General features: G+C 40.3%; 3 protein-coding genes across 5 annotated transcripts in view; 2 read left to right on the top strand and 1 right to left on the bottom strand.

Annotated features, from left to right (window-relative positions):
* Positions 1 to 1,352, bottom strand: part of gabra6a (gamma-aminobutyric acid type A receptor subunit alpha6a) — an 11,828-nt gene extending 10,476 nt beyond the window's left edge. Inside the window, exons 1-3 of the mRNA XM_018744373.2 lie at positions 1,318 to 1,352; positions 1,091 to 1,191; positions 477 to 544 (exon numbers count right to left, since the gene is read on the bottom strand). Of these exons, the coding sequence (XP_018599889.2) occupies positions 477 to 544; positions 1,091 to 1,191; positions 1,318 to 1,352 (204 nt within the window). The remainder of the gene's footprint in view (positions 1 to 476; positions 545 to 1,090; positions 1,192 to 1,317) is intronic.
* A 5,358-nt stretch (positions 1,353 to 6,710) lies between these two features.
* gabrb2a (gamma-aminobutyric acid type A receptor subunit beta2a) lies at positions 6,711 to 58,600 on the top strand. 2 transcript variants are annotated; one of them, XM_018744465.2, is made up of 10 exons: positions 6,711 to 6,895; positions 7,016 to 7,107; positions 7,727 to 7,794; positions 33,826 to 34,046; positions 45,466 to 45,548; positions 49,467 to 49,604; positions 52,489 to 52,641; positions 53,919 to 54,163; positions 55,775 to 55,915; positions 57,888 to 58,600. In XM_018744465.2, exons 1-10 carry the CDS (start codon positions 6,819 to 6,821, stop codon positions 58,233 to 58,235), a joined length of 1,566 nt encoding a protein of 521 aa, XP_018599981.1. In that variant the 5' UTR covers positions 6,711 to 6,818; the 3' UTR covers positions 58,236 to 58,600. The 2 variants fall into 2 exon arrangements, with proteins under 2 accessions (XP_018599981.1, XP_018599983.1); XM_018744467.2 differs by lacking the exon at positions 55,775 to 55,915 and having other exon boundaries at positions 57,888 to 58,599.
* An 11,230-nt stretch (positions 58,601 to 69,830) lies between these two features.
* On the top strand, positions 69,831 to 136,881 carry atp10b (ATPase phospholipid transporting 10B). Of its 2 annotated transcripts, XM_018744479.2 has the most exons (23): positions 69,831 to 69,867; positions 102,828 to 103,109; positions 103,499 to 103,693; positions 111,315 to 111,519; positions 113,342 to 113,427; positions 115,274 to 115,380; positions 115,805 to 115,936; positions 116,041 to 116,168; positions 116,292 to 116,544; positions 117,136 to 117,344; positions 119,708 to 119,887; positions 122,420 to 122,942; positions 123,546 to 123,652; positions 123,883 to 124,009; positions 124,475 to 124,659; positions 127,610 to 127,916; positions 128,087 to 128,163; positions 133,352 to 133,477; positions 133,670 to 133,870; positions 134,032 to 134,112; positions 134,207 to 134,311; positions 134,777 to 134,964; positions 135,965 to 136,881. In XM_018744479.2, the coding sequence occupies exons 2-23, from the start codon at positions 102,850 to 102,852 to the stop codon at positions 136,269 to 136,271; spliced, it is 4,089 nt and encodes a 1,362-aa protein (XP_018599995.2). In that variant the 5' UTR covers positions 69,831 to 69,867; positions 102,828 to 102,849; the 3' UTR covers positions 136,272 to 136,881. The 2 variants fall into 2 exon arrangements, with proteins under 2 accessions (XP_018599995.2, XP_018599996.2); XM_018744480.2 differs by lacking the exons at positions 69,831 to 69,867; positions 102,828 to 103,109; positions 103,499 to 103,693 and adding an exon at positions 105,858 to 106,428 and having other exon boundaries at positions 135,965 to 136,447.
* The last annotated feature ends 7,298 nt before the right edge of the window (positions 136,882 to 144,179 follow it).

Raw genomic sequence — 144,179 nt, 5'->3', positions numbered from 1 at the left:
GTAGGTTGTGTGATGCAGCGTAAGCAGAAGTGTTGAGGTTTTTCGGGCTTTTTATCTGTTCTTGGTGTGTGTGGCCATGGCATGGTCTAATATTTTTCTCACAACTTTTAAGAAACTACACTGTAATACACCTGACAGTAAATGCAGTACTTACTGTATATACTAATGAGGATGTATTGCAGTATAGATGTTAAACATTAACATCATTACTGTGTGGCATAAATTGGATGTAAAGCGCTATTGTGGCTCTTCCACTGACCGAGGCAGTCAAACCAGTAAAAAAATTTTTAATCTGCACAAATGCTGAAGCAATGTTTTTGGAGCAAAGTAGGTCTGTTTAACGATTAGAGCAAAGGAGTTCAAATTTGCTTATAGGAATACAAAATCTGAACACAACTAATTCCTGTAATTTTATATATTGTTTTTGTCATTAGAGACTACAGAAATGGACAAATGCAACTAGGTTAGCTACCTACCATTTCAGCGTCTGAAACTGGGCCGAAGCTTGTGACAAAGATATCGGTTTTGATTTCATCAGCACGGCCTGAAAAATGTTTGTCGTAAAAAAAAATTCAAAATTAAAAACTTTAAATAATTTGTTCACCTTTATTTAGCCGTCGGCTTTGCTCAAGGTGACTTACAGTATTAAACTTGCATAATACAAACCCATGAACAATCATTCCCTCAACTATTTATTAGAAGTAAAAGGTCTGAAACTGTCCAGCCTTTACCCTAAATTACTGAAAAGCAGTGCATCTTTCAGTTGTTGTTAGAAGGAGGGTAATTTAACACTGGATTACAATAACCAGCATTGACTTTATCCTAAACTATGATCAGTTCTGTCTGAAGAAAACCTAGAAACTATACAGTACTATTTAATAAGTTATAAAACTGTTATTGTGTAATAAAGTAAGTAAAGTAATAACAGAAAAGGACTTCAGTAATAAATATAATGATTTAATAACATGGCATCTGTCTGAAACCACCCAATATTCAATGGGCCTACTTTTCAACATATTACAACTTGTGCTTTCACTCAGAACATTTGAGGGGAGCAATGAGCAAACTATTATGTTTGTTGTTACAGTACCTCCAAACCCTGGTCTCAGCCGGTTGTCATACCCCTCAAGTAGTCTGTCTAATATTCGAGTAACATTTTCCGACTGTTGGCTTCCCCGCACTTTACTGGCACTGTAAACAGATTTGTTTTGTGTATCAGGTAGTGAAACTTTTCTCACTATGAAAAATGAATAAAAATAAATGCATTTCTTCAAATAAATTTAAACGAATAGCAGTAATTGCAAAAGTTGCACTCACCACAACAGGGAAATCCAGGTGAACAGGAAAACCATGACTCTGTCATACTCCGAGACTCAAAACACCTCTGTCACACTGAGACAGACTGTACATCTCATTTTTATTCTAATCCACCTTTTTCTAGAGGAATCAGCAAGAGGTTCTGGTTCTGTTCACAGTGATTTTTCTATGTACCTGAAGACTCCTGTGGTGGGACAGCTTCACAGGTCCAGCTGTCTGAAGAAGAATGATGTCCTACTGAAAAAGCAGCAGGCAGGAAGATCTTTGACAGTAATCGAATACGGCATCATGGGAGATTAAGACGGCCAAATCCGTCCATTGATTTGCCAGGGAATTAGCATTCATCCCTTAGCAGATTTCTTAATGTCCTGCTGCTAAAAGTGACACAGATGCTTTTGTCATATCCAGACATACCAGTTCCAGAAATAATAACTTTAGTCTATTTATTTATTGTTTTGAATAGAATGCAATTTTTGCAATTGCTATAACCGTTTGTCCCAAGCGGGGTTGCAGCAAGCCAGGGGCCTTTCCCGGCAACACAGGATGTGAGGGGGAGGAGGCACACCCAGGACAAGACACCAGTCCGTCACAAGGCACCTGAAGCAGGGTTTGAATCCCAGACCTGTCACATAGCAGGCACATGCAAAACCCACTGCACCACTGCGCCACTGTGCCCCTGAATAGAATATAATTTGGAAAATTACACATTAACAGCTGTAACTGAAAATGCGCTAATGCATCGCAAAATTTTTTGTTGTTAAAAGCACTGTGGCTGCATATGACAATATTTTCAGAAAACAATCTTCAGTGTTAGTTTAGGGTTACTATACTTCAGGTTATATGTTTAACACCATTACTACACAGTAAATGTGAAATTATCACAAAGTAGGGTTCTGTAGAAATAACCCTAACCCTTACCTCACCCCTCTGGTAACATGCATCATAACTGGAGAAAATGATGTAATAAGTTTAACCATCTGGAGAGTGTCATCAAGGAGGTAAACTGCAGCACACTGGTGCGGCATGATCAGCAGGTGATCTTAGGGTCCCTGGCTTGAATCCCACTCCTTCTGTTGTACAGTTGGACGAGTCCTGAAGCACTCTAGTAAAACACTCCTGTACAAATAAAGTAAAAAGTTTCTTAGCTAGCATTCTAAGTCTCCTGGGACAAGTGTAAGAAAAACTAAACTTTTATCTATATGCAACATTAAGCACAAATTTATGTAATAGAGCACTTATTCATGATATTATTCATGTGGTCTATCCCCCCTTATCCAAAGCTTGTAAGATTATGAAAATATAATGGTCATCATCATCATGATACTGGTGCAAAGGTCTAAACTGCTTCACAGAAATGTTTTCCTGGTTGAACCTCAGATCTGACTCTAACACGCACAGCCCACATTATGTTCCCACTCGCCTATGACACAGCCACATTGTGAATCGGCCCAAGTTTTCACCTTTTCTTTATTTTACTGACACTGTTGCTTCTACAAGGTTGCTGCTAATCAATCTCACACTAAAGGAATATTAGACTAGTACTGAATACACTTTGGCATATTATGTGCTCTTATAATGTATATTTTCTGTATTATCAAACATACATATCTTCGACTGAAAAAATTGGAAGCAGAAATATTGATGGGACACTTTGCTAAGATCAGTAGACAGTGCTTGTTGGAAGGTTGGTTGGTTGGTTAGTTCAATTCAGCACCATTTATATAGTCTTTCCTCTCACTACACATTTCATTCCAAACGCAAAAATCAGGTAGCTACGTTAGAACTAAATTAAATTGAAGTAAGCATGGGACAAGGGGTGGTGGTATATTAGGGTTACATGGTTGATTTCTTGATTTAGAGCTAATCTTGCATCATGAATTCCTCACAGAAGTCAAACAAGGATACAAACATGAAAGCTGTACCCTTGAGTACACATGTATAAAACTGCAGCAGTACAGGACACCATGGCAACACACATGGAGAAAGGACAAAAAAAGAGAAAGAAGCCAAAATGTACATCTAAGCAATAATGGACTCACAACGTGTTGCTATGTTGAGTCACAAAGATAACATTTAGCTTCATAATAGCCTTCTGTTTGTCAACCATTTTTCAAAACAACCAAAACAGAATTACATAATTTTCTGATAAAAGCATGCAATACATCAAAATAACACTTGGGTTTTCAAAATCATGAGGCATGCAGAGATCACACTTTAATTATACTGCCCTGCTATAAACTGGCTGCAGGAAAATCTTGTTAAAATTACATTTTTAAATGTGTGATACATATATATCATAAGGCCTGCAAATGAACTATTCCTCTGAAGCAGCTTTAGGTCAGACGTTCAACATTTAGAAGACTCAGTTCAGCAGTCAGACTTTCCAGCTTTGTATCTGTTACCTTATTTTGTCATATTTTACTGTGTAGAAAAACACAGTAAACGCATATGCAGTGCATTAGTTAAAATATTTTGGATGGTTAGAATAAAACTTAAAAAAACTTGCCCAGGGGTATTAACCTGCAACACATTTTACAAAATGTTGAGTGAATATGAAAATACAAATGTCATTAACCAATTGGAATGCCTATGATTTAATATGCAATTTCTATTTACTATAATTTTCTTTCGCCCTTTTTGTGATATATAATTGAACTGAAATTTCACGTTACACACTTGTCTTTAAGGAAAGCAGTGCTTTGCATTTTGTAGGTTTTTCTGAGAAATTCATCGGGGCTTTGAAAAGTATATCTATGATTTATGTTTTCCCTATTATGAAGCTGTAGCCTCAAAATACAAATCTATATAGAATTCACTGTCATTAAGCTCTTAAGATCCTGTTTTACTTAAAGGTACAAACAATGCTTTTGGTAAAGAATCATTTTCAAAAAAATATTAATGATTATCCTTCTTCTTTCCTTTTCTGTGTAATATACACAATCTTTCCATGAATAACCATTATTAAAGGGGTAAGGGAAAATAGCATTAGATAAATTGTGTTGCATGTATCTGTCAGTTTAACTCCTCCAACCAGACATTAGGCTATTAATATTTTCCATGATATAGGAGGGCCTATCATTCACCTTTTGTTTTTATTTTTGTGAATAATCAATAAGTTGTGAACTTTTGCTCAGTCTGACACTGCAGTGCTTAACACTGGCATTTGCTGAGGAGTAAAGAAAGTAAAGGGAACCCGAAAGCAGTGTTATTAATCTGAAGACTGCATTAATCCATAACTTGTAGGGAACTAATTTTTGTTCCCTGGCACTGCACTACTAGCCCCGCTTTCCTCATGGGAAAGGTGAACATGCTGAGCAAAACAATGTTCCATTTAATGCTTGGAGTTTTGTGTCCGACAAATACACCCCATTTTTCAGAAGGCTGTGAAAGAGAACTGTCTGTGATCAGACGTGCAAATTTTCATTTTCTTTATGCATTTTTCTCTCTCTTGCACTTTGTTTTTCACTTTAGTAAAAAACCATGTATTCACATAGGCAGAGGGAAAAATACTTCCAATAAACTTGCATTCCTAACAGTCATCGTGAGTTTTCATTGCTACCAAACCTTTCCTTAACTTCTTAGTACATACAGGTGTGTTTCAGAGCCTGAACATGTTAGGGCAGGATTGTGTTTTCCACAATGGCCTATAATTTATGGAGCCCAGTATCACCTCCTCCTGAGAACAAGCAAATTATGTTGTAGATGTCATAGCTGATATTCGCAAAGATTTACTTCCATAATGGGTGGTATTGGGGCGTAGTAAGTAGTGCAAGGTTTGTTCCTTGGTCGGTCTGTGGAGAATAGTCATGTTTCCTTGTGCTTGTGTGTCGGATGAACAACTGAGACTAAAGTGCACGTAGTGTGTGAGTGAATGTGTGTGATTGTTCTGTAATGCCATGGCATCCCTAACTTTAGAACATGGGCTGTATTGATCAGATCATGGAATGGATTTAAGCAAACTCCAACTATTCACACTCTAAGATTTGGCTGCCCTTGAACAATCTCATAACCAAAATCTTTAAAAGATATAATTATTGGCTGGTCAGACATTGCGAGAACAAGCCAGATCATTTTTGTTTTTCAAATGAATAATTAATTATCCTCTTTTTCAAAACAGACAATTTCAAAGCATAGCTGTAGAGATTTAAACTAAAATAATATGCCATTAATACATTCATTCACAATGTTACGTTGGCAGAGAAGTGAGATGATATACTGTACATCAGTATATCAGTATATACTTCATGCTGAGGTGAATTAAATCACCTATAGTGCTGAAATTAGTGCAACGCTGCTGTTCCATCATGCTTTGCAGCACAGCATTATGGCTTATTATTTTGTTATATTATTGCTACTGTATAATTGAATGAACTGTGCGTAATGGATGTTGGGGCACAATAGACTTGCATGGTCCTTATTGCGTGAAGGATTTGTTGGCGATGTCCATATTGGGAAATCTTAATAATGGGGTAACAAAATAATGTGGTTGGGGATGTTTTACTCATGTGTGGTGGATTTTGTTTGAACTGATGTGCTTAAAGACTTCCAGAACTTTCAACAAGGGCTATATTAAGGACTTGATGTTTCTTTTATGGCAAATTTAGCTTTTATTTGTGAGGCACATCAACAGGCATATATATATTTTGTTTACATGTTATGCATGAAATTTATTCTGAGAAACTCATGGGAATTCTTTAAGAAGGAAAACGGTGTCTTTCAGAGTAGTTAATGTTTAGTTAGATTTTTATGGTGTTGTGTTTTATAAATGTTTTGTTTGTGTATCTTTTACAAGCTACAGATGGTTTATTTAAGGTCACGGACGGAGTTACTTTGTGCAACAACGAACGATTTTTCTGATTTAGAGGTCTTTCTATTTGTTTTTCTTCTTCAGCTATGGTTTCTTCTTCAGTATTATGTGAGACTGAGTTTTGAGGAAGTCACGTTGTGAAACATTTGAAATTTGTCTCATACATAGCTATGTTGTGGGTGTATATTTTGTAGACTTTTTTAGTTTCTAGCTGTACTGTGTTTTTATTGTTGAGCTTATTACAAACTGATATGATTATCATTATGACAGCGTAACTTGTTCAAGATTATTAAAAAAATCCATTTGAATTAATATGTGAGTAAGTTGTAAACAACATTACAGAATTAGTTGATTTTTCCCCCGAAGCGGATCAAAATGCATATAATTCGGTTACAAAATCATGAAACATCAAGTCGGAAAAATCACACAGGAAATGTCTCCGAAGACTGACTAGTGACTAGGCGAACGCTCGTATAGCTTTACTTGGCTGTTTTGCTCCACTTTCCCCTTTAAATGTTTTATTTTTTGCACGCCAGCGAAGGCGCCCCGGTACCCGCCTCGGCAGCCGCCACTCCGCGCTGTTGTGGCTCCGAGTGCGCATGCGCGCCGCACTGGAATTACTGCACTGAGCACAATAAGTTGGAGCTCGTGCGTCTTCGCAGAAATCCACAAAATCACATCAATAACTGCGGCGATGCCGAGAATCCGGAGCAGAAGCTACTTTGGCATATGGACCTTTCCTTTACTGGTGGCTGTTGTCTGTGCCCAAAGGTAAGCGGCCAGTTTTATTTTTATTTCAATTGTGTTAACTTTGAATTGCTGTAAACTCTTGTGATATACTCCAGCAGAAACATGCATCTGAGAATGTGCCCTTTCTGTCCTTCTCTCCAGTGTCAATGACCCTAGCAATATGTCACTGGTAAAAGAAACTGTGGATAGACTGTTGAAAGGATATGACATTCGCTTGAGGCCAGATTTCGGAGGTAATGATCAAAACGATTCCATTATTATAATGATTGCAGTTATCGTGAGCCCTTCATGATGTGTTCAACTCTGTGTACATGTACATACTAGTAGCGGGGGGGGGGGGGGGAGATCTGAAAGTTACACACCTGCACAGCTGCCCCGCTAGAGGTGGGCAAAGCCATCGGGCCACAATGCTGTCAATCGGTTATTGGGTCGAGACCCACAGCTCTCCACTGGGGCATCCACATGTATGTAGAGACCTTTTCCTGTTAAACCTCATGTAGCCTTCCCTGACTTTGGAATGGTTTTATTCAGATGCAGCAACTACATTCGAAGATCAGTGACAGCTCTTATGAAACAGACGCGTCAACATCTTAATGCTACATTCATAATGGGGGACGGGGGGGGGGGGGGTTAGATCACATAAATGATCCTTTGTCCAATTTAAAACCCTTAAGGAGGCTGCTGGTCAGTCAACAACGAGTTAATCATTGTTGGCACGAGCGCCACAAGGCTGTTTTGCACCTTAACAGCGCATTTCCCGTTGAAATGAAGGTATCACGAGTATTAGTTTAGGATAAGAAAACCAGTAGTTGAGTTCTTTTGCTCATCGCATTTTTTTTTCCTGGGTTGCAGGTGCCCCGGTGGCGGTGGGGATGAACATAGACATAGCGAGCATTGACATGGTATCTGAAGTCAACATGGTAAGTACACATTTGCGTCCGCTTTTCCACTCCTTTTTCTGGATTCATCTGCGTCTCCGAAAAAGAAGCGCGTTTTGTGCGGATGCGTCTCGAATGTCAATGAATCATGCGTTCATCGATCAGTATGCCGCTGGTGCGAGGCGTGTGGTGAGGTCGGATGGGTGTGGAGAGGTCCGCTTTTATCTCCGATCAGGACATCCCGTCTTATTGTTGCTGTAATGAATATATGACAGGTCACACATGCGCTCGCGTGAATCATGTGCAAACACACACACACAGGTCGCGCATCCCGTGTGTACAAAGCAGCGCATCTGGCGTTTCGTGTGTTGCTCTGCTGGAAAAGATCAAGATCGGCGCTGCTTCTGAATTAATGTACGAGTAGAGAAGACGAAGGAGGGAATATGAAGAAAAATGTCAAGCATGTCCTGCGTTGGCCGGCTCAGTCGGGGCTCGTCGTTATTCACATGAGGCGAGCGAGGGGAGCCCTCAGAAGACGCCCCGTCCTAAAATGGCTGACAGCAGGGTGTTTAATGACAACCTGTCTGTATCTTCCATCCGTGCCGCGTGCACTTCCTTTTTTTTATTTTTTTCCCAGACGTAGCGGTCGTAACAGTTGCAAGAACGACCAAGTTCAAAGCAATTTCCTTATTGCATCTAGGTCATACGGCACAAGAGCGGGGAAGCAAAGTTTGCTTCGTGCAAGAGCGCCCCCTACCGCCGAGTGCGGAACGCTGCACTCCTCCGCGCTCCAGATGGAACGACAACCGTGGCTGTGATTTTCCCCAGAACTGCGCAGCCGCTCCAATGCAAATGAACACCTTGACACTCTCTTTGTCTTTGTGTCTTCTCTCCGTTCTTATCTTACTGATACGCTCGATTTTTTTAAGCATTTACTCTTAAGTTCTGAACGTGACCTTGGTAAATTGACATGCAGTCATTTCTGCATACATAATCGTTCCATGTTTATTGTGTTAAAACACTTAAGCCTCAGGTTACAATTATATTTCACTAAGGCGAGAATAAAATGTGTCTGTGATTTTTCTTTATGGGACAAAAGTTGAAGTAGTGGTTAAGCCTGTTGCCCTGCAACATGAATCCCTGCTCCTGGTGCTACACCCTTCGTGAAGGTATTGCCCAATTGCTCCATTAAGAATACACATCTATATGAACGAGTGACCCATTATAAACTATGACTGTCTGTCATAGTAAATCAACCTGGCAAGGTGTCAGCCTTTTTGATAAGAATGATTATTACTCTAAAGATCTCAACTATTGATATTTACTATTCAGGGTGCTGTATTTGACCAGAAAGAACACCCTACTGTACAAAAGTGTAAACCGTTATAAAGTTGATTATCTGTCATAGTAAGTCACCACGGCCAAAGGCATCGGCTAAATAGCTGAAAGCGATGATTATTTTTCGCAAATATCGATACTCACTGCGATTCAGCGATTAACTTATAATCACAGAAAGAACAGGGAAGCGTTAAATACAATCTGTTCGGTGTCTTGGAGACACTGTGAAGCCTCATGGTGGTTTTTGGCGGGATTTCCTAGGTGGCCCCATGTGCTTCACATGCCCTACGCTCTTTGGGGTTAGCCTGCCTTTGAACTCTTAGCCTCGCGTGCACCCATCTGGAATAATCGTTCACTGCACCGTGGGACCAGAGAGTGTTCAGCGCACCATGAACGGATGCTGACGTCACACGGCGCCCCGTAGCAATGTGGGCGCTAATTTTTGACATTTCACAGAATAGCCTCCAAGTACCACTAAAAGTTGGCCTTGGTTAACAAGGCTATAATCTGGCTGTTTGCATGAGTGAGCTGCAAAAGGAAGCACCTGGGTGTCACTTTGAGATGTAGCGTGATGATCTGTTAAATGTGCTTGATAAATACGACCATTCGGTAGTAAAACTCGGCTGTTTCGAGTGCAAGATGGTCTTCTGACTCTGACCTCTTTGTGTTGCATGCGCTTTAGAACAGCTATTCATTTGTTTTTCTGTCGGGCCCAAAATAGGGTGCCTATTGATAAGGCTTAACTGTTGTAAACAGTGATAAATATAAGCAGCATAATCCTCATCTAGTAGAGTGAGGCAGTTCTCTAGCAATACGTCGAAATGTGTTGGAAACGTAATGTGACACAGTAGATGAATTTGAAGGGCGATTTTTTTTTTTTTTTCTTGACTGATTTACTGTATCGAAACTATAAGCTTCCCTGAGAAATTCAAACGTGATCCAGATGTCTTTGTGCTGATATTTTGGCCATCCGTGTGGCCACCACAATGTCTTTTTGAAACCCCCAAGCCCCAGGCGCTCAAGTTAAACTCTTTACAGGGGAGGGTAGCAACAGGGAAACGGGAATCCTGGGAAATGAGCTGGATGCTCTCTTTTGGATGCTCATCTCCTGCCCTTCTCCGCAGTCGTCGCTCTCAAACTCCCACTGCGTTCCTTGTGACTCCCTTTCTGGCTTCTCATCTCATCAGACTCAGTGGGACGCAGTGCTGGAGTGGACAGCTTCTCAGCTTGCTGATTAGGGGCAGAACAATTGCCCCAGGTGGGGACAGTGTGTTTGCTTTCATAACAGCTGATCGCTGTTTCGCTACCAGCAAAGCAGGTATAGTCACTCCCTGCCCCCCCACTCCCCACCTCATGTGCTCTTGCAGAGCCCTTAGTGCTGGACAAAGGTTGGACATGATGCCCGGCAATGTAAATCTGTTAGTCAGGCCTGCGTGCCGTGCACGTTACTCTGTCCTGACATAAGTGGTGGACGGTCCGGAGAGGAAGACACAGTGAAGGCACATGCAAGGTCATGCTCCCAGAGCTCTTCTCAGTCCAAGTGAGTCATGAGCAGTGGTGACATGGGTGCAAGCTGTGGAATACCAATAAATGAGGGTGAGCCTGAGATTATGGTTCTGGATGAGTCTCAGCAGTATTTGCAGGTGGTGAGCGATGGGGGAAGGCAGGTTGAGTGAAATCGGATGCTTGTCCTGTGTTAGGCGCCGGCCCAGTGTGGGAATGCTCCACTGGCTGCTGGGGAAGGTTTGGCATTTAAGTGTGTGTACGTGCCTTTGCAGAAGAGAACTCACTAAGGGGCTCTTTGCGTGTTTCCTGTCTCCTTGCGCCCCATCATGCTCCTTGCCTTGCATTTATGGCTTGGTGGGTGCAATGCCAAAAGCCATCAGACAATAGATGGAGTAGCTGTCAGGGTATTTGCACCCTTCTGTGCAGCTTTACCACACCTGTGACAAGTTTCCACGCAACTGTCTTGAAAGTTCTGCTATACATGAAATAATGTGGATACATTTTATGCTGTTCAACCATTCTTAAGCTTTTTGGAGTCATGGATGCCTTTGAGAATCTGGTTAAAGCTGTGGACATTCCCCTCAGAAAAGTGCACTTAACAACATAAACAGGATTTGACATCAAATCAGTATTCAGCACGAGTATGTTAACTGTACGATGCAAAATGAACACCTGGTTTAGTACCAAGTACATAGGTAATAGTTCTGTGATATACCTGCCTTGACAAATTAAACCATTGACATATTTTGTTTTTAGAAGCTTTCCTTCAGTTCATTATTTCCCAATCCAATTAATTATTCATTGAATTTAACAGCAAATACTTCTGTTATCTTCTGTTTTTGCAATTGAAATGCAAAGTTATAGTTTGAGTAAAAATAGTAACAATACTATTTATACATATTTGTACATATCTGTTGTTCTGTACATGGATATGAGAGATATTTTTATTTCTGTCAGTTATGCTGACATGCAGATGCATTAACAAGAAGGTTATTAGACAGGCTCCAGTGCAAGTGCGGCTGAGATTTTCTTTTGCTGTCATTTTTTTTGTCCAATCTCTGTGCAGTACAGTTGACCTAAAATCTGAGTGTTCAATTAATGTTATATGATGTTAATGTCATGTAATGTTAATGTTGTATCTGGGAAAGTGTGTCTTTGCAATCAGGCTGCAATATGAATAAATAATGTGTGTTTGTGTGTGTGTGTGTGTGTGTGTGTGTGTGTGTGTGTGTGTGTGCGTGTATGCGCACATGCGCAGATTCCAGATTAACTGAGATCTTCAGGTTTATGGAATGCTACTCAAGTTATAGATTTATTTACTATGATTCCTCTTGGAATCTTTTGGTGGGAAGTTCAGATCCTTAACTATTACCTTATATGATGATATTATGAGTTAAAAGGAGACATCTATATATATGTACACATTTTCAGAACCGCTTGTCCCATACGGGGTCGCGGGGAACCAGAGCCTACCCGGTAACACAGGGCGTAAGGCCGGAGGGGGAGGGGACACACCCGGGACGGGATGCCAGTCCATCGCAAGGCACCCCAAGCGGGACTCGAACCCAAGACCCACCAGAGAGCAGGACTGTGGTCCAACCCACTGTGCCACCGCACCCCCTATATATATATATATATACACACACATACATTGTGCTGTACATATGTATATATGGTCCCTGATTTATGAAGGTTCCAGTTACAGTTTCTTTGACTTTACGATGGTGAACTGGCGATAGACATTCAGTAGAAACTGTACTTTGAATTTCGATTTTTTTTCCCGGGCAAGCAATATGCGGAGCAATACTCTCTCGCAATGCTCGGCAGCGGCAGCCATCCGCATCTCCCAGTCTGTCACACAGAGGTGTGTATTAGGTGTATTAAATACATTTTCAACTTACGATATTTTCAACTTTTGATGGGTTTCGCAGAACGTAACCACATCGTAAATCGGGGATCACCTGTTTGTGTGTATATATATATATATATGTGATAACTCTGCTTTTATGAATTTAAATGAAATAAACTGCATGTAAAAATGCAACTACTGACACCTTTTGTCCCCACTTGATGCTGTCTCAAGGTGAATAAGCTGTATAACCAAAACAATGAAAAACATTGTTTCTATTTTCATTTGCAATTTCCATCAGCCACATCTCAAAAGCGGGGTGGTGGCAATCCAGAGCCTGTCCCAGAAGCACAGGGCGTAAGGTGGGGTGCTCTCCAGATGGGACACCAGACTTTAAAAATGTTACAGCCTTTTACTGTTTGAGTTTACATTAAATGAAATCTAAATTGTGCAGTTATTGGTTAGTTATTTTTTAGCAAGAATGTACAACACATTTGTAACCATCTAAAGTGCAACTTGAGGATGTATTTCCTTCAAGGTGTATTGTGTACACACTGCTCTTTTCTGTTGTTACCTTTAATGCCCCCTGCTGGCAATTATGGTTTGATAGCTTTAAAAAATACATTTTCGGTGCAGTGCTTTGTTGCAAAGACACTGCAGACATCGAACGTCTCAAAAGTCAATAAAATGACTTTTTTAAATACATTTCTTCTGTTTTGCTCTGCCATTGTTTTTGTTCTATAAATATTCCACTCAACGTTTTCTTTCGGTTGTCATGGTAACAACAGATATACATTGCGTATAACAAATCAGCCTTTCTATTTATTTTCATGATCATTTTGTTTTCTGGACACCTCAAAATGTGTGCACAATGTACTTGTCTAAAGTACCAGCAATTTCCAATGACCTCTCAGCTGATAATTTCTCTGCTGTTAAAAAACACACACACACACACACACACACTTTCAGAGCCGCTTGTCCCAGACGGGGTCACGGGGAACCGGAGCCTACCCGGTAACACAGGGCGTAAGGCCAGAGGGGGAGGGGACACACCCAGGACGGGACGCCAGTCCGCCACAAGGCACCCCAAGCGGGACTCGAACCCCAGACCTACGGGAGAGCAGGACCCGGTCCAACCCACTGCGCCACCGCGCCCCCCAGTGTTAAAAAGACATTTTCATTTTTTTCCCCTGATTTAGGCATGCAGGAAATTTAAAGTAATAACTGTGATTGCTTTGTGATGGGTCAGAGTCCTGTCCAGGGTAGCTCCCTGCCTCACCCCCTTTGGTTCCAGAATAGGCTCTGGACCACCGCAAACCTGAACTGGACAAGCAGCTGATGAACACTGAAAAAAGGAGTTATTTCTTTATAAGTACCTTTTGCTGTTGTCAAAGACTCCATTTGGACAGCCAGATAGGTTCTCAGTGACACTGAATGATTCAAACATGACAGCTGCTCGATTGTCCTAATGGACACAGAACGGGAGGTGGGGCTGTCCATCAAACTCTACCAGGTAATTAGCTCTTATAGGTGCCCTGCTTGGAAACTTGGCCCTGCTGTGTTTCCACCTCCTTATTACGTGCTGAAGTGACACTTAAAGTGCTCAGGTTCTCACATCACTGGGTGACGGGGACTTGGGTCCCAAGCTGTGGGAAATCGGTTTAATTATAAATGTTTGAAAATGACCTCGAAACTTGTCAGGAACAATGGAGTCACTGTGATAATTGCATGTCGTTGAAAACTTTCAGGGGTGCCGGTCAAGGAGATCACGCAGTTTGGCTCCTGAAGCTTGGCACTGGGCTCAGAGGGAGGGGTAGGAGTTCTTGGGGACAAGGCCCACTTGACTAGGGTGTTCCTGTCTTTTGAGCACTCGATAATTTTCTAGTACAATTAATCCACACCTCTCATTTGATAATTGCTGCCTATGAACCTGAAATTAAAGCAACCAGTGTAAGCTCTGCTACACTCTACTGCTGATATGAGTCATAACTTTTAACTCTAATTTTACAAGGGTCACAACACATCTGATGCTGTAGAATGGTATCGAGGAGCTTGCGAAAGTCAGGGAAGAAATAATAATCATTCACATTTTTTTCAGTTATTCTTGAGTGCTGATGGATTTACTTGACACGACACATTTGTGTTTACGCAAATTGTACATCTGAGTGCCTTTTGGTATAATTTAAATTTTCATAGGAAAATGTATTATGATAGTGTGAGTGAAGGATTGTTTGGACGTGATGGAGTTTGTGTAATTGAACAATTCACTGTCGAACAACATCAGAAGCTAATTGCTTCACTAAAACATCCAGCTGCAGAAACTGGAGTAAGACATCATTCTCTGCAAATGGACCATTTAAATGTGTAAATGTAATTTAAGGTGAGTTTTGAGGGTTGCCTTCCAAAAACCACATGCCTAGTCCTGGCTCTTGACACAAATCAACTCTTTCAAAGGTTTTCATAATGGTGGAGAAAAGAAAAATGTATTCACAAACTATTGGCTTTTGTATAGTCCTGTTTACAATCACAGTACTTGCATTATAGATATTGTATAATCTCTTTTAGAATTTTTACACATATTTTCACATGCAGTCTGTCGTGATGGCTTAGCCACAGTCATACAAATCATACCATTTTCTCTAAAAATTTAACCGGCTGATTGGCCTAAACACTGCGGAATGGGAAAAAAAAAAACCTCTAGGTGCAAAGAGAAGCTCAAGGAAACAGTCTTTTTGCATGTATCGTGTCTCAGATGTTTAAGTCATTTATAATTTAATACTTAAGAAGTCTGCAGAAGCAGAAGAATTCACTTGGGATAATACAAGTTTAAACATGAGTGCATATGTAAAAAAGCATATTTAGCACATTTTTGCAATCTACTTGAGTGCTTTCATTTGTGTGATTTATTCAGAGTACAAAGCACGGTTTTGAGTTGTGAGTTTTTATTTTTTTTAACCATGGACATGTTCTTCTACTAATGTTAATTGTTATTATCCGATATGATCAAATTTTGATGTAATTGCTTGAAACTTTTTGTGTCCTTGCTTCAGTTTGACTTCAGCTTGCCTTCATTAACCTCAGTCTCCCAGAGTTCATCTTCGAGCATGAGAATCTCCATGTGTGCAAAAGGGACCAAGGAGTTCCAATGTCCATAAAGGAAGATGATTAAGACTGGACGCGGTTATGCCGAGCTTCATGGAACCAGTTATTTACCTCTCTGGGGGGGGTGGGAGCTCCTGGGCACTGTACATACCGTACAGTACTATGATTCATCATGCATCTATCTGAGATGGAGCTGGCTTTGTACCAGAGGACATCTCAAGGGGACACCACAGCCTTTTTTATTCTCAGCAGGGAGTCTTCCTCCTGGTCCGCTCTTCCATAATGACAGAAGAAGACCTATTTTGGCGTGTGGCATGTCACTCATGGTGTGAAAATGATCAACTCCTTTGGAGAACAGACCTATAAGTATTTATTTGGCACACAAAGTGTGAAACAGGGTACGCTGACTGCAGCTTAAACCTATGGTATCTGGACAGTTATCATTCTGTCTACACAGATGTGGCACCATGGCGATTTATTCGTAGGTCCCATGCCAACATATGTTAAACTCGATAACGTGCTTAAGTACACCAATTACCGGGCAGAGTTCAACATCTAGGCTAATCACTGAGCTGTATTTTGTTAACAGGGAAATGTTCAGTCCATTTGACATGTCACAGCACATAGCATGTACTTAATGTAATGCATTTTAACCACCATAGCCATTTGCGTCGCTCTAGATAAAAGCATTGGCTAAGAGGATAAAATGTAATGTAAATGTCTGTAGGGCAAGACACTCCATTAGTCAGGAGTTCAATGACTAGAGTGGAATTCACTAACAAAACTTGGTTTTGTTGGTTAGGATAGTTATAATGTACATACTGTACTGTATATGTACAGTGGACTCTTCCTTTTACAATGCGACTTGTCATTTCTAACACTGAATTCTTTTTATGAGCTTTTCATTTTCTTTTGTTATAAAATGATGTGTACATTAATTGGCATAGCTTTCTGTTTTAGGATGAAAATATATTTTACAGTGTGAAAAGCTCAACGACTCATTGCAATTAGCACAAAGATTAATGAATTCTGTGCATTGTAGTGATTAATGCTTTAAGTTCATGACACCTATCTATGTATTTAGATGTAGCATGTTTTATGTACCCTAAATGGACTCCCTTTGAGGTTAATGCCATCCAGGGGTCCTGTTAAATATCCTCTTATGTCAGCCCAGCTCTGGTGATTAGAAATAATTGGAACTTATGTGATTTATCACATTTTGTGTCATATAAAGATTGAGAGCAATTATTTTTCTTAGTTCTCTGAATTAAAATCTAACTTACTGCAACCACTTAGAGTAATAATAGTAATAAAACAATGCTTTCTCTGGTACTAAAAATTACTGAAGTACCTAACCAATGACTAGAAAAAATATGGATAACCTTATTTTCTGATACTTTAAGAAATGCTTTCCATACAGTTTCCATATCAGATCAGTGGAATATGGTGCTTTGAAAATGTCATTTTGTGGAAACGCCTCTTAGAGGTTCCTCCATTGCTATATTTAGTGAGAAAGTGACAGTATAAAGGAAAATATTTGCTCATAAAAATATAGACTATTTTATAAATAACTATAAACATAACTTTTCCTGGAAAGAAGAACCCAGCAGTTTCTTCTTCAAGTTGCCAATGAAATTGCCTGGGAGATACTACGCTATTTTTGTAAGGGTGCTGAAGAATGGTTCATTTCATTTATATGCAGATTGTTTTGTTCTTTTCCTGTATTTTTACAGACAGTATTTGTGAAAAAATGCTTAAATATATTTAAAGTTAAGAAAAATTAATTCAATTTATTTGATTATGCAAAATGTGATGAAATCAAATTAGCTGCCAATCAGTGAATCTGCTCTTCATGCCTACACTATACTCCTTGAATTAGCACAAGTAAATTTTCTGTAATTTTGGCTCTATAATATTTCTGGAGCCGAAAAGGAGCCAAAGGATGAAGATGGAACAGAGAGCTGAAGGGAACATGATGACTGAGTGATCTGATGATACTCAGAACAGAGACTAAATTGCAAGTGCTGGATGCTTTGCTTTCTCCGTCCCCTTTTATCCCCTTTTTGGTTGCACTTTAGAGGCTTTTTGAGGCCCTGTGAATATTTTATTGAATGAAGCTGGAAGCATATCCTGTCGACCCAGCCTACATCAGTCAAAATGTGTTCCATAGTCAAAAGTCTTGATCTGGAGTCATAACTGTGCTATCAATATTGTCTACAGCAGTGTTTCTAAACCTCAGGTGGGTTACAGACATGTAAATGAAGCACTGTGAGTAGGCAGGGGACAAGTGAAATTAAGCAATGCATGTTAAAATGTTAAAAATGTTGCATATTGCTTAATTTTCTCTATAATTCCAATTACACAACATGTAACTGACATTTTTTGTTTTAATGCCAATGCAGCCTACATTTCTATGAATGTAGATAAAATTGCTTGTTTAATTTTACTGGGAATGTAAGAAAGTGTTTTCTTCAGTGATTGCACTACACTGTATTACTCATGAGAAATTAAATGTGCTTTTTATAATTAGCATCTGGATCATTACATATGATTTGAATGAGCATTTTCGTGTGACACTTTATGCTCTGTTTCTGTCTCTAAAATGTAGTTTTTACAACTTTTTTATTTCATGCCTGAGTGTTTCTGTCTTTCTCACTGCATTAGTTTTCAATGTGCACTGCAATTCACTGATATAGTTGTGTAATTTTGCCAAATGAGGCCCCAGAACGTTCCACATGCTATTATCTGGGTCTTAGCCATAAAAAAGTTTACCCCTGATTTACAGCATTTTCAGCATCATTTCCTTTGATTAGTGGAATTATTGCCATTTCACTCAGACACACTTCTGTAGCGTAATATTTTATTGTATGAAATCGATACTTCTTAGAAGTATTTTAGCGGGATCCTGTCAAGTTTTGAGTCCATTTTCTTAACATCTTTGCTATCCGATGCCATAGTGGATACCAGGTGAAGTATAATAGCATACCAAAGATGACAGCTGTGAAACAAGACCATGTGGGAGACTCAGTATGATGGTGCTGAGTCTCATTCTTGTTTTGAATAAAAATGTCAACAGAACAGCAGATTTCTTTGATAAAAGAGTCTCAGTGAGCGCAGGTAGTAGTTCTCATTTATGTAGTTGCCAATGACAGATAAGAAACTTCAAAATTATATACCAACTTATACAGTGGGGCATTTCAAGATAAGTACCTTGGTCAAGTAGGGAGTTGAACCAGGGACCTTCAGAATGGAAAGTACTAATTTAAACCACCGCACCACCTGCTGCTCTCATTATACTGAATGTATTTGAAACTTCTGCCAGACAGAGTGCCTCATCCTTACCTCGACAGTCATTTTTAGACCTGCTAATACTGCACTGTGTGTCTGAAGTTCCCCAGAAAGATTATCAGCACAACATCACAGCGCTTTTATTTTCCCTCCCCTGCCGATTTAATGGGGAGGCCACTGCTGGTAGGAGTGTATTTGTTCGACCTGAACACATTTTTTATTCATTCCTAATGAGGATGCCAAGGCAAAATAAAGAGTGAAATAAACAGCCTGGGTTCACAGTGAGCAGTTTTGAACAGAAAGAGCAAAGCAGACATCCTCACTGAAGGATAGGCCGTGTTGTTCATTTACCACAGCCTGTGATTTCCAATGTGCTACAACATTGTTACGTTTATTTTTTTAACAACTGTGCTGTACTTTTCATATAAGTAAGTCATTTTAAACAGTGACAAAACCATTTGTAACTTTACTGTGCCTCTAAGATACACGGGATCATTACTTGATCAACTTGAACACTAATATTTTTGACTTCTCTGTCTTGAAGAAGGTCCATTGTGTATAAGTAGTTTTTTTTTTTTTTTTAAATTACTTTGAGTCCAGTTCAGTACCCCTAAAAGTATTTCATTACAGGGTTTAGAACTGTCACACTTCCACACATTGTGGCTCTAGTCACACATTTCTTGTGATTTTTTTATACTCAATATTTAAAATTATTGTGTAAGTAAACATCTCTATCGATGTATAATCTTGGTTTATTGAATAAGGCTATTAATGTAGTGTCACTTTTTTGGGCTTGCATGGATTGAAAAATATCACATTTGCATGCTTTTCCATAATTGTCATTGCTGCATATATGTTTCAAAAATAAACTTTTATCATATGGCTGAATTTCAGTACAACATTCACTACATAAGGCATAAAACCTATTTCTACTGTTAGTTCACAAAAATAGGTTTCTGAATCATTTAAAAATATGCTGAACACACACACTGGTTTGTACAAATGTGGCGATAAAGTTTGATTTGAGGAAAATGTTGATTGCACTTTATTTTTCTGGATTTTTTGGCTGCTTTGGTGAAGGACTTTGTGGAATGGTGGTAAAGGAGCCAACTGTAGCTCAACACTGAAAAGACTAAAGAGGTTGTGGTGGACTTTAGGAGGTCCAAGGGTCCACTGTGTTCATTAGTCATTGATGGAGAGGAGGTGGATGTGATGCGGTTTTTAATGAGTCCTTGAGCTGTCAGGGGTGGTACCGACCTCTTATTGTCCGCATGGTGTCTGTCCATCGATGCTATGTTTAGTGTGTCATTTTGCCTTCATGATCAATATACATTTACATTCGTTTAGCTGACTTTTTTCTCCAAAGGAACTTACAAAGATTTACCAATTTATTCACCTGTGTAATTTTTACTGGAACATTTCAGGGTAAGACACAAGTTGGCTCAGTTAAATACTTTGTTTTATAAAAGGCTTTTGATTTATTTTTTTGAGTACATTAACAGAGGATAATATTGCTTTTAGATATTTGTTCAAAAATATAATTTGTGCTTTGAAGAAAAACTGCAACAGACTGTATGATGTGTTTGTGTTTAAGTTTGTATAGAGTTTTTAAGCAGCATGTTGGGGTAGCTGTGGCGCTGGTGTATCACAGCTCTTGGTGTGTGGTCTCAGATCTAGGTTCTAATTGGTTCTTCTCTCTCTGCATGCATGTGGAATTTTTCCAAGAGTTCAAAGAGATGTATGGAAGAAGGCAGTGGTTAACTACTTCCATACCACTTTCCATACATTGAAAATCATAGAAGTGGATATCAAGAGTCAATTTTGACTCAATAAAATTACCCTACATGCCCTACGTGATGCACTACAGCATCAGTATGTAGCCAATTGCAAAAGGGTCTGAGGCCATTGAGCGACATGATCATGTCCATAATTAGCTACTGCCACACCTTAGCTATTACCATTATTAGTCTCAATCCGTAGTTAGTGGCCGCCTTATTTAACTGGGTTATCAGGATTCATCTATCCTGCGTTTTTTGCACCTACTCGAGCAATGAACATAGGTGCATCAAGTGGAAGGTAACAAACTAGGTTTACTTAAGAATTACATGTCTGCAGCCATGTCTCTTTCTCTCAATGTAATGCACAGATTGTATTTTTGCTGAGATGTACGTCGCTTTGGACAAAAGCATCTGCTAAATGAGTAAATGTAAATGTAACTAATGCCATATTTAGCTACTGCCGCATGTAGTTACTGTTGCACTTAGCTATTGCCGTGCTTAGCTACTGTCTTAATTAGCTGCGGTCACACTGAACTGCTGCCACTCAGATACTACAAAATGATGAATTGCAGGCAGAGTTACCAGTTGTTTTGAACTAAATTTTGTTCCACATTTATGCACAACACATTGCAACTTATGAACGTGTATTTTGCAAGCATTGGCATGCAATACCTGGAGCTATATATAGTATTTACTAATAGTGTGGGGAAAAGGGTACATGCACACACACTCACACATGTTCACACACACACACAAAGGGAGTGTTGGACTCAGGCAGATTGAGCTGTTGGCTGCTGGTGGCACTTTGCCAGGGGAGCCGTCTGTGCCACATGTCTCACTAAGATGCCCCAGAGCTCTCAGCAGGAGTGATCTTTGCTTACGCTTCCAGAGTCAGATTAACCCACTGCATCTCATAACAACCTGAAACTAAATCACCGTTTGAACTCTATCTGAACATTTATAAATGACTGAGGGAGAAATAATTTGTAGTCTTGTTTGCATGGTAATTGTATTTATTTTTATATTGTGAAAAATATTTAAATATAACTACTGTTTATTTTAATTCTGTGAAATCATGTCATAAGGCCAATTCCCATTGTAAGAGGATCAAATTAACATTATTTCTTATGGCAAAAAATACTGGGGCCTGAATGAAAGATAATTAATCTAAAACTAAATAAAAAAATAAATAAAAAAAAGGATTTTTATAAATGATAATGACAATACCAGCATGTATGGTATTTGTATCAAAATTATTTCTAGCTTTCCAAGTAATATTTCACTTTATTTCATTCGTTATCAATAACCACCAGTCCAGTGCAGCCTTTATTTACACTAGTGTAAGGGTGTTCATGTTATTAAAACTTTTCATACCAATTGTGATGTATAAGGTTGCTAAACCACAAAGGAAGAAGTGAGGAGAGCAAGTCCTCATCACCATTAGTTTAAACATCCCCCAGTAGTCGAAGGGCGCACGATTCCATGAATCAGATTAGAGAACGAAGGAAGCCACTTTGTAGATAATAAAAATAGCAAGACATATTTCTTTTATGTTTCCGAATTTATTGTATTCTGCAATTTTCTTGTGTTCCCACAGCTGTTTATTCCATGTTTATTTTGTCGTTGTTGTGCTAAATGACTTTTTCGAACCGATAACCAAATGAGGGCTTTGTTGTCGGAAATAACCGATGGTTGAATGTATATGTGTGGTTGTGCTGCCTGTTTTGTCTCTTTCAGGATAATGCAAAGCATATTTTTGAAAGTAGACCACATTATTAGGCACATAAGCCGCCTGTACTTACGTTATAAACCTGTTTTAATGAACTATGGTTATATATTTCCACAAGCCGTTGTAGTGATTTTCCATTGTTCCAGAGCTCATTGTTTGAGGGATGAGTGTACAATCATAATCATATAAAGCAAAGGTAACATTCTGAGAGAACAGTAGTGTCTTTTGGATTATTGGTTGTAAAGTTGTTGCACATGTGAATATAACATTATTCTTACATTCTGAAATAATGAAATGTGAATTACTGCTGTATTCTTACTGCACAAGATGGTTGGATGGGCCAAACTCATATGTGACACTTCTCATTTAGTTTTCTCTGCATTCAGCTGAAAACTGCCAATTTGAGTGACATTTTCTCATTGGTCACTGATAGAATAGTTTGTTTAGTGGAGTATGCCATTTGGCGTAAATTTGCTTATGTGAAGTATGCTATGTCTTATTTTCTTGTCAGGATGTAGACTGTTAGTTGAGGTCTGAGCAGTGGGTTTGGTCTGGTGACCCTGAGCAATGTGCTTAACTTGAATTTTTCCACTGGAATATGTCCCATTAATTGTTTTGAATCATAGCACTGGATAAATAATGGAGTAAGAATTAAAAGAAAGATTTTTGAAAAAATAAATACAATTGGATTTCTTGGTAATATTGTAAGACATGGTGCCGCAATTTTTTGGCAGTTTGTTTCTTAAGGACCGTTCGCCCAGAGAGCGCAGACAGTGTTACTTGCGTGATGGGATTTGAATGGTTGCAGGAAGTGACAGGAGCTCTTAATTGACTATTTTCAAACATACATTTGTAACTGCACCACATCTTGCTGTTCATTCTGTAACTGTGGATAATTGGCAATGTCGCAAGCTCCCATAGCTCACTGGACATTCTCATTCGCTTCTGATAATAGTGATTTATAAACAAGTGACAGATCTCATCATCCAAGGTCTTTGGTCCTTCAGCTTTGATACATCTCTTGTCGACACAGGAAACCACTAGTTTTTTTACTGTTTTCTTCATTTTGTTCTGTACGTGAAAAAGCTATGTATCAGTGAGCCAAAACTATTAATCGTCAGGGTGTTTTTCTGTCTCTGTGTATTACATGTAATGGGGTCCCAGCTGCATTAAAAGTATCATTGTGAAGGGGCTGAGAGAAACTGAGTAGGAGGGAGAGAACAGCAGAGTAAACACTACATTAGGAAAATAAGTGGTTTGGGGCAAGTGGTCACTGCAACTGCTAAAATAGTAATGACTTTTAATGACTGAACGTAACAATAGTTACATGTAGGTGTATTTTAAGGGAAAGAACAGAGAAATTTAGACGTGAAAAGTATTTTAGCTACTTTCTTCCATATTCCATAGAAATGCACTTGTATGATTTTTTTTTATCTAGATATTTTCAACAGTTAGAATGAATACTGTGAAGCATATACTGTAAGAAGAGTAAGTACTGGGACAGTGAAGTAAAATTGGTTATCATTGTTAAAATTGGTTAAAACAAATTGGTTATCAAAAGATAAATATGAGGCAAACACCTTATTCTAAGTACAGAATGTCAACTTTTAGTCCTGGCTATTGGTTTTAATGCAGGTTAAACCATTTTTTAACAATATTATATATTTTTTTTTTTTTATATTCAGTAAAACCAGTTTTAGCGGACAGTAGATAATGGGCCAAATCCATTTAAATCACATTATGGTTTTACACAGTATTTGGACGCATACCTCTAACATGCAACAATTGCCTTGATTTTGCTACCCTTCCACACCACCAGGGTCTCGATTTCTCCCAATGGGTAAAGAACTGGTTTTAAAATTGAGATGCTCTGCCAACCCCTAACAGGCTTATTTAGTTTTTGCATGTTTGGGCAGTTTTCTGACTTTGGTTTCCTCTTCGATAAGTGAAACGCACGTTAAGTTGGACTTAAATCAGTAGACCGACTTGGCCAGTTTAAAACTCGCCATTTTTTCTTTCTGGTGAACTCCGTGGTTAAGTGTGGAGTATGTTTTAGATCATTGTCTTGCTGCATTGTGAACTTCCAACCAATGAGGCTTTTTTGTCATGGGAAGATACTTTTTTGCTGCTACCACCATCATTTAAATCTTCATGAAAAACCAGTGAGCCAGTTAAAGTGGCATCCATGCATAACCAACCTATGACGCCACTATGACCTCCTCCATACTTCACAGCTGAACTGGTGTGCTTACAATCAATTGCAGTCCATTTCATTCTCCACACTCTTCCCTTTCCATCACTTTGATAAGTTTATCTTTACCTCATCTGTACATCAGCTTTGTTCCGGAACTCTTGTGGCACATCTTTGTTCTTCCTTTCAAATTCTTGGTGCTTATGGGAATTTTGCATCTTCCAGTATAAATCCTGTATTTCTCCTCTCAAAATTTTCTGTGAATTAGGATACTTTCACTCCTGCACTCTGCAGTTTTTTTTTTTTTTATTTGTAAACTTTTTTAGTAGCTATGGTTTTCTTTCACAGCTCTAATGATCTTCCTGTTCCCAGTTACTGTGGTCTTCCATGGACAGCCTGGTTTTTACACATTGCTGATTCCCCCAGTAATTTCTTTCTTTTTCAAGATAATCCATACTTTGACTTCGTGATGCCCAATAGCTGGCCATGATTCTTCAGGTATTTGCCTTTGTCTCATCTTTTAAAATTGCTTTCTTTTCCATAACATTTCTCTAGTCTTCATCTTGGTTTGTGCCTTTTACCTCAGAACAAGGCTCAAAAGGCCAATCCTATGGCTACAACCAGTCGCTCACATTCACAGCTCTTTTATACGTGGAGAAAGGACACAAGAGCAAGTAGAAACACTTGTCTCCCATTTTTCCCAAATACTTATGCTCATCTGAAGGGGGGGGACTAAACACAGCAAATACCACTGTTCCAGCAGGGTTTACGGTATGTGGAAAAACATTATCCAGAAATAAAAGCTAACAGTCTGTACTTTAGCCTTATATTCATGTTTTTAATACACATTTCATGAGTATGCAACAAGAATAACAAATTTTACTTCACTGACCAAATACTTAAGCTTCTCAGTTTACATATGTCTTACAACCGATGCCTGTGCAAATACTACAGAAAAAAGATGGTCCCTGTTTGAATGTGCGTTAAGTCAGTTTAGGAAAAAACGCCTTTTTAGTCCCTAAATACACTGAAAAATGTATCCGTAACATTTGAAGTAGCTCCTCGAACGGAAGAGCTCAAATATGTTGTCGTCAGAAACTGATGTAACATGGCACTCGTAAAAACTCCTACATCAGTACGAAATTTTTCCTTGTATAACTGAAATGGACGTCATATTCTTTGTCCACAGCCGGTTATTTTTATGCACGGATAAACCAATGTGCGCCATTCGTAAGTAGGCCTTGCGTTGCTGCATGGCATATCATCCAAAGTGGTGCAGCGCAGAGAGAGAAAGTGTGGGAGTAGGCGTTCTGTTGGCAGCGAAGGCTGTAGGAGTGAGATTTTGGATGGCATCTGCGTTGCAGCCTCTCCCCCTCTCGCGAGCCCCAGGATCGTGTTCGCACCTAGCAGGGCTTTGAGGAGCGTTGACAATGCAGGAGCATCACCAAGGCCATTTTTCTTCTTTGTTTAAATGGTAGCATTTACGGTCAAAGCATTCTGATCTGCAGCCAATGCTTCCTGCCCCGTGTAATTTTATGTACATTGGTGTGTGTGTGTGTGTGGGAGAGAGATCGTACCGTGCATATTCTATGCTCTTTGTGTCGTTGGCTTTATGTGCGTTTCATTTTGGCGAGTTTGTGGGTTATGATGTTTTTGCTCCCCGAATAAAATAGGCATTTAATTGGTATTTTGCACATTTGCATTGGGTTATAACCAAACTGGGAATGATTCCAAGAGACAGAATAGCTGTCTGTCCTTTGGATGGTGCAACTTTGTTGTGAACTCAGCTGCTCCGCTCATTTCTTTGGATTTCTCCACGGAGAGAACCGGGAAAAACAGGCCATTTCCGGGTTCATTGTGCCCGCTTTGTATTTGCTGGGGGCAGACATCTGGCCGGGTTTACGCATCCAGTGCTCAGTTTGCACACTTCTTCCGGTTCCATTCGAGGCAGGACTAGGCGTCGAGCATGAAGAGGACATGCCACCTGACAGCTGAACCCTCGGACGCCCTGGTAGTTAACTCCTGCCGATGTCTCCTCTTCCCTCCTCTCCATTTCTGTTTTTAGGTCATTCCTGCAGAGAGGCAATATTGCTTTTTCAAGGGCGCCCTTGTTCAAGTGTGTTCAAGTGTCAGACACAAGTGCAGATGATATGAGCAGAGAGTGCACTGTGGCACTGAGATGTGATGTATCCCTGCTTTCACAAGAAAAACTCAAATTACGTTTTTATCATTCAAATCTCGACTAAATGTTTGCACCAGGCTACTATTAACCCTAAACCATTAACAGAAAATGTTATAAAACCTTGATATCATGACGAATGTACTGCAGTGGGATAAATGGAAGGTTGTTGGTTTGATTCCCACTCATGCCACTTTTGCAGTGTATTTCAGCAAGGTACTAACAGTACGTAAGTAACAGCTGAGTCATTATAATAGCACCAGTTGGTGTTTTGAAACATTCCGTGAATAATCTGCATATATATTCTAATTCAGATATTTTGGAAAATATGGTGCAATATGTTCTGGAGGCAGGGGCAGAAAACAATTATTATTTTAAAATCCCATATTTTTATTATTTAGATTTTTTTCACCAGAAACCTGGTGTTTTCAAACACCATCTGCAAGGGAGCTGTCACCTTCCTTTAACAACGTATGGTATTAGTGGATTGCTACCTAAGTAATTGTTAACTTCAGTAAAGATGGGTTTAGTGCCTCTCATCAATATTTATATATATTTCCCTATATCCATCTGTAACATAGCTTGTATTCAAGGATTTAATTTTACATGCTTAATTGGATTTATATGTTGTCAGTACAATAGAGAATTTCAAGACATGTATCTATGACTTTAGACGGCCGAAAGTCAACCTCAGGAAAGCTCGAGGAGGGTGCAGTCTGTGTGTTTGCCGTCTTTGAATCTCAAAAAGAAATAATTGAACTTCCTGGCATGTTAATCTTCTTTTCCAGTGCAGGATGAGACAGGAAATCCCATTAGTTTCCTTGAGTGGGAAAAAAGAAAAGCAAAATGATCTGATGAGCATCACTAATCGAGACAGCCTCCATTTGGGAGAACCTGAGAAGCTTTAATAAGGTACCTGGGATTCAAGGCAGGTCAACAGATAGGACAACCGGAAAACACATATCTGGATGCAAATGATCAGCCAGAGGTCTGCAGTTAGCTAGAGAACAGAGGCTGAGAAGCAACTGCAGAAAGCAGGGTGTTGCTGACAGATCCCACTGGACCAGAGGTGCTGCATTAGGCATGGATGAAAATGCATCCACCTGAGATGGAAGAGGTGTCATTTCACTTTGCTAAATAGCAGTAGCACTGTTCCGTGAATCTCATCCATCCCACTTACGTCGTACATTGTCAGCATGTGTGCAGGAATGATGACAGATTTCAATGTAGCATACAGGATTTTGGTGTCTAGATACACTGGGCAAAACCATGTAGTTTTGAGAAATGTCACAGGGAAATCAAAACCATAGGCACCCGTGGAATCTGCATGATTTTTAGTTAAAACTCGTATTACACAGATACACACAAATATATATATATATATTAAATATGTCAAATGATTATTTTGATATTGTTTGGATACTGATGCTGCCCAATCCTGAGCACCAGTTAGGTATATTAAATAAATATTGTTGTATTTCGTGCACCGTATATTTAGACCAGAAAGATTTCAGTGGATAGAAGATTATCATTGGAGGTCTGGTCTTCATTTCAGAGGGGGTCAAAAAATAATGATCAGTAACTGATAAAGCTGTCGTCAGTCTCTGCTTGATCTTCCTCTGATTTGAAAGCTGTCCTCCGTACGGTATGATTCATGTGTTCTTACCCGTGCCCATGTTAGCCATATGTCAGTCTGCAGGTCATAAAAGCAGCAGATGGTATTCCAGTGCAGTGCTCGAGTACATGGTGTACAATCTGTTCTCTGAATGTCTGAATTCCATCACCGTCATCATGTCACTGTCACTTGTATATGTCCCACACTGAAAAGCCATCCAGTAGCAACATGTACATTTAAGGATATACAATTATGTGTACTTTCAGCTGACTAAAATGGGTTTAAGAGCCAATTTTCATGCCAGTTCCTGCATATAAGACATAATGGAATTAAACAGAATGTGTTCTTATAGTTACAGTATGCATATTTGAGACAAAAATCTACATTTACTTAAAAACTGCTGTAACTACAGTGCTAAGAAGTAACAAGAGGCATATTATGTGTATTCTGACAGTACACTTAAGACTGCCAACGGTTTTATGATTTTTTTTGGTTAGAAAAGCAACGCAGTGTATGGTTATTCTCCCTTTGACAATACAGTGTTTGAATACCTGTGGCTGCAAAACTGACTTTATTAGGTCTATCAACAGAAATATCACTTTGTATGAGTGAGCTCCTGCATCTATTCCCATTTCTTTAACAGATAGCGTTAAACTTTGGCTAAAAAGCCAATGCACCTTTGTTACTTACATCAATGATTATTTGTACAAGACCGTGTTGTAACACAGAACTGAGCAGTGATTCACATTATTAAGCATAAAGTATAATGTTGTGTTTCAAACGTTATGAAAAATCTTTTTTTTTTTTAAAAAAAAACAAATGTATTTCTTTTACAGGAATGGAAGATAGTCAGTAAATGGTTCTGCAGTTCTTCCAAGTGTTTTCTTTATTTGCATTTGCATACTTCAGCAAAATGAGCTGACTGTTTCTGCTAAGTGGCACTAACCACTGTTAGCTGTTTGCTGGATCGCTACAGTTTAGAAATCGGTCTTTTCTAAAAGAGCCGTAGCAATTATAGATATTGTTTAAACATGTCTACTACATTTACACTGTGGTATTGCAACCTACATTTTTTTTGGATAGCCCTGATGAGGCTGCATTACGTAAGACTCAGATCAAATGGATACTTTATGGGATTTTTTAGACACGCAGTATCCCTCTGCATAATGTTCTGTAATTATTCCAAACTGAGCGCACATATACATTTTCTCTGTTTGCAATGGAATGGTATGTTTAATATTAGCAATCTCAGAGGCAATATGCACGCACATAGAGCTAATTAGCAAACAGCTCAGTGTCTTGTTGCTGTGTCACTTATCTTGGCATTAGAGCTGCTGATTTGCTTGGCACTCAAATTGTCCTTTTATAGGGCCCATGCCTTAGTAATCTTCCATAACATCTGATTTTATAGACTCCTTTTTGATCTCCATTTCACCACTCCTTCATTCTTTTCCATTCCTTTGGAGAACTGATTAATTGGTGAATGTGTATTTCACAATGTAATATGTATGTAACTGCAGTATGTGATGTGGTAAACTGCGCTGCTTTGGCTTCTCCCTTGGCCGTTGATCATGCATCATTCTTTTTCTGATCAGTGTGAATTCTCATCACGGTTTGGGACGGCTGCTGTGGATTCAGCACTTACTTCAAAGTAGTAGTGGGGGTCTGGAACTGGCTGAATGTGGTACGAGAAATTCCTGATTGATTGAACTTCTGAAAAAAATTAGTGTCACAGATTTCACACACGAGGGGTGTGGTGGTGCAGCGGGTTTGGCCGGGTCCTGCTCTCTGATGGGTCTGGGGTTCGAGTCCTTCTTGGGGTGCCTTGCGGCAGACTGACGTCCCTTCCCCCTCCACCCTTGCACCCTGTGTTGCCGGGTTAGGCTCCGGTTCACCGCGACACCCTGCTTAGGACAAGCGGTTTCAGCCTGTTTGTGTGTGTGTGTGTGTGTGTGTGTGTGTGTGTTTGTGTGTGCGCGTGTGATTTTACACAATGAAATTTACTTAGACAATCAAGTATTAAAAAATGTGAAGAATTAAAGTTACTATGGTAGGAATTTACAAGTAAGACACCATTATTTTACTGATAGTTCATGTCAGGTGGCTTGCAATCCCAAGTCAGTATTTTGACATTATATCATTCTTTAATTTTATATATATTTACATGTGCATTTATTCATTTAGCAGACGCTTTTCTCCAACGCGACTTCCAGTGGATACCATGTAGTGCTAGCAGCCTACGCACCTTATTCACCAAGGTGATTTATATTACATATATTAATGAAAACACATGGTTAAGAGCCGGAAGAGGGTATGGCAGATGCTCTCTGTATGCAGTCATTGTATTTTTCCCTGAGATGTGAGTCACTTTGATGAAAAGTGTCTGCTAACTGAATACATGTAAAGGTAAATGTTAATATCAGAATGTAAGAACAGTGCTTCAAAGGATTTCAGATATTTTTATTATTACTGTTGTTATAACTTATCTTTCTTTAGGTGATGCCTATGCTCAAGGTGGCCTACAGTGTTACGTTATCACAAAGCAAAAGTGCTTACAAGGTTATGGATAACAGTCAGATAATGACAATCCAGGATGAGGTATTATTTTGCAGCTGACACAAGATTAACCTCGGACTGGACTAAATACATTCGTTCAACACTGATAATTATACAGATTAGAAGTAAGTTGTTATTAAAAAACATGGATTTACGATAAAAAGATACTAGGTGGGATATACCCAGGGGATAACAGTGGGGATATGTAGGTCAGAAAACTACAGATGTTTTGCTTAACACATGAATTTTACTCTTTGTATAGCATTCTTTCAGTAAAAATCTGAAAATACATGTGTTGGTGATATAGACTGCACCACTTCTTGAGGTGCATCTAATTCAGTTGCCTTTGGTTATGTTGGAAATCATAACCAAACCAAACCCATGAAGAAATTGGATTAGTTCACTTTTTTATATCTGAACCCCGGACACTATTATCGCACATGAACTGGGAAACCTCCTCATTGTATTCTGCAGAGATGAACAGACAGCAGATGATAAGTACGTTGCTGTTTTTTTTTTTTTTTTTTTTCTTTTTTAAGGCAGTGTGGACATGCTGTTGTAAATTACTCGACTAATGACTGAGGTTTCATTTGTGGACAGTTTTTATTGGATGATCCTTCCCAGAGCCCGGGAAAGACCAGCTAATTTTCTAGTGCCGTTTGCTGTCTGCTCTCACCAACTCACCATCTGCTTTAAAGTTTGGTCCCTTGGTGGCCCGGTGCAGTATCTGTGGGTGAAAATGAGCACTTTCAAAGAAACACCTTCAGCACACTGTGGATGGGATCACATCTTCATATTCCCAATTCAGGCTGTTAACAACATTTGGTCAAAGTGACAAAAGTTTAAAATAAATATTACACTATGCAAGGGTGCTAATTGCATTAATTCTGCTGATCTTGATTTATTTTTAACAAACTCTCTTTCACTCTTCAGTCGATAGCAGCAATATAACAAAAATGTATCTGTTTTTTTAAATAATAATTCAGCAGAATATTTCGAGGAATAAAACGACACACACTACTGTGTATGGGTCTGCATTATGCAACAGGATACCATCTGGTTGATATGGACTAAAACATCCCCTCAAAATGTGTGACAGGTTCAGAAGTGGGTGTCAAAAGTTCTTCTGCTTATACTCCACCTATTAAATAATTTAGTGCAAATCAGACTGAGAATTACATTGGTGAGGTGTTTTTTGTAGACATCTTTAATATAAGTGAGGTAGTGTGGTGGTTAGTGCTGCCTTTGGATTCAAAGGTCACAGGTTCAGTCTCCATCTCTGTCTGTAGTACCCTTGAGCAAGGTAGTTACCCTAAAAATTACTCTAGTAAAATTAAAGAATTGCACTGTTGTAGAAATGGGTAAATAGTTGTAATATTAATGTTGGAAGTTGCTCTGGAGGAATGCATCAGCTGAACAAATAAATGTAAACTGGCACATTGGCTGACTTGCTGATATTAGTAATGGGCTTCAGCAGTGAGGTGGCTGTTAGTGTTGTGGTTTGAGCTCCTGCCTTTCATGTGAAGGTTGCTGGTTCAAATCTACCTACTGCTGGTGTAGCTTTGAGCAAGGAACTTAATTGTTCCAGTAAAGTTATCCAGCTGTATCAACTGGTAAATAGTTGTAGGAGCCTTAACTGCATGTCATGAATGTGAAAGCCAGAGTTGGGGGACACTCAGGTTTGCTGCACTTGGAAAGATGTGTATGAACACAATCTCCAGCACCACCCCCCCTGTACATACCTGTGCAGAGTGACTTCTGTATACAAGAACTTCATACACGTCAAGTCCAGACAACCTTACTGCCGTTGGCTTGGGGTGCTTTGTTCAGTTTTTCATCAACTGCTTCTGATATTCCCATCAGAGAGATTCATGCAAGAAATGAGAATAAGTAGCATGTGCTTATTGCTTTATATTTCTACAGTAGCCCTTTCATCAATAATTCCAGTGAAATGCTTCAGCATAATTACATAGAGCAAAGACGAATGGAAAAGGACGTATTTTTTGTATCTAAGTTCTATGCCTTATTAAATGTACTTTATATTGCCTTCATTTTAGCACAGAATACATATGTTAAATGAATTAACACCGTGATTAGAACTTGCCTTTAATTTCTGAGAAAACTTCTATTATTTTTCCTAAAATTTAGAAAATATCATTTTTTTACTCTAATTTTCTATGTAAATACACATATTTGCAGTTCTTCAGCTCTATGCAGCTTTGCACCACTTTCACTGAACAAAAATAACATTCCAGAATTATTGATTTCTTCCTAGAGGAACCGTTTGATTACTTGGTGTGGTTTGTTATTGTACTCTGACTTATCTGTTTTTTGTGTACAATATTGCAGAAAGTATATTTAGCACGTGCTGATTTCAGTTTACATTTCTGTACGTAAATACCCAAATTATTATGGGAACTCTGCTATCGATATTCACAAGGCCACTGGCACTTCAGTCTTGCGCAGTCACACACTTAGTTATGGAGAGCTATTTATAAACCAAGTTTAAAAGTTTCTACGTTGATCTACTCTGAATTGCTTTGTCCAATGTATTTTAGTACAGTCAGGTATGGTAAGCATTCCAAATCACATAAAAACGTATTTTCAGGCCTGTTAGGTCTGTGTCAGGTTTGGTGAGCAACTTGGGTAACACGTAGAACTAAAGTGACAGGGTTCTCCTGGCAGATATATCTAGCTGCTTCTGCTGATTTACTGAAGTACCTGTTGTGGCTGGGTGAGTGCAGGTCTCCAGCTCACAAAGATTACGTTGGCACTCTCAGCTGGTTCAACAGGAATACTAATACTGAACCTCTCAAGCATTTCCAGCCCCTCCGTTTGCACCTAACACTGCTTAATTATCTCTTAACTGCTCCTGAAAAATATAGCAGGGATCTGCTTAAATATTTAAAGTGACATCAGGTGTCTTTGCTGTTTCTTTCCAGGACTACACACTGACAATGTATTTCCAACAAGCATGGCGAGACAAGCGACTGTCCTACTCGGAGATCCCTCTCAATCTCACTCTGGATAACCGGGTTGCAGACCAGCTGTGGGTCCCAGACACGTACTTCCTGAATGACAAGAAGTCCTTCGTTCATGGCGTCACAGTCAAGAACAGAATGATTCGCCTCCATCCGGATGGGACTGTGCTCTACGGCTTAAGGTAACACAATTGCAAAGACATCACAGACACACACTGGCAAACCAGAGCCTAACCCAGCAACACAGGGCATAAAGCTGGAGGGGAGGCGACACACCCAGGACGGGACGCCGGTCTGTCACAAGGCACTCTAAGCGGGACCCGAACCCCAGGCCCACCAGAGAGCAGGCACAGGCCAAACCCGCTGCGCCACTGCACCCCCTCGTAACACATTTACATTTACATTTGTTCATTTAGCAGACGCTTTTCTTCAAAACGACGTACAGCTCAGAGACATCGCTTTCACATCACACAACTTTCACATTTGATGGTGCAACACTATTTATCGGGTGTGCTCTGAACGTAGCTTAGCTCTTATTACTTTGTTCTTGTTTAAATATGTGGATCATGTGGTGAGTGAAGGGAACAAACAGAACATCAGTTAAAATATCAGGCTGTTATTTTGAGTATAGAGAGAGGTCCTGCCTCCTTGCGCAAAGTGCAATGTATAACTTGAACGTCTCCGGTAACGTCAAATCCAGACCATAGCAAGCACTCACATGGTGTCCAAAGCAAGGCGGGAACAGAAGCGGTCTGCCAGTGTATGTCTGAGGGGTGCAAAAATGGGGAGAATCATGCAAGTGCTGAACACCCTGAACTGAACTTGAACCCCACGCCCACCGCACAGCACAGGAGCTGTGAGGCATCAGCCTTAGCCACATGTATCAGTAAATATATAATGATGCGTAAATTAATGCAGTGTATGCTATTGTAGTTAAACTGGTATTATAATTTTTAAATAAAAAATTCTCTTCAAAGAATATAATGATGCGTTTTATGTTGAAAAATACACTACACTTTTGTTCTCTTAATTGATGGTAATGCCACCAGTTTAACCATGTGCTAACAGTTTAGAAGTCCTATTACAGAGATCTTAATGAGCACCTGAATGAGAGAATTCAGTTATCTTTAGATTTGTTCTGCATTTTAATTGGACTTTGTAATCTTATTAACTGTAATTTATACAAAGGGGACATGCCCTCTTTACAAAGTAGCTTACGACAGCTCAATTTTAAGTGTTTGCTTGCGTTACCGCACGCTGATTCTGCACATTGGTTTAACTTATTGCTTAGAGATTAAGGGGAGATGAGTGAGCTACCAGCCTTAATGATGCCCATCCTCACACATATGAATAAATACATGTAATGCGTTAACAAAAGCAAAGGACAAGGGAGAGGTGGTCTCGGACAGGGGAGGTGGTCCCATGCAGATCCTCAACCCACGTGCCGGACTCTCAGCTATTAAGGGAGATTCCACTGTCACATTTCAGCCACCCATCTCCGCTTTGCACCGAACTCTTGATGCTACATGTGTATTTTTTTTCCTTTCTCTCTCCAGAGTGAAGAGAAATTAGCTGTGTTTTTCAGCGCAGCCATGAAAGGACATGAAAAGGGCCAAATGTGAGAGTGTGCCGTTGCTAGGAGCAAACTCCTTGCAGTTACAAAATCTCTGTGCAGCCTCTGACAGCTTGGCGACTTTGTAATGCATTTGACAGGACGTGCGCTGAGGTTACTGAGCAGAATTAGTGAAGCATAAAGGAATTTTTCTAATTCTTTTTCTGCTTTCAATCACTTTTTTCCTTCTCGTTTTTTCTCCTTCAGTCATTTGTTGAATGCCAGACGACAGTCCTGTGCAGTTGGGTATAAGAAAGGAGAATTATACAAAGCTGATTATACTATTCAGATCATACCACCTATCTGTTTTGGGGTGGAATTTCCGCATCATGTTTGTTTTGTGCTAAAACACAAGTCGTTGGTCTTGTACTTGAGCATGCAGTAAAGTATGAGTGTTAGATTAGTAACAACTGCGTGATTCATAAGTTCAACTCAGCATGATGAAGCGATCTCAGTAAGACAGAATGAAAAATCATGCCCCAGAGGACCTTGGCCATGTATTATTGATGGAGACCAAGTCGTACGTACTGAGATGTTTAATCTGTAATAATTACTTAAGTAGCACCATGTTAATTCCATGCTTTTCCAGCCCTTCGAAATCGTCCTAGAACTGCTGTATTATCTTGTGCCGTGGATGAGATAATTGGTGCCAATTTAAAACGGAGCACAGAATCTCATTCTTCTTCAGCTCACAAGTATTCAGAAATCTTCATCAGATAAAGGCTTTTGGTTTAATAATTGCATAGTTCATTTTAAGACTGGACTTGGTGCTCTTCATGTACTGGCACCGTTAGAAGGCACTGATAGAAAAGCGTAAAACAACAGTGAGAACACGTTGAATGTACCTTGCTTTAAAATAGGAGTCGTATGACTTTCCTCCCAGCTGATGCTTTGACAGACCGTTGGATATTAATCCATGCTAGCCCTGCATGAGCAGGTGCTTAATAATTTAGCAGAGTTGCGGACGGTGTGGTCAAGGCTGGGCACAAAGAAAACCATGACTTTCTGGAGGTGGGTCCAGGGGGCTGAAACAGAGAGCTGGAGAGCAAGGGTAAGCTGGAACCCAGCTGTGGGTTGACTCAAGGCCAGCATGCTGTCTGCCGTGTGACGTCAGGTATACCCTCTCAGCACAATCGGCTTGTCTCGCTTGCAGCAGCCAGGCTTGCCTCGACAAGGACATGCGCAAAGCTACAACAGGGAGCCCATCTGCCGGTCACAGTTCAGTCTGACTTTAGGGGAAGCAGAATGATCTAAATACTCAGGCGCAACACGGCATGGCCAGAAATGCACCAGCTAGGATGTAGAAGATGCAGGAGCTTAATGTGTACTCTGCGCTGGATAGAGCAAGAGTCCTCACAAACCACTGCTGTCGACATTCATTTTCATTTACAGAGATACTTGCATTTATATTTGCAGGTTTCCTGTAAAACCGAAGAAGGCGGACGCCCGTTTTTCATTTTCACAGCCATTTGGATGACAAAGATGAGGAGATAGTTGATAATTGATGGATAAGGAAGTTCCATTTGTGTCTCAGGCCTGCGGGACCTTTCATTTTCTAGGAGCCTTTGATTTACTGTGGCGCACAAAGCCGCTCAGACTTTTCCGTTTTGTCTTTATGGGGCCGCTGTTTGAACTGCCTCGGATGAAACACACACAAAGCAAACCTCGAGATGAACCGCGTTGTGCTTTGGAGACGTCTTTTTGTTTTTTTTTTTTTTTTTTGTGAGCGCAGAGCCCATGTGCGCGTAAGCTAGGTTATTAACATTGAACTGAAGGTACTTGATACATCGTTCACAAACATAAGCCAGATGTGAAGCATTTGTGTTTCATTACTAAATGCAAATGCTTGTACAGCTTATTTCTTTATTTATGAAACAAAATAGCTAGTATGTCTCAAAAATGTTCAGCATGGAATTGAGCATGTTCTTCAAAGAAATAAGTAAATTCTTGGATTCCCGGGATTTTCTCTTAGACTGTGCGCAACCCATGACCGCTATATTCTAGAACCAGATGCTCACGTAATAACCTGCAGTCAGCCTAAACATTGAAATATGATAAAGTGAAAAGTTAAAAAAACTCAATGTTACACACGGTCGTATTTATATAACATATATTTTGGGAATGTACTTTAGTTCGTAAGGTCTGAGTTATAACGTGTAAACATAGATGTGTTGGTGCACCTGAAAAAATATTCTCTGAAACAAACTATTGAAAGTTGGTAAGAACTCCTCTGAGCTCTGTTGTGATACTGGCACTTGGTTTCATCACCCGCAGCTGATGCATCTACGGGAAACGTATGACGACAGCGAGAATGGAGCGGGAGCATGAAAACAAACAGAGCCGCTTCCCACGGAGGCCTCAGAGGCTGCCCGTATTTTCCCTGCTCTCACGCTTGTGCCATCCCATGCGTATGATTTGAAAAGCAAGATGCATTTCCCTTTCCTTCATGTTGATGTTAACTGGCGTGGTGACAAGTTCCAGCTCCTGTGTCAAGTGCAATTTCTGCAGCTCACTAATACGACACCTCGAGGGTGGAAAAGTGTGTATTGTGTTACTGTTGCTGCCATTTTGCTTCCATCCATGAGTTTACATATATATTCACACATGCACACATAATGCTAGAATAAATGCACTAGTGCATTACAGTGTTTATTTCTGGTAGGCTCGGCCCGACTGCCCGTACGAATACGCCGACTCCTTATTTTCTTGAATGTCTAAGATATCAGCTTTATTTTTGGGACAACTTAAGCTGAAAAGCTTCTTTGTTTAGTAACGGCCAATCTAGTTGGTCGCCATCCTTTCTGCGGAGCTGGTGAATACAAATGCAGTGCCTGTAAAAAAGAAAACGACAATAAAGGGAGCCATAAGGACCACGGGACACAGACACAGAGCAGAGAGCGCACAGCGCATGACTTTTCAACCAGACTACATGTGCACTGGTGTCTGATGCCCCATCGTATTGCAGTTTCATCACTAAGGTCTGTACTCCGGCTCTTTAAATGAGTCACATTACTGAGCTGAAAGGATCAGATCATGATCTTTGCTTAAAACACCTATAAATCCCAACGTTCAACGGGACCTTGTGTGCCATAACAGCTAACACCTTGTTCATTAGATTCACATGTGCTTCATTACATACAGCATTAAGACAGCATTTTGTGCAGTGGTGATTACTGCTGGCACTCACAAAATGGACTATGAGACTTTATGACTTCATGCTTTTTTTGCCCTGCGTGCAATGGTGTGCAATGAAGTGTCGAACGCATTGTTCTTAACCTGTACACTGAGCATTACTTTCAGTGTTAGTGCTATTGCTGTTATGCTAATGTCCTTCACTATGCATGTTGATGTCCTCACCAGGGCACTGGTCGAATATACTCACAATCATCCATCATCTTTACAGCAACTGCTTGATAAAACTGAAGTCAGTGGAAAATCGCATGTGCTCAGGGAGGTCATCTCTATTGCATTAAGCAGTGGAGAGTAGTTCTGAATGAAGCAAAGACAGCAGCTTTCCTTAGTGAGTGTGAGTGAGAGTGATCATGGCAGGAGGGGATGGAGCTGATGCTGGTGGTGGGGCAGAGGGGTAATTAGATCTATAAACCCATAGTACAGAGACCCAGCAAGCCAGGGCTCATGTGAGGCATTACGTGGGATATAATACCATCTGCGGGTAAAGTGATGATCCATAGCACCGAAGGTGGTATCACACGACCAACACCGTTCTCACATCACATTATTTTCTATAAACTAAATTATTTCAGTGGTAGAGGCAAGAGGCTGGAGAAGAAGAAATAAAACAATTTCAAGAAAATAGTTCCTTTTCAGGACAGGCTAATTTGATCTGTTTCTTCCTGAAGGATGAGTAGTTTCATAATTGTCTGTGTGAGTGCAATTATTGCAATGCTAAAACAGCAATCAGTGCACTTCAAACCTCATTACTGCAGCAACTCATTCCAGTGCTTCAAAATGTTGCTTTGAATGCAGTCTTCAGTTTTGTTGTAGTTTTTAAAGTATTATAAAATATGAGAAGTGCATTTTATGTTGTAGATATACACTGTAACATCATTGAACTGCATGATCAGAACAGAGACATCTGTATGCATTCTGTCTACATTTCATACATTTCCTTTGCAGGGAATAGTCTCTGTTTAAAGACTTGATGAGTTTTTTGTGCCCATTCTTGTAGAGTATTATACCATGTAAGAGGAAAGACTGTTCCTTTTATTAGAAGTGTACTATTCCTTTCTTGGTTCATAAGGAACCTCAGTATACATACACACACACACACACACACACACACACACACACACACACACACACACACACACACACACACATTTTCTGAACCGCCTGTCCCATACGGGATCGCGGGGAACCGGAGCCTAACCCGGCAGCTCAGGGTGTAAGGCTGGAGGGGGAGGGGACACACCCAGGGTAGGACGCCAGTCTGTTGCAAGGCACCCCAAGTGGGACTCGAACCCCAGACCCACCGGAGAGCAGGACCCGGTCCAACCCACTGCGCCACCGCGCCCCCGCGTCCCCGCGTCCCCCCCCTCAGTATATACAATATATACAATATATACAGTATATATATATATATATATATATATATGTTACAACATTTTAAAGTAAAGAACAAATAAAATAAGTAGAAACATACTGTATGTTGCCGACAAAAAATAACAAAACTACGTATATTGAAAATGAACATATTAATTTAGTGTTAAAGAAAAATAACAAATTGTATCAAGTTTTGGATTTTGCGTCTCATTAGCAATAGGGAGTACGGGAAGACAAAGTCAGTTTTTCTGCTTTATTCAAGTGGAAGCAAATATTTCTGGGAAGTATGTGGTCAGGCTTTATGGCACGGCTGAGCTAACGGAAAATTATGACTACATAAGGGAGCTGCCCCGGGTCACTGCGGTAAAACCTAGGACACACTGGTGTCTTGGAGTGCTCTCAAACAATGAGACATGATGCTTCCGCCTCGCCTGGTAAGAAGAAGTATCTCTTCAAAGACAAGTTAGATTTTGGGCATGAATTCATTATAAAAGAATAATGTCCCTGTGTGAAAACTTAGAAGTAAGATGGGGTGGTGATCATGCATGATTTATTATTTCTTTAGTTTGGAGTCAAGTATTTGATAGGGCTACAAAGGGGATGAATATCTCAAAATGCATCAATGAAGTGTGAGTTGAAATTTTTGCACTTGGTGAGACACTGATGCTCATTATAAGAAGCAGGTTGTGTTTCTTGATCTCAGTGCCATGTTCCATATTCGGTTTTGCAAGGACGGACCCAGGTGCCAGACGAACAGGTCGTTTATTAGGGAAATCCAAATACGTTGTCGCAGACAGGCAAAGGTCACTGAGGGGCATACGTCGTTCAGAGGGGTGATCCAAGAAGCGAAGTCGGTAGGGAGGCACAGAGTCGGTAAACCGGGAAGCCAAGCAGGTAGACGGGAACCGGAATTGGGGAACAAGGAACAGGGAGACCGGGCGAGGAGCGAGGAGCGAGGTAGGTTGTAGCGCTGGTGTCTCATGAGGACGGAGGCGAACAAGGTTCCGCGTTAGACTTGGTTCTGGCATTACCTTTTATGCCGCCGTCCTGACTGGTTCCCAGGTGCGGCTCGTTGTACCGGTCGTGCTGACGTTGCACTCAGTATAACATAGTTGTTGAACTTGGTATTTTTTTGTTTATTAAACAAACTTTCAGCACCTTTCTGTGTCTTCAGTAGTCACATGTAACTGCTCAAGAAATGAAAAAACAGACACCACCTTTACATGTGTCGGGTTTGGTTTGTCAAGGGTTATCCTCATGGAAGTTTCCTAGACAATGGTGTGGGCCAGTGTTGTCTGGTTCATTCACCGAAGGCTGTTTTACCCTTTTGCCAAAACAACTGATCCAAGATCACTAATAAAGGCTGTTAATTAGGCTCATTGACAGTCAGAATCTGTGTTGATTTCCTTTTCTACTTTGGAAGGAAGCAGGAGAATGAAACCTAAAAGGACAAGTCAATTTCCCACATAAGGCTTTACTGGTGATGTACGACACTATAAATACTGAGGGACATATTTTCACCCTGCTTTTTGCCCTGATTTCTCCTGCACTTTGTGTTCTGGTATGACTATTGAAATGTGAAGAAAAGGGAGCTGGAGGTGGATCGCGTTGGCAAGGTGATTTATTGCCATAAAAGAGTAAACTGGGACAAGGATTTGATATTGCATTTTAATCCATAGGCTCTGTGTGCCCACTGACAGTTACGTAAAGCTCTGCACACCCTTAGAATGTTTACTTATCTGACGCCATTCTGACTTGATTCAATTCTTGATCCACTTTCAGGGGTAAAGATGTTGTGCTTCTTGTCATTTAAGTCTATAAGGCAGAAGGAGTTTGTGTCACTGTGCTTGTGTGGAGCGACTGATGCTGTAGTAGAGGTTCGGGCTGTTGCCTTCGGATTTGAAGGTCAACGAGTTTGAGTCTCAACCGACTGGTAATAGCAAGGTGATTACACTGAACTACTACAGTAAAATTACCCCACTGTAAAAGTGGGTGAATAATTGTAGGTAGCCTAACATTCTACTATGGGGAAGGTTGCAGGTTTGAATCCCACCTCCAGCTGTACTATCCCTGGAGCAAAGTACTTACCCTAAATTGCATCCATAAAATTACCCAACTGTATAAATGGGTAAATAATTGTAGGTAACTTAACATTGGACTTTGCTTTGCAGAATCGTGTGCCCTAAATGAATAAATGTTACAGCTGGGGAAGAGTGTCAGTTAAATTATTTTTATTTTTTTTTTTCACAGTTGTCACATCAGCCTGTTTAGATGAGAAGTGAATTTAGTTTTATAACAGAATAAACATATTGGGTAAATGACTAAATAATTATAAAGGGCACCCAGTAATACACAGTTATCGAAGACCGTGTTTGTGTGCTGCTCACTTTGATCAGTGTTAACATCCTTGTCTTTCAAGGGCCAGATAACTGTAAGGATTTTTGAGAACAATTTATTCATCTGCCTAAAAGCAACTCAAAATTTTGTTTATTTGTGGAAGTAAAGGGAGCCCTCTGTGGACTTACATCTGAGCACTGAAAAACACTTTTTTTTACAATATTTTGTGTCTTTAACTGGTTGTAATTTAACAACTGCTGTTATGGCACAAACCAAATCATGCAAAGTCACTGTCATTTCTCAACCCCAGCAAATCAGGTACTCATCACAATGCAGCTGACATGCGTCAATATCACATCACTTTGGCTCTGGCTGTAGGGAATCATGCTTGCTTGCAACTATAGTTGCTTGAAATCGCCCAGTTACTGACTGCTATTTTAAGTTCCTCCCACTGTCAGATTTGTTTTTCCAAAACTACTGGCTGTAAATGATGGACTAGCAATGGGCAAAGGAAAGCTTATGAAACAGAAAATTTTTCTCCCCTGCTCACTGAAGTTTCCAAATTGTAAAAATAAAATATTAAAGTAGTTGTATTATAATGTCCGGTGATCAAATAATCCTTGTTCTGAAGAGCAGCACAACACTGTTTTTATGAAATGACCATTGAAACCTGTACTATTATTGTTATTATTATTAGTATAGTATACACACACACACACACACACACTGTCCAAACCGCTTGTCCTATATGGAGTCGTGGGGAACCGGAGCCTAACCTGGCAACACAGGGCATAAGGCTGGAGGGCGACATACTCAGGACGGGATGCCAGTCCATCACAAGACACCTCAAGCAGGACTTGAACCCCAGACCCACTGGAGAGCAGGACCTGCTCCTACCCACTGCGCCCCCACACTCCCATGCCCCCGCGCCCCCTGTAGTAGTAGTAGTAATAGCAGTAGTATTTATATTAGTATTAGCTTTATTATTATTAATAATAATAAGAATAATAATAATCAATCAGATAGCATGAATGTATTTATCTCCCTGTTTATTTTACTCTCTTCTGTCATGTCTTTGTCATTATAAAATTTAAGCATTAACAGCTAAAATTTACACAGAGCCCAACAAATTCCATGAATTTATGGAAAACAATACTGTAGTCTGAATAATAAATTAAAGTTAATTGAGGCTCATAGTAAACAATTGCTGAATTATCATTTCATTTCATACTAATTAATTTAAATGTAATACATGATTTTTAAATCAGTTTAACATGGGCCAGATGGTTAGGACATATGTTTGTAACACAAAAAAAAGCATAAGGTTCAAATTCCAGTGTTACTAAGAAGATATTCAGTCTGCGGAAATTAATTAGTCCAATTTTATCCAAGTTCGTCCATCCAGTTTCAGTAACCACTGGTCCTGGTCACAGTGAATCATAGCCTACCTCAGAAGCATGGGGCACAACACAGGGATGGGGGGTACACCCTAGATGGGATGCTAGTTCATCACAGGGTAGCTATACACACAGACATTCACACTATTCCAGCAAAACTGCATGTCTTTGGATGGTGGTAGGAAACCAGAACACCTGGTGGAAACCCAAACAGACACAAGGTGAACAAGCAAAATCCACACTGACTAAACAAGGATTTAACCCAAATCCTCTCACACTGCCCAGATACTGTGAGACAGTTGTGCTACTTGCTGTGCCACAACTTGAATTTTATATATGCATAAAAATGTTCACTGACAGTATTGCTGAAGGTCACTCCCTCCACACTCGATTCTCATGTAACATTGGTCCACTCATGAAACTGATTCATGTGAACAGAATTTTCCAAGCTGGGTACAATACCAAACACACACACATTTTCTGAACTGCTTGTCCCATTCAGGGTCACGGGAAGCCAGATTATGCCTGGCGACACAGGACATAAGGCTGGAGGTGGAGGGGACACACCCAGGATGGGACACCAGTCCATCGCAAGGCACCCCAAGCAGAACTCAAACCCCAGACCCACCAGAGAGCAGGGCCCACTGCACCCCCCACAATACCAAACCTGCTTGCTAATTTTAACAAATTGCAATTACATTTATTTACTTAGCAGACACTTTTGTCCAAAACAACTTACAACAGATACTATATAGTGTTACCAGCCCACACACCTTATTCACCAAGGTGACTTACACTGCTAGATACACTACTTACACTGGGTCACTCATCCATACATCAGTGAAACACACCCTCTCTGTCACTCACACACTATGGGGGAACCTGAACAGCATGTCTTTGGACTGTGGGAGGAAACCAGTGCACCCAGAGGAAACCCACACAGACACAGGGAGAACATGCAAACTCCACACAGACTGAGCAGGGATTGAACCCACATCCTCTCACACCACCCAGGCACTGTGAGACAGCAGTGCTACTCACTATACTACCGTGCTGCCCGCCAATTAGTTACATAAAAAATACAATTCAGTTAAATACAACAATAATGGCAGAGTGTATATTATAAGATCCTTGTTAGATAGCCTGCATAATTTCAAAGAAAACACAACTCTGCTACTTTTATTAGCTCTTACTGCTTCATAAAATAGAAATTACTAGTTCAGCAATTCCAATCACTTTTTAAATTCAGTTCCTTAGATTAAGGTTTGTATTTTGATCCATTTTTGTATATTATTTTTTAAATAAAGCAGCCATATATGACATCAAATGGTGCAATTGTTATAATTCACTATGTGGAGGTGATACTGAGAGGGCTTTGAATAAACCACTTAGAGAGCAAGAATGTAGTCATCTTCCCCTGTGATGATTATGTCTGAAAAAATATCACTAAATCACAGTCTATTTACAGACTTTGTGATTACATGGGGGGTATTTATTTCTAGGTTCTAATGTCACATATTTACAGCACATTTTGCTGTGTACTGTACTGCTCATCCATGGACCAAACAAAACACTTAAGCCGTTAGCAAAACAAGTCCTGTGTGACTAACCGACTTGGCGCTGTTTGCCGCCTGCTCCGCATGCGACTTCTCCAGATCTGTGCCGGCTTCACATGCGTCCCTCTCCCGCCAGGATCACCACCACTGCGGCCTGCATGATGGACCTGAGGCGATACCCACTGGATGAGCAGAACTGCACCCTGGAGATAGAGAGCTGTAAGTAGGGTCAATTTGTCCAGTCCTTTGTTCTGCTTGACTAAGGAAACACATATATCTCAAAAATACTGCATGTTTCACAGTCTTTAAATACCTGTATAATGAAAGGGAAATATGTCAGAAGTATTATTGACTTAATTATTAACTAATTATTAAATTAGAAGTGTTCCAATGCACTCAAAACACTCTGATTCAAATCCACCCCCCCCCCACTAATAGTACACTTGAGTACATTACTTACTTTACATTCCTTCATTAAAAAATTCCGTTCTGCATGCATGGGTAAATAATTCAAAGCAGCTCAGTATACGAGCCTGACATTGCATGTTTTTTTAGAGATTTATTTAGTAAATCACAAATATCCGATTAAAAATGCACAATACATAATGCATAATATCACATAGTACTAGTGCATTTGAATGTGTGTGGGAGAGAAAGGAAACAAAAAGCGGCGTTTATATTTAACATTCTCTGTTTTGTTCTGGTGTAGAAGATAAGAGGGTGCTGAGAATGATTTGTTGAGAGATATCAGTGAGTGTTGTGGTTATTTCCATGTCCTTGTTGTGCCTGGGAGTGAGGTGCCTCTGTTTCTGCGCGTGGGCGTTTGCGGTAGCTGGGACAGTGTGTGTGCACCAATTAATATTTATACTGAAGATCACCTAGCATTCACGCATCTTCTCCTCTTTCCAAGTGGCAGTGCATGCAGCAAGACCAATCGTGTCAAATGCTGTCAATTGCCTTTTTTTAGCGCGTCTTTTAGCTAGAATTTTCACACTGAAACCTTCCAACTTTAACACCATAAATATGAGGTTTTACTGCATGTCTAGGGGTTATAGATGAACCGAGATTACTGTCCCGATGGCTCAAAACTTTTATATGGAAGATGGCTACGTTCTGAGAACTGCATGGTAAGAAACATATTTAATAATTGTAAATAAGCCATACTTGACTTGACATCGAACCTCATGAACTCTTGCTTAAATGCACCATAATGGCTGTGACAGCCGAAGGCTTAGGGAACAATAGGTACTATTCATAGCAAAAGAGAATGTCAGTGGCTGACTTACTGCAGGCTCACTGATGGCACACACATTTTATGGAACACATGTTTAATACTTCTCATGGTTACAGAAAAAGAGGAAAAAGCATGAGGGCTGTGTGTTTCATCTCCATCTGTGAAGGACTGTATGGCATCACCTCAGTCAGCTGCTGTCTGGTCAGAGAGCTGGACAGGTCAGGCCTGGAACTCGCTTCCATTTGGTCTGATCTTGTTCTCTTAATTTGTCTTTCTTCTTTCTTTTGCGTATCCCCCTTCATCTCTCTGACACTGGATTTTGAGCTGTGTGCATCTGAGCATCTTGCAGTATTCATTAGTATTTAACAGTTGAATTTCAATACCTTGTTGGAGTGCTGCAGTGTTTCTCTGGTCTCTGCTCTCCCTCTGCAAGCAATGAAATTTAGCTATATATATGTATATAATCCAACCTTCTAGAGAACAGCAGAGCTAAGGTCCTGTGGGACTTCAAGTTCCAGACTGACAAGTAGTTGCTGGCCAACCAACCAGACATGGTGGTGGTCGACAAGGAGGAGAAGAGGGCAGTTGTGATAGATGAAGCAATCCCAAGTGATGGCAATATCAGAAAGAAGGAGCATAAGAAGATCAAGAAGTACCAAGGGCTGAAGGACGAATTGGAATAGATGCAGAAGGTGAAGTCTGGAGTGATCCCAGTGGTAATAGGAACACTCGGGGCTGTGACCCCCAAACTGGGAGAGTGGTTCCAGCAGATTCCTGGAACAAAATGTGAAGTCTCTGTCCAGAAGAGCGCGGTCGTAGGAACAGCTAAGATACTGCGCAGAACCATCAAACTCCAAGGCGTCTGGTAGAGGACCCGAGCTTGAGGACGCCACACCCACCAACCCATGTGAGGGTGGGAGATTTTGTGTATATATATATAATTTAGAGAGAGAAAGAAAATCTGAACACCACAAAATGTGATTATAAATTCAAGTGGTGATTTCTCATGATGCTGACATATATATATTTTATGCATTTATCTGGTTTGAAAATGAAATCTCAGTGTTAGTATATGTATTGTATCTCGAGATGAGTTTTTTGCTAACCCCTAACCGTAACTGGCTGCATTACGGAGGCATGTATCCTTACAGCATAAGTCCCTAGAATGAAAAGGAGACGCAACCTATGAGGTAACACACATCTCGTGCACAGCAGCAGGAGACCGCGGTGTGCCGTTGTGACACGTTGTTTACAAATACAGCCCGAGAGGCCGGGCGACCCCCCGGGAACAGCGAGGATGACGACTCCCATTTTGTGATGAGCTAGTGGTGCATGAACAGACAAAAAAATGGGCTCGTGAAATTTTTTGTCCCAGTGTTTGGCTGGTTGTCTGAGTGCTGCACCGTTGTCCCCTGAAGAGAACCCTTTTTACGTGGAGAAAGAGTCTGACTCTCCAGTCAGCTTGGTCACATGTACTCCGCCTTTCTGCGGAGCACAACGGAGGAGGACTAATGCCACGTGGAACCTCTCTGTGACCAAATGGCTTTTACTGAATAGCAGCATTTTATGAATAGCACTGTACAAGCTGGGGTGGTTTTTCCACCCTTGATCACTTTTGTTAAACTAATATTTTTCTGTAATGTTGAACTCCACAAACTAAATCATAGTTGGTTACAGAGCAAAAGGCTGAATACCACACAAAGTGATGTTACTATAAATTCAGATGCTGATTTAGTATTATTTGATGAGATAAATAAGCATGGACTGTTGCCCTTATTCAGTCATCATTGTATACAAAGTCCATTGGACTCGACATGTCCTAACATTATTTTATTAATCGACATCAGACTGGACTGAGTGCTGACTGTGTGTGGGAGGTGATTGATGATGTATTTAATACTCAGGAGTCTATAGAAATTTTTTGATTTTGATCGCAGTCCCTGCTATTCCTTACTTAACCTAGATTTTCAGCAGCTCTTTGTTTTTTAAATGTAGTTCATGTTACAATTTCATTTACATGCACAAAACGAACACATTTACTTTTAATTACACTTAAATCTACATGTTAGACTGCCTTTATGCATTTGTTTGTATATAACCATTTAATTACTTCCATTTTTACACAGTAAATATTAATTATTACAGATGCCTTTTATTTAAATGTATGCTTTGGATGTAAATTCCGTGCTTGTACGTCTAGCGAGTGCAGACTCACTGTGTGAGTCGTGGAGTAAGACACAGTTTCACTGGACACCAGAAATAAGAAGACGTAATGATAGCAGAAACCTGTGCTTTGAGGTTTTATGGAGAGAAGAGCTATGATGTGCAGAGTAGCACATCCTAGATTTTCTGTGTTTAATGGAGTGGTTTTCGTAGCTTCACAGAGTCAACACAACTGGTGTTTCAAGTGTAAATCAGGCGCTAATTAAAATCACCGCAGAAGTGAGTTTCTGGTTCTTATGATGAGAAATAAGAGCAGGCACTGAAACAGCAGATGAAAAACCAGGATACTAGTCAGTGATGCCATGGTTCATAAGACGTGTTGTCAAAATGCTGGTGACATGAGACAGTGGAGACGTGTATTTATGTATGTACTGTATGTTTGTTTGTGTGTATATACAGTCTTCCTCCACCTTACAAAGGTAAAGCATTCCTGATAAACAATAAAAGGTCTCAACTAAATTCCGTATTGGAACAATTATATATAGCGTTGGAGAAAAGCATCTGCTCAATGAATAAATATACAGTAAATGTCTAGCACCATTTTTGTTTCTCTTTTGTTTTACTTGTTTTAGTTTCTGTTTCACTGCGGTGTCACATAACAATGTAAACATCAGGTAACTCCTAATGGGCCTTGTCATCATTACCATGCCCCCTTACCACGACCCTAACTCCATCCACAGATGGCTATACTACAGATGACATTGAGTTCTACTGGCGTGGCGGAGATGGAGCTGTGACAGGGGTGGAGAGAATAGAACTGCCCCAGTTCTCCATTGTGGACTACAAGCTCATCTCCAAGAATGTGGTGTTCTCGACAGGTGTGTGTGTTACTCCATGTATTACTCAAAGCTTTCTCAACTGTTCCTTTGTCCTTTACAACATGCATTATTGCAAGACAGTGCTTGTAAACAGTTAATGAGGCAATGAATTTCTTTTCTCTTGAAATGTAAAGGGTTTTGGGGGGAATTTTAAATTGTGCAGTTACTTCTCTTGTCAGTGGTTCCATCTCCATCAATCTCTGAACAAATTACCGAATACAGAAGTAAAGTACAGACTACTTTCATTGACAACATACCTAGGTTTCTTTCCATGAATACCACATGTAGGCATAAAGAGAAAAGATATAGTATAGTATTGCATAGTGCTGTAATCTCTGGTTTTATGGTTGTATGACCTCACATTTCTCCTGATTTACCAAAGTTGAACATTGTTTGCATGGTTGTTCACCAAGGAATGGCCTTAGCTTCATGGTTCCATTTTTCTCTTACTAAGGTTAGCATCCATTTAATAGTTGGATTTGTGTCTTTTTTATTTATCTAGCATTTTTAACATATATACTGGAGAAGCAAAGAAGGGCAGAGAAGAACAAAAAGATGTCTTGGTGACATGGGCAGCCAGGTTGTCAAGGCCTGTTGCTCTGTATTCACTTCAGTACTGTCATGCTGCATCTTGAATTATAAGCACAAGCTGCCTAACAAACATTCAGTCACCATCTAGCCTCCACACATTCTTATATTCCCTAGCCGACCCCAGCAGTCCTCTACATATCTGTCTCTTGAAATAAATAAACTCCAGCCTCATATTTCCATCCAAGTAGTCTTTGGGAATATGCATTGCTAAGGCAGACATATGCATTGCAAGTGAAACATGGTTCAGCAGCATGGCAACTAGCATTGCTTCATGGAGGGGGCTGTTTTCTGGTTTGAAAGCACAGCACTGCCCTCTTCCCTGGGTCCGACCCATGAGTGGGACTTTGTTTAGAAAGCCTGCTGCTAGAATAGGCCCTATGAAAGCAGCTCCTTCTGTGTGAGATGGAAGCATATACAGGTGGGAAGGGTCCACAGCAGGCAGGCAGACGAAGTCAGTGTATTTTAATTTGAATAGCTTTGAAATGGGGTCTCCTTAGATTGAAAAAACAAAAAAACTTACAAAGAGCACTTACAAGCACCATTCTGATGTCAGTGTCTTGTTTTAGAAATGCATTTTTATTTAATGAGCTTCTACAAGATGGACTGTAGAGCTGTATGAGTAGCCTGGCCTTAGACAAGCTTGTACATGTGTGCGGTTGCCAAGTGATTGGGTCCTACACAGCAGGTAGAAGGAGGCAAATACACCGAGCTGTCAGTGCATCCAGCTCGGAATCCCAAACAGTGGAGAGAAAAGAAGGAAAGTAGCCATGACCTCACACAGAAATCTGCCACATTATTCTAAGAGGATATGTTAAGTAATAATTCGTTCATGGATCACTTGTTCAAATTCATTAATTTTTTTGTGCAAACACCCAAAAAGGTTGAGGATAGTTACCAATGAGGGGTATTACACCTGCATTTTGAATGAAGTACAATTTAACATTGAAGAGAGGAGGTGCATTTATATAAGCCCTTTTAACACTACTTGCTGTGTAGTAGTGCTGTACTGTAGTAAGGCTAGTATTTCCATTTTCATGGTTTGTGCACCAATTAGACTATAGTTCCCCACTGTAAATCTGTCCCACCTAGTTTCCTATATCTCTTTCGTAACCACAAGAATACACACGGCATATTCAGGAACTTGTGGTCTATAAAACATGTTCCTAGGCTATGCTGTTACATAATCATTATGTTTTCAACAGTCAACTACCCAATGTATTCCAGTATAGATTCACCCCCTTAACAAAGCATATAACTGAAAAGTGCACTTTTTCTTCATTGCATTTTGCCGACTAGATTTTGTGTCACGTATTAAACTGCTATGTTTCTATTTGAGGGTTTCTGAAGAATATGAGGATCTAAGACTACAATGAAATATTTTTTACAGCTGTATCAGCATTGTTTACTGACAAAAGTGATACCAAGAAAATGTATTTGTTACCATTGCCAATAAGCGTCAACACATGGCAGTGTCCCTAAACTGGAAGATTGTTGCCCAGAGATCCTATATTCTGGATATCGACAGGACTTTCAGTGTAGCACCTTCAAGTTAATGTCCTGTGTTCAGCCTTTCAAAGATACTTACTCGTATATCTGTGTATAACAACTTGTAATGTTGAAAAAAATATGAAAAGGTTAATTAACAGAGCCACACAGAGCTCCAGCTTCTAGCTTTCAAACTGTGAAGGACGGTCCAGTTGTTGTAACAAGGAGTGTGCAGTCCTGGCCTTCTACAGCAATGGAAAGTGGTGTGTTTTTGGTGAACCTCGGCTCTAAATTGCTTTACTGAAGCTTTCCAAGAGTAAATGAGGCACTAATTAAAATACATTCACCGAAACATGTAGGCCACCCTTGTTGTGCTGAGTGCTGGAAATTATAGTAAAGAACATCCTGTACAGAGATATAATGGTTCCTTACGGGCATGTTTTGATATGATGTGCTCATGCAGCACACTCTGATGTTGGTATGTGCAACATCCAGGATGCTTATGTTGAAAATGTCCCGATGTGCTTCAGGAAGGGAGGTGAATCGACATAACTGTTGTGTTGCCAGGCTAATCACAGGCCTCCCAGGAGGAAACAGGTGAGTTCGCAAGTAGAAGGCGCCATGCAGTCCAGACGGGATGGCTGGGGCTCACATGGGTTGCCAAGCAAGCCCCTCAGTGCGCTACACTTTGAAGTTACAGCAGTCGTGTGAGTGTGTGTGTGTGTGTGTGTGTGTGTGTGTGTGTGTGTGTGTGTGTGTGTGTGTGTGTGTGCGCATGCCTCCCCTCACCTTAACTGTTCTTGGCTAGGATCCTACCCCCGGCTATCCCTAAGCTTCAAGCTGAAGAGGAACATTGGCTACTTCATCCTGCAAACCTACATGCCCTCCATCCTGATCACCATCCTCTCCTGGGTCTCCTTCTGGATCAACTATGATGCCTCTGCTGCCAGAGTGGCTTTAGGTAGGGGCTCCGGAGCATATGACAACTGCTTCCACTGGCAGCTTGCAATGGTGTAGCTCTTGAGGAAATGCTATAACCTCTTATGCAACTAATGGGACATTCAGCAATAGCTGTCATAATGATAGCGTGATAATAGTGGACAGCTATTGGAAATAACCAGCACTTATCTCTAAAGGTTGCTCAAGATTGTTCAGCCTTGTTCAGAGGTTGGCATTTCATCACTTATTTTGAAAGGTGAACTATTTAAATATTTTTTTATTCAGATTACTATACATTTCTGACTCGCTCTATAAGAACGTCTGTAGGCCAGAATGATTCTGATGTTTTCTGTGAATATAAGGAATGAAATTGTATTCATTGCATGTATGCTATTGTGTTTTTTGAAATTATGTTCACTCAGGCAATTCACTCTTCTTTATTAGGTTAGATTTCTTGCTCTCCTTGATGAATAGCATCCGGCTTCTCAAGTGAACTAAATACCAACACTCGTCTCATTCTGTGAGGAGTGAGCTTTGAACATTATAGCTGCTGGATTAGTTGTAAAATGGAGTGGAGTTCTTCCTGCATTTGCCACAAGCATTTTGGTCTGGGATGTGCCCAGATGTGCAGGTGAAATGATGCACTTGCTGAATTATCTTCATTAGAGACAGATGTTCACATTATTAACGCTAATGTACGCTCACCCTGAATTTAACCAAATTCATATTGTGGATATGGATGACATATGATCGAAACAACTGGCAGGGCCTGGTAGAGCACATGAAGTGATTACCTTGTGAGTAATTGCTTAAGTCAGAAGGGACAATGGACTGTAGCTTCAGCATCTGTAGATTTACTACAGTAGTTCGCTGTCTCGTAAATACCAGCACATCTTGGAATGGTATCCTACCCATATTCCACTGCTATTATTGTTGGCTTACTTAGCAAATAGGTTGGTTCAGAGAAGCATACATTCTTCATAAAGTCACCGTTGTCCATATACTGTACAGTTGGCTGTGGCACATGTATTACTTACAGAAGCATTGCATATATAAATAGCACTGTAATGGTGACATTTTGTTCCCAAAAGGTGGCAGGTAGCATAGTGGATAAAGAGCATGGGTACAGTGTGTTACATGTACGATGTAGGTTCAGGTCCCTGAAGGACATCTGCTACCCTTAGCACTAAACCAGTATTAAAGATGGGTAAGTTGTTTTAAATAAAAGCATGGGCTAAGTATCCATGGATTTGTTCCAGTAAGTAGAAACAAGTGTTGCTGACTGTAACTGTGTTCCAGGGATCACCACGGTGCTGACTATGACCACCATCAACACCCACCTACGAGAGACCCTTCCCAAAATCCCCTATGTCAAAGCCATCGACATGTACCTGATGGGCTGCTTCGTTTTTGTCTTCCTGGCACTGCTGGAGTATGCTTTTGTCAACTACATTTTCTTTGGCCGGGGACCACAGCGACAGAAGAAGGCGGCTGAAAAGGCAGCCACGGCAAACAATGAGAAAACTAGAGTGGATCCCAACAAGGTAGACAAGTCTCCTACTGCATGTATTCATTGCATCAAGGTTTATTTAAGGTGATGCTGTGGCAGTTGTTTTCATGTTTTTGTATGTGTAGCCTTTGGATTTTAGTCACTGATATAAGCTATTAAGTGGCATTTTAAAATACTTTGCAGCTGCAGTGTGTAACTGCTTTTATATATTTAATGTCCTGCACAACAGTCACATATCCTCTTCAAACTAAACTAATTCATAACAACACTAAATACTCTGTGTGTGTGTGTGTGTGTGTGTGTGTGTGTGTGTGTGTGTGTGTGTGTGTGTGTGTAGTTTTCTATAACCTCAAAATGTCTCAAAGCTAAGAAAAAATTGTAATCTTCAGAGTATTCCATAACATAGAACATAGATTAATCAAAGATTGTGAAGGGTTGCCTGTGGTTTCATTAATATTCATACTGCCCATTGTATATTTGACTGGTCGTGATTACTGATAAATTTATGACTCATAAATATTGAAATGTTTCATTTTCAGATGGTAAATTCTGATTCACTGTATTTGGAACAGTAACAGTGGAAAATAAATGAAAACAAGATAGAAAATTGGGGGGCAGTCTAACACCCTTGAAACTAAAATATGGGAAATGAATGATCATCAGATCAAATGTTAATATGCTGGAGAAAATGGGTGTGCAGGACCTAGGTTACTGTTAATGTTACTGTTTTATTATGAATGAAGGGTTTCCTGATGTGTTCACTGTTTGTCAGGTTTGATTTAGTTTTTTCTTTTATCAAAAGGGTAAGGCTGTTTTAGGAGCTCACTTAGAATATTCATATTTCTCTGTCCAAAAAGCAAGTGATAATTTTTTTTATAATTAGTTCTGCAGAGAGTGCTTTAGAAAAAGAAAAAAAAAAATCATTATTGGAACAGAATTATGAAGTTGTATATCAGTAATTACTGATAAAAATAAAAAAGATATTGTTTACATACAAGAAATTAGTGAAGAAATACAAGAAATAGTGAAGTCCTGTTGATAATCGTTGAGAGTTGTATTTAAGCATAACAATAATATATAAACATTTAGGTAATTTAAGTTAACCTAACAGGAATGTAAATGTTTTCTGTGATGTGTCTTCCGCCTTCCATTATAATGTGTTGTTACTTGTTCACTGCTTTTATTGTGTGCATTAGTAACCATGTTTTGTGCCAGTAAAAGAGTCCTCAGCCCACTGGCTACTATTATTCTACAGATCGTTTACATATGAAAAATTTTGTCTTAAAATATCCTGGGATTATAGATCTCTGCTGTCTAGCAATTAGCAGAGGTAGGTATTGTTTGGTGTTACTGGGATCAAATGCACTTTAGTACATTCTTAAAGACATATCCTACCTAGTAAACCTACCTCAGGACAAAAAATTACAAACATTAAAAATCTATGGTTTAGATTGTAGCTAAAGGGTCATCCATGTAGGAAAAGCAAAAGAGGGTATGTTTGCCTCCAAAATTATTTAGTTGATATAATGTGAATATTAAAATTTTGCCCTTCTTATTATGGGTGAATTAAAATTTTTCATTTGATGTTACATTACATCTCCCAGCAACTGACACAAGTGACGCTGATAATTTTGTATGCTTGCAGTGGTTGGTGGGAAATGTAGTTCAGAGACAAGATGCTCTGTATGCAAGGATGAAACAGAGGGAAATTGACGCTCTTGACTCGATGTGGGAACCAATCTTTGTGGACGATGCAGCATTAGGACTAGGCGAGCAAAAGAATAAGGTACTGAATAAATGCTATGAATTTAAGTGATAACTAACAATGGGTTACATTTCTATCGATGCACTAGCACAAATGTTGCAGTTTTTTGTAACTTATTGTTATTCATTCCTTTCTTGTTTTTTTCTAAATCTTTCAAAATTCCCTCCATCGCCATTGCCATCTTTGTCTTTCTCTTAAGTGCTCTGAATTATCATTCAATTTTTTTTTGCTTTAAGACTTTGACAGTAGTGACATAAATACACTGCAGACCCAATATAAGCCTTATAATAAGGTGGACGGCGGGGTTCAAACGTTCAGTCTGTGTTATAAGTGAGTTCGTGTTGTAACGAGTTTCCCGTTTTCGACGAAGGTCGAACAAAGTTTAACTCCAGTTTGCTGCCGAGAGAAGATTAATATCAGTGAAAGCAACAGTCTACGCACATGTGTGAGCGAAAATAAGTTATACGTCGCAGCGTAATTACTAATAAGACTGAGTAAAGTGTAATTAAACAGTTATTGTTTTTTTGATGAACCACAGTGAAATGAACCAGAGTATCCATATCTGATAAGTTCTGTAACATTAAATGCTATTATTGCTGCAGGGCTATTTCACGACAAAAACTTTTATTTGGCCGACTTTGCTAATTAGTCACATCTGCAAAGCGTTAATCAGCAAGTCAAACTTTGTGGCATTCCTTTTTTTAGCGAAGCTAAATCAAAAGATCAGGGGAAACAAAAGGGTTTTTGCTAAATTGTTGACTCTTTGTAAATTATTTTCCCAACATGTTAGCAATTTAAAGCCGCACTGCTCTGGAGAAAGTCAGCAAAGTTACACCAAAAGGTCACGGGAATAAAAAATTTTACAACATGAATGACAAAAACAACATAGATCTATTACGTATCATTCAAAAGATTTTTCACAAAATTTCAACATTTGTTTATATTTCACCGCAGGTCTGTGTTGTACTAATCGTTATATTGCATAACTTTATCTTTGGACTTTCGGAAATGTGTTTTGAAACCACCCAGATTTGAAACACATGGAAAGGAATTGATCGATTTGGGGTCCAAACTCCGATCGCGTTATATGCAATCCCGCATTACATCTAGTCGCATTATATCGGGTCTGCAATGTATAGCCTATAATCCAGGAAAATCAAAATCTTCTTTGCTCCATTTGCTGTTGTTCTAGGTGCCTGATGACATTAATAAAAAATTTCCTACTTTTCAAATGTGCTATCTTAGGACTGTTCAAGTGCTGACATTTTAAAGGTGATGTTGAAAAGGAGACTGAGGAGGACAGTTGCAGTGACAACATGCTGTAGCTGACAGATAGGAATAAGTTATGCTCTGCCTTTGTATTTAGTGACTCTTGTCTTGAAGACTGGAAAGTAGCCAAAGCCTCACAAATCCAGCTTTCATTCATTTTGAATGGAAGTATAACAGGTAATTTCAAGAGTGCTCAACAAGTGAACAGGATGTCCTCTTGTTTTTTTGCCTTTATAAAGGAAAGGAATGCATTGTGAACGCTGCTGATATTGAAGTCTTCATAATACTTTGACATTCACATGCTCCTCCCCCCCCCCTTGCCCTTTTCATAAGAAAATAAGTAGGGGTACCACTTACCTCAGTTTTGTTTTCTCGTTTTCGTTCACTAATTTACCCGCTGAGCCACAGGCTGAATTTCAACCATGCAATGGCTGAAATTTGGAAATCATTAATTATTTTGCATTTCAGGTTCCAAGGTTTGTTTAACACTTTTTTCATAACCTTACTGGTTTAACTTTCAATTGTTAGCTATAGTTTGTAATATCATTACATTAAATAAATAAAATGTCAACTTAATGTTTTCATAATATGCAAATGTAAAACCAGTTTTCTATTCCAGAAAAAGAGAGGGTGACAGAGGAAAAGAAATGCCAGTTAATATGAGGGGTACAGAGGAGTTTTGCCACTAAGTCCACTAATAAGCCCATCGTTGCTCTCCCTCCAGATGGACCCCCATGAAAACATCTTGCTGAGCACACTAGAGATCAAAAATGAGATGGGGGCATCTGAGTTAACCCTAGGCCTGGGTGACCCACGGAATACCATGCTGGCCTACGACAGCTCTGCGCTGCAGTATCGTAAAGCAGGCCTGACCAGGCAGAACTTTGGCCGCAACGCACTGGAGCGCCACGTGCCGCAGAAGAAGGGCAGGCTACGGAGGCGCGCCTCCCAACTGAAAGTCACCATCCCCGACTTATCCGACGTAAACTCTATTGACAAGTGGTCAAGAATGATCTTCCCCACCGTCTTTTCTTTCTTCAACATCATCTATTGGCTTTACTACGTCAATTAAGAGGACTCTTGGCCAGTTCGTTTTACAACACACAAGCGAGACTTTGAAGTACTACATCCAAACAAAAATCAGGATTGACTCTATTTGACCATGGAACACCTTAATTGCTGGCTTACTCATTAAAACATAAAGAAGTTGAGATTACATTCATGGTGCCTGTTCCAGAATTTTAGCACATCACAATGGTTGTAAATTCAACACTTACAATTGTGTTTGCATATTTTTGAACCTTCAGTTCGATTCTATTTTCCTCTTGTTTGAATGAAACATTAAATTGGTCTTTTGAAAATCATAAGGCTCTTTTCCAAAATCAGTCATGCTTTTAAAAGCATGTTCTGATCCATAGTTTTGTGGTCAGATAATGCATTGAAAATAATTTGAAATTCTTAATTCCTTAGATGTACTTACAATTAAGAATTGTGACTTTATATTGCCTACAGTATATTTGTTTTCAAAGTTGTAGAGTATTGTGTTCGCATATCAAGTGTATATGTTTTATATTATTTAATGTATTTAAGTCTTTGTGTATGAGGTACACTTAGCTCCCATTTTTAAATATTATTATTTCCTTCTCACAAATCCCTGCACATCAGAGAAAGTCAAATTATTGTAGCAGACCAGGTAATGTAGGCGTTGGGACTGTCAGAGAAATCTGAAGGTCACTGGTTTGAATCCCACTTCTTCTGTAGTACCCTTGAGCATGATACTTGTGCTGAATTGCTCCAGTAAGAATACCCTGCTCTGTAAATGGGTAAATCATTGTTATGGGTATGTAAATGGTTGAATTGCTCAGCACATTGTTGGTCAGCTACAATAAAAGTTAATAAGTATTGTTTTGACAGACATGTCATGTGCAACCGTCTGGACCCCACCTCTAGGGAGAAATGTGTGACGGAGTTAAATTTGCAGTGCAACCTCACGCGGGTCTTCTTCCATTCAGACTTGGAGCCAGCAGTTAAGGCATCTGTTTAAGACATTTTGATAAGTTCCCTGAAATAGCAAGGCACATTTTCAGCATCACCTTTCACAATGACCTGTAAATATATCTTGTATTAGGATTGTAAACAGTGACAAAAATGCACTTCCGTATAGGTGAGAATTCATTCAGCATATTCTGTATCTACATAAGAAACTATGTTTGTATTCAGTACTTCAGGGAACAGGTGAGGGGGGTCAGTAAAAGAATATATCTAATGATATTTACACAAGTAATTAAGTCCAGCAGATGCTTGCAACCAGTGTGAATTATAGCCCCAATAAAGTAGTATATACTGTAACTGTCACACATAGTTCTGGACTATTTTCAGACTTATTTGAGCCTTTACAGATTATTTTGCATGAACTGAACTTTGGTCAAACCACCACTGAAAACCAGATGTTTGAAGGGTGGCATGTTAAATTTTTAATGTAAAGTACTGCCTAGTGTAGAATTTTGTGTAAACAGCGAGACATGACATTTTTAGAAAATTTGTTAACCAAAGGTTAAATGCCATGCCAGTAAAACTGATCAAATGTCAAATACAGTGGAATAAGAAAGCACAACATATATATATATATATGTTCTCTTCAAGAAAAAAGGATGTTGCACTTTATATGATGCTGAATGAAAACAAATATTTGCTTACTTTAATATTGTACATAACTATGATGTATATTCTTATCCTTGACCTATAAATGTATGATCCCTTCATACACTTGAAGCTAAGATTATATGTAGAAGTAATTTGGAAAATTAAATGCTCTTCCACCTGTATGTACAGAACACGAAATAAATGCAAATAGCTGTTTTTGAATACAAGGCGGTACTGTATTTATAAAAATTAAATCTACAAAGAAAACAGTAGGTGTCACATTATACATTACAGCTAGAGTTAAAGTTTGCAACATTATCATGCTAGCAGTATTTTCAAAATTGTAATTTTTACCAATGCAGGAATACTGCACTTATTTAGCCTTTGTACAGCTACACAAGAAAAACTTAAGAGGGGCATTACATTTCTTTGCTGGCATGGCAATTTATATTTTGACCCTTATTCCATTTAATAATTCTTGAGTAGATTTAAGCAAGTGCCAGTTTTTAAAATTATGCATTATTTTTTGCTTAAAAACATTGTTTTGTTTACAACTAATCATGTTACTTTGACAGTTTTATTTCCAAGGAACAATTAACAGAACAGTTTGAAATAAGGTGATGATGTGTGAGATGGTCCTTAGATGGCTGGTAACAACTCAATGTAGAATGTCATCAAATCTTCTTAAATACATCTATGAAAAATATCTGACATAATTAGTACTGAAGAATAGTCCAAAACAACTGAAGGTTGCATAATTAACTTTCATAGTAAATTTTCCAAGATCTTGTAAAACAGTATTAATCATCATTACTGATGATGTTCTTTCTTTATCAGTAATAGTTGTTATGAATAGCTGTAATGCTATGCTAAAGTTTTTATTGAGCATAGAAGTTCTAAAGGATAGTTGTTTTGTTAACAATTTTGTTTCTTGTATTATGTTTCATACACACATTTTGAACAATGAAGAAGGTCATTATGGTTATACTGTATACACACATTAATTTGTTTGGTTTATTAAATTGAGATCTGGACAGAGACTATGATACCTATTTTAAGATGTTACCAAATCATCTAAGTTGTTGGTGCTTAACATTATTTGAATCAATAGCATAGTAAGGTTGTGATATAACCTATTAGAATATTACGTATCCAGGAATTTGGGAACCTTGGGTTAAACTTGTGTGTTCTAAAACATGTTGCTAGTTCTAAATGACTACTTATTTGGAGTAATTTATGGGTACCTATCCACTGGAACAGTGTCACTGTAAATACTACAAGATTTCTTACAATTTTTAAATTGCCCAATTTGTATTTTATCGCAAGCAAAATGCAAAGCAATTTCATGGTTTATGCTGATGTAATAATAAAACTTGTAAATATTTTGAAGAGTGTCACACACAATTCATTAACAGCTTTATATGTTGGCCTTTACCTGTATGACAGATATTTATGTATTTTTGGATAGTAATCTCAGATTGAGGAATGATTTATATGCATTGAATTTTTGCCACCATATTACAAAATTTAATGCATATATTAACATATGCTCTTACAAATACACTGACCATGATACAAAGATGTTCATTGGCACAGACCTGTATAAAAATCAGTGGCAAGAATTCTGTGGTTAAGAGGTCATAGGTTTATATAGGTTGCACTGGAATATTTACTGCATTAATATTTACAGTTATTCTCAAAAAATAGAGTTGTGAGGAATTGTGTGGTTTTCAACAAACATTACAGACATTTATTCTTTTATAAGGTTGATGGAAGAGGCAGTTTCCATTAAAATCAAATCCACTGCTAATAGGGGTTTGGATGCTTCCTTGGCTTTCAAAAGTTGTGGCCCTCAGAAACTATTATTTTATTTTAATTAATTTGCATGATTTACATGGTGGGGGGGTGCGGTGGCACAGTGGGTTGGACCACAGTCCTGCTCTCCGGTGGGTCTGGGGTTTGAGCCCTGCTTGGGGTGCCTTGCGACGGACTGGCGTCCCATCCTGGGTGTGTCCCCTCCCCCTCCCGCCTTACGCCCTGTGTTGCCGGGTAGGCTCCGGTTCCCTGTGACCCCGTATGGGACAAGCGGTTCTGAAAGTGTGTGTGTGTGATTTACATGGTATCAGCGTATTTTTTTTTAAACAAAGCAAGCGAATTTCAGTTTACCTGTAAGCACCATTAATACTTTGTGTGTCATAGTGTGTGTCTACATGTAATTGGATACACACCTGTAACAGTAATGCATGTTGCATCAAATACTTAAAATGTAATGAATATGATTTGCGTCAGTAACTGCAGTTTTTAAAAATATTTTTCTATTGGTGTTCTGCTATGGATCGACTCACATTATCATTAGAGAAGCCCAGCTTGATGTTGCACATACTTATAGATAAAGCCATTTTCCTCAGCGAAAGGCAGCATCCGTGGTGCCACACAGGAGTGTATAAGTGTATAGCCCTACTCCACATGGTATTGCACATCCATGATTAAAAATGCCATTGTCTTAGATGTACCAAACAAAAAATTTGATGCTTCACTTGACATAGGTCACATAGGAATATGTAAAACTAATAATAAGTGTTTATCTGCCAATCATTAATGTCTCCCATAAAATTCAGATATACCTCTTCTCCATGAAAGATAATTCTTTGGTTAAAAAAAAAAATTTTTTTGTATGTTTTTAATGTTTAGGCATACATGAACCTGCTTTCACTTCCATTACCCAAGCTACTGTCTTTTTTTTGGGGGGGGGGGGCCTTTCCAACACTTTTGGGTCAGTTTGCACTGTATATATTTTTATGTTGGTGCTGGAGAAATAAAAAGTCCTTCTCCAACACAGGACATGTGTGGTTTGATCAACGGTGGCTGCTGCTGCCCCCTACAGAGCCATGTAAGCAAACAGCATCTTCCTGCTCCCTGTGCGGCTGCGCATCACTTTGATCCCATCCAAGCAAACACTGGGCATCAGCAGCGGAGACTGACGGGAATGACAATTTTAGGGCAGCACAGACCGAACCCAAGTTTAGACTGCATATGCTCCTTTCTGTTTGTAGTTATAAATATTACACTACTTGTTGGTCTTCTCCTTAGAGTCGAGTGTACAAACCCTGCATATCTGTACAGAAATTGCAGGTCATTTCCAATATACTTTGGACATAATACACACACACATAAATAACCGCAATTGGGTTTGTGTAATAGACGCAGCAGTGTGCAGGGAGGATTGAGAGAGGGCTTCTTTGTCACATACTGTATGTCACGAACCCCCGGTACAGGTTGCTACTGTTCACTGAATTGAAAATGACATCTGAAGCAGGGTACTGACACAAATGTAAACAGCAATAAGATTGGAGATGTGTTCATGTGCTCAACTGATGCACTCGGTTCTCACCACTTTTCAGCCGGAACTCGCTGAACTATTTATTTCGAGAACAACGGCATTAGAGTTTCTCAAAATCACGCCGCTAAAAGTTAACTGAAGTGTACAGTAAGTGTACTTTTTATTAATATTTTACTACTAAATAGGAAAGGATGAAACCTTAATCGTGAAGTATAACAAGTGAGTACGTGACTGAGACCAATTCAATTCTGCGATGTTGAGGTCTCAACAACAATGGATCAGTAGAGTCTTGATAGCAGGAGACTTTCACTGAGCTGGTGTGTGATTACAAAAGATTAGAAAAAACGTGTAACTGAACTTATTATGTATTGTTACGTTCAATCATTAGCTATTAAATGTTTTGTTTGTTAGTGGGATCAAATTGCTCCAAGCTTGGATAAAAGAACTGGTTTTACTATGAAACTTCTTGTCACATGTGTCACATTTATAAGGCAAATTTCGGAAACTTTTCTTTTGTTGCTCACCATTCACCCTTCATTTTGCGCTTATGTGCGACACCAGTCAAACTGGAATTTTGTATTAATGAAATAAATAAATGAAGCTTAAAACTCTTCACCACAGATGCAATGGTTCTGTTTCGATTCAGCATGAGGGTGAAACAGCACAGTGTTAAAGTTGCATGGGAATTAGTGAACAAATTAGATTGATTCCCGTGTTTCTTACATGCTTGTTCTGTGACCTTCGGATCAGAAGTCATTTTTGTCATTAGTAGCCATCTATTATCACAGCATTTCTCCATGTTGTGTGAAGTACATCCTGTGAGAGTAGTACAGTAATATATTGAGAGGGTAGATGCCTTCAGGGAGACACGTTGGCCTCAGGAGTGCTTGATGTGTGCGATGAGGAACCCAGGTCCTAAGATTTGTGTTTTTCTTCTTCTGGGCATTTAAGTGTCACACTATTTGCACATCCTGTTTCAGAACAGCAGTTAACTTCACATGAATTTGTTTACTCAAATGCTTTTGCTTTTAATGCAACCATATACTGTATGTTCTTTCATTCCGCTATTTTTCCTGTTTTTGACAGACTGCACCTTATGTAATGGGTCACAATTTATACTCAGAAATGATTAATTACAGATGGGTAACCAACTGCCTTAATGGTGCTGCCAGATATGTTGTAGCAAACAACACAAAGGTATGTGATCTAAAAAAAAAGTTTGCTAATTATAATATCATTATTTTAGGTGTTAAGTATTTTAGGCCTGTCATTAAAAAAAGAATGCTGTTTTTTACATTAAAAAAAGTGATTTGTGATAGCTATAAGAAAACTTTTTCTCTTTTTTTCTCCAGACTACAAATTTTCTGGCTACACTACAATAGTGTGATGAGAAATAGTTTTTTCCCCGTTAATTACACAGACAGACACAGACACACACACACACATTTTCGGAACCGCTTGTCCCATACGGGGTCGCGGGGAACCGGAGCCTACCCGGTAACACAGGGCGTAAGGCCGGAGGAGGAGGGGACACACCCAGGACGGGACGCCAGTCCATCGCAAGGCACCCCAAGCGGGACTAGAACCACAGACCCACTGGAGAGCAGGACCCGGCCCAACCCACTGCGCCACCGCGCCCCCACCTCCCCGTTAATTAATTAACATTAATTTTACAAAATGAATCTGACAAGAGATCTTTGCATCTCTTCTTTTTGATGATTTTTTTTCTGCTCTTTAACAATATATGATCTACTTGACATTTTTATCCACTGCATTTTAAATTGGGAAATTCGTTTTTTCTCCATACTGGTGGAATTAACTGCCAGTCAGTATTAGAATATCAGAGTCCCCAATTACCCTTTGTAATATCCTACAGATACAGCTTGCGAACAGTCATTTTAGGTTCTCTAACTGTTTCAGTTTTCAACTGGCACATTTTAATTATTTCAAATGACTTTGCAATTTCACTTTGGCTAATTGTTATTTAATTATCTATTAAAAAATCCTTAATTCCATGTTTCATTTTCTAAAGCAGTGTTTTTTGTTTACTAAAGCAGAACTGTTTCCAATTGCTTGCATATTAATTGTGATTCATTTGTCACATATTTTATTATGGAAATTGTGTCTAATTGCAATCTGTTTTCAGAATGTATTCGATGTTGCACCAATTGTAATCAGTGTCTCATCCAAGTGTGTCTGAAAAAGTCTGACTGCCAAAATAAGTGTAGACATATCTTGTCAAAGATGAAAATTGCAGAGAAATAATCCCATTACATTTTTTACATGCTTGAAAAAGCCCGTATTCTAGTTATCTGCAGAGAGGATGCAACCACCGTGATCATGTTTACTACTACATTTGATGCTGGGCTGCTTGCAAGTAATATCTTTACACACTGCTCTGAGAATGGGTGTCAGCCAGTTAAATGACTTCACATGTCTAGGGAGCAGAAAAAACACTGCATGCAAAAAAAAAAAAAAAAAATCCATATTAACAGTAGTTTAGTGTCTTATGGTTTGAAAAGTAATAACTTTTGCTCAAAAGTGCAAACACTGCTGATGGAAAACATTGTTTGCCACAATTATACTGCACTCTGCATTATTGCCCCCACCCCACACATGGGCTAACAGTAAAAAAGTTAACACTGTCACATGTGAGATGAAGCGCTCAAAGCACATAAAACGGGACAGACTATAACTCCTTGAAGTCGTGGCAGTGTCAGCCTACTGCTTAGAGCTGCTACATCAGAGGTTGCAGGTTCATATCTCACCTCATGATACAATACCCTTGAACGAGGTACTGACCCCCAATTGTTCCAGTAAAAATTACCCACTTGTACGAATGGGTATGTGTAGGTAGCTTCACACCATAAGTCATTTTGGAGAAAAATGTCGGATGAACGTAAATGACATGAAATGTGTCACCCTCATGTGTGCCATGTACCTGACACCCACAGTGTGACAGAGGGCAATGGAGCCCATCTCATGTCGAGGTCCAGTGCCTGAATGCCCTCACTGCGTCACCAGTTGGGTATTTGGGATCTGAGAGGCATGAGCTGAGTGTCCTTGTGTGGGCATGCTTGGCACAGAGGAAGGGATGGAAACCCTAAAGAGGGCAAACTGCTCATCTCCACGGCAGCCAGCACTGTGCTCCTGGATTACTGGATGTTTACAATTAAATATTTAATGTAAACAGGGCTTGGTGGCCTAGATAACAGACAGCTAATGAGGAGTTTATGCTCCAGCCAATACGCAGACCACATGCACCCAATTCCTGTCCTGGGTAGCTTGTTTTCAGAACATCTGTTTTTTTATGGCCCGTGTGTTGCCTTCAGCCATGCACAGCTAAATAAGCTTCTGTATATGGGAGAATTCTCCCAAAGGAGAGTCGGATAAGGCATCATAGTGAATATTAAACATAACATGATCTTGCTATGAGCAATTTAATTCTGTTTTTCAATGTGCCAGTTTTTATTTGCCACTACTGAGCAGTAGAGGTATTTTTGCCAAGGCTTAGCAAAATTCCGCACTGTCAAGGTTAGAACATAACTGAGGGTTTATCAATGTTTAAACAGAACTCAGATCCAAACACTGAAAAATTGTTCATGGATTCCCAACCCGTGCATATATTGATGGACTGCAGGTTCCTGACAAAATCTGACACGAGTGCTTCAGTCAAATGGTAGAAAGTTCTGGCAAAATCTTTAACAAATTTTTTTTCAAAATTCAAAATTTGCAATTATCACAGTATGTTCTGTAGTCTCAGCTGTCAGCTAACCTGAGGTCTCAATGCTTAACACACCCCACACAGTCGCGAATGGCATTAAATAACAGCGGGACCCATGAGGAACGAGAATAAGAATAAACTGCAAAGAGATGAGATTGCTGAAGAAGAACAAGCTGTGCTGAAATTCAGGAGCACCTGCCAGCCTTTCTGTCTCACCAAACCGTGTGGCCTCATTTGGAGCCGAAAGTCCAGTCTGCAGGCAGCTAGACAGACAGACAGGTAGCTCAGTGACATGGTATCAACATAGGGACACTTCTTCACTACTGGTAAAAATAACAAAGATTTGCAATGAGCAGAATAAACTGGTAATGAATAAAAAAAAAAAAAAAAGGGAAAGTGACAGAGGGGAAATGGGAAGCCCGTAACCATGAGCAGTTCAGCCAGACTGAGTTAGGATGATACTGAGAAATGAAGCCCATGAATTTACATTTTGTGATAAATTTCACCTGCATACTATATGCATGCTATGTGCACCTACGTTGTATTTAGCCTCCACAGGGTTCTTATTTACTTTATATGGCATTTAAATATAATGTACTTAAATGCGTACTGAATTTCCCTCTGGGATCAATAAAGTATTTATCTGTCTATCTATCTGTCTGTGTACAAGTCCCTACTTGCTGCCACAATACCACACACCAGCACAGTGAAAGTCTCCTGCTATCAAGACTCAGGAGTGCGCTGTGGTGAAACCAAGCACAAATTTCCCCCTGATACTGGCAGTCACAGTATGAGGTGTAGAGACAAACAAAGGAGATGGGAGGGAATGGGGCCCACGTCTGAAATCCCCTCGGTCACATCAGAAACCTCACACCAGGGACGTGAGCAAAGACACACTGGCATTAGTCACGTTGCGCGCCTAGACTGTAACCAGCCTGTGAAAAGAAAGGGAAATTATAATGTGAAAACCTACTCCAGTGTCCAAGATAACGACAAAAAAAAAAAAAAAAAAACAACAGCGTCTGGAAAATAAAACTCTATACCATGCATGTATTATTAAAACACTGTGCAATAATTCCACAGATTTCATAACAAGAACTGCATTTTGGAAACTCTCTGTGAACCCCTAGTTCAATGACCACTGTTCAAAAACAGATTGTAGGAAAAAAAAAAATGACCTCACAATAATTTTAGAACTATAACCCTGTGAGGGAAAAAAAAAAAAAAAAAACAGTTTTTTATTCCCTTAAAGAACATCAAGCAGCATCTTTTATTTCCTCGGTCACCCTCTAATTAAAGAGAATACATGTTAATGGGGTGCCTCTAGCGGAATAATTAAAATTTTGAGGCTGATTAGTGAACAGAAACTGTCAGCTGCACCATCGCTTGCACTGCTATAAGGACTGCTTTTCACAGGAGGGTGTGCAGTCAGTAACCCCATGATGAAAGCTGCTTTTAATGTGTCCTTTCCTCAGCACACCGCATGTGTCTCTTCTCAAGAAAGAGACAGAAAAAGAGCAAAAATATTGGGGGTGGGGGGGGTGGAGGTAGAGAGGAAGTGCAGGATGAACTAAATTGAAACAGAATTGATCCGTAATTTTTATTTACACGTGAAATTGTATTCATCGACACGGGTGCGGTAATGAATGCGCGGCACCCCAGGCAAGGCTTGTTAAAGTAACAGGATGTTATGTAAGGCAGAACGGCAGCGTGCGGACGGGCACCCCTGCGCTGCCTCCTAATGAGCGCCAGATACCTCGGTCACATTGAGCTGGGCGGCCTGCAATGTGCAGGCAGACCACGTTTCCCTACGCTAGTGCCAATTCGAAGGTTTCTCGCTGATGTTACGGGGACCTGCCCACAGCTGTGGGCTGAAGAAGGAGAAAAACAGGCTGCATTACAACACCTCTCTCTCTCTCTCTCTCTCTCTCTCTCTCTCTCTCTCTCTCTCTCTCTCTGCATCTCCCAGAACTCATTGCTTTCCTCCCTTCTCATTTCATTCCATCTTGCACTGCAGACGAATTAACGACGTTTTGCCTTCCCCTAATCGTGCGTCGCGGGGTACGCACCTCTTGCCAGCGCATGTGAAAAAAGGAAGAAAGAAGCCGTGCCACGAATGCTGGGTTGAATGAATGCACATGCGTGCTGTAATTTTGTTGCATAACTGACACTTTCCTCCAGAGAGACTTACGGTTTTGCCCATTTATGCAGCTGGATAGTTTCTCTGGATGTGCTCAGGTCAAGTACCTCACTTAAATGTGCTGCGTTTGGGCCCCTGCTGAGGTTCGAAAGGGCGTACTTCAGGTTGCGCAGTCTTTGTCCTTTAACTGGAGTGCGCCCTGCTGTAGGACCATTTCAAACCCGTGTTTGTGTAAGTGGAGCTGGGCTGCAAATGAAGATCCTGGCAGATTTATGAGCGTAGAAATGCCAGGGAAAAGTTCAGGTGTTGCTGAACCTTGAGAGGGTAGAGTACTTCAGGCAGCACTGGAGCACCACGGTGGAAACGGTGTAAGGAAGCCTTACGGCTCGGGTGGAGAGGAAGGGGGCTTTGCGAGAGACGAGAGAGGATAATAATTGCTGGAGTTGACACCACTGGTGTGTACAACAGGAGCATGAGCAGGTACATCTGAGTGTATGACCGACCCAGTGAGGATTTCTTACTGGATGCGGGTCCACGTGAGCATTAAATTAGATGAAGCCATGGTACTTCCTGGTCGAGATTTCCGTGAAGGATTTTCAGTTAAAAATTTTGTCATACCTTCGTTATGCTGTTTCACCGTGTGGGAAAATCCAGATTATTTACTCCTGAGGGCTGTATCCCTTTAAATGGAGTGTGTACGTTTCACCTGGTTTCCCACCACTTTCCCCACCCTATTCATCATATCTAGGTGTTGAATCTAAGTCCCTCCCTGTGGGAGACCCAGCCCAGTCACACTCACACATACACACACACACACACACTCACACACTCTGAGGCAGGACCCAAGTAAGCAGTGAGTAAGTATCTCCAATGTATTACTTTCGCTTTGCTTTGTATCTAGCTTTCAAAGTGTTCCTGTTTGTTTTCGGTTTCAGACTTTTGGCAGCTTTCAGAAACATGCGCTGTAACTTTGAGCACCTTCCGCAACCGCGTTGCTGCCGCTGTGACTGAATGGCGGGAGACAGGTGACTCTCAGAGGACCTTCCTCAGTGCTCACACACCCATGGCAAATTTAAATAAAGCTTTGCTATGGCAGCGTACACCACCGTAGAGGTTTTTTTTTTTTCCATCTAGCCCACAGGGAAGGCCGGAGGGGTTAGTTTTCCTTTTCTCCTTCCCGTAGCTCAGTGTCACAGCTGAATAACTACAGGAACGCGCTCACAGCTAACAGCTGCTGATTGCCTTTCCCAGAGCACACATTGGCTTCCATCATCACCATCACACTCTGAGGTCATGAGCCAGTGAGGCAACATGTGTCACGTGCACTCATGTGCCACATCTCCAGAGTCATATTGTAACAGGCAGCTGAAAACGAAGACATGTCAGCTTTTGCTGACCATTCATGAGCTGTGTTAAATGTACTTGACCTTTTGACATGACATGGCATGATGTAGCCTAAGAGGCCAAGCTTGGCTGGACTTTGAAGCTTCGTGATACAATCAGATGGTGGAGTGGGTGTGGGTCAACCCTCCTGTTTGCTTTATGAGGCCGTTGGGAAGGCAGGTTAGTCCACAGCGACAGCCAAAACTTTTTTTTGTGTGTGTTTACAATTGCATGCCCATTGTTTTCCTACTTTATTTACATTCAATAGATCCTTCTCATCGTTTTAACTTTTGTTTTATTACAACGTATAATACTTCATCCTAATCTGTGATAGATCATGTGTTTCTGCCTATTTTTTAAGCGTTTTCCTTATATTTTGTCTTTATGCCTTAAATGTTACTTAGCCGTCATATATTCATATGTAGCTAAACAGTCACAATATACTAGGGTTGTTGTATAAGAAAAGGAACAGAAACCAACTGGAGCACAGTGTGCTGAGAATAAGGTTAAACTTAGGCTGTGCTTGAAAGAAAATGACTGAAATCCAGGGCTTGTGTTACAACCCGTCATTGAAACACAGGTCTTTTATCACTTTGTATTTAGAATGTTGTTGCTTTGATGTTTATGCATCTGCTTCCTTTGATGCTTATGTTGGACTGGAGGAGACAACATGTCATGGTGTCCAAGAGGAAAACTGAACAATCCACTTATTTATGTAAATATGACTCCTACATGCTTTAAAAATTTAATTTAAAAAGTTACAGTAAAATTAACCAGCTGTATAAATAGATAAATAATTGTAAATCGTATAACATTGCAAGTTTCTTTGGACAAAAGCATCAGCTAAATGAATAAATGTATATAGTAAAGACCTTTGTGACCTGGTTATACACAACTGAGTGTTAATAATTTTATATTTTGCCTAGTTATTTTTAGTTCATTTTTACATCTTGGTCACATTATGGAGTGAAAAAAAGTGGAAAAATATTACGCATTCCATAATGGCCACATCCCTACTTCACGATGGACAGCTTATTCTTTATCTGTTAGGCTGCTTCTTTCCCCATATATGTTCTTCAGAGTTACACCAGTCAATCCTAAATTTAAAACAAATATAAGTAAGTATTTGTTATCCTAGATAAAAGCCAAACTTTTTCAAAGGTATAATTACAGAATCAGATCCATAATATGATTTGTCCAGTGCATCTTTTCAAATGTGCCAAATTTACGGACAAACATAAATGTCTGAAGCCATTCGTCCTGAGCATGGGTTGTGGCAAACCGGAGCCTAACCCAGCAACACAGGGCGCAAGGCTGGAGGGAGGGGACGCACCCTGGACTGGACACCAGTCCGTCGCAAGGCACCCCCAGCAGGACTCGAACCCCAGACCTGCCAGAGAACAGGAACAGGCCATACCTGCCACACCACCACAGCTCCATTCATGGGCATGTTAAAAAAAAAAAAAAAAAACATGATGCTGCAAAACACTGTAAATGTAAAACGTAAAGTAAACTTCCTAAAACATTTGCAGAGAATTAAAACCGTTTTTCTATAGACTCAGAAAAACTAGACGGGCTTATTCATAGAGCTGATCAGATTGTTCTTGTTTTTGCTTCCTTTTTTCATCAACTGAGCCCAGGCCAAATATGGACCACAGCATGCATAATGGATGCAGCTCATCTATTCGTGCGATGGAATAAGAGATGGGCAGCAGTTCACCACTGGGACAGGCTGCAGAGAGGCATAATGGAAGGGCCAGGCTTCAGGATGCTGCCAGTCACTGATGCCAAGAGCAGTTTCAACCACTCTGTGGGCCAGCAGGTTCATGACCTCAATACACAGGAAATGATTTCATAGCCATTTATAAAAATATCTCGCCTCGTGGTGATCTGGTCTGGCAAAGCTGAATTTGGTTGAAACGTGCCAAGTAAAGCAGTGCCCACTGTTAGTGACTTCAAACAACTATAGGGGAGAAATATGGAAATGTTGCACTGGATTTAAGGGGAAGAAAACCAGCAAAACCTGAAATGCATTGTAGTACAAAGAACAATATTTCATCTGTAGCTGTTCAGTTCCTTTTGCTGTAAGAGGAATTTATTTCTCTATGGACATCTCACTCACACACACACACACACACACACACACACACACACACACAGCTTGAACCGCTTGTCCCCTATGGGGTCACGGGGAGCCAGAGCCTAACTCGACAACACAAGGCGTAAGGCTGGAGGGGGAGGGGGCACACCCATGACTGGGTGCCAGTTTGTTGCAAGGCACCCCAAGCAGGACTCGAACCCCAGACCTACCAGGACCCGGTCCAACCCGGTCCAACCCACTGCGTCCCCGCTATATGGGCATCATTTTAATAGAAATGCAAAAGTTATAGTAGAAACCGATCTGGAATTCTGGAAAAGGGAGAACAAATACTTACTTGCTCAGTAATTTTACAGTCATCACATATTTTGACAATACAGCTAAGCAATTGCTTAGTTTTCCTTCACAGCACTTCAACATCTCAGATGGTGAGTGCTAGGGGCCTTCAGTATGACAGCATGTCTGCTTTAAGACTTACAGTTCTGCAGTGGACTGGTGTCCCATCCAGGGTGTACCCTGACAAGCTTTGCCTCCTTTGATTTCAGGATAGGCTCTAGAACACCACAACCTTGACCAGGACAAGCTGTTACAGACAGTGAGTGAGGCAATGCCTTACAGTAGCTTTCAGTGTTATTAACAGCACTGGACACTTACATTTATTCATTAAGCAGACACTTTTTTCCAAAGCAGCTTGCAATGTTAGGGTTACAATTATTACAAGCTCACAATTATTTACCCATTTACTCAGCTGGGTAATTTTACTGGAGCAGTTTAGTGTAAGTACCTTGCTCAAGGGTACTACAGCTGGAGGCAGGGATCAAACCTGCAAACCTTTAGATCCAAAGACAGCAGCTCTAGCCACTACGTTACCTGCTGTCCACGACTTACAATGTTAAGTTACTTTTAAATTATTTACCCATTTATAGAGCTGGGTAATTTTTTACTGGAGTGATTTTAGATTAAGTACCTTGCTCAAGGGTACTATAGCCATAAATGAGATTTGAAACTGTACAGTAAAATCCACCTCTATCTTTTAACCACTTTGCAATGTGCTATAGAAGAGCCTCACAATATTTAGATTAAAAGATTACCTTACTTAGATTACATTAAATTGTTGTATCTTCTTGTTTTGTTAAACTGTCCTATAATGCTATTGTCCCAAGTGAAATTATAGACAGGAATTTGATATGGGGTTCAGTATGGTTTTTTTTTTTTTTTAATAATCATGAGAACTTTTCATATCAACACATTAAGGATTCTTCTTAAGCGTTCTTTGTTAGCTTGGCTTTTAACATGCATTTGTAGATATTATTGTCTCTCTGTAAATCAGTTATATGGTTCAGTAAAGGTTGGGTAGAAAGTTTTGCTTGTTGGGTCCTTCTTTTGTTTTTCATTTTCCCAGAGTGTGTTGTTGAGTTTCCCCTGTGCTGAAGATGAGGACAAGTGGAAATTTGTATTTAGTATACTTATACTCAATTCTTTGATGAGGGCTGGTTGGTTTTTTATTGACGGTGACTCAACAACAGTAAAATTTCAGTGTTTCTATGTTCTGATCAGTTACCGATCTAGGACAGCTTTCTGTGACCAGTTTTCATACCTCAGGGTTTATTTACTTTGTTGGAATCTTTTTTTCCCTGCCAGTTTCGAGCCCTGGGGCAGCAATCAGAGATAAAAACAGTTTTGCTTCGCAGAACCAGAAGCACAAAAGCAACAAGCTTCATTCTCAGCACTTTGTGCTGGGTGATAGGTGATAGCATGACAGACAAGTTGTAACACTCTCACCTCATCTTGTCTTTAGCTTTAGACTGTCTTTTACTTTCTCTCCCAACACTGCCTCTTTGTTTTCCATTTGTCTGGCTGATAGTGTGAAAGAATTGCATGTCCAGCTTAGCTTTACCTGATAATAACAATAAGGAAAATTGCTTTAAAGATTCTTTTATATTGAATGGCTAATCCTGGCCGTAGGGATTTACAATCCAGGAGGATTAAGGAAAAATACGTTATTTATCTACTAGCTGACATCATACGATATTACATAGTACATTGTGGTATGAAGAAACATACAGTATAAGAGATGAACTTGATGAGTGGAAATGAACAATACACTGCTAGGCACTTAATATTATTCTCACTGTGTCTAGACACATTGTCAGATTGCTTATGGCTTGTGTTCAATGAACAGTAATTATTTCAGCAGTTGAAGCTTATCCACAATTTTGTATGGTTACAATCATTTGTTAGACGTTAAGCACACCAGGAAATGCTTTTTGCTGCTCCTAATTTCTCTGAGAGTCGATAACAAGCCCAGTTCTGGAGTTGTAACACAGAGGGTGGTGACAGGACTGTAATTCCTTCAGGTCTGCAAAAAGCTGAGGGGGTCCACATCAAAAAAAAAAACTTCCTAAAGATGTGCGGAGATGTCATTGTAATGCATTGTGAGCATCATCGACATATAACCACTGATTCTGCTCCGGCAGTAAAAGCGTAAAACTTCTTTTAAGTTTAAACAAACGGAAGAGACAGAAAGAAAGAGAGAAAAGAGAGAAATTGCCTATTTGACACAAAATGCCATGACAGCAGCAACATGGCAACAATTTTTTGACATAATGGTATCAAAAGTACAATGGGAAAAAATGCCTTTGTATTGATTTCTTCCTTTGGATGCATTTAAACTTTTTTATTCAAATCTGTAAAATTCAGCTTTTATTAATTTTTCACCTGTAAACCAAATTTGAAAGGATGCTATGACAGATTTCCAGTAAAGAAAAAGTGGCACAGGATTATCATGCCTGCATGAAACAAAGTGTAGCAAACTGTGCTTTCCCACTTGATTTGACATTTTGGAGGGTGATTAATCGATGGAGAAATTGTCAACACACAAACACTGCAACACCTATGGATGCGTGATACCCACGGAGGAAATACCCAAACGTGATCCATTATAATGTTTAATCGAAGGAACAATTCAAAGTGAAATTAGAGTGAAACATTGAGAATCAATGACAGAACAAGCATTAAACAAACAGTAAAGTTTATTATAATCATCATCATCATTATCATCAGTGAACTCCTGTGTGTGAAAGTGCTTTGTGGGACTAAGGGGGTTCTGTGTCTGTGTACATGTGGGGGCATAATCGATCTATAAAAAGCGGCAGCGAGCAGTATCCGACTTGCAGTATTGTGATCCTAACTGCCGGCCTGAGCCCAGGGCCACGTCCATCACAATCTATCAGGCCAGTATACATAACAACACAATATAATCTGGCTGTCACCTCAAATGGTTTATCACATTTCTCCAGAGAAGTCTCTCCACAATAGGGCTTTAAGGTCAGTTATAGCGACATGACCCAGTGGAGCAGGAACAGTTACCGTGATTTTATTACAGTTGAGACAGCAATATAAGAAAAACGGCTGTTGATATTTCACACAATGTGCTTAAAGTGTGTGTACTCTGCCTCCCTGTTGAATCGTCAAATTGCCTTCCCCTCTCATGTGGTACGATATTGCAAGGCAGTGTAATTCATTCACACTTCACCATTGTTTGGGTTTTCGAATATAATTGCTACATATGTGACAAGCTATAATGCGTACATTTGATTAGGGACCGCTATGGACCAGCTGATGCCCTTCAGCTTCACAACTTAAGATTTATTGTTGGGAGTCTGAGATAATTCAGTCCTGAGCAAGTAAAAATCAAATTAGGTGAAAAACATACCTTGTGTTTTTCTGGACCCGCTGAATTAGATTTCTTTATTCCCACTCTTTCCAGGAATTTCTATTAACACTTTATTTTTGTTACCTTTGCTCCTTAGCCAACATCTAAATGACGTACAATTTTGCAAATTTTTTTAAATAGATGGATATTTTACTTACTTCAGGAGTTTGGCCTAGGAACACAGCTAAAGGGTACTAAAACAAGGAGTCTTGGAGGAACATTGAGCTAGCAGTCTTCAGGATGCAATTCGGGATTTCGAAAAAAAGTCAAAAGGGTGTTAACATGTAACAGGCACCACTGGTAAAGGTGGAAGCACATACAATGTTACAGGTATTTAAGGTAAGCCTGAAATACAGCAAATTTTTTCATGGGACTTTGCAATTATTATGGGTAAGACAATGACTACAATTTCTATAGATTATATATCCTAACAGTTTTTTTTCTTTTTTTTTACTTGCTGTAACAGCAAATAATAACATTGGACACAATGAGAGCACAAATGGAGTATTTCAAGAATTCAAGGGGATCAGGGATTTTGGAGCTCAGCCTTTAACATCTTAATTTTATAAATTGCTAAGGTGAAAACAGATGCTTACAGAATTATCTTTATTTGTCTTAAATGCAGAGCAGAAGGACTGTCTGGATGAGGAACAAGATGAGTCACCAGGACATTAGCTCTTAGGCAGAGGCATTTCTTCTGAAAGCATATATTCCTGTCAGACACCTGTATCAAAACTGGATGTGTGCCTCTGAGTAGAAATAAACCTGGACTGTCAAAAAACTGACCCGTTTCATCCAGTCCATAACTTGACAAACACTGACTTACTGAAAATCATCTCCTTGTTAATAGATAAATTTGACTGATGGAATGAGAACACTTGACATTTATACCTGTATCTTCCCTGAATAAATCAAGCAGGCTTCTTCTTTAGCACTGCTTGAACCAGTAATAATACCTTACTGCAAACCTCAGGCTGAAGATGCCATTAGTTAAAGTACTTGGGAAGTGGGCATTTTAGCTATAAAGCCAAAGACATTCTTCAAAAATCTTGGACTGTCCTTGTCACCTCAGTGATACTGTAAGAACGCATGTACAGCATACACTGAGTTTTTTTTTAAATAACAATCTGCCGCCTTCATTTTTAGGGTCAGGGTTATATTACAATTAGCTAATTGATGATGACTTGATGATGACTTGAAGTGATGACTTCTGACTTTGATTTTGGTCCATGTGAGTAATGATCAAGCTACTTTTGCCTAAATCACATTTCTGAACAGGCCATCAGTAATTTAGACTTAGAAAATGGTACATCTGCATGATTAGTGATATGTTAGAAATCACACTTTTACATTTATTTGTTTAACAGATGCTTTTCACAAAGCAACATCCAATGAACTCCATGTAGTGTTATCAGCCCACACATCTTATTCACCGCGGTGACTTACACTGCTAGATACACACTGCTTACAATGGGTCACTCATCCATACATCAGTGGAACACACTCTCTCTGTAACTCACACACTATGGGGGAACCTGAACAGTATGTCTTTGGACTGTGGGAGGAAACCAGAGCACTCCGAGGAAACCCACACAGACATGGGGAGAACATGCAAACTCCACACATACTGAGCAGGGATCGAACCCATGTCCTCTCGCACCACCCAGGCGCTGTGAGACAGCAGCGCTACTCACTGAAGAAGAACATATGAATCCTGTTACAACTGATTTCAAAATTCATTATGGACCTTTTTCTTCCATATGCACGTTGTCCTATTTACAATGAAAAAAAGAGACCTTAATGAATACGTGCACAGTTGCTTATAAGTTCATTTGTTGCATTTAAAATGCTGCATACATAACTTCATATAGTTATCTGAAAGTAGACATGTTCTTCCATAACAAAACAACGTTTGCATCTGCTCAAGGATTGTTCGCAGCAATCGCTATGGACATTTCATTAATATAACTAGCTTTTTACATGTTATAGTTTCTTTGGAGAATGTCATTTATGTGGGAAAGTGAGACTAAGAGCATCTGTTGAGATGCATAATAGTGTGATAACGAATGTCACTGGAGGTGAGCACATTTCAGGCTGAACATTTTTAATCGCTGTAAAGAGGGAGCTGCCCCCTGTGACTGAGGAATGAGGTGTGATAATTATGGGCACTTAGGTTTAAAGCTGTGTGCTCTTCTCTTGTCAGAAAAGACTTGCTTTGGAGGGGTTTTAAAGAGACAAGTATTCCTGTATGTTTTCTTCAGCAAAACAGACAGACTCTTCTAATTAATATGCATAGGTCCCAACTCCCATTTAATAAACCATTTTCCATTAATTCCTAACACTGCCAGGGCATGGGGCATGTGATGGGCGGAAAACTTCTTCCCACACATTACCGTCCTCCTGCGGTAGAGGGGAAGGCATATGGTTTAATGTGGTGACTTCATGATTATCTGACTGCCTGTCATGGAAATTAATGAGCCTGCATGTACATTCTGCACCAGCAGTTACATATAACTTCATACCTTCAGAAACCCATTACTCTTCATATGATAAATGCACTATATCATCCACAACTGAAAGATGAACTCTTTGCGGTTTCTGTCAGATGAAATTTGTTTCTTCTAAATTAAAATAAACTTGTTTCATTCAACAATTATGTAAATAGTATTGTGCAATGCAGTACACATACTGTATTGTAGCTTTGTTTTATTATCTTTATTTCCTTCTTTATAATCCCTCTCAAGCATTTAACAAAGAAAAAACTTATAAATCCACATACAATATAAAGCACTGCTAAGTAAGCATGTGCTTACTCTTTATTGTTTCCTGTGCCAGGTTATTACATTAAATATTTTCCAAAATATATCATGCAAATTTCCTAGATCAATTGCAGCCACACCAGCTCCTGTCACCACCAAAAGAACATTGTATACTTGTAATATATATATTTTTACATGACATTTTTTATACCCCCTTCACAGATGATGAAATGTGGTATCAAAGAAAACTTGTGTGAGTTTAAGTGCAGCTATATTAGCTACAGAAAAGATTGGAAGGGCCAGCTTTTACATTTAATTTGTTTCATTCAAATTTCTTTCAAATTCATTAAATTCTTAAACATTTTCCATTCGGTTTTTTTAAGGTAAAGCTAAAACAGTGCCAAGAAGTTTAAATTATTTTTACTACAGTATTTTAAAAGCAACATTTTTGTGTTTTGTAATAGTCTCGAGTATATAAAACATTTTATTAATGAGTCTGTTTTGGCAATAAGACTTGCCAAAGACTAAATTAAACAGCAGGTTTCTGCACATTTACAATTTAGAAAAGAAGATTAAGTGGGAGAATTTTATGAACTGAGACCACTTTATGATGGGATCGCTGAATAAGAAGCAAAGAGCAGAGAATGAAGTCACGAGATATGTCAGCTGCAAGGTCTGGATTCATCAAAGTTTTCTGTCAAACTTGTGGATGGTTGGTCAGTTCCTAAATTGGTCACCTCTGCCAGAAAGAAATGAGAACAATTATGTTTTGATTATTTTTAGAGAAACAAAATTGGAAAGATTGCTATATAAAACTCAGTTTTAGTTATTAAGCAGAAAAATCAAATTTAATTTAAATAGCACATACTGTAAACTATTACATTTGTTATGATGTGTTCTGGCATGCTTAGTAAGGCAAACGATAGTCCCTATTTTGGAATGTGAGCTACAGTTTATACATGTTATGTCTAAATGGAAGTTGTACAAATATTAGATAGTGTTCATTCAAAGTGTTAGTTATGCAATCCTAAACAGGATGCTTTATGTTGTATTTCAATAACCCATGAAATACCTAAATGGCTTTTATATGAGGAATAACAGTGCATATATAGTTCAATTTCATCAATTTCATCCTCATAAAGGGGATTTAGGCTGGATTTGGAGTTTACAGATCTATAGATTAAGGTCACTATCACAAGCATTTATCTCTGATATCAACTTATGAAACATGAAGGACAAAAGTGATCTTGTATTATCAAACTCTTCTAAAACATTAAATGTTTGTCACTGAAACATTCAGCAAATATAACTATGTTTCATTCTCATGCAATGGTAATAGCAAGTATTCATGGACTGTGTGATGGATGATAAAATTCTGATCATTCGTCCATAAGACCTCATTGGCAGCTGCCCTCAAGTGATATGAAGCACATGCAGAAAAACTGCTTTAATTGCATATGTGTGTTTGAGCTAAAGTCCATGAATTAATTTGAGTATGTCCCTGAGCATTCTGTTATTCATTATGATGAATTCATTGTGTAAAAGAGATGTTCAGTATAATAACTCAGCAGTTATTTTTTATTTAAATTACTTTCATAAATAGTTCAGAATTAAAAATACTCGTAAACATGACCACACATGAAATAAAAAGAAAATGAGACTTTGCAGAATGAACTGGTAGTAAGGAATCCTTTTTATATATAATGCACTTTTATCTTTTAGTAATAATTAAAAATCTGATGACAGGCCAATTCCTGAAGATGAAATTATTTAGAAATCTATCCTCATTGGGAAACGGCCTTTGCTGTTTGATATTAAGTACGCTGTAGACGAAGCAGGCATTTCACCATCTGCTCTGCATATTACTGATGTAATTGAAGTCACCTCATTCTTGAAATACTTGTGCCCTTAAAATTGCATCTACGATTTTTACTGCAAAAACCACAAACAGCACCAATTGTCTTTATTTTCTGGAAATCTGTAACCGTAATTCAAACCATAAGAATTTTAGATGCATAATTTGTATATCATTCAAATTCATAGATAAGCCGCATGCTATATTTTGCCTGTGTTGTTGACTTCTATGATTCAGATGCTCCCTTCTGATTTGAGCGTAAGCATTCATCCTACCAACTACTATTGTGTGCATGTTAAATCTCTTTTGATCAATGCTGATTCCTCCCACATGGATGATCATGACTCATTACCTCATGGGTTAAAGCACATTTATTGTAAATCTGAGATTTGCTTCAGAGAGGCGAAGTGGGCTGTAATCACAGTAGGAGAGAATCCAAAAAGGGATATTAGAACCTCAGAAATTAGGTTTTGCTAAGTTTAAGTCATTTATTGTAATATGATATCAACTGCAGCATTGGAACAGTGTAATTTGTCTGGATGATGTGAAGTTCTCTTCATAGCCAGGTATCCCAAGGATCAGTGTTTGACCAAGATTGCTAAATTACCTTACAAGCCCTACCATCTTCTAATTTTTATGTCAGCCTCTAAGAACGTATAGGGCGGTTCAATGACTTAGCTTATAAAAGATTTTTGTTTTAAAGCTTGGTACAGTTTCAGGAAATAATATGCTGCACGGGGAAACAGTACTAAAAAGAAAAATGAAGAGCAAACATCTGCAAAAAACTTTAACTGGGGGAAAGAGAAGAGAATGAGAGAATCTTAGAGAATAAAATACAAATGTATGTACTCATCAGAATACTTCCAGCAGCTATTTTAATACCCTTGACTGCTGTGAATACAAATGTGTTTCTCCTCATTTGCTCTTTTGCTTTAGCTGAATGAACATGTCTCTCAAAAGGGTTCTGGTGGCAAACAATTTGGACTCAAAGGACCCTTGCTTTTCCCTGGTACACACACACACTGCTTGTCCCAAGCAGGGTTGTGGTGAGCCGGAGCCTCACCTAGCGGCACAGGGTGCAGGGCGGGAGGGGGAGGGGACACACCCAGGACGGGACACCAGTCTGTTGGAGGGCACCCCAAGGAGAGCTTGAACCCCAGACCCACCAGAGAGCAGGACCAGGCCAAACCCACTGTGCCACCGCACCCCCCAACATCTCATACTAATAAACTAATATTATACATACTATGGTACATGGCACAAATCCTTTTGTGGTATGAAGAAGCTAGTATGTAGTATTAAAGGGTTCACAAAGGAGTATGAGGCTATACCACTTTAACTGTTTATTTGAACAATGAAAATTTTTATTTCCGTACAATTATTGAGAAGTATGTAATCAAATATTCCTTCGGATTTGTTTATATTTGACTGATATGATGTTAATGTTGAGATGGCTAAGAAATGAAACCAGGGCACTATCAAGAGAAGATACATTTTAGAAACTGAGTAATCAGAATCAGATCAGAATGAGCTTTATTGCCAAATATGTTCACACATACAAGGAATTTGACTTGGTGATAGAAACTTCCACAGCACAGACAGAATGACAGTGACAAGACACAGATGAGAAGATAGAATATGTGAATAAAGGATAAAAAATATATTAAAAATATAAAGTACACAATATACAAAAAAGTCACTAGACATATGTATGCACAGGTATGTTCTATACAAATGCAAGGGAATGTGAGTAAGAGATATGGTGTGATAAATAGATATAATTATAAATGTAATTAGCATTGTGTATTGCACTGGTTTACTCTCCAGGAGGGATTTAGCTGTTCATGAGGTAGATGGCCTGAGGAAAGAAACTTTTCTTGTGCCTGGCTGTCCTGGTGCTCGGTGCTCTGTAGCGCCGGCCAGATGGCAAGGGTTCGAAGAGGAAGCGGCCTGGATGTGAGGGGTCTAGAATGATTTTGCTAGCCCTTTTACTGACTCTGGACGAGTGCAGTTCTTGGAGAGCTGGGGGGGATGTGCCGATGATTCTTCCAGCAGTCCGAACTATCTGCTGTAGTCTTCTGATGTCTGATTTCGTAGCTGAGCCGAACCAGACGGTTATAGAGGTGCAGAGGACAGACTCGATGACTGTGGAGTAGAACTGCATCAGTAGCTCCTGTGGCAGGTTGAACTTCCTCAGCTGGCGAAGGAAGTACAACCTCTGCTAGGCCTTCTTCACAATGGAGTCTATGTGGAGCTCCTACTTCAGGTCCTGTGAGATGGTGGTGCCCAGGAACCTGAATGACTCCACTGTTGCCACAGTGCTGTTCATGATGGTGAGTGGGGATAATGCTGGGGTGTTTCTTCTAAAGTCCACAATCATCTCCATTGTTTTGAGGGTGCTCAGCTCCAGGTTGTTGTGACGGCACCAGACAGCCAGCTCTTTCACCTCCTGTAATTTTAGTGTGATTGCGATTGAACATAAATTTATTTCTCTAATAAGAATGGAGATACATTGTTTTCTTCAATGTCCATTATATTTTCATCCATCTGATTATTCCTTGTTTGCATTTGCTTTAAGTAAGGAATTCATTGGTTCTGCAGAATCTTCTGGCACATTTAAAAATTCTAGTATTTCAAGCTGCATAAAAAAGTATTTCACTGCTTTTTTTCTGCAGTTTTCAAAGGTGTTATGCATGACCTCACTCTGAGAACACAAAATAATACATGTAATTTAAAAAATACTTTTGCACACAAGGTCAGTCATCAATCAACCAGAAGAACAGAACCATGTTATTTATTTGTTTATGTTTTTGTTATTTAGCTGTCACCTTTCTCCAAGGTAAATTAAAATCTTAGCTTGTATGCTAAGCTGCTTACAATTATTTATCCTTTTATATGACTGTGGTGATTCAAATCCTTTGCATTGTGAGTCTTCAGCTCTAACTACTACGCCACCTATTAGTTTGTCAATAATTGTAAATACTACATTTTAGAAGTTTGCTGTTGGCAAATACTTTAATTTAAGAGCTCTGTTCCAGTTTAAGTGACCTGAACTAATATTCTTCACGAATTCAGCAGAGATTGGAGATATAATTGTGTGACACATACCAATTTGCACAGAAGGGCTAGTCATTGACACCCATTTGAAACCATTGCTACCCAGGAATATAGCTGTGGAAACAGAGTACGCTGCAGTAAATAGGATACCCGGACCAACCAGTTCTGTGGACACACATCTCTCTTTTAACTGTTATAACATGTACAGTGCTCCTGTTGTTCATCGACATAAAATGGTGTTTTCGTCTCATTTGGCGACCGACATATCCCATTCAAGACCTTTTCAAATATCACAATATTACTGTGGAATAGTACTTTTGGTATATCTTGTAAATGAAAGAAAAGCATTGTTGCTGGTCGGTCTCATTACTTGGGCATGTTGTACTAATACACAAATTTCCGCAAAAAAAATCCCTCAGAGCTGTTGAATCTCTTTCAGCATTTCAGAAGCATCTCAAAATGCAAATCTTTTGGACTGCCTTCTGTCCTGATTTCCTTTTTTTATTTCTCACCTTTGTGATTCTGTAGACAGCTACTTGTGTAGTGTGCTCTGGGAAACACAGGGCCATCACTGTGCTAAATTGTCATTTTGTTGGTCTCTAGTCAAACGATACGTGACAAAAAGCAGAGTGGAGGTATTCCAGGACAGGGGGGCGATGTTGCCTGTCAAGCACTCTGGCAGTGATTCAGAGCTGAACACATGCAGGTTAAAACAGCAGTCTGATACTCTTCACAAAACATGCAAGTTGTCATGAACTGCTTCCTTTCAGTGTGATAATCTCTTTTTAGTTTTTCTCTTACACCACTGTCACATTGTGTAGCTGTTCATATATAAGTGCATATGTCAGGATGTATATTGAGCTACATAAGAAGTTAGGACTGTTGTCTCAGTCATGGAAAAGTTGCTGGTTTGAGTACCACTCCTGGTGCAAGCTGCCCTTACGGTTAGGGAAATTCACACACAGTATCTTAACAAAAGTAATAATAATTCTTTTAATTTTATTATCTACAAATAAGGGGGGTGCGGTGGCGCAGTGGGTTGGACCACAGTCCTGCTCTCCGGTGGGTCTGGGGTTCGAGTCCCGCTTGGGGTGCCTTGTGACGGACTGGCGTCCCGTCCTGGGTGTGTCCCCTTCCCCCTCCGGCCTTACGCCCTGTGTTGCCGGGTAGGCTCCGGTTCCCCGCGACCCTGTATAGGGCAAGCGGTTCTGAAAATGTGTGTGTGTATCTACAAATAGCTTAAATGCAGACAAAAATGTGGGTTGGGCCCTTAAGTCAATTCAAAAAAATGCATCGGATTCAATAAAGTATTTCCAAACATACAGAATTTTCTTGTAACGTGTACAAAACGTTTATTAACCCAAAACAGACAAGACTCAACTAATCAAATACTGCCAGTGGATAAAACCGAACCTGACAAAGCTGTTTTTATTTGTTGATGCTGTATTGACGCAACAAAATGACATGAAATTCTAAAGGTGATTTTGATTATGAAAATTTAAAAAAATGCATTAAGTAAAACATCTGTATGAAAGTTACTTGCATGCTAGTTTTTCATTTCAAGAGTTGGATGTTTCATGTTGTAAGGACAGTAGCATCAAGGACAGGTAGTAGGATGAGTACAGAGGCTTGGTGAAGGACTGTTGAATGGTGCAGACTGAACAACTGCAGCAAAACACTGGAAAAACAGAAGAAATGGTGGTGGACTTCAGGGGGTCAAAGGTTCCAGCTTGTCCAGTGGCGATTGATAGAGAGGGGGTGAGGTGGGGGTTGTAGGAACGTACAAGCACCTCAGGCTGCTTTTAGCCAACAGGCTGAAGGGGACTAGCAACACTGATGCTCTGTACAAGAACGGTCAGAACCATCTTTACTTTCCAAGAAGACTCCGCTCTTTTGGAATATGCAGGTCACAGTTGAAGCAGGTGCAGAATTCTTTGCAGTTGTATGCTGGAAAAATTGCATTTCTACAGGCAATACCAGTAGAATGAGTAAACTAAGTCGTAAGGTTGCCTCGGATGTGGGAACTTTAAAAACTTTTCTTTAAGTTTACTTTAAAAACTGTCTAAAAAGCTCCAGTTTTTTCAGTGAGCCTTTTTACCAAACATCCACTGCTTCCAAACACCATTTGCAACTGGCTTGGTAGCCCCTTTCAGTAGTGTAGAGTTTGTCTGAGAAAGGAGTTGTCAGCCTGGATCAGGCTGAAGATGACGGTGTGATTCGCTGTGAAAGTGAGCTAAGAGGTCCAGGTTGTCTCCTGAAGAATCCCACCCTGGTCTTATCACTCCAGCCTTTTCTTAGTGGCCTACACTGCTCCTGTCAGATAGTAAAACACCACGTTTTCTACAATTTCCTATCAAATGAGACCAAATATCTCTAGGAAGCTGAACCACAAAGTAAAGCCAGGGCATAAAAAGAACGGAGAAAATCAGCATTGCATCTCATAATTTATTCACCGCAGGGTGCTTCCCTTCAATCAACTATTACTCATTTAAGCAAGGTTACCAGGAAGGAATTGCTCCGAGCTGTCATCTTTTTCATTCAAACTACATGCCCTGCTGTGAAGAGGTTACTGTTTAGCCCATAAGTGACACAAAGCTTAAAAATCAACATTCAAGAAATCTTGTTATTCTCCTTCTTCGGCCATTTTTACTGTCATATCATAAAAATTTTCAAAACAGCAACAGGGTACAGCGTTCTAGCATGCCAAGTATCATATAAACATCTATAACCGTTTACTTTTCTGGTATTTCATATTAATTTATAAACCTCATTCGTATTTTTAAAATTGAGAGCTGTATAATTAACAGGCATCACGCTGTTTCAGTCGCTCCTCCACTATACTGAACTGTGCCAAACATACTAATTCCAACAAATGCCCCGTGACCCTGCATAACTAAATCTAATAAAGCTGTAGGAGTTATTTGGAGAAATTCCCAATTGTCAGGTCATTAAAAATGACACCAAACCACCTCTTTAATGTACACGAGGAATCAGTTGGCAGTTCACTGCTGGACATGCCTCTTGAGGTAGAATCTGTTCAGAGCAAACAAAACTTTGAAACCAAACATTTACATTTATTATTTACTAATTCAGCAGACACTTTTCCAAAACTTCATGCAGCTGACATTTTTCCAAAGCAATATACAGTTCAAAGTAAACAAAATTGTATTTCATCACAGGTGAAGAGCATTAAATGCAGACATGGGATTGTCAAAGCACAGCAGCTGCATCTCGAACCGAGTATAATAGGAAATACAAAGGGGTTTGTGACAGATGGTGTGATGCAGATGGTGTGATTCTTCATTATACTCATTAAAAGTCACAATGAATGAAATGACAAGTTGGAAAGGTAAGAGCTGTTCCATTAAATGGTACACTTACTCTATTTTCAGTTGGTTTAGTCTCATTAAGAGAACAACACACACACACACACACACATTTTCAGAACCGCTTGTCCCTTACGGGGTCATGGGGAACCGGAGCCTACCCGGCAACACAGGGCGTAAGGCCAGAGGGGGAAGGGGACACACCCAGGACGGGACGCCAGTCCGCCGCAAGGCACCCCAAGCGGGACTTGAACCCCAGACCCACCGGAGAGCAGGACTGCGGTCCAACCCACTGCGCCACCGCACCCCCTAAGAGAACAACAATATTCCTTCAAAAGATTTTTTTATAAAATACACACACACACACACACACACACACACACACACACACACACACACATTTTCGGAACCGCTTGTCCCATACAGGGTCATGGGGAACCGGAGCCAACCCGGTAACACAGGGCGGAAGGCCGGAGGGGGAGGGGACGCCAGTCCGTCGCAAGGCACCCCAAGCGGGACTCAAACCCCAGACCCACCCCAGACCCACCCCAGAGCAGGACTGCAGTCCAACCCACTGCACCACCACACCCCCTCTTCTTTTTATAAAATAGTACTTGCACAAACATGAAAATACCACCATATGAATATTTTAACTGGATGTGGAATAGGCCCTCTCTCTCATGCTAAAAGGCCCATGTTGAAAATCATCTACTGAACAGTTCTCTAAACATAGCACTGCTTGACCAACACCTCCCACCAATGTCATTTGTTGGACAGAATGTCAAAGACAGTGGGAATCACGTTTATCATTGTAATTAAAGATGACACCAGTGGGATGCATTTGTCACCTGGTCTATTTGAGGATGGAGAGGCAGGTATTTGGACTCGTTTGCCAGTCGGCTGGCACCACACTGGGAATTCAGAGTAGTAGTGAAGCTGTCATGAAACAGGTAATGGCCTTCAGCACAGCAGATGAATCAGTTGATGCAGGGACTGAAGGGAAATTGACTTTCACAGCTTAGCATCACCCTTGGAGCTGTTCATGTGTGAGAGTGGAAGGTCACTGATTTGATCCTAATGACTACTCATTAATTTTCACTTGATGCAGTCTTTACATTTTGACCATGTCTATGGCCAACCTGGCCATTATTAATCCTTCCACCTATTCTTTTACATAATGTGACAAGATCTGTTTCAGCATAATTCTTTGTACACATTGGAGTACTTATGAATAGGATCACATATGAAATAAACCAGTCAAAACTGCTGAGACTGATGTGTTCCCATAATTCTAGTGCTGAGGACTCACAACCATGAAATAATCATGAGAGGTTTCATGGCCTGCATCATTTGTACTTCTGCACCTTTCCTCCTCTTCTTTTACCAGTGGAAACATTTTGTCCATCTGTTATGTGTGCTTAATGGCTGGAGAGATCTGCCAGCAGATATAAAAAATATATTTACGATACGTATTTATCATCTTAAAACTTAAGAACTTGGTGCTATGTGTTCTGTAAAATGTATTCTATGTCCTGACTTTTTCAACAGTATTGAGTCAGAGTTTATTTTATTCCAGAAAAATTGATCATTTGCAGGTGTCTATAGAAAGTCTTCTGGTGTCAAGACTCTGATTATCTTGTTTGAGCCTTAGACTTGCTGGCTGATGCTCTGAATGCTGTAAGCAGAATTCCGAGGTTCAGTACTGTTGCTCCTAAATAACCTTGGCATACTCAGCATGACATGGGGATCCATTACAGACCACAGCACCGGTGAAGATAAACTGTAAAAGAACTCACGAAGACTTAAGTAGCCACTTAGGGACACAAGGAAGGAAACAGACTGTGCATTAATCCATATTTTAACATTTGATCTTCTGTGAAGTTCTGCGCAGTTAGTGCAGGTAACCCAACCACTCATCCTGTAGACCTTCTGAAGACTGAGGTCTTGAAAAAGAGAAGCTCTCAGCAAAGAATTATGCCCCCCCCCCCCATTTCATTCTTTGTGCAAGTGGACATAGAATCAGTTCTATGCTATACAGTAATAAACAGTTTTGGCATGTCTGTAGTCCCATTTGCTTTACAACACAGTGAAAGAATATTAGGTCCTCTTTTTATCTCATTATTGTTTTTGCAGAGAACATTGAAATGCCCCAGTGCTAATTTATTGATGTTATTGGTTTTGGAGAGAGTGGGATGACAGGGAATTTAGATAGCTTTACTCTGTTTAAATCGTTTGCCAAAAATGAAAAGCAGTTAAAATGTGTCAATAGCGTATCCAGGACTTTGCACATCTGTGGCTGTGCTACTGGATACGTTGCTTTATACGTATCGAAATGGATTAAACCTGACAAGGTAAACAGCAAGGCGGCATCCTGGTCAGATGCAGCAGAGGCAGCAGGGCAGCCCATATTATTTATTGTCAGCTTCCATTGTTCTTCCTTATTTATCTGGCCATCCTTTGGCAGGCAGCCTTTATCCAGAGCAATTTACAACTTATATAGAATATGAATGGTGCATTAGCCAGGAAGACGTAGCGAGCGTTTAAGTAGCACAAGCTCTAAAAGCTGAGTGGCACAATGTCTGCAAGATTGGTCAATATCAGCAGTGTCAGCTCCTCTTCCCAGAATGCACACATACATTTAACAATTAAGTGCAAGCGATAGCGCTTCCCTAGCTACGTGCCCTGGTAGCAAGATGTTTTAGCCCAGCCAAACTTGATCTCATACCCATTAGGGGGACATGATGCAGGCTGCAGAGAGAAATGCTGATGGATGCTGTAATACTTTTATGTTCAACAAGCACAACCCGTCGGTTTCGTCTAAGCTACATGTGGAAGTAAGGCATTGGACTGCCTGGAAGCTTAGTTTCAGATCATCTTAAAACAGTCTTCTTGGTTCAAAATTATCTCAAGGTCAAAGTTAAGATTTTTGTTCATAAAGACAATGACAAAGATGATGATGTCAATGATTATGACAATGATAAAGGCGATGCCATCTTTCTCAAAGGAGGATATTCTACATGGAGTTTTCTAGAATTCCTTATTACTGAGTGGAATAACTGCAAACTGTAAAAGCCATGGAAGCCATGAAAGGAAATATAATTAACAGACTTTGTTTCATGGACACAGGACCCCTATACATGAAGTGGGAAGCAACCACACAGTTGTAGTCACTGCTGAAAATACAACATACGGAAATTTTTGTCCCCTCTGCGTTCTTTATGTCCATCCTCCTGCAGGATTTGTTGAGCTCTGCAGCTCATTTTTTTTAATTTTTCCTATCATATGTTAGCATAACAACAAAGAACAGGTCAACTATTCAGGACAACTTTATACTTAAACAGCTTTTCAATGGCGAATCAGTAGGGAATGAATGTGCCCAAGAAACTTTAACCTCAAAAGCAGCAACTTTAAATTTAGATTGAAATTTAAATCTTGTTTTTCACTTTAATCCCAAGTTAGATGATGGCTACTGAGAAGAGGTCTTTTCCTGTCTTCCACTTTAATGTAAGGGGCCAGTCTTTGACTGACATCAACTGTCCAGGGATGGAACAAAGGAAGTACAAGATGAAGAGGATCATTCTATGTATATTGCCCATTATGTTAAAGTCTGACAGAGTCAAGAATAGTTTTAACATTCAGATGTTGCACTGGAGAAAAAAAAACTGTCACTTGCACTGGGCAGAAATATAATAGAACTGCATAGTTCTTCACATGTCTCAGGACATATTTGTTAACACAAAATACTATTTAATGACAATAGAAAAATAGCAGTGATTGCAAGAAGTAATCATTACTCTTTTTACTAGTTACCAATGGTTACCAACACTAAAATTGCTAGTATTCAAAAGCTCTTTTCATTCCAGGACTTCTTTCTTAATTTTTTCAAATGTCTTGAGCTGCAGTCAGTCTCTTAAATCTATTGCCTTCTTTTCCTCCATCCACAACTCCCAGTGTAACAATCTTCCAGTGCATGCAAATAGGGCCGTTTCAGCTCAGGATCAGCGACAGATTGCAGGCTGCTTACCAAAACCCAATTTCATTTTCTTAACATTGTGTTTTGATTACTTCTTAGAACAAAGCATAATCAGAATAAATGAAACTCTGCATTAGTTTCTTACTCCTGAATCAGAATTAAGCCTGATCCAACATTAGCATGCATGCTTTTTTAATTTCTTGTGCCCATTTGAGTTTTAATCAAAACAGATAAAGTTCTCAGAGTGTTAAAATTATTAATATTAAACACCTTGTTTATGCACTTCTGTTGCTAATTTTCCACAGTATTAACAAAAAATATGTTCCTATGTTCCATTACAAATGTTTGCTTTATTAATCTTCATGTTCAGTGATTCCCCATTCTAAACAGAAAGCCTACTTTGCAATCTTGCAGCATCCTGATCCAATTTAATTTTGCAATTTACATTGTCACCTGGACCTGCAATTTTATTTAATTCATGCTTGAAATAATTGGCAATACAAAAAGTAATACAAAACAGTTTGATAACACTAACCACTGTTACAGAATCATTCACAAAGAGTTATGTTGTGCACCAGGACTTCTCTGACTTTTGTTTTTCCTATTAATATGATATTATTGGAGCAATCCAATACAAAGACCACAGCATAGGAAGATACTGAGAATTTTCGGTGAAAATTCCTACTTCCTACATATTGAGCTGTACTCGGGGACACAGATCAGCAGCCACATTTGCCATAGCCATGATGACACAGTGATGGATGCTTGAGCCATGTTTGACATTGCACATTATACCTTGTTGGGCCAATTCTGCAAGCCAGACAAGCCCATGTCATCGAGCCTCAAAAAAGTTTCTCCTCCATTCAGGAGCCCTCGAGCTGAGCCGAAGCATCATGGTGCACTAATCCAACTGGAAAGAGTGGCATGAAATGTCCTTAATCTTGAACAATTTCACTTTGTCCACCTAGCAGATTCAATCAACCACAATGGGGAACAGTCTGAAGTTGTATTAAGGTGCATTTTCATGTCTTCTTTTAAAGCACAGAAAACCTAGTTGTTTTCATTAGATACTTATGCTGGTGTAAATTTGAATTTCCTCAGCATGTTTGTGAACACAGACTCAGGCTGTAAATGTTTATGCTTATGTCTGATTTAATTACTGAGCAATAAATTTCAGTCTGATGTTCTGAGCGGGGTGTGGTGGTGCAGTGGGTTGGCCCACAGTCCTGCTCTCCGGTGGGTCTGGGGTTTGAGTCCCGCTGGGGGTGCCTTGTGACGGACTGGCGTCCCGTCCTGGGTGTGTCCCCTCCCCCTCCGGCCTTACGCCCTGTGTTACCGGGTAGGCTCCAGTTCCCTGCGACCCCGTATGGGACAAGCGGTTCTGAAAATGTGTGTGTGTTCTGAGACTGTTAACACAACCATGGAGCTGCTATAATGTCTACTATGCTATACATGTACATATTTTGTTTTAGCTTATTGTAAATGACTATCAGTATTTTGGATTGATGTACGCACACATTTTTCAAATTAATTTTATGTCATATTTCATGTCTAAGTTGTTATAGGCCAAAAAAAAACAAACGGACACATGCAAAGATTTCATTCTCAGAATCACAACAAACATTCTTCAGCCAGGACCCTTTAAACTGGTATCCATGACAAACTGATTATACATTTTGAAACCGTAAAATTTGCTGCAGTAATTTTATCACAATTTTGAGCCTTTATTGAATCATAAGGTTTTGTGCAAGTCTGCACCTTACTGATCAATGAAGTAACTCTACAATGTTTGCTTTTGTCAAAAAAGCAGTAGGACCATACCTGTAATAAAGGGATTGTATTGGGGCAGCAGATATTGCAGTGGTTAGAGCTACTGCTGTTGGGTCTAAAGGGTGCAGGTTCAATTCCCACCTCCAGCTGTCATACCCTTGCGCAAGGTACTTACCCTTAGAAATGCTCCAGTAAAAAAAAAAAAAAAACAACCCAACTGTGTAAATGGATACATAATTGTATCTTAACATTGTAAGTTGCTTTGGAGAATAGTCTCAGCTAAATGAATAAATGTAAATATTGCAGCCAATATGCCATCGCTGGAATCCCCACTAAAGGTAGACTGAAGAACTTCAGTGAAGTGCTGATGTTGCAAGTTATGAAAAATGCTGGCAATGTAGCAAATAAGAAGTGACTCCATCTCAGGTGGCTTTTCCATATTCTCTGTCAATCAACAATTCTAAGACATCAGAGACAGTGGAGCTGCTAGCTCTCTGACAGCTCTGTACAAACCTACCTTGTCTATGTTAAAAAGCATGAGTGCCATTCCTTCAGGTGTAATCACCTGCGTTGCAGATGTCTGAGATTCTGAGTCCACTCTGGTCTGGTCCACATAAAGTGCTCGACTTTGACCGCATGTTCACTTGTCAAACTAAAGAAAGTCCAGTATTCAAAAGCTGAGCATTTCGATTTTTTGAAACTGGCCCCATTTTTAAAAAATTTTTCTCTGTATTATTTTTGGTATAGATATACACAGATGTTTTAAAAGGAAAAGGCATTTTTCAAAAGGTTATACAGATTACATTTAATGAAAGACCTCAAAAAAGGCATTCTATAACCTTTATGTGTGGCCAGTTTTACTGAATTTATGACCTTTTAAATTGTCTGTCATTTTCCTCTGTGCCCCTGGCTTTTGATGGCTATTTCAGATATGTTCTATGCTAGTACTCTACCCAAAAGGCCAACTGCTTGCTCTGCAAAACTATTCAGACTTTTTTACACATTTTTCTGTAATGGTTGCACAAAATATTCTGTCGCACAGATCTAAGAGGACCCATTTTTTTAACTTTACTGGTCACACATGTAGCAATAGACCTATATAAGTTTATGTTGTGTAATATTGTATAGTCCGTCCACCTCTAACAATGCCTATGCACATATTGTAATTTCATTTCTAATATCACTTGCCAGTTTCGCTCCTGTCAATAAACTCAGCCTTCGTCTGATCACGTTCATCAGTGTAGCTCTATTGGAATATTCTGTCAAAAGTAAGCAATATTTCTGCAGTGGCTCACAAAAATATGTATCTGCTAGACCAAACCCATCAGCATAGTAATTCAGTGGAGATGACAAAACCAGTGGCACTTTGCCTCAGAAGAGAATTACCTAAAGAGGCTAAAGAGGCCCATACACCTCATAATGAATAATTTAGAGCTGTATGAAAAGCAAGCAGTAAGATTGACTTGAACATGTTCCTCAGAGAGGAGCAATTTTCATGTTCACAAAGTGACTCCATCGTACCACTAGCGTGGATTTCGATAATATTCTAATATGGTGATCACAGCTCTACTTCCACCATCTACTTTTTGCTTATGCCTTTGCTTACATACAGTACCAAAAGTAAACTTGTAACCTCTACTCATCTCCTAGGTTTTTCTTACCGTTTCCTTCCCATCTTCCTTGTCTCCTTTCCTTTCCTTTCTTTTCCTTTTCCGACTGCCTCTGTTTTCTACCCCCACAAACTGACAACATGAGCCTTAGGTACCACTGATTTTTTTTACAAAAAAAGCACATTAAGCTATCAATTACAGGTGTACCGCTGGCTGAACCCATTTCTTTCAGTCTGGTCATGTACATTTTAAAATAGCTGGACAGTTTTCCTCCCATAGCATCATTATGCCAGACTACCATTTATTCAAAATAGATTTATCTCAACTATTGACAAGATTGATACTTTAGAAAAAACATATTTTCATGTATTTATGTTCATATACAGTATGACATTTGTTAACAGATTCAGTAATTTGTGGTGCTGAGCAGTGAGCAGAACGAGGACAGACTAAGAAGGTTATAACTAAATGAGCATTTGCCTGCTGTAGGACAGAATGTGAAAATGGTACAGATTACCATGTTAAGCTCCTCTGTCGACTCTTTTGTCTAGAGACACTTTTCCATTAAAACAGATTTAGCTTTGAAATGTTTTCCAAGGTCAGACACCATTTTAGTATTATTCTTGCTAATTTATTTATTCACTGTGAACTGTTACAGGGCAGGTTTCACATTATCAGACACAAGGTTGTTGTTAGAGGGAAAATTGAGTTTAAGGACTCATCCATTGCACGTTATGAATTTAACAGGCTGAGAGAAAAAGTGTGCTGTATTATATACTCTTGTCAGCATTCTGAGAGCTTAACAAACTCTGTTCATCAGTTTATCTTAAAAGGTTAAATGTACCAGTGTTTGTATTAGACAATATCAAGGATTTTAAGAGTTCCAAGATGTCAGCTGTGTCTTGTGTCACCTCTACTGTCTGTATCTTAACAGTTAGTATTATCTGACATCTGTTTTCCACAAATAATCCAATAAATGTGAACATATAATATTTACATTACGTATCACTGTCAGTCGCTTTCCTTCTGATTCTACTCAGTTATGCCTTGGATCACTGCATTGTTGTGCGGTGCTATTTTGGGGAAATTCTGCACTACATTTTTAAAAATGTGTCATGGATTAAAAGAAGCATATTTTATTGACAACTAGTTCAATGCTCTGCGGTGTTATTGAACAGCATTTGTGCACTGGTGGTGTAAAAGGTTTGGTCAAACTAGAGGACTGAAGTTTTGTCCTTGACACCTGGTGGAGCCTCCTGGCAAGCAGTAGGATTATCTTTCTGAGTCCTTAAGGAACTAATCAAACTTTTGCTTTAACTCAGTCATGATATCAGGGTTGTACTGAATTCTCAAATGGCTGGATGAGCATTACTAAATTCACAGGCTCCAAAAATGTGCAGAGGTTACAACCAAGCAATAAGAATGTGGCCATGGTATCGGAGATCCAGCAGCCGTGTCACTGGAGTTTTTGCTGCACCTTAGAAGGAAAAAATAAAAATGTAACTTAATCTGACTTTTTAATTCATGCACAACACTTATGAGTGCTCAGATTGCTCATGATCATTGCTTTACTGAAATTTAAATATTTATCTTTATTATTCTTTTATATTTACATGTACACTGAGTCGTCATGTTGCAAACATTCAAGTCAGAAAAATGTCAAAGATACACACAAACTGTGCCTTGTGCACTATGCTTCAAGTATGATCTATGGACCATTGCAATCCTGCACTGGACTAGTGGCTGAGAAAAATTTTAAAACATATATAAAAGTGTTACAGTGATGTTTAAAATTTTTATTATAGCTTTATTTAAATTGTTAAATAGAAAAAATGAACCTGTGAGTAAATCAAGGGACGTGAGTATTGTCTTGACTTTTACAGATAGTAAAGTGTTAAAAGTGACTTCGGATTAACAAACAAATCGAGTTATGAACGGACTTCTGTTCTCATTTGTGTTTGCATGTTGAGGATGCAGGAAGGAGTCCAGTCTGGTTTCACATGTGGGTTCTCTTATTCATTCTGGCTAAATGCCTTCTGTGCTAAAATGATTTTACAGAGACTTCCTCCATTAGAACAGGCTTCTTGAATTAGCTGAGTATATTTCCGCTGTTGTTTTTTTTTTTTTTTTTTTTTTTCAGCACTTCCTGACCATCTGCTCTATCCAGGTGACTGCTGGGTTTGTCCACTTACTGTTGCTCAGCTTGTAAATCCACAGAAATCAGTCACAACAGAAATTCACCCAATCTATGAGTAGGACTGTTAGGAGCATTTCCGTGCTTATTCACATCACCTGTGTGCCCTCATTCCCTGACCTCTGCTACGGGTACGAGGGATCAGTGGCTTCCCCTGCTGGTGACACTGTGAACTTTCACACTTTGGCTCACGTCAGCATAAAATGCATTATTCACTCAGCCTCGCCCACTGGACAACTTCATGTGCTCTTCGCAATGCATTAAAGAACAAGTCAGTCAAAGTAGAACAGAGTATAATGGTTCTAACAATGTTTGTTTTCAGAAAAAGTCATTTTCTTTACTGCACATTGTTTCGTTTTGCAGTTCTAAGTAACAGTCTTCTAGTTTTTCAGATAGAGACCCACTTCTCACAAATCATCAAGTACACATCAAATATATGGTATCATGTATCTGTCTCCCAGCATGCTTTTGGAGGTCTGACATTTTCACCAGGCCACTGAATTAAAATGGAATTATATAAAAATTTCACTTAGATGGAGACAGGGATCTCTAGTGAGAACATAAGGAACATGATAAACATGGGAAAAGAAGTGAATATTAATCCTGCAGTACAATCTCTTCATAATTCCTTGTTTTAAGTTGCTTTTTTGAAGTGCGTTTACAAATTGTTTCCTTTCTTTGATGAGGTCAGTAGGCTCCTCAGCATGAATAAAGTCTTGAAAGTCCACTACCCAGGTGATTGATGCACTGTCCAGTATGACAAAATGCTTTTGTTTGACTGTGGAGGCATCTGAACTGTTTAGTTTACATTTTCTCTTAGTTTCGCTGTATTCTTACATCCTGCATTTCAACTTCTATTCTCGAAACTGTCAAAATAATACTATTCAAATAATAATATTCACTAATTATAATATTCTTCTCTGTCTGTGCCAGTTCAGCCATTCATCTTTGAGATTTACAAATGAATCAGTAGAAAATGAATTTTCAGCGTATAACTGTTGGCACTTGAGCTATCTCTATCTAAACAGGCAGCATGGCGGCACTGTGAGTATTGCTGCTGTCTCACAGCGCCTGGGTGGTGCAAGAGGACTTGGGTTTGATCCCCACTCAATCTGTGTGGAGTTTGCATGTTCTCCCTGTGTCTGCATGGGTTTCCTGTGGGTGCTCTGGTTCCCTCCCACAGTCTGAAAACATGGGGTTCAGATTCCCCCATAGTGTGTGAGTGACAGAGAGAGAGTGTGTTCCACTAATGTATGGATGTGTGATCCATTGTAAGTAATGTATCTAGTAGTGTAAATCACTTTGAAGGTGTGTTGGTTAATAACACTACATAGAGTTCATTGGCAGTTGCTTTGGAGAAAAGCATCTGCTAAATAAGTAAATGTAAATGGTCTGACCCCTAGAAAGACTGTGAGTGCATGTCCCAGGACACAGTGAGTAACAGTGGAACCTGAGAAAAACATGCAGAAAAAACTCCCCATAATGAAAGACAAACTTTCCCTCTTCTTTCAACTGGTAAAAGAAGAAAAAAAAGGATTTTTTTTTTTCATTTGATGCTACAGTGCTCATACAATGACATTGTCATAGATTTTCCTTATGTTCCATTTATACATACATTACTTACAAAGGTAAAACAAATTTTCTACAATGGTTGCAAAACACTCAGCTTTTTAATATGGGTTTTTTGTAAAAATAATGTTATGGGTCTCATTATTATGGTGCCTCACCCCACTATTTTCCCCCGAAGTGCCCCCAGTAGTTGCACACCCACACTTCACATTATTCCCATAATGCAACTATTTACATTAAGCACACACTCCCTCCTAAAACAGTAACGCAGGGTCGTTACATTATGTTGTTGATATCAGAATTGTCACAATTATTTACACTCTTTGCTTTTAGTGATACATTTTCACAAGGGTGTAGAGTTATTTCTGAATAAAAAGCATTTCTGAAAATTAAATCAGTCATATGTTCATTCGAGACATCCCGTCATTGGTAATCTGTAATTTTTGAATCCTTGCTTTGTACTGAGCATTGGAAACAGTATGAACAGAACATCTGCATTTTACCAAACTTGACACCAAAGAATTGTGTGAAAAGGAGGTGACTTCATATTCAACAAAAACACAAAGGTGCAGAAAGAGTAAGCAGACTTCAGCTCCCTTCACCTAGTTTAACAGGCGTATTGTTTTTGGATTTTTTTGTAGATTTGGAAATTGTCTCTACAATGTAGGTAAGCACTCAAATTACCATTATGATACACACACACACACACACACTGGGACAAGCAGCTAGGTCCCAAGATTTCACATAGGTTTAATAACAGTGACAAAAACAATTCCACCAGCATAAACTTGACTTGAATGGCATTACAAGGGCAATGTCTGAGGTGTAGCGGACCTGAGAACCACACTTCCCATCAGCTCTCTATCCCTCTTTAATGGATTCGATATGTAATCACTGTTCACTGATTCTTTTTTCTTTACTTCTCTTGCTACAAGCAGACAGCTAAGCTTTCTCTACCAGTGATGCCCCTTAATTGTTTCTGCAGCACATTGTTTGTTTTGCAAGGTTAGTGACTGATGACCCCTGAAAGAGCCCAAAGTATTAATCATGAGATAATTGGATGGGTGTTAAGATGGGCCAGGGCAACACTCTGTTACCTGGGATCTAATTAGGTGTCCTGTGGTGTTTTGTCTCTCCTCTCCTCCTGCCCTGCTTGCCATAAAGACAGAGACTATGCACCAATGGGCGGGGGGGGGCAGCTGGGGGCCCTGAGCCCAGGACCGGAAATGCCGACAGGTCTTTATGATGAATTCTTTAATTAGCTCTTATGACAGGATGTGAACAGTTAGCAATAGTGTGGACAGTTGCATGGCTTCTTCTATGCCTACATCTGGAACATTTAACATCTCAGCCCTAGTTGTAGAAACATATTCACGGGGTTATTACAGTCCAGAGATCAGTGCCACAGTTTTTAAACTCAGAGGTTTCTAGCTTGTTTTGCAATAACCTCACTCCTCAAAGTCATGTGAGTAACATAAAGCTAATATATAAATACAGTATATGTACGTACATATGTATGTATGTATATACATATTATATAAATATGTGGATTATGTATATATTTGTAAGTTGCTTTGGAGAAAAGTGTCAGCTAAATGAATTAATGTAAATGTAATATCTGAGCTTCAGCTACAAAGTTTTCAAAATTCTAGCCTCCCCCTGCCTCAAGATCATTTGTTCCTGAACAAACTCTCATAAATCCAAGATGTGCTGACTACTAGCAGAAATTTTTGGGTTCCAGAGTGACAAAATTGGCACCAGTTTACCCAAAAATATCATCACCAAGTTAAGATGGACACAGTGACATCAACAGATTATTAACATTAAACATAACACTTTATTTATAACAAAACAACGAGACAAACTTTATTACTCTGTATAACTGTCCACCTGCCCCAATTCAGCCCTTTCGTAGCTATCCTGCACAGTACACTTATCAAATGAAACATACATCCATATGATAGTCATTGTCAATCAGTCAATTCCATCTTTAATGCAAAAAAAAAAAACAAACTGATTAGTAAAAACAAGAGAAATCAATGAAAACAATACAAATGAATTGACACTCACCAAAATAAGTTGATATATCTTGGATAATTAAAATGGGAGCTATGATACTGATTAGGGGTCATAATTACGAAGATTAGAACAGGTGATACTAGCAAATAGCAAACAAGGAGTAATGAAGGTAGAGAACTTAATGCAACATAAACCAATCTATAGCTGTGAATAAGAGCACTGCTCTCCCACCACTCATCTGTCGGGAGGTAAGCAAAACCGGAATGGGGAATGACTCTTGTTTCTTTAAAAAAAAAAAAAAAAAAAGGTGATTAAATGCATATCGCAATGGGAATAAATTTCTTTTGCTGTGCAAGCGCTCCTGACGTGGACAATGGTACAATAAATAAAGAGGAGAGGCAGATATTACCTTAAGGAGAGTATGTTGCATGAGAAGCAGTATTGGAATGCTGTGTTGGAAGGGCTGAAAGGTGAAAGATGAAGTCAGACTGGTCATGAGCATGCCAGAAGGTGCCAGGTTTACACAGTGACTTAAAAGTTCAAGTGCCTTTGTCAGATGAATTCCATTTTATTCTAAGCCACTCAGGTGGCCTTTGCATAATTTTTCCCCAACATAACTTGTTTGTTTGCATTCCACTTTTAAAAGAACGTGAAGTCACCTTGAAGAAGGGTTTCTGCAAACCAGCATGACAGATCACACACACACACACACACACACACACACACACACACACACACACACACACACACACACACACACACACACTGTTTGAAGCCACTTGTCCCAAGTGGGGTTGCGGTGAACCAGAGCCTAACCCGGCAACACAGGGCGCAGGGCTGGAGGGAGAGGGGACACACCCAGGATGGGACGCCAGTCCATCACAAGGCACCCCAAGCAGGACTCCAGACCCACTAGAGAGCGGGACCCGACAAACCCGCTTTGCCACCGTATCCCCATGCATGTCAGATCATGGACTTGAAATGTCATAACTTTACAATTACTAGCCAGTGTCAGGAGATGAGAATCCACCCGACTCAGGGACCTTGAGAAGAAAGGGATGAGTGCTGACGAACTATACCTTGACATGCAACTGGCCACCCTGACTGCCTCTCTTTCCACACTCCTGACTGAAAAAGGCCTTTGAGATTCCAAGATGGGACTGCTGCTGAGTCAAGAAGCAGTATCTTATTCTGACCCCCCATAGTAGGTCAGGCCTTTTCCCAAGCGAGATGAAGAATTTCTCTTTGATTTAATATTCATTCTGTGATTTCTAGCTACACTCACACCTGTTGCTGTGTTCATTAGCAAAGGTTATCTGTTTTCTGTAATCCAGTGAGATGCTCGGCTCATTACTGGAGGAATATCTTTTCATCTATCTATATTACAGATTTGGATTTCTTGTAAGAGCTTTAGTCTCATCCAAGTATCACTATGTTTTTTAATGGGATTACATGAATGATTTTTTTTACATGTGGGTTAATCACTGAAATAAATCATATGCGCTACCACTTGATCGAGGTGAATGCTGAATACGTCACTGAACCTTTAAGGGGAAACTTAAGGCTTTGTTGCAATTTTGAAGGTCTGCTTTATTCTGCTTCTTTAACATTTATTTCAAGGATGTTTACTGAGTAGATAGTTTCACCTCCTGTCTTTGTGTTGAACAAACGTTTTAAACTGGGGGAATAAATATAAAAATTTAAATGTCTAAATCACTGATTACACAAACATTTCCTGACAGCTTGTCAAAGGTTCAACATATTTTTTTTGATTATGTACATTCACTTTTTTCTCACTAAGATGTCTTGTAATATTTAACTATGAATGAATATTTAAACTGCAGGTTGTGTTTTTCTGACTTTGCAAACATATGTTATGAGTTGATGCTTTTGCTTAAAATATGTTTGTTAGCATTATGTTTTTTTTTTTATGATCACTGGAAATTGTTGATATGTTTGTCAAAATGGTATTTTCAAAATGCATTTTTTGAAATATATGAAATGCCATTATTTTTGTGGCATTAATTTCATTATGGAGGTGCAGTGGCACAGTGTGTTTGGCTGGGTCCTGCTCTCTGGTGGGTCTGGGGTTCGAGTCCCTCTTGGGGTGCTTTGCGAGGGACTGGCATCTTGTCCTGGGTGTGTTCCCTCCAGCTTTGCACCCTTTGTTGCCGGGTTAGGCTCTGGCTTGCCATGACCCTGCTTGGGACAAGTGGCTTCAGCCTGTGTGTGTGTGTGTGTAATTTCACCAGCGGCAGCTTGCACTTCGCAAAATCTGAGCTGCATTCGTTCATCCTCAGGTAAACATTATCCTTGAAGCATATCCCAAGTGGCTACACTAGAGATGCTGATTCCAATTATTGATCTTTTATTAACCTCCTTCTTTGAACTCACTGTTTCATGTGTGTTACTGATCATATTCCCTTTCATTGGTACAGTCTTTGTTCTTGCCATTTTTTCATTTCTTTCTTTGTTTTTGTCTCTGTGAGGCTGCTCCTACCCTGAGGGAGGATGGCACAATCAGCAGACAGGCTGCGATGGTGTTTTGGAGGAATGAACTCTGCTTCTGAGACCACCCCATTGCTCAGTACCACTTGCTGGGACCCAGAGCATATTTTGCCATCCACTCTCCGGCAAGTCTTCCCAAACAATGGTCCTCTTACCCCGAACCAGAGGAGGGTTATGGTCAGATTCCCTGGTAACAAGATCCAGACCACAAAATACACCCTTCTCAGCTTCCTGCCAAAAAACCTGTTTCATCAGTTCTACAGGTGACTTGAGCGGGACCTCTCTCAGTATCCTGCATACAACAACACTTGTAGATCATCTGCAGCACATTACAAAGATTAAAGCTTTCAAATTAGTACTGTTGTGCTGTGTTTCATAATATTATTTGCTGATTCTGCATATGCACTTTACAGGCATTGATTTCATTTGATAGACTTTCATTCTAATGCATAAAGCATATAAAAAATGATAAATGTGGTCATTTTAGGATTTGAAGGAGGAAAGTTAATCATTTGGTGTAACTGTCAGATGAATAACTGAGAATCTTGGTGCCATATGACACCCACACTCTTAACATTTGATGCAACACATGTTCGTACATGTTTTTGCTCTGCCGTGGCAGATGATGCGCTATTTCTGGTTGTGTCTGCAGGCTGGCAAATCTTTACTTCTTGTTGCTGGTGATCCTAAATTGGTTCCCACAAATGGAGGTGTTCCACAGGGAGATCACCATGGTCCCCCTGATTGTAGTCACAGCAATATCAGCATTTAAGGACGCCCTGGAGGATATCAAAAGATACAAGTTTGACAAGGTCCTAAACCTCAGAGGAGCCACTGTCTATGACTGGTAGGTCTGGAATGTTCTCCATGCTAGAAGGGAAACACATCCTGAGATGAGTAGGCAATTCAACTTATAATGCAATATTCTGCACATTATTGTTTTTTTTGTCCATTTCTTTTGCATATCTGTAAACATTTTTTGCACATGTTTTTTTTAAGTTTTTAGTTACATTTATTTGATGCTTTTCTCCAAAGCAAGTTACAACAGTAAGCTACCTACAGTTATTTACACAGCTGGAAAATTGTACTAACCAATTGAGGGTAAGCACCTTGTTTAAGGGTACTACAGCTGGAGGTAGGATTCAAACCTATGACTTTCAGCTCTGAAGGCTCTAGCTCTAACCATTAAGCTACCAGCTACCTGTTTCTTCAGTTCAGTTTCTCCCACATGTCTTGGGGTGTATCACAGAGGTAACAGGCTGAGCAGGAAGGCCGAGTCCTGCACTTATACTAGGTTTCACAGTGAAACCTTGGTGTAAAATCTGTGTCTTATTTTTTTGTTCCCATGACATGCTGTTTGCGTGGCAATAGCTCATGTTTATGTAAGCTTAAAGATAAGATAAAATACAAAAAGGTGTCTTGGATAGTTCTCAGCTTACAGAGGTCAAACCCTAAATGAAGTAAATTTAAGTTCTGCAGTACCTATCTTGCCTTCGGAATAGGCAGATGTTAGGAGCTCAACTAATCAAAACCAAATTCAAAAAAGTCCACCAAACAAATAATCTCAGCCCTCAATACTGTTTATCATTATAAATATGCATGGTGCACGCATGGTGTTTTGCACTTTAAATTTACTAAGCACTGATTTGGTTCTGGAGGATATGGTGGCACAGCGGGTTTGGCCTATGCCTGCTCTCTGGTGGGTCTGGAGTTTGAGTCCCACTTGGGGTGCCTTGTGAAGGACTGGTGTCCCATCCTGGGTGTGTCCCCTCCCCCTCCAGCCCTATGCCCAGTGTAGCTGGGTTAGGCTCTGGCTTGTTGGGACTCCACTTGGGATAAGCAGTTTCAGTAAATGTGTGTGATTTAGTTCTCTGGATTGGTGCATATAGTTAGATTTTTAATGGTGATTGTTGTCAAACCTCTGTGATGCTATCAAGTATTTTAGATGAGAGACAGACCATTGCTATTTTGCAGTTGGCTTATAACAGGATCAGCAACATTATGACACAATTCACCATCACCAAGAACAAGCTGAGTACGTCCACAAATCCTTCCTGTAAAAGCTGAATCTGCCTTTACATTTATTCACTTAGCAGACGCTTTACTCCAAAGCAACTTCCAATGAACTCTGTGTAGTGTCACATACCACAGGATGTATGATAATTTTGGGTTGAGGCTAGAAAGTCTGACTTGTAAACTAACCCACTTAACTGAAAAGAGTAATCCTGTTCTGAAATTATGCCTTCATGGATTGTTTACATTTACCTGATGCTTTTCTCCAAACCGACTTCCAACTTGAAGCTGTACTTTTCCTACAACATTACATACAACTATTTACCCATTTATACAGCCATGTAACTTTCATGGAGCTTTTTAAGGTAAGTACTTTGTTCACGGATAGAGCAGCAGGTGGTAAAATTTGAGCCCACAGCCCACGGAACCAAAGAAGCAACCGTCATTGCGCTTATCAGCTGCCCCTTCTTGCCTTGTTAAGACTGAATAAAAAAAATTCTGACTTCCTTAACTCAGGTTGTATTTCAGAATCAACACTGAACTACTGAACTTAAAGTAACACATCCTGTGAATTTAAAAATTTTTATAATTCTGCAGGTTTTTGGGACTTTTATGGTGTGCGTGTTTTTGCACTTGTGTTTGACATAGGGTGGGTGGGATCTGCCTGGAATCATCGTGGCCTAGACTGCTCCTAAGTACACCATAAAAGTGTTTATTGCTAAATAGTGTTGGCACTACTGTTCCCTAGGCCACTACAACTTTGAAAAATTACAACACTGCTCCTGAAGCCCAGAAAAGAGTATGAGAACAATGTCCTCTCGTAAATCAGCTGCAAACTGTCAGCTCACCTGTACTGGCGCAACATGGAATGTAGATCTATTCAGTGCTCTCTCTCTTTTTCCCTTGGGGCAGGACTTAGGACTCAGGGGGGCTGGCCTGGGAAGCCAGACAGGTGTGTTAATTGGATGATAAGCTAGAGTGCATTAGAGGCACGTAGGTGAGGGTGTTGGCATGTGCAGTTGTTTCCTCCTTCAGAAAGCTACCTCAGAGAGAAGCCACCTGGCTTTATTAGCCCAAGCAAGGCTGCCACTGAGCCAGAGAAGAACAACTATGCTAGCCATAGAAAGGACACCCTCCTGAAGAGACAGGTGAAGAAGAAATGGGTTCTTTGGAAGTTTGGAGTCTCATCAAGCAGGGCTGGAGGAGAAAGCCTGAACAGGAGGACAAAGTCAGGCGCCTCATCTCCAACCTACCCTATGAGGACCTCCGGAGAAAATATCAGCCAAACCGCCAATATGCAAACAACAGCATCAAGACCACCAAGTATACCGTGTGGTCTTTCATACCGATGAACCTCTTTGAGCAGTTCCACCGCTTTGCCAATGTTTATTTTGTGGTCATAGCTATGCTGAACTTTGTGCCGATCGTGAACGCCTTTGAGCCGGGGGTGGCCCTCATCCCCATCTGTGTTATTCTCATTCTCACTGCCATCAAGGATGCCTGGGAGGACTTCCGAAGGTATCAAGCTGACAAGCAGCTCAATAACATGCCGTGCAGCATTTATAGCAGGTAGTCCTACACATTAATATGTCTTGTTCTGAGTTTTCCAGCACTTTTCATTCTCTTGGGGGAGAAGACTTCCTAGTCCCACTTCTCTTACTTCCCGCTCCACATTGTCTGCCTCTTCCAGTTTTTATTCTTACATGCTCTCTTTTTTATGAGTAATATCTATTATTAAAAATATATCTAGAAAAGTGTGAAGCTATATACAGTTGGCCAGTGTGTCCATGTGTTGCTATGTAGCAAGAACATTATTATTTGGGTTTATCTTTTGCTGCAAGCCCCATTGAAACACTTGACATAAAAATGAAGATGACATGGCAGACTATTATTCTGCTATTGAAAAGTATTGCAAAAAGGCTTTGTGTTGAACACATTTTGATTAATTTTTTTTTGGAAAAATTATTGTTTTTGATGTGACTGCTTGTGCAAAGTCACTTACTGAGTTGCCATGACCATACAGCTGACCCTGGTAGCATCAATGGTCTTAAGTCCATTAATAAATAAACCAAGGCAAAAATTAACCGTACCTACTTTCAGCAAAATATGCCATCACCTTTTGTACATCTTCAAGTTGTACGACTGCTGTAGATTAAAAGTTTCAGGTGTTACAGGTTTTATTAAAGGAATCTAGTCTCACTGCACTGATTTATTCCACTCCATGTTTCATGGGCCCTAGGGGGTGAAATGGAGGAAGCAGCAACCTGTCAAGGTCACTAGGTCAATGTTCTGGGAGTTGTTGGTATTTTTTTATTATTATTATTGTTGTTGTTGTTGTTGTTGTTGCTGTTGTAGAACAGCTGATACTGCTCTCCAAAGCCACTTGCACTGTTAGGTTTATATACAAAGCTACATAATTCTACTGTTTATATACAGAGCAACTATTATTTCACCATTTATACAGCTGGGTAATTTTTAGAGGAGCAATTCAGGGATAGTTGTTATGGACTAGTGAGCAATTTAGGGTTAGCTGCACGATGAACCACTACGCAGTTCTGTGTTCATGCGGTCCAGCTGCACCCTGTTGCTGTTAGTTTCCTCCTCTGTGCACTGAATTCCCATGTACAGATTAAAATACTCTTGATATTTGTATTCAAAAAGCTTGGGTTACAATAATACCCTAAAGGGAAAAGGAATTGATGAGCGGAGGGTTATGTCCTGTACTGATTGGGAACATGCTTCTATGCCAGGGTCCGCGGCCCTCCTCGCTCACCCTCATGTCATCCCCTCTCCTGTGGGGGTCCATCCTCTATCACCACAGCAGGGCAGAGCTGGATAGCGAACCACAGCACCGGTGCCATATGGCTGCCCTGCCATCCCTCTGCCGACACCCCACAGCCGACTCCGTCTGCCAGAGAACGGCAAACGCTCACAGGCATAACACGAGTGCTGTGGCACTAATCATGTCCTGCATGTGCGCAGCCTGCGTCTGCATTGCCTGCCATTGTACCAACATTACCCAGCAAAGCAGGTGAATGCATGTGCTCAACAGCTGGCAGCACCATTCCCTGTGTGTTTTTGCCTTACTCTGCCAGGCTTAATAACAAGGCGTCTCACAATGACGCAGTATTTTAACATACCTCCGGGACCTGATTTACGCTGTCAGGTAAAAATGCATACGTTCCTGTTCAACTGGCCTGGAATGCAGACTGCAGTGTTAGAAGCAGCCAGAAAAGCTTGCTGTGCTATTTTGTTTGAGCAATTTCATTTTCTGGAAAATAGTGTCATACCATTTCAGCAAAAGGCTGCCCTTTACATTTATTTTTAGTTTCTGTGTCTTACCACATTCTGTAGGCCTGTAGGTTCAGTTCTATTGAGCAGTGTAGAAAGTGCACATGTACTGGAAGGCTATGATGGACAAAATATAATGTGTTACTATATTTGGTTATTGATTATTATCAGCTCTTTGGAATCGCAAAACACAAATCTCAACATTTCGACCGTCATGTAGCATGCTGGACCTTACATCTGAAAGGCTGCAATTTCATTTCCCAGGACTGGTTCTGTTGTGCTTTTCAAAATAGAACATAACCTAAATTTCTCAGTTAACTTTCCATGGATAAGGGCACCAGCTAAGCAATAAAATAATAAGGAAGTCAGGGGAGGGAATGAAATGTGGTAATTGTGATGTTGGTGATCGTTAGCAAGTACAACCTTTTCTTGTTCTCAGGGACCAGTGTTGCGCAAAATAGTCATAAAGTTAGCAGTCCCAAGGTTACATGCAAACAATATTATTCATAAACAGATTGTAAAAGAGTCAAATTGCTGTAAGTATCCATTGAGAAGTGCTTTCGTGTGTGTGTTAACATGATTTTTGGGCTTAAAATGCATTAAGTGTATATTACAGTAATGTTGTTTAAGCCAAAGGGGTGCGATGGCGCAGTGGGTTGGACTGGGTCCTGCTCTCCAGTGGGTCTGGGGTTCGAGTCCCGCTTGGGGTGCCTTGCGACGGACTGGCGTCCCGTCCTGGGTGTGTCCCCTCCCTCTTTGGCCTTACGCCTTGTGTTGCCGGGTAGGCTCCGGTTCCCCGCGACCCTGTATGGGACAAGCGGTTCTGAAAATGTGTGTGTGTGTGTGTGTTTAAGCCAAGGAAAATTAAGTCACAAAGAAACCAGGAATGATGTAGAGTATGTCATTATTTTAGAAGCCAAGTAAATGAAAACCACAGTACTTAAAACAGATTAATGATTAATCATTGGTATATATCGTTGGTTTGAGTGATTTTTTTTTTTCCCGGTAAAAGTACAGTTGTTTTTTATTAACTTTCTTGGATAGTTCATGTTTGTTTTATAAACAGACAGGAGATAAACGTGCAGTTTCACGTCATTTCCTTTGTAACAAGAAGGACTGAGCTACATAATTAAAGTCCTTTTATACTTTACATTGACACGTATGACTCCAAGCACACCCTGCCTTACTAGGTCAGGGTTATGAAAACGTGTACTGAACAGAGAAAGCAGCAGTAGAGAAGCTTTCAAGGTGCTATATGTATTCACCTGGTGATAAACTGGAGTGAAACTGTCTTCCCAATCTGTTCTTAACACATAAAGGCATCATCAGAAACCACTGCTGTACACAACATTTTAAATCTTGGGAATATGTACAGTACGTGGAATGTATAACATTCAAAATATTTTTTGTAAGCTCGGTATTAAAAGTTTTCAAAAACATGGCAAAAATATACTGAAACAGCTTGTGTTGCAGTTCATGAATTTGGTTTATTTTTCCTTCTCTGCTCAGCATCAAGAGCAGCGACCAGTGACTGCTTTTTGTCTACATACTGCAGGCCTGTAATCTTCTTATTGTCCAAGATTCTCTGAAAGGCCCCTGATTTGATTAATCTGTATGTTGGCGTACATATGTCACAGCCTTTCTACAGTGACCTATTAATCTGACCACCAACACAGGGTGCACACAAAACCAAAAGCTGAAGCTTTGTGAAAATCTCTGTGTCGAAAAATCAGCGCCCACCATCCAGGTATCAAAACATTTCCAGAGATTATTGCAACGATTCATGTTGCTGAGAAGATAATTTTGCCTGTGGTTATATTGTACTTGTGCAATGAAAACAGATAACAGAAAATAATGCTGCACCTATTATTTGGCACTGTTCAGGGAAGGTGTGGCATAAGGATTAGCGAGAGACTGAAAAACACAGGCAGTAAAACAAGTGAAATGTCAAAAACAGGAGAGGAGTAGAGAGGAGAGCCACCTGGTTTGGTCAGGCGTGCCCAGCAGTCTGCCTACCGCGGTGTGTCATTATTGGTGTCCGACATTCACCTTCGAATGGCCTTATCTCTTCTGGTGCCCAGGGGGGAGCAGGTTCATTCAGTGTCTCTCTGATTGCCTAATTCTTTTCCGCCCTCCTGCCGAGAATAGCACAGGGTGTGCTTTTAGTTTGAATGGAGAACGCTGTTGGTTAGCACTCATGCTCATCAAGGGTATTTCAAGCCAGGGAAATGTGGGGGAAGGGAGGCGCTGTTAAAGAAAGACAAAAATATGTTTCCGGTTAATGATCAGGTGTGTGACAAATGAACACGCAAAATCTGTTGGAAAAAAATAGAGGTACACTGTGTAATTATGATGAGTGGGAAAATAATGCAGCATTTAGAGGTGCACTTTACCGTTTGTCCTCTGTTTGTATAGTTTCGGTAGTGTAACTGAACTGTAATACAGGTGCAGTAATGTTCAAGATATATTTAGAGTTACAGATTTACATTTACTGACATATCCTTCATTTATGCATAAGGAAACAGCAGTGACGGAGTGAGAATAAGCACATGATGAGGGTCATTGCATTTTATACACTGCAATTTGAAAAAGGATGGTATACGCTGCGGGAAAAATGATACCACCAAGGAGGTCTAGTTTGTTGGCCGTTGGGGTTCAGAGGTTACGGCAGGAGGAGAAACCCTGTCTAGTTCACACACCGTTTGTTTCACCACTATGGAACAACTACTTACCACAAGTTTATGGCATGACCCCAAGAATAACCCTACTGTGGGCCTCAGAGACAATCCAGAAAGAAATATTTCCCGAATATGTGTTTAATACTGAGGTATTCAGTCAATGCTATTTTTTTGTGAATGTTAAAGGCATGAGGTTAAGTTTATCTAAGATTTCTGGCTTTCAGGCAGCTGGTGGAGAGTAAATGAATAAATCCCCCACATTTGTTCAAGTGGAATGGGAACAATGGCCTGTGAAGGGTGTTTTAATAAATGGAGGACGGCTTGTCAGACTGTGTCTAAGATCTGTCCATATGAAGCTCAAATACTTATAATTACGCTCAGAAAGGGATGCTACGTTTTCATCAGCCCCTTTCATACAGAAGATGTGTTTGACGTTTAAGAACATGTCAACAGCTTCTGAAAGTGCACCGATCGCTGTCATTCCAGGAAAGAGAAGGACTTTGTGTCAAAGTGCTGGAAAGACGTCCGGGTGGGAGATTTTGTGAAGGTGGTGTGCAACGAGGTAATCCCTGCGGACATCCTCCTCCTCCACTCCTCCGACCCCAATGGGGTTTGCCACATCGAGACTGCCAATTTGGATGGGGAGACCAACCTGAAGCAAAGGCAGATAGTGCGTGGGTTCGCAGCCCCAGTGAGTATTATATGTTCTTCCATACCATGTATGGCTTCAAACTAACACACATACAGAGCTGCAGATGGCTGCAGACTTTATAACGAATATTAACTGTTTTACATTTGGAAGGCAATGTGTGATAACCTACTATAAAATTAATTAAATGGGCAATTAAGCAAATCAGAGCATCCTGAGCCACCCCAGTACTTCCAGACATACAGTATATAACCCCGAACTGGTACTGCTGTCGTTAAATTCTGCCTGTTCATCAGTGTTGTCCATTTCTTTTCCAAGTGTTTGTTAGTGTATTTGATGACTTCTCTACATGGCACTTTTCCCGCAGACATCTCAGCAGGTGAAATTTCCTGCAGCAGCCATGTGAATGATTCAGACAGGTGAAATTTCCAGCTGGTCTGAGCAGTAGCAGGAGCAGCGGTCACAGTACTGCGCTCTGTGTTACTTGCGCTGCACCCTTTCATTTTTGGACACCTTTCATAGAAACGTCTGTCAAAGTGGTTATTCCAGTACGGCATTTGCCGGTATGCAACATTCCACACAACGCAGCATCTCAAAGTCGTTGACAGACTGACGGACACTCCCTAATGGCTGACATACCAAAGAGTGCAGGGCGACTGGTCAGAGTGGCTCCTTCACTTACTTTAGAATGCTTACATGGCTACTCATGGTGGCTTACGATGGCTACCCGCTCAAAAATGAAAGAACCCATAGGTTGGTAGGCATGCGTCGTGTGAAAATTCACGCAATCTCCAGCATCTTCAAAGCATACCTTCTGCCTTTTTTTGAATTTCCTTGTGCAGTGATATGAATACAGTGAGCTACATGCTACTGACCGTAAATGGAAATGTGACAGAGCAACCTCGGTGGCATCTTACAGCTTTTGACACCATTAATTACAATAGCTCTGTGTAACAAAGGACCCGTGTTGAGTTGTGTATAAAGAAAATCGCACACAAAGACTCAAAGACACATTTTCTACATACTACACTATACACATTACAGAGAGATTTGCTTAATGTGCTCTTAAAATGTCTTGTAACTGGTGGAGAAATAATTGCTTTAGCATTTTCTTCAAAATAATGTTATGAAACTGAAGACACATTTATATTTTTAGCCAGTTACTATGGTAGTGAGGAATTATATGTCTTAGGCACATCATTATAGGGTCTGTTTTATGCTCTTCAGCTGTCAGTCACCTAGCAACAGATACATTCTCTGCAAATGAAGAAAGGGCACTTTTTAAATAATTTAATTTTGTGCTACTCACTCTGATCTTTCTATATTTGCTTCAGATTTGCCCCAGTTCATTTTCAAAATAAAATAAGCATTTGGAACTTTACAGGGCTCAGCCTCATGTCCTGCATACAGGTCACTTGTTAGTTATACTGTGTGGTAGTTATTTTTAATAACATTATATGAGGCATTTTTGTGAACATTCAACAGCTTCAGCAGATGCACAGGAATGATAACAAATAAGCTCAGTGGAATTCTTATTGTAAATGTTACCTGGGTAACATATTGTCACTGGCAAACAGGCAACACCCAGAATGCAGAGAAGACATTTCTTGGCAAAGATAGTCATTCCTATAAAGTCTCTGAATTTCTGAAGTCATTTTTATCATCTTCATTTTGGTGGAAAGACAGCAGACTAGCAATACTGAAGAACAGCCAATAAACAATTACACCCAGGGAGGGAAGTATCAGCTGTAAAATTAACTCTTTCCCACTTTGTGTTTAATGACAAAAGCGTTTTTTATTTTTTTTTATTTTTTAAATCCAGTTGAAATTTTAAAGATATTTATGTGTGTGCTTTCTGTTTCAGGATGGCTCTTTTCAACCCGAGTATTTCAGCAGCATTATCTACTGTGAGAAGCCCAGCAACAACCTGAACCGCTTTAAAGGTTATCTGTAAGTATTTATAACTTTCCCACACGGAACCTCTAATTTAAATTGTTTGTCTCGTATCACGGATATTTACGTTTAAAGTTTCTTCTACTGTACAAGTCAAAGATGTATTCATTTACATTTATTAATTTAGCTGACACTTTTCTCCAAAGTGACTTACAATGTTAATCTACGTACAATTAGTTATCCATTTATACTGCTAGGTAATTCTACTGGAGCAATTTAGGGTAAGTACCTTGCTCAAGGGTACTACAGCCATTTTATTCATTGCATATATGCAGTATTTCAACCGAGGAAGTGCTTAAATCTTCAGCCTTTGTTTCGTTTACTCAGCAGGTGAGATGCAGATCACTTCTTTGGTGTCTTTGAAACATAGCCAGTATTGATCAGCTGTGCTCCTACTTTACTGACAAGCACTACTGCAGAAGACATTTAAAATATTGCTCTACAGGACACTAAGGAAGGTGTTGCCTAGCAAACCCAGTATTCATACATTTAATATGTTTAGTATTGGACATTTCAGAGCTACTGTTATATTTGTGGCAACACGTCATGTTCTCGCAGGCTGTTTCCCACTTCTATGAAGTAATCTGTAATCTGCGATGTCCTGTGTCATACAGTGTTTTACCATGCTATAGCTGGAAACAGAAGAAATGTTCGACATGTTGAAGTATTACATTTCTATGTTAATGCTTCACTACAGACTGTGTTGTGCACAGCAGGCTCCTCCTCTTAAGCAGGTTTTTATCTAAGGCCACCATCTTTAAATTTCCAAAAAGTACAAATAAACAGCACTTTTGTTATAAATTCAGCTTTATTTCTGCTGCCCTGAATTACCTTCACCCGCCAGGAGGGAGAAGGACAGAATCACCTGTTTAGGACAACGGGGCTGAATCAGCCCCTTTCACGTGGTGTTGGAAGTGTTGACCTTGTTCCTGTCCTGAAAGGGTAGCTGTTGGCACAGTCACCGGCCTGTAGCACCATAGAACCTTCACAGATATTAATTGCCAGAGTCAGACAAATGCAAAAGGGACATTCTGTGTGTCCACACATGTACTCCTCTCAAACTGGACAAGTGAGGTCATGGTCATAGGGTCTCGCTTGTCTTGTTTGCTCTGCCTTTGAACAGTATGCTCACACTAGTAAAAGGAAGTAATGGTTACAGGGTTTGTGTCTGGTTCATGCATGAGATGGATTCCACTTGAAATATTTTCATTTCTCATAGCTGATTGTTTTTTGTTGTAAGGAAATGATGTATTCCATGATTGTGTTAAGCATAATGGTATTAAAAGTACAATTAATCTGAAGGCCTGCAGTTTTTTTAAATGATCAAAATACAAGGAGGAAGGAAATATTTCAACCTTATCAATGTTGATCCATTCAGTTTTGGGTTATATGAATTCTGTCTTCGGTTAAGTTGAAGAAAAGGATCTTGAGCTGGTTGTGGGCTGTTCAGCCCACAGGAAGCTTGACATGGGTAAAACACAATACAAGTACTGTACCGAAGATGTCTGACTGACTTGGAATTAATAAGGTGACAGCCATGTAGTCCTTTTAAGACTTTGTATGTCGTACATAAGTAATTCACAGTTTTATCCTGAAACAAACTCATTTAATTTGCCCCCAATAAAAACTGTCATTCGTGACACAGCATACAATAAAATATTGGGTAATTAGAACCTAGCCAATAAATCACCAATCACCTCATATACTGGCAAATGGGGAAAGTGGAAATTTATAAGAGCACTAGCTTTTACTTATGACTTGGTATCTGAAGGAAATTGATTTTTTAGGAACAAATAACATTTTATTAGGTATTATTTTGTTTGTTGTGGCTTTTCTGTTTTAGAGACAAACCAGACAAGAAGAAGATAGGCTTTGGCAAAGAGAACCTGCTGCTGAGAGGGTGTACAGTGAGGAATACAGATGAGGCTGCTGGAATTGTGGTCTACGCAGGTACAGAACCTCAACAGCTCCTAGATGGTCACCCCTGTGGTGACCTTCTTAGTCAGCTTTCAAGCCCTCTCCTTCTCTCAGTCTCTGGAGCTGTAAACACATCCAGTGTACTGCGCACGTCTACAAAAAGTAGTATTGATTACTCTGGTTCAAAAGGATTTCTTGGGTGTTCTGTCTTGCCAGCACCCAAGTAACAAAAAGAACGGTTTGAATCGTTCTCTTTAGCGTGTAGTCCCTTTCATTTGTCAAAAAACTTTGTTCTCTAAGCCTCACATGTTACAAAATGGGATTAATGCTATGTTTATATTTAAAAGGAGAACAGTGTATTTCATTTAAAATGTTTAGAATTAGTTAGAATTGGATTAGCAAAAAAGGAGTTTGCTTTTATTGATCATGTCTAAGCAGTTGAAATTCTTTGTTGCAGGCCATGAAACTAAGGCGATGCTCAACAACAAAGGGCCCAGATACAAGCGTAGCAAGTTGGAGAGGAAGGTGAATACTGATGTTCTCTTCTGTGTGGCCCTCCTCTTCATCATGTGTCTCATTGGAGCTCTAGGTGAGGTGATACAACAATACACATCATACACATCTTAGCAGGAAACAGGGGGAAAGAAATTTTTAAAAAATGAAGGAGAACTTACTTTGTCCTTGTTCACACAGGCTATTTTATCTGGTTGGAGACATTTCCGGACATTCCACCATTTGTGCCTCCTGACAGCAACAACAACTACATCTCACCCGCTCTCTCAGGCTTCTACATGTTTTTCACCATGGTCATTTTATTGCAGGTACAGGTCATGTATATTACTGCTTGTGTGTATCTTTCTGTAACCATAATATAATGTTTTATGTGCATCTTAAAGCCAAAGAACCATGTTTACATTTCTCTGACCTTTGTGTTCATCCTGCAGGTTTTGATTCCCATCTCGCTGTACGTGTCCATTGAACTGATCAAGGTGGGTCAGATATTCTTCATCACAAACGACATTGATCTGTATGACGAGGAGACGGACAGCCGCATCCAGTGCAGGGCTCTCAACATCACAGAAGACCTTGGGCAGATAAAGTACATCTTCTCAGACAAGACGGGCACTCTCACTGAAAACAAGATGGTTTTCCGCCGTTGTTCTGTAATGGGCATTGAGTATTGCCATAGGGAGAATGGTGAGTTCCCTTAACTGAGTTAACATTTCTGAATAATTCAGAGAGCTTTATAATTCCTCTGCGAAACATACGTTGCAAGCAACTTGCTCTTTCAAGTCTCAGGGAGGTCCTGCTTAGCTTGATATATGACTTCTTTTCATAACATTTACATTTACATTTATTCATTTAGCAGACGCTTTTGTCCAAAGCGACGTACATCTCAGCAAAAGTACAATTTATGCATTACATTAAGAGAAAGAGACACAGCTGCAGACATGTGACTCAGGTAAACCTAGTTTGTTACCTACCACTTGCTGCACTGAGGTTCATCATTCAAGTAGGTGCATAAAGCAGAGGATAGATGAATCCTGATACCCTCCTACCAATTTTTTTTTTTTAATAATATTAAGATACACAAGCAAGCAAATACAATGCCGGAGTAGTGGCTGATAAAAGGCTTTCATAACATACTATTGTGGAGAATTGAATGAAACTATTAGTTATGCTGTGTAGAAGCATCAGCTAAACAATGGGAGAAACCTTTTTCTGACATTCACTCAACATTCATAACCAAGCAAGCCATGATCATGTGACTGAGTTGTCTGTTAACAGCACTACGGTTAGGGGCACAGTGCGAAACAATTTCCGACGACGAAGACATCGTTTTCCAGAAACCGAAGGTTCCTTCACGTCTGCAGTACCGGCAAAAAAAGGGCATCAGCTCTCTCAGGCGGTCGCAGAGCGCTCGCACCCACATGGGCGCCCGCTACCAATCTGAAGTATTCACCATCACCAATGAAGTAGCCTTTAGCAGCCCACTGGTGAGTAGCCATCCTGGGGCACTGCTTCCTGCTGTCCTTCATCCCTCTCTGCATTGGAACATGTTCGTCAACGCTAGCGACAAAGACCATGCACACTGCTCTTCTTTGTGTGAAAAGTAGTGCTAACTGCTGCTCTGGGGTATTGGTGAGGCTGGATGGCTCCTCGAAGGGCAGTGGAAGGACCATGTAGGGTCCAAGTCTGTCAGGGGGTACCTGGGTTGGCCACCATGATCACCTTGAGCTGGGGGCTTTGAGGGTCTTTCAGAGAATACATAATGTAAGAGACTTCAGTCAGGCCCCTAGTGAGAGATGCCTTGCTAAGCTGAGCAAAAGATACCTTTTTCCTTCCATTTTCGTATATTAAAGGTTCAGTATGCAAGGAGTTAGGCGCACGCTCAGCCCTGGGTTGTGCTTTGCTGTGTCTGTGGTGCATTGCTTCGGTTTTGTGGCTTACTATTCCATTAGGAAAATTAAGTTTGAGCAATAAATTTCAAAACCAGTTTAAAAAGAGGAACGTGCATATCTGATAGTGATCCAGTCTTCAACTCTAAATAACACAAAGCCACATGTACTGTTCTATCATCATGCTATATATCTTCTTTTGAGTATACATTGTGTGCTACTGCATATATACATGCACAAATACACATCAATACATTTTTATATGTGTGTGTGTGTGTGTGTGTGTGTGTGTGTGTATATATACAGTGTATATATATATATATGTATATAAAATTTGAGTTAAGTAATTAAGTAATTTTAGGTTAGGCAGTGTGAACTTAAGTTTTAGCAATACATTCTAATTTTTAATAACTTACACCTGAAACACAGGAAACAGTGATGCATTGTCGAAAAAAGGACTTCCATCTCATTACTGAGCATGACGATGGAATGAACCCAACACACCTTGTGGCCTTTGAGCCAATAACATAGGCCATCTCTGGTCCAGATGCACTGCCCTCTCTGCTGATGGATATTGGTCCCACTATAAGTCACGCAGCACCATGTGGTTATAGTTACCACCAACAGAAGGAGCAGCCCACCTCACAACCTGGTGTGTCCCTCTGGGTTGGGGGAGAGGCAAACCCACCTCTAAGCTGCACTCGTCCCCAGACCTCCAGACCTGCCAGATATGGTCCTCCCCTGCCAGCCTTCAGGTCACACACAGCAGATTGCATACCTCGGTCTGAGCTATTACAGAGTATTTTTGTTTTTACAATGTGCTGCGAGGCATTCAGACTGGGAGGGAAGACTAGAATAGCGATTCGGTCATCTCTGGAGGCAAACGTGTGATGCTGTTGTCATTTGGCAGAAGTGTAAGTAACCCTGACAGGGTTGGGCTGAGGTAGAACCAGGTCGGACGCAAGAGCAGTCTCCTGAACCTCTACCGGTCCCAAGTGTTGACCGTGGGCATGCAGGGCTGCACTTCCTGACACAGGTTTGGTACCCCATGCTCCCAGCACGACACCCATATGGACACAGCTATTACAGATCTGCATGGACATATGGGCCCACTGTGGCAAATTGAGCATGGGCTGCTGCTAGGGATTTTTTGTGGTATGTTTGTGTGTTCTTGGTGCACAGCAAACAGTCTGCTGTTTATTTTGGTATTCTGGTAGGCTCTCTTTTGTTGGGAGAACGCCTGCCGATAAGTCGTGACATGGTTGTAGGAAATGTTACTGTTTACACGGTGATTTATTACTCCAGGAAAATCAGGGTTACGGACTCCTCCCCTTCTGTCAAAATAACTCAGTTTTCTTTGGTGCTGTTTTACATTAACTGGGACCAACTACCCCTTATGTCTACCACAGAAAAGCAGGGGGGCATGGGGATTATCATGTTGCATACCTTTTCGGTCCATCAGAAGTTGCCACCACAATCAATACAGTGTCCTCAGAGCTTTCTAGCTGCATGACAGCAAAATGCCTTTTTCACCAATGCACTCCTCAATATTAGTTTATCGTGAAAATATACACACACTGTCTGAAACTGCTTGTACCAAGCGGGGTCGCAGCGAACCGGAGCCTACCCAGCAAAACAGGGCACAAGGCCAAAGGGACACCCTAGAGGGGATGCCAGTCTGCCGCAAGGCACCCCAGGCAGGACTCAAACGCCAGACCCACCACATAGCAGGACCCAGCCAAGCCCGCTGCACCACAGCACCCCTATTGTGAAAATATGACATCCAAATATAAAAGTATTAGTGTGATTTTTTTTCAGCTGTGAAAAATTTGATTTTTTCTATTTTAATTTTATACATTAAATGCTTTGATTTGTGTCTTTAACTGGTTTATGACATTGTTGGTATCACCTGAGAGGTTTGCACCGGTGTCTGCATCTGACCTTTGAACCCTGTTGCTCAGGAAACTGACGTGGCTCCAGACAGGAGGCTGCTGCGCGTAACGTGTGATGAAAAGACCCAGATTCAGGAATGGTGTCGTGTCAGCCACTGCAATGGCAGTGCCTCCTTCATGGACTTCTTTCTAGCTCTGGCCATCTGCAACACTGTGGTGGTCTCCACAGCCATGCTTCCCCGGCAAAGGGTAAGCGACCAACACAACCTGTTCTGCCAAGTAACCAATGAGTGGTGACATCTTTTACAAAGAAAATGTTCTGGAACAGTTTTAATTGTTTCCGATTTGTACTGTTTGTCATTGCCTTCACAAAAAAATAAAACTCCAAACCCTTTTTCAAGGTAGCGTTTCACCCTTGGCAAGCCATCTCTTTGCCATGACTAGCACATTTTCACATTATGATAATAATGTTGTTACATTATTTTTACGGTAACTTAAAGATAGTACCTGTCACTATAAATTAACATCATGAAGATGATAGTTTTGTCAAGAACTGAATAGGAAATATGGGCCAATGAACTCTTGCTATATCTGACATGGTTAAGTGGACTTATACAATATACATACAATTTGAAATGAGGTGGCAGTTAAACTGCTAAAGAAAATCTATTATGTTTCTTGCACATTCAGTATGAGCTGAAAGTCTCTGTAGAAAACTATCTGCTAAATGAATAACATGCAAAGGTTGTGCTGAACAATGTACAATGAAACTAATTTAGTTGCATTTTTATTAAGATCATATTTCATATTTTTCTAACTTTACATTTATTCATCTAGCAGATACCTTTCTCCAAAATGACATAAAATGATTAATTAGCACTGAGCTAACACCTTTATTTGAGGTTACTTACAATGCTTAATACAGCACAGTAAAATCACTAGATTTTACCCTCAGCGGAGCAATTTAACAGATACACTCAAAGGAGGCAATTCAGATTCCCAAATTTTGGAGGAAACCCAGATAAACACAATGAGAACATACAATGTTTGAATTCACAGCTCAGGTGCCAAGAGGCAGAAGCACTATATTGTACAGTAAAACGCATATGGAGAACTGTGTAAGTACATGTGAAAATGTAAATGTGTAAAGTATTTAAGGATTTTGGCAGATGCATTTTAACATTAATAGTGTTAATAAATGTTCCACTTTATTAAAGAAGTGATTTAGGATGTGAAAATGTGACACTGTAACTGAACAGTTAATCTTGAAGGAAAAGCACTGTGAACAGGGAGAGGGTTTGTTGGGTCATTCATACCAGAGAGGCCAAAAAGAACATTTTCTGACCTGCCTATTCCCACTGGTAACAATAACAATAATTAGACACAATAAAGTATGGCACTGACTCACTTTAAAATGACTTACAAAAGTTAATAAAAGTATAAGCACCACAGTGAATGCATGTTTTAAAAAGCTTTGACTGAAGATGGAAGACGTGGCTTTTTAAATTAAGCAGCTCATAAATGACACCAGGTATTTGAGAGTCAGTCAGAGACTAATTATCAGTTACTGTCAGATTCCTACAAACTCAGTACATCAGTGATAAGGAAAGCAGCCCTGAAACCTTTATGCTCAATTAACTTAAGGGGCCTTTGTATTTCATACAGTATATAGTTTAATTTTGATAATACATATTGTCAATGGTGCGGTTAAAGACATTAAATTTGTCAGCAGTTATGGTGCTGCGATTGATGTCCGTAGCTAATTACTGAACTAAATGATGTCACTACAAGTGCTCTCAACCAGTCCCCATATACAGTGCCGGATATTTAATTGAGGATAACCTCTATACTTAGACTAAAAATAGCTTAATTGTGTCACTTTGGGTTAATGGAAAGTAGTCAGTTATGCTGGTCCTTTGGAGCTCATGCAATGAAAGATTTCGGAGACCCAATGTTAATCTAAACTAATTTCCAGACCCATCTGGAATTTCATGACGACCTCACATCGTCAAATGCTTCTAACCTCTCTTTTCACTTATGTTTTAGCCTACTGCAGTGAGCCTATATATTGTTTTTAAGCTCATTTTAGATCTACAGGAAGTGCTTGATTTACAACATATGCGACTTATGACACCCAAAATTTGGATGGCTGTTCCGTCAACATTCAAATTTGAACTATAACATTGGTTGGCTGGACTGCAGCAAAACTCTGTCAGTGTATCTATCGTCTATCTAGCATTTTATTTACATTACATTTGTGATTCCAATTGTTTATAAAATACAGTATAAGGGGATTTGCAATTTAGAATCAGGTTCTCGGAACAGATCCCGGTTGTAAGTCGAGGAACACCTGTACTTTGAAGATCAGAACGTGTACTGACAGGAAAAATAATTCAGCTCACATTTCAACTTCATCCACATTAAATCCTTGCTAACGTGTACTTCATGATAATTCAAAATGACAGAAGTTGTCATTTCTTTATGAAAGTTATGTCAACACAGCTTTGCAATGCTGATATTCCGTGTGCCCATGAGCACCTTTTAAAATGTAAATCCCTGGGAAGCCTATGAACAATTCCGCATGTTACAATTGTTCTTAATACGGCATAAAACCGATTACAGTACTGCTCTTGAGCCCTCATGGGTCTTCCACTTGAGTCTGTCATTTTTATTATTTAGTGTCCCATTAACAGAACTTATTGAATGCACAAGATCAGAAAAAGTTCAACTTTTCTCCTATAAATATACAGCACCGTGTTACTGAAATTCTTTGATTTCCAGGTGCACTCTTCTACACTGAAGACAGGAGGTCGCCTGCAGAGTCTGCTGAAGAGAATGGGCTCTTTAAGCCACATAGTCAACTCCTTTCAGTCCATCCCTGAGAAGAGCTCAAAATCCCGTTCATCCCTGAAGGATGTGAAGGAGGAGGAAGCAGAGGACTACAGTGACAGCGGCTCCAACAACCCCAGTCGGAGGAACAGTTCGGCAAGCCACCACAGCGAGGAGGAGAGGGGCACTGTGTCGGACCCCAATGGCCTTTGTTATGAGGCAGAGAGTCCAGATGAGGCTGCCCTTGTGTATGCTGCTAAGGCCTATGGTTTCACCCTGCTGGCACGTGCTCCAGACCGTGTGACCGTCAGGCTTCCCCAGGGGGCCGTGCTCAGCTTTGAGGTGCTGGATACCTTGGCCTTTGATTCCACCCGCAAAAGGATGTCAGTGGTGGTGCGACACCCCATCACCAGGGAGGTCGTCATCTATACCAAGGGAGCCGACTCGGCCATCATGGAGCTCCTGGATTGTCACGGTAGGAGTGCTTTAAACTTCTAAAGCGTGCATTTGTGGAAGGGAGCAAGCAGGGTTATTTGTCCTGGTTGACATAAAAATGTAGGTCTTATCTTACTGATCTCTACATCTCTCTCACTGTGTCTGGTTTTAGGTAAAAGATATACACTTCCAGCTCCCAATTTGTTCTCTATCTTTCTCTAATAAATTTTATGTGTTCTGATCATTTACATCATTTACAAGTATATCCATTGGTCTTTTATGTTCAGTTTTGAATAGGAAGGAAAAAAAGAGAAAAATCATCTGCATCCCCCACCATTCCTATTCTTTACAATTTTCCTTGTCTCTTTCAGGAGCATATTTAAATGAATTATTTTCCTGGGAGGCCTGTTATGACAGTCTGTTGATTGTTAAATGTGACATTTCGCTCTTCCTTTTAAATGGACAAATGAGTACAGAGTGAAAGGCAAAACCCTTTGGGATCTTACTCACATAGTATCCCGCTGACATGGCTACCACTTGCTCTCCTCCAGCTTCGTCTAACAGCACACAAACACTGTCAGCCAGTCAACTCTAAAGTATGGCGTGTAATCTAAAAATAACTTAAATTGTTTCATTTTTTCAGAAAATCAGGCAGAAGAGAACAAAAGAAAGAAGATTGCCTCTAAGACACAAAGGCACCTTGACCTGTATGCCAGTGCTGGGCTGCGAACTTTGTGTATAGCCAAAAAGGTAAATGTCCATGACAAAAGTGGATTCATATGGTAATACAGAATCAAGGTTTTGGACATTTAATGTGTAGTTGCATCTTTTTTTTTTTTTTTTTTTTTAAGTGGAGCCTATATTATTTTAGCTGCAGATCCAGCTTTCAATAAACATATTATGCAAGCAATAATCACATTTTTGGTTTTTGCATCAGTTCAGATGTCAACAACAGTGCTTCCGTATTTCCTGCTCCTCAGGTTCTGAGTGAACAGGCCTATGACGATTGGGCGTCTATCAGGCAGGAGGCAGAGTCAACCATCGACAACAGGGAAGAGTTGCTCATGGAAACAGCAGTTCATCTGGAGACTAACCTGACTTTGTTGGGTAAGGATTGTCACTCCTGTCTCCTAAACCACACAGTAAACTCAAATCAGTGAGTACAAGTGATATGAATATTTAATTATTCATTTGAAATAATTGAATTAAAGATCAAGTGAACTAATTAAAAAATTGGCAAAAAAAATTACATCCTAGTACATAATCCCTTTCAAAAATGATTCAGCATTCTTTCCATGAAATCCTTAATAGCTTTTGACAGGTAATGGCATCCCTAAGAATAACATAATGTAAAAGTATTTCTTTCCATTTAAACAGTGAAACATGTTGTGATGTACTCTAGTTTTACATAGAACTGGCTAGACTGGAAAATTTTTGCTTGTAGGACATTAACAAGGGCAATTAATAAAATGCAAAAATCAGTTTAGTACTAGAACCAGACTCCATCTACTTTTTGAAACACCTATCACACCATAACTCACTGCATTATCAATCAACGGTCCATTGGAGCAGGAGCTACAGGGATCGAGGACCGCCTGCAGGATGACGTCCCAGCCACCATTGCAGCGCTACGGGAGGCAGGGATCCAGGTGTGGGTGTTGACTGGCGACAAGAATGAGACTGCTGTGAACATCGCCTACTCCTGCAGACTGTTTAACCAAGGGGACATGGTGTTCACTCTCAACACAGACAGCAGGGTATAGTATCAGCCATGGAACCAACTCATTCATGCCCCCTTGGACACCCACTCATGTCACTGCCATTTTACCCTACATCCTATGTATACAGTCAGCCATGCTCCTGTGTCAATTCTCTCTGTGGCACCAAAGACTCCCAAAGAAAACCTCGTTATAAATTAATTTTGTTTTTATCTCTCGTATTCATTGTACACAGTTATCCGAGCAGCAGGCTTCATCATACAAGTAGTCTTGTTTCAGGAGGGCACCATTCTCCAGCTTTACCCACAGACCTATGAGCACACTGTTAATTGCATTTGTTGCTACGAGCATCATGCAGAAAAGGGCATCCCATCATCTCCCACACCCTTGGGCAAGTGTGTATTCCCTGAGCTTCCTTTCTACAGACAGCTGCAGAGGCACAGCGGGGGTTCAAACTCGGGACTCTGGCATAAAGCACATAGCAATTTATCAATGTGCCACTGGGAAAGCCCATAAATACCATTTAAAGACTGATGAAAGTAAAGCTGACAAATTTCCAAATAGTTTGTTTCTGTTTGCAAGAGTGACACACCATGAAAATTTGAACAGGTTTGTTAAATATTAACAGTACAATATTAACTTCTCTCTGCGCTTGGCTGCAGATAGGCCCTCTCACTCCACTCAAAATCTGCTCAGCGCTCAAGTCCTTGATCACATGCTGCGTGATTACTGCAACAGAATAAGGAAGAAGGGCTCCATATGGAACCAAGAAACAGCAGTTAACAGTGTTACTACACTAGCAGGCCTTCAAAAAGCATCTCTGAGTTTCATCTGTAAGGCGGAGTGCAAAAAGCGTGCCTTCCCGCTGTCTCCGTCTCTCGTCATTTCTCTGTTCTCATTTTTCCTTGAAGTTATTTTTGAGGGCCTGTGCTTTAGGTTTCTTTGTCGGGGCCAGACAACAAAGACGATCTCATTCTTAATTCTTTTTATTGCTTGAAAGTCCAATTCTCATGGCTTAGGGAATCTCACTTTTTAATTGGTGATTATCTCCTTTTAGCATCATTCTTGATGAAATGCAAGTCATTTCATGCAATCAGGATGTTTCCAGACTCTTCAATTGACAATGCATGTATAAAATCTCAGCAGCTAATTTCCAACAGATAATCTGCTTTAATTTAATTCTGACAAGCAAGCAAAACTTTAGAAATTGATGGATTCCTTTTTTGCAAAGGTCAAAGAAGCAGTCATAACCACCATGGCTTCTGCTGTTTAATGTATAAATGTTTTATCCTCTTTAATAATGTACTTTACATACTGATGCAGATAGATGACCACCTCACCAACAAAAGAGAAAATGAAAACATTCTATTACCATGTAGTTCTTAGATTAATATAGATATGCAATTCCTCCACAACTATAAACAGTGCAAAACATAGTAACATGGTCAGAGCTCTATTAGAGATGTCAGTCAGCATGGTTAGGTTCTTTGTAATATTTACAGGCAAATGAAATTTTAATCATTTTACCAGATGAAAACAGCTTCACTTTCTGGCCTCACACCAAAAGTGAAAAAGAATCAATCATACATCCCCACAAACTTCCCAGCAAAACAGAAAAATGAAGCATAATATATAGAACATATTTTTCAATCTGCTTAACGTTAAATTTTTCGTGGGGTTTTTTTTTTTTTTTTTTATTTATTTAGCTGCATTAGCTCGGCAGGAATTTGCCAAGTGATTCATGGAGCATGGCTGCATGACATGCAAAGGATGAAACTGGTTTCCTGCTAGAAGAAACATACAAGTCAGATAAGATCAATGTGTGAATGAGAAAATCCTAACATAAAAATGCCAGTGGTTATGATTTTCTAGGCCTGGAATGGCAGCAGAACAAAACTAGCTGCATTGTATGACATTCTTGCATTTGACCCTGAGGGACTAACTAAAACCTGAACACAGAAAGAAGCACTTGGTGTTAACATTTATGACAGTAAGATAATGCCTTTCTTTGACGAAGAGCGCTACTTTGCTTTAAAGGTTTTGAAAAGGTGGTACAGCGAGTAGCACTGCTGTTTCACAGCGCCTGGGTGGTGTGAGAATGTAGGTTTCATCCCCACTTAGTCTTTGTGGAGTTTGCATGTTCTCTCCGTGTCTGTGTGGGTTTCCTCTGGGTGCTCTGGTTTCCTCCCACAGTCCAAAGACATCCTGTTCAAGTTTCCCCATAGTGTGTGAGTGACAGGGAGAGTATTCCACTGATGCATGGATGAGTGACCCCATGTAAGTAGTGTGTCTAACAGTATAAGTCACCTTGGTGAATAAGGTGTGTCAGCTGATACTACATAGACTTCATTGGAATTTGCTTTGGAGAAAAGCATCTGCTAAATAAATGTAGAAGGGGCATTCTTTAGCTATTCATGTGAAACACTGGCAAAAGGAGTTAATATGCGGTACAAGCCAATTTTCAAGTGTTAAGCAAATCTATTGCCATACTTAAAACATAAGCATAACACTAATTAGCAGCACAACTGCTGCCTTTTTATTCATGAATAAGTAGGCCTAGTGTAGCTGATCAGACAAATGTAAATGGTCCTTATCTAGGTCGTCTTACTTTGAATACAATTTTATATGTTCTACAGCTCTGTTCTGCTCCCTGTGTTCCAAAGTCCTGCATGAGTCAGAGAAAGTTTCCCAGAAGTCATTTATTAGTAATCTGGAAAAAACAGTCTACAGTAAAACAATGAATCTCAGCCAATGTCTTCAAAGCACTGCAACATTCTACTCCTGTTGTAGTCTGTACAGTTTGTTTTTGTCGCAGAAATTAACGTCTAGAGCAGTTTGTAAGGGTACAGGTGCCAGGGCACAAATCTCTCACCTGAGATTCAAACAGCTGTGCTTCAGATGTAAGATGTAGACCTTACCTACAACCTTCTTTCTTAGCTTTTTTTTCTGTGCTATATGGATCACATTGTGCTGCTTTTCTTTTTTTCAGGAGCAATGCGAGTCCATTCTGGACTGTACCCTGGGCGAGGTGAGGAGGTACACCGCACCATCCCAGTCCTGGAGCTTTCAGTCTATTGTAGGTGCAGTGATGCCTACAGAAAGCACTGGGCCTACCTTCGGCTTGGTGATAGAGGGCCGGACGTTGAGCATGGTGTTTGAAGCCCACCTGCAAATGAAGCTGCTGGAGCTGGCCCGTCACTGTCGCTCAGTGCTATGCTGCCGCGTCACACCTCTGCAGAAGAGTGCTGTGGTCAAATTGGTGCGCAACAAGCTGAAGGTCATGACCCTCTCCATAGGTATGGAGATCTACTGCTTTTCTTTCTCTTTGGACAAAACCCTGAACATTTATACACAAGTTATTTTTTCTAGTATGCTGGGAAAAAAAATCCTTTTTGTTCTTGTGGTGCGGTAGACGTGGGTCACAAAAATAGTCATGCTTCTTTTGCCTTATACACAATGACTGCAGGTGATGGTGCCAATGATGTGAACATGATCCAAACTGCAGACATTGGTATCGGGATATCTGGTCAGGAGGGAATGCAGGTGTGTAAGAAACGTCTTTTCATCTCGTTGATCAACTTAAAACATACTGTGAATTTTTTGGTAGTACAGTAGGTAGTTGCACTCTGATTTACAAACATATGTGTTAAGTTACTTGAAAAGTTTGAAAGTGAAATGTGACACGGAATGGGTAAGAGGCCTGTCATCAATCCCATATGCAGCTACTAGCTTCTTGTGTAACGTGCACCGGCAAAAACAGTGATATTGGGATAAGCAACTGCAACTCGAGAGCTAAACCCTTTTCTCTTAACCTGAAACCTTCCACTCAAGGCAGCACCTATTGTTATCACTACCTGTTGGCGTATCGGGTGAAGCTTTGACGTGCAATGTGAATGGCATCCCAGCCCACATTTTCTGAAAATACTACTAGACTTCGCAATCAGTAAAGAGTGTTACTCTAAAGTTCATAAATTGGGGAGCAACTATCACTGTCATTCACAATACACAGGAAGAAATGTTATACCCTATGCACAATTTTCAATGGCTGCACACAAGGACCCAGTCCACCCACCACCCTAAAACCACAGAGAACACCAAGCACCTTCATGCCCTGAAACCAACTGAGCCAACACCCACCAAATCAAAACTAATCCCACCAACATCCAAACCACTAAACCAGATTTAACAGACCAACAAATAACCAAACCTAACCAACTACAAAACACCAAGCCACACCCACCACCAAAACACCTAAAGCAAGCCTAACCCAACAAGCCAGCCATCCCACTAACAATACCCAGCCACCAAACCAGACCAGGGCACAACCACCAACAGAAACCAACCAAGCCTACTCCCACCAACACAAAAACCAAACAAGCCACACAGATCAGGTATAACACAAACTCAGAACCATCCACCCATACCACCAGCAAAACCAAGCCAACAAACCAAACCACCATCAAATCACATCCACCAGAAATACCAAACCAAGTCTAACCCAACTCAAACAAAGCCAAATCAGACCAAGCCTAACTCACCAACCACACCAACAAGCCACACCAGCTGGGCACCAACATGAATATTTCATTGAGGTTATCAAGTGGGCACCAACCTTCATCGGCATTTCGTTGAATTAGGCCTACAACACCTCCAAAAGACTCAACAGCACAATCCAGCATCCCAGCCGCACCCCTCTCCACACACATTCAATACCTTTCACCCTCAACCGCAACCATTTAACCACAGCGCAATACCTACCTTCTAACCTTAACTCCATACCTGCCACCAAACCAACTCCAACTGCGCCACTCGACAAATTTAAACTATCCTACTTTAGACCACACCTCCTTAATTATCACCAGCTGCCTCCCATTACTCACCACGTGCCATTAATTTTCCAGAATCACACACCTCCCTCTAGCCTGTAACCCCAACTACCCTGCTCTCTTTTCAACCACAATCACTGACTTGCCTTCTCAGCTGCCTCAGACAGCTCCTTCACTGCCGCCTTTAACGAGTGGCCTCTAACATCAAACTCTCCCAACAATGCTGTAGTTGACTTGGCCACAAACCCTCTAACACCAACCTCTACTGGCCTCAAATGAGCCCGCCAACCACGGCCCCTTGCCTCCGCCACCAGCTCAGCATACTTTAACAGTTTCCGCTCGTATGCCTCCCCAATAGCATCCTCGAACGGCACTGTTAATGCTACAAAGTACACCGTACACTCACCCTCCGAATATAACCCCATGTCCGGCCGCAGTGAAGTAACAGCAATGACCTGCGGAACCTGGAGCTGCTTGCTCACGTCAGCCAACAGCTTCCAGTCCCATGCGTTACCCCACCTACCAGGGCACGTCTGCCCTTCCACAGTGCTACTCTCTCCTGCCCGCACAAAGGCAATTGCTCCAGCTAACCTGCCAACAGGCAGAGAATTAACAACCCACCGCTTACTCTCAAATACACCTCCTAAACATCTAAGAACCTGATTATGGCACCACGTATAGCGCCCCTGCCCCAAACTAACCTTACACCCTGACAAAATGTGCCTCAACGTTGCCACACCACCCCACAACTTACAAGAACCATCACCACCTGCCCATTGCTTAACATTCTGTGGCATTGGTAATACGTCATAAGTTGCTCCAACAATAAACTTAAGGTGACTAGCCTCCATTGCCCACACATCTTGCCAGCGCAACTTCCTCCTCTCCATACCTTCCCAGTTCACCCACTGACCCTGCTTCACCAAAGTGACCGCCTTTGCACGCCTCACCTCCTCTTCCTGCCCTTGGACCTGCTCAACAACCAATCGGTGTCTGTCTGCCTCTGAGGCAGCACTCCACAACTGCCGCAACTGGCCAGAGGCAAACCCTACCTTCCCTCTCTGCACGCGCCCAACCACATCCTGCAACAACAGTGCCCCTTTCGCACTCTGAACAGCATCTCTGGGGTTCCACCTCCTACCTGTCCTCACTGATGGCACCACCTTTCTCACGACCTCATCTTTTGACTCCGCTAGACTCAGCTCCAAACCCACCTTTGCACACTTATATTCCTCCACCAAACTTGATACCGACAGCTCCAACATGCCGTTACCATATAGCGTTACACTACTCAAACAGCGTGGCACCCCCAGCCATTTCCTTATCGCCGCCCTAATAATCTGCTCAAGCTTCTCCACCTCCCAGACAGAAAACTCATACGCCGTAAGTGGCCACCTAACACATGGCAAGAGCCCAAACTGCAGACACCACAACTTTAACTTCCCAGGGAGGAGGGACGCATCAATGCTCCTTATGTCTTCCATGATCACCTCCCTGAGTGCAACAACCTGCTCCTTATCGTTTAATACAGAACTATACCATCTACCTAAACTCTTAACTGGCTTTTCCATAATAGAAGGAATTACTTCCTCATAAATAGAAAAATTCTCTCCAACCACTTTCCCACCAACAATTGAGAGACTCCTTGATTTACTTAGCTTAACCTTCAGCTTAGCCTACTTCAAGTTCTTATTGAGCTTAGACAACAAACGACGCGTACAAGGAGCCATAGCTGTAACGATCGTCATGTCATCCATAAATGTTCTAATAGGGGGTAGGCGCGTTCCATCCCGCAGCCTCTCACCATCAACAACCCATTTGGAAGCCCTTATAACAACTTCCATTGCCATTGTGAACACTAAAGGCGAGATTGTACATCTAGCCATGATCCCAACCTGCAACCGATGCCAAGATGTCGTATAGCTCTCCGTACTAAAACAAAACTGAATATCCGCAAAATAGGCTTTCACCAGCCTCGTAACACACCCAGGAACCTTAAAAAACCTGTACGCTTCCCACAGCAAATTGTGCGGAACCCACCCGTACACATTCGCTAAATCCAAGAACACCACCCGGAGATCTCTTTTCTCCTTCTTGGCAGACTGAATCTGATGCCAGATCATACTGGTGTGCTCCAAGCACCCTGAACATCCTGGAAGCCCCGCCTTCTGCACGGAGGTATCAATCAGCCTGTTGGCTTTCAAGTACGCTACTAACCTCCTTGCCGCAACACTAAAGAAAATCTTCCCTTCAACATTCAAAAGGCTGATAAGCCTAAACTGGCCTACCCCAACAGCATCCTTTTCCTTAGGAATAAAAATTCCACCTGCCCTCCGCCATGACTTGGGAATCACCCCCTTCTTCCACACAACAGCCATCAGTCTCCACAGAAATTTTAGCACACCCGGAGCACATTTAAACACCCGGTACGGTACCCCGTTTGGCCCAGGTGCCGAAGAGGCCCTTGCCCACCGCACTACAACTTGCACCACTCCCCACCTCGGAGGGCACACATCCATTTCCCAGTTTATCTCCCCTACAGGAGGGATGTCAACTGGCAACTCTAGACCACCACCACCATGCTCTTCACCAGCATACACCTCACACAAATACCATCCAGCTCCTGCTTCTCTACCCTTAACATCCCAGACTTCTCCTTACCAAATAGAGCCTTCTTGAACTTGAACGAATCTCTGAAAAACGCCACCCTGGCCTGCTCTTTCTTCTTCCTCCTCCTCCTAAGAGCCTCTGCCCTTCTTAATACTGCTAGTCTACTCTTTATACCTGCCTGCAAGACACAAATACCCTCCCTTTCCCCCTCTCCAGCTCGCCTCCACTGCTTTTTAAGCTGCCTTCTCTCCAGAACAAGCCTCTCTATTTCTACCTGCCGCCTTGACTTCACGCCACCTATCTGCTCCTTCCTCCTCACCTGCATTATCCTAAATCGCTCTACCCCACAACTCTAAATAACTTCCCCCAATCTATCCAACTTACTCTCTGCTGACCCCTTCAACTTACTCAAAATACCAACCAAATCATTATCTACAGTATCCCACACCCCAACTTCTCTACCTGCTGACCACTTAGCCCTTTGTTGCTGCCCCCGTGACTTTTCCTTTCCCAGTTTAACACCTCCTGTCTGTACAACCTCACCTGGCTGCCTTTCACCAACCTGCAACCTAGTGCCCAGTACTCCTTCCTCAGTGGCAAGGGTACTGATATCCTGCGGACTTTGGTGTGAAACCTGCCGCTGGACTTCAACCGACTGACTTGAGCTACTTCTTACGAAGTTGTGATCAATGTGGGGCCCCTGCCCTCCCACATCCAGGCACCTCCTCCTTCCTTGGTGAATCCTCAGGCCTCTCACCGATGTCACCTTCCTCCACCCACAGACACAAATCTGGAACTGCCTTCCATCACCAACCGAACTGGTTCCCCCCGTGCACAACTCGCTGCCCGTAGCCACAACTGTTCCAAGATCAAAAGCCGTGAAATCCACCTGTGAGCCATCTTCCACCCCTGCTCTCGCTGACTTGCAGGGTATCACACAATCTGATTCATCTGTAGCCATAATGGGTGCATCCAACTGGCTTACACAGCCAGCAATGCTGCTGCCCTGAGTTGCTAGCCCACAGCAGCCCCAGATGGGGTCTGTTCCCTCCTGTCAGCTGTCTTTCCATGCTGTCACATGGTCTCTCCCTTCTTGCCAGCTGCCCTTTTCACAGCAGTCACTAGCTTAACTAGACAAGACATTCACGATACACAGGAAAAGATGTTATACCCTATGCGCAATTTTCAACGTCAACAACTCCTTGAATTTCGAAGATGACTCCCACCTTTCTTTCATTAACATGTATCACTCCATTGTCTTTGATAACATTATGGGCTTTGTGTTTCTACTGCAGGCTGTTATGGCCAGTGACTTTGCCATCACCCATTTCAAACACCTCAAGAAGCTGCTGCTTGTGCATGGACACTGGTGCTACTCCAGACTGGCAAAAATGGTTATATATTTCTTCTACAAGAATGTGGTAAATATGCTTCAAAAGTCCAACTCAGGAACATATCTGAATCAAAGCCTATTATTTAGAATATTGCACACAGTAAAAGATCTAAACCTGCTACTTATGATTCAGTGAATTCATAACCACATTTATTTCTTGAACACTTCATGTGGCAGTTTTGTTGCATTTCTGAAGTTTTTTTTTTTTATGCCGATACAGATGTATGTGAACCTCCTCTTCTGGTACCAGTTCTACTGTGGCTTTTCGGGGACAGCAATGATAGACTACTGGTTGATGATTTTTTTCAACCTTTTCTTCACCTCTACACCACCCATCATGTTTGGCATCATGGATAGAGACATTTCAGCAGAGACTCTGCTAGGTCTCCCTGAACTGTACAAGACTGGACAGAACTCTGAGGTCAGTGGGAAAAGAACCCCACCACCACCCTAGGCTATCCCAGCCTTCCAGAAGTTTGCAAAACTGCACCGTGTGCCCCATATGTGTTTCTATTTCCACATTACATAATTTAAAATTAAAAAATATTCAAGCATTTTCCCATCATGTTGTTTGCTTTTTAGTTCTACAAGCGAGCCACATTCTGGATTGTCATGCTAGATGCCTTTTACCAAAGCCTCGTTTGTTTCTTCATCCCATATTGGGTAAGAACTCTAATTGTATTTCATCATTTTAACATTTTCTGCACCACTTGTTTTTGGAAGCAGTATTAGCTTTCAACTTGTTTTCATTTCACAGACTTACCAAGGCTCAGATATTGACATCTTCACCTTTGGGACACCCATGAATACGGTGTCCTTATTTACCATTCTGCTGCACCTGGCTATTGAAATCAAGAGCTGGGTGAGTGTTTTTGGCTGTTGCATTTCAATTCACAGAAGTAAATTACATTTGCATGGAATTTACATTTCATTTAGCATTCTGCTGTTGATTGTGAAATTGTTTTTGTTTGCTCATAAAATTGTTCATGCTCTAAAAATCAAAATGTATGAGGTGGGGGATGTAATTTCTCACAATACTGTATGACATATGTCTCTTCTGGCCTAAAATATCATTCTTTACATAATAAATATAGTACTTTAACATTTCAAGTTATATGAAAAGTAAAATTAACATACAATTATAACATTACACTAACCCTAATGAATATATGTTATAGATATGAATGTTTTCCTTGAGAGCTAAAAGAGAATAAAATTCATTATTCATTATGAAACAAATAATATGAAGTGGACTAGGCCATATTTGCAAGAAAAAATGGTGTGCTGCATTGGAGTAATAAGTAGTGACTATGTTTTACTCTTTCAGACGGCCATTCACTGGGGGTTCATGGTGGGTAGTGTACTACTCTATTTCATCGTGGCTCTGATCTTCAGCGCCATCTGCATTAACTGCAACCCTCCATCTAACCCTTACTGGATCATGGAGAACCAGATGGCAGACCCTGTTTTCTACTTGGTGTGCATCATCACCACCGTTGTGGCACTGCTGCCCAGGTACTGACAAAATCTGATTTATTTTTCCATCAAAGAGAAGCAAGGCAGGACATAGATGTAGTTCCCTTTGCATCCTTAATAATAGTGAATTAGATTTTATTATAGCTATTTTTCTAGTAAATGTTTAGGACTATATCAGTTTATACATTCCCTAAACAGCACAACTTTTTCATATCTGCATGCATGCTGTAACAGTATGGACCTTTACTACACAATTCAACAGCAAAGATCTTATTCATAGCAACTATTAGTGGACTCATTTCTTCATATCAAGAATTACAGAATTGCATTTCAACAGGTATCAATTAAACAAGAACTGGGGAAAAGTACAGGAATCTTTTGTACAAAGCAAATTTTCAAAGTCTTAATTAAACAAAACCGCACCATAACTGTAGTGGGATTTTACATTGATACTGTGAAATTCAGGATGCACAACTAAATTATTAGCATCGTGAGTTTGCTTTTCATTGACCCCTAAATGTCTTGAGTTACATCTACAATAGCCACATGTTTCCTTTGCTGTTTGGAGAGGCACAAAGCTTCCCAGCAACTAACAGGCAGTGACCAGTCACTAACAAAGGACTTTCAAATCCACAACTAACAGTCCATACAGTATATACACACACACACACACACACACACACACACACACACACACACACATTTTCAGAACCGCTTGTCCCATACGGGGTCACGGGGAACCGGAGCCTACCCGGTAACACAGGGCGTAAGGCCCGAGGGGGAGGGGACACACCCAGGACAGGACGCCAGTCCGTCGCAAGGCACCCCAAGCGGGACTCGAACCGCAGACCCACTGAAGAGCAGGACCCGGTCCAACCCACTGCGCCACCGCGCCCCCCGCATACAGTATACATCTAAATGTTTAAATGAGCCACAGCCATTCTAGGACTTCATGAAGTTTTCAAATCCTGTGTGCAGCCACACAGACTGTAAAGCTGTTATGTCTTCAACAGGCTGACACTGTGTTCTCCCCTCTCAGGTACATAATACGGGTCCTGCAGGGCACGCTGGCCCTGTCTCCCTTGGTCCAGGCTCGGAAGCTGGACAGGCTCAGCACAGAGGCCAGAGATCAACAGATAAAGAATTGGAAAAGTCAGAGAAGCCCCTCCGAGGTGCCCACCAACCTGGTATCCCCTGTGGATTCTTTCAGCAACTCTTTTGAGCAATCCTTCTATAACAGCTCGCTGGAGAGGGAGATGCCCGACATGCAATGGGACAGTAATGAAGAGACACAGAACACTTTCAGTAAAGGTCATCGGCGATCAATCAGTACCATGACCGTATAAGAAGAGGAAAACACTAACATGGATGATATAATTTCACCTTCAGGTAAAGGTGAAATGTTCTTGTTTATCAACCCCATATTGGGGAATGTATCGGGCCGGACTACTGAAGTAATAGGAAAGATTTACAATGCAAAAATATGTACTATTTATGTCCTGCTTTAATTAAAATATTTATTTTTGAAACTGTAACTGACATGCTCAGTTATAGAAATGTGAATCTTTTCCACTTTTATAATATGTGGTTATAATTATTGGTCAAACAAATGGTAATTAGGATAACAAAATGTATTAGAAAAACTGAGGGATATACACTATATATTTGTATACAGTTGTCTTCTTGGGATACAGTATATCCTACACAGTGTGACTGTCTTCTGTTTAATATTTCTAACATGAAAGAATGCCATGGTGGTTGAATATATATTTAGAAGTACTGTACACTTTGAACAGATGCTGCCTTTAATGATTTTTATGTGATGTTTCTTAATGATTTATTCGGTTCTCTTATTATGTTATGCATAAATGAGTGCCATACAGTGGAGGATTTGGCCAGTGCCCACCGTGTGGTGGGTCTGGGGTTCGAGCCCTGCTTGGGGGGCCTTGCAATGGACTGGCGTTCCGTCCTGGGTGTGTCCCCTCCCGCTTCGGCCTTACGCCCTGTGTTGCCAGGTTAGGCTCCGGCTTGCCATGACCCCACACGGGACAAGCGGTTGTTGACATTGCTTGGTTTGGGTTGTGTGCCATAGAGATGAAGAAGTTGTTCAAATATACCTTCTTGTTGATCAGTATACCTGATCTTTCAGAAAGTAATTATGGTATGAAGGTTTTACATTAATTTATTCAATTTTACAAAGTTTTAAGTGTACCATCCAAGAGCACGGTGTCCTCATAAATAGAAAAATGTCAAGTAGGATCTCTTTTCCTTCTTGTTCTTTATCATTCCGTTTGCAATTTTTATTTTGCACCAACATTCAGTATCGGTCAGAATCAACATCCTTCATGAAATTATTTGCTTTATGTATTTCCTCATTAAAGTATTGCAGTTTCCTGGACTTTACAAGTTACTGAGACAGCTTTGAATGTTATGTCATGTTCTTCTAGTGTAACATCTAGGGAAACATTCATCTCCATTCTCCTTACCATGTATGTGTATAATATGTATGTCAGGGCCTGCAGAATACCACTATATCATAACAAAGATAAAGAGGGAAACCAGGGAATACCTACAAAAATAACTGTGCTGATGATGTGTACTTTTTTATTTGAGGGAAAAAAAAAAATTCTGCTGTTTTTCTTTTTCAGTTGTTTTATTTTTGGTCCAATTTGCATTGGTCTTTGGAAATCAGCTATACCACTGATGTATTTCAGGAATGTGGTTATTTTTAATACTGGGTAGATTGAGACTGTTTACATTTGAAATTAAAATACAGCTAAATGAACAGGACCAGTAAGAAAGTTGTCAGAATCACTATGAAGCTATTTTAGGCTATACATTTACATTTATTCATTTAGCAGACGCTTTTCTCCAAAGCGACGTACATCACAATTTACAAAGCAAGGCAAATGATATCAGCAGCTGTATTTTATTTCTATGTGTGATTTATTTTGTTAAGGATGATCTGAAAGTGTTTTTATCCACTGTATCTGCTCTACTAATCTAATGTATGAACTACATTGAATGGACACCAGCATCAGGAAATGTCTTACTTCATAGTCATCTATGTCTACTCTGTCTTTTCTAAAGAAGATAATGAATCTGGACATTCACAACACTGGAAATATTCTTGTTTTTCACATGTTCTGAACTGTGAACAAGACTTTAGGGTTAAGGCATTACATCCACTAACACTGACTAAGGTGGACAATAAAGAGAAACAGTGATTTACTCATTGGAGTGGCATTATCCATACCCTGTCCATAATCATAGCATGCCAACTGTGATAAAGCTGCCAACATTTTAAAACAGTGTGGAAGGTACAAGTAACACACTATATAGTAGTAACCCTAAGAAGGTTAAGAGAAACAAATCCCTAAACCTTTTATTTTTTGTGTGCAAAACCCCAAAATTCCAGGAAATGTGAAGGTTATAAACTCTCTCCATTCTACAAACTGTCAAACATTCATACTAGGGTAATTTATCTGTGAACAATTTTGCTCTCAATATGCTGTCACTGTGGGATAAATTACTTTTAAAAATATCCAGGAAAATCTACAATTAGATTTGAATAAAGACAATTTTCTGAGTTACACTGAGCAAAAATGTACAGAAATGAAAGGTTTTCCAGGGCAAGTAATTCACTAATTGCACCCTACCTCACTTCTTTCACTTTTAAGACAGGCTGTAGACTACTGCAACTCAGCATTCCACAAACAGTTACTGAAAAACGGAAAGAGAATGATTTTTAAAATATGTATTTAGTCTGTAAATCTAAGTGGTAATATTGACTCATCAATAGCCACTCATCCTAGTGCAAGGTCATGGCAGTCTGGAGTCTGTCCCGGACATGAGGCAAGGTGCTAGTCATTAACATTCATTAACTCGCATAGTCACACACCACAGGCAACTTAGAGTCACCAGTTCATGTGGAACACATCTCTTTGGACTGTGGGAGGAAACCAGAGCGCACAGAGGAGACAAAACAGAATATGTAAACGTTACACAGCCTGAGCTGGATTCAGACCTGCACCTGAACACACAGTCCAGATGGTAGCAATGCTACCATATCACCATGTGCCACCATGCCACTGTGAAAGGGTAATATCCTACAATAAATCTGATTTGTATAAAACGTAAAGAATGTGTTACATGCAGAACATTTATGAAGGCAAGCAGCTGAAAGGCAGCATCTTGCTCTAGCGTGATGCGGAGTATAATGAGCTGGGTGCACCCCCCAATCTATTCATAAACATACATAGTGTTATTAACATATGCAGCGGGGATCATAAGAGGCACAGGTCCTTCATAAAACTGTGTTCAGAGAAGTCATACCTGAATCTACATGAATGTATTCCTGTTTTAAGCAGGTAGGATGTGTTCCCATCTCTCCTTAATCCCCACGGAGATGAGGAGATCAATACCACATTCCTTCATCTGCGTTGCACTGGAGAGAATCATGACAGGTAACCTGTGACAGGTGGGGAGGATGCATAATCATATCAGAAAGGGCTCCAGCAGCCTTTAATCCATTCCAGATAAAGACACAGTGCAAATGGTGGTGTGAGAGATCCCATGTAAACGTTCTCCCTTTTAAAGAAGACGTGTAGCATGTCAGAAACTATCGCTGATAATAGATAATTCAATTCACATTATTTCCATTATATACACACAACACAGGTTTGTCTAGCTAAGGATGAATAACAAAATATTAGAGCTAAAAACTGAATATCCAAATGAAATACTGGAATGTGTCACGCCCACACCCTCGAGCTGATGCGGAACACTTGGGGCGCAACGCAGACTGGGGCATAAAAGGCTGCATCAGACCACCAGCTGATGCAGAACCTTGTTTAGCCTCGCTGCTAGCGATCTCCTAGCCTCTTGCTCCACTCCTTCCTGTTTCCTGACTCCTTCCCCGATCCTGTCCCTTGCTCCTACGTTTCTGTACCTTCCCATGATCATCGATCTCTTGCCTGTGTGCTGACCTTGCCTTTTGGATTCTCCTTGTAACAACGTTCGCGCCTCGAAGACCGATTGCCTGTCCCTTGACCTCCGCTCTTGAATTTACCTGAATAAACCACAAATCCAGCTCTGCACTTGGGTCCGCCGCTTCCTTCCGGAACCAACCATGACAGAATGTCATGGCAATAAGAGTGATTCTGAGAGATTCGGCAGGTCTGAGTGAGACAGGGAGTTCAATTCCACCTCACTGGATCCAGAACAAGAACTTTCAGGTTCTTATGCATAAGACCACCAGAGGTGGAGCAGTGTAGCAGGCTGGCTGGGGTTTAGCACATGATCAGATCTTGCATGTATCAGGGAGAAGATCTATTGATGGTCTTGTAGGCGATAGTCTTGAACTTGATATGGGCAGAAATCGGCAGCCAACGAATAGAGACGAGGAGGGAAGATACATGATAAAGCTTTGGCAGGTCAAACGCAACTCAGGCAGCAGCATTCTGGGTCATCTGGAGAGGCTTGATGAACGAGACTAGAAGGCCAGCCAGGAGAAGGTTGCAATAGTTCATAATGGACATCAGCATGGCCCGGACTAGAATGTGGTGCAACACAAGAACAGATTCTGCAGACGTAAGCAGGCCACATCTGCAAAACTGGCTTATGGCTTCAATATGTTGGGAAAAGCAGAAATTTGTCACTCCCAGGCACTTGACAGATAAAGCGGATGAAATGAGAGAATTGTCCAGTTTGATGGAAAGTTCCCATGGAAGAAGAGACGTGTTGGGAGATGAAGGATCTTGGTCTTGTCACCTTTCTATGGAGAACACGAAGAATTTTAGTAGCACCCAAAAACAAAATACCAACCACAGACGAGCCATTGTTAGTTCTCTGGCTGTTACACAACAAATATGTCTCACCTTATACCAAGCAACTTCCTTCCTATAGGGTGAAAAAATACTATACAGAAGAAAGCTTGCACCTGAATGAAACGTTCTCAAAAATGTTAAAGAATAATTTCAAAAACTGTTCACTCCTCACCTTCCGTGTCCGCTACTATCGTCCTGCATGAAGCAGCAGTAAAGTTCATGGTCTCTCTCACCCAGCCCTTCATCCTAACAGAAGTTAGGTACCTCCAGGTGAAAACTACTATGGAGATACCTTCAGCCTCTGGGATTGAGATGTAAATTAGGATATTAAATATTTCTTTTCCTTCTTTGCAGCTCTGAGAGGAGACATGGGTGACAGGTTTTCAATGGGACCCTGTGGAAAAATCCAGGCTGTACGAGATACTTTGTGGAATAGTGTGAGACCGTAGAGAACAGCTTCAGTAAGGGACCCAGCTGTCTAACAGGTTCTGCTTTCTCTCCTGGCACCTGTGATGGACAGGCCAAGAGCTTTTATGACTCTGCTAAATGCAATACGGAGTCCCAGAAGACATGTGGGTAAACACCTTCACCAAGAGTCTTCCAGGAAGTCAGCACACTGCTTGCCCCCATACAACTGCAGGCCAGATGTTCAGCATGATAATGTGCAGTGTGAAATGTTGTATCATCTCACAGTTGTCTATCTTATACATCATAAATCATTTTCCAACAGGAATCTTTCTATTTATTTATTTTTGCAGTTTTACTGTTTTGTGATGTGTGAAAAATAAATAATTTTTCTTCCTGTGCCATGTATTCCAGCTCACTCTGCACCACAGTCTTCTTCCTTATCTGCTTTTTCACCGTTCTGCCTTTAAGAAAAGACATAAGAATGCATTTTCTTATTTCTTTACATGTTATGGTCAACTTCTTTTCTTATATTCTATGAATTACTGTAAAAGATTTGTTATTTTATAGGGGCAGATTTTTTTTTTTTTTTTTTTGCCTGGTCTGAAGAGTAATGATGAGCTTTCATGGAAATTTAATTTTGGTGGGGTGCCATGCACAGAACCCCCAAAACATCAAGTGTCTAGTGTATTTAATTCAACATTGTGAGGTATAAGATGGGTAATAGACTAACTGCATTTATTAAGTATATATAACTTGTTTTTTCTGTATTGCTATGTTACTCACGGCAGTGTGGTGGCACAGCAGATTTGGCGGGGTCCTGTTCTCTGTTGGGTCTGGGGTTTGAGTCCCGCTTGGGGTGCCTTGTGATAGACTGGCATCCCATCCTGGGTGAGTCCCCTCTCCCTCCAGCCTTATGCCCTGTGCTGCTGGGTTAGGCTCAGGCTCGCCACGACCCCACTTGGAACAAGTGGTTTCAGTCTGTGTGTGTGTGTATTTCTCACTTCCCAGATACCTGCTTTACTATCTGACTAACATGCAGCTGTCCCCATTTGTCAACTTAATTTAAGACAGACTTACGGTAAGAACGGATTTTGCAACACACCAATATGAATTTTTAAAATTTTTGGTAAATGCTTTTGCTCTAGAATCTTGACAATAACACACAGCAGGTTAACGTGCTCTGATGCAGGTTTAGTGCAGCGCTGAGAAATCTACAAATGTACCCAAACAAGTAAAGGTAAACGCAGTTACAGCACGCTGACAATATTATCAACTTCCTCCTCCAAGAGCTATAAAACAACTGAAACAAAGCAACCAAGGAGCTGCAATAAATTGGAGCAAAAAGAAATGGTCTTCCCCCTCCTGTAAAATGAGTTTTCCTTCACCACATTCATTCCCTGCTGTGAAAACAAATAGTTTAAATTCATTCCTACAACAGATTAAATAAAGGGAACGCCAGTGGTGCTGTTTACATTTTGTTTGCTCAGAAGAAACTCATCCAGGGACGTACAGTGTGTGGCCAAATGGTGTGACTGAGCAAGAAATGACCGAAAAATTATTTGTTCTTCTTCTTTAGCAGCAACCCATCCAGTCATAGCTCTAAATCGGCATCATCGCACCTGTTATGTGATCACAAATAATTTTAGCATCCAGTTTCTCAGTTATGAAAAATGTCTCTGTTCGCTGTCTGTTTGTTTATTTTGATATAAACTGCCTTTAGACAGCATTCACCCTCTTGAACTTCTCCACTTGTTCTGTTCTACCTCATAATACGAATCCCTAGAAATGTTTTTCCCTTTCATAAATTCACATATTAATGATGCAAAACATTATGATGCAAAAATATTTTTTATTTAACAGCTATTTCCCCAGTGATGAAAGACCTACATTTCTCATTTACAAAAGAAATCACTATCCTCCCAAGCTGAAATTTTATGGATTGAACTTTTGGCAAGAACTACAGCTCTGCATTTTTCAGAATGTCTCGGGGTTTGTCACACGGCTTTTGGCTTTTCTCAGAAGTGGCATCTATCCAGCTATTCTCTCCAAGAGGCCAAAGGTGGGTACATAGAATCAATAATAATTATTTGCCATTGATGCAACGGCATATGGGCGGTTTCCATATCAATACAGGTGAAAATCATATGCATCTTAGTGTGATCGCTAAAAACTCTACTCATGTTCGTAATGTTAATACAAATTTAATATATATCAGTTAAAGCCAAGGGGGCAGAGGGGTGCGGTGCTGCAGCAGGTTTGGCCGGGTCCCACTCTCTGGAGGGTCTGGGGCTCGAGTCCTGCTTGGGGTGCCTTGTGATGGCCTGGCATCCTGTCTTGGGTGTGTCCCCTCCCCCTCCAGCCTTGCGCCTTGTGTTGCCGGGTTCGACTCTGGCTCACTGTGACCCCTTTTGGGACAAGCAGTTTCAGACTGTGTCTGTGTGTGTGTGTGTGTGTGAGACAGACAGTTAAAACCACATCAAGTTTTTAGTTTTCAAACAAAAAATCTAAATACTTCATTTAACTTTAAAATGTTGCGGGATGCCCTTCTGTTTACTCGGAGTTGTATGTCACTTAGGAGGAAAGCATCTGGCGCACAAGAATCTAAATGTAAAATCAGAGTTTTTCATTTATGAGTAGAAAATAGAAAAAAGACAAATAATAACCAGCACATGAAAACTTTCTAAACGGACTTGAATGAGTGGGAGACGCAGAATAAACCCACCACTATACATACCTGTCTGTGTTTTTATTTCTGTGTAACGAAGAGGTGCTTCAGCCAAAGGACAAATGAAAGAACTTTTGTTTAGATAACTGGGGTTTTGGACAAGGAAAAGATTATCAGGCCACAAAAGCTGCTTCCATGGGTCACTGAACCTTTCCACTCGACCAATTATGTTTACATCTGCCGTATCTTTGAAACGTGAGAAGTTCACGTCTTCTAGCAAGCACGTTCCCAAGTGGTCCCTTTTCAGTGCTTTCCCATTGAAAGCTATGACGACACATGATGATATACTCTAT

This window comes from Scleropages formosus, chromosome 13 (assembly GCF_900964775.1).
Source record: "Scleropages formosus chromosome 13, fSclFor1.1, whole genome shotgun sequence".
NCBI lineage: Eukaryota > Metazoa > Chordata > Actinopteri > Osteoglossiformes > Osteoglossidae > Scleropages > Scleropages formosus.
Note: the sequence above shows the minus strand (reverse complement) of the source record. Positions and strands in the feature narration are given on the sequence as shown.

Excerpts from the sequence above, each read along its gene's own strand:
- atp10b (XM_018744479.2), top strand. The coding sequence starts at position 102,850 with ATGGCACAATCAGCAGACAGGCTGCGATGGTGTTTTGGAGGAATGAAC. Across the intron at positions 124,660-127,609 it reads CTCTCAACACAGACAGCAGG|GAGCAATGCGAGTCCATTCT; the intron begins GTATAGTATCAG and ends TCTTTTTTTCAG. Across the intron at positions 134,113-134,206 it reads GTTTCTTCATCCCATATTGG|ACTTACCAAGGCTCAGATAT; the intron begins GTAAGAACTCTA and ends TTCATTTCACAG.
- gabrb2a (XM_018744465.2), top strand. The coding sequence starts at position 6,819 with ATGCCGAGAATCCGGAGCAGAAGCTACTTTGGCATATGGACCTTTCCT. Across the intron at positions 45,549-49,466 it reads CACCCTGGAGATAGAGAGCT|ATGGCTATACTACAGATGAC; the intron begins GTAAGTAGGGTC and ends CTCCATCCACAG. Across the intron at positions 55,916-57,887 it reads TAGGCGAGCAAAAGAATAAG|ATGGACCCCCATGAAAACAT; the intron begins GTACTGAATAAA and ends CTCTCCCTCCAG.